Source organism: Haliotis rubra, unplaced genomic scaffold (assembly GCF_003918875.1).
Source record: "Haliotis rubra isolate DU_JTF1 unplaced genomic scaffold, ASM391887v1 Scf955, whole genome shotgun sequence".
Lineage (NCBI taxonomy): Eukaryota > Metazoa > Mollusca > Gastropoda > Lepetellida > Haliotidae > Haliotis > Haliotis rubra.
This window is the reverse complement of record NW_025767696.1, coordinates 231,474-370,541: the sequence shown is the minus strand read 5'-3', so window position 1 is coordinate 370,541 and position 139,068 is coordinate 231,474. Positions and strand designations below refer to the sequence as shown.

The 139,068-nt window shown below is 41.4% G+C and overlaps 4 protein-coding genes, 1 long non-coding RNA gene and 1 pseudogene across 5 annotated transcripts; 4 read left to right on the top strand and 2 right to left on the bottom strand.

Moving 5' to 3' along the window:
* Positions 1 to 1,154: 1,154 nt before the first annotated feature.
* LOC124264995 lies at positions 1,155 to 18,908 on the bottom strand (annotated as a pseudogene).
* Positions 18,909 to 54,259: 35,351 nt separating this feature from the next.
* On the top strand, positions 54,260 to 57,445 carry LOC124265000. Its single transcript, XM_046699778.1, has 5 exons — positions 54,260 to 55,141; positions 55,438 to 55,509; positions 55,698 to 55,790; positions 56,011 to 56,100; positions 56,920 to 57,445. Exons 1-5 carry the CDS (start codon positions 55,007 to 55,009, stop codon positions 57,100 to 57,102), a joined length of 573 nt encoding a protein of 190 aa, XP_046555734.1. The 5' UTR covers positions 54,260 to 55,006; the 3' UTR covers positions 57,103 to 57,445.
* A 19,980-nt stretch (positions 57,446 to 77,425) lies between these two features.
* LOC124264994 lies at positions 77,426 to 79,422 on the top strand. Its single transcript, XR_006895311.1, has 3 exons — positions 77,426 to 77,482; positions 78,645 to 78,768; positions 79,281 to 79,422. It is a non-coding gene; the product is annotated as an uncharacterized LOC124264994 (long non-coding RNA).
* A 1,916-nt stretch (positions 79,423 to 81,338) lies between these two features.
* Positions 81,339 to 93,805, top strand: LOC124264999 (neurotrypsin-like). The gene is made up of 10 exons (XM_046699776.1): positions 81,339 to 81,516; positions 82,618 to 82,768; positions 83,675 to 83,850; positions 85,069 to 85,225; positions 86,451 to 86,629; positions 88,589 to 88,733; positions 89,618 to 89,778; positions 90,309 to 90,481; positions 91,022 to 91,157; positions 93,540 to 93,805. Exons 1-10 carry the CDS (start codon positions 81,339 to 81,341, stop codon positions 93,803 to 93,805), a joined length of 1,722 nt encoding a protein of 573 aa, XP_046555732.1.
* A 10,153-nt stretch (positions 93,806 to 103,958) lies between these two features.
* Positions 103,959 to 124,546, bottom strand: LOC124264991 (ornithine decarboxylase antizyme 1-like). Its single transcript, XM_046699769.1, is given in 5 exon segments — positions 103,959 to 105,117; positions 105,751 to 105,836; positions 107,633 to 107,901; positions 107,903 to 107,957; positions 124,386 to 124,546. Coding segments are annotated over 5 exon segments (639 nt in total). The 5' UTR covers positions 124,484 to 124,546; the 3' UTR covers positions 103,959 to 104,986.
* A 104-nt stretch (positions 124,547 to 124,650) lies between these two features.
* Positions 124,651 to 138,106, top strand: LOC124264992 (dynactin subunit 6-like). The gene is given in 9 exon segments (XM_046699770.1): positions 124,651 to 124,746; positions 128,577 to 128,641; positions 132,033 to 132,138; positions 132,310 to 132,380; positions 134,439 to 134,486; positions 135,294 to 135,355; positions 135,357 to 135,455; positions 136,391 to 136,499; positions 137,361 to 138,106. Coding segments are annotated over 8 exon segments (564 nt in total). The 5' UTR covers positions 124,651 to 124,726; the 3' UTR covers positions 136,484 to 136,499; positions 137,361 to 138,106.
* Positions 138,107 to 139,068: the final 962 nt, after the last annotated feature.

Sequence of the window (139,068 nt, the reverse complement as noted above, 5' to 3'; positions counted from 1 at the left end):
ACATTGCTCATCATGAGGGAGTGCGTGTGTGTGTGTAGCGGGAGTGTAAGGCGGGCGCTTCCATTCAGCACTATTCCGACTATCTGGAGTCTGGACCAGATAATCCAGTGATTTTTGGCATCAATGTCCCAAAACGCCAATACATGAATAAATAACAGTACAGTGAGTATAACCCGTTATACGTAACATTTTATTTCATCTGAAATTGTGTGGATTACACTTTTAGGTCACAGCAAAGACCTTACATATTATTGTGTATACACTGTTCCCACATTTACATCGTGTGCATGTTCCCGTGATACATAGCTGTGTTATAAAAGATTCACCATGTTAACAATTAAAAGTAACATCACATTTGCCTTTGGCACTTCTTTCTTTAAAAACTGAAACGAATGTGGAGTTTAATAACATTTATATATAATCATGCCTTTACAACCAAGCGGAGTGAGTTTAGTTTTATGTCGCTTTTGACAATATTCCAGCAATAGCATGGCGGGGGACACCAGACATTGGCTTCACACATTGTACCCATATGAGGAATTTGAACCCGGGTCTTCGACGTGATGTGGAGCTTGAGTTCCTTTAACCACTAGGCTACCCCTAGTTCGCCCCTGACCATTATAAATTCGTCATATGCTGCATTTTAAGCGGATAAATACGGAAAATATATAAAGCCCCAAATATACTTTTTATAAAAGCACGAATGTCTAATAACGGTGACAGATGGATTTCATTACTGGACATGATTTAAATTTTGTTTTCAATATATACATGAACACACATCTAACTGGAGAACATGTCTTGCGATGATGATGAGATGATGATGATGATGATGATGATGACGATGATGATCACGTGACATAATGGAAGAGTTTTTGATGAGTTTGTTATGGTTTAAGTCTTCAGTCTCGTTCAGATCACAGCCAAACGACGTCACTTGTCACTTGTCACGTTATGGGGACGTGACGTGCACCCCATCAAGCTGTTCAAATCATTCTTCCCACAGCAATAGCTGTACATAACGCTGAAACTCGGCATCTCAGTCAGTTATGGATGACGTCACATCTGCTTATGACGTCACAGAAGAAAGCGCGGTCCCACATTACATATCACAGATTTTGGCGACTTCACGCGAGATTTGCAAAACACATGGTCCTGATTGTCTTTTAGTTGCCTCACGTGTTCCTCTTAATCTAGGCCGATGTGGACAGATCCGTGAGGGGTTAAGAGAATGGCCTTAGGGCGGTTTTCAGTGGAATCTGCAACAGGCAACAAAGATTAAAGGTTAGTTTAACAATACTCAAATGACTATCCCTTAGTATATATCTACCAAGAACAAGACGCTGTAACGAGACCATGGTCATAGGTTTCCTGGTGCATCTAAGGGACGTAACTCGCTTGAAAACCTAATGAACTCTAAATAACCGTGGGGCGTGGGGGTAGCCTAATGGTTAAAGCGTCCGCTCGTCACGCCAAGAACTTGGGTTCGATTCCCCATGGGTACAATGTGTAAAGCCCATTTTATAGAGTCCCCCAACGCTACAATATTGCTAAAAGTGGCGTAAAACTCACTCGAGACAGTCAATGGACTACATTCAGACGTCTAGACGTTAGAAAGCTTTAAATTACATTTGTGACGTCATTCCATTGTTTGCTCTCGCTCCATTACTTTTCGGGAATGGAGCGATGTGTACCAGTTTCAAATTAAAGCCTTCATTTTGTTATTTTGACATATAATTTTGATAACAGAAATTTCCCCAGTTCTTTGAATGTAATTTAAGCAGGGGTAATATCCTCGTAACTCTCCATTCCTTAAAAATAATGTGCCTCGGCTCCATTATTTTTAAGGAATGGAGAGTTACTCGACATTACCCTCTACAACATATCAGTTCGTCTAGACGTGTTGACTGTTCACACAGAGACGTGTTGTCAACGCGGATGAAAAATTGTTCATGTGAAAATACATAGGATAATACAAACCATTTCCAGAGCCTTTTGAACTAGGTTCTGTCTATAGAGATCTAAATCATAAACAGTACAGTACTATGGACTGCGCTTCGAAGCGTAGATATGTTCAACGTTCTATTTAGCAAAGCGCCTGTACTACATGCGATGAGAAGGTCAGAAACGTATGCATCACGCTATTGACCCAAGACTAACATATAGCTCCAGCAGATTAATAGACCCGCAAAACCATTCTACGTCCATGAGAGGCCTCTGGAGAAAGTAGTGTCTATTTCAAAATCCGGCTGCATTGTGAGCATATATGTTTGTGAATCACTATCGAAATAGTGATGATATGGGGAGAATCTCTGCAGCAGTGGGTTAACAAAGGAATGTCAGAACAGCTATAATACGTCACGCATGTACGCACTAGACAACAACGTAGAAATATATGTAGATCAAGGACAATGCGCATGCGCAAAAAACCGTCGCGACTCGAAAGGTCGAAGACGATGACTGACTGACTGAGTTTAGTTTTACGCCACTTTTAGCAATATTCCAGCAATATCACGGCGGGGGACACCAGAAATGGGCTTCACACATTGTACCCATTTGGGGAATCGAACCCGGGTCTTCGGCGTGACGGATGATCCTGGCTCAACATTTCCAACGAAGCTTGTTCTCTCAGGTTGTTCATACGACCTACTTTAAAGCCTTATATGAAGCCTACTTTGCTTACTTGACAGTAACGCCTTTGTCCATGAAACAAACAAATGATATTTTTCTAACCTGCGTGTTTGGAAAGGAGTGCTATAGGTTGATAAAAATTCAGTTTGAATTAAATGTTGTACAATTCACCCGAGACGTAACACAAATAAAGCTGAAGGCAGCTGAAAACTCACTCACTCACTCACTGAACTCGTATCTTGGGCTCTTAATTGCCATTATATCTGTCTGATGTGAGTCAACCGCCGTCCCTTCGTCAGTGGGTGAGTGAGTATAGTTTAACGGCGCTTTTAGCAATATTCCATCAATAGCAAAGCGCGTGACTCAAGAAATGGGCTTCACACGTTGCACCCATTTGGGGATCGAACCCTGGCCTTCGGCGGGACGTGCAATCTCTTTACTTTACCCGACCGCTAATCCAATGTAACCTACATGATCAGCAAGGTTCAACAAAGTAACATAGTAATGCCCCTTTGATTGTGTCAGGATGTTACCAAACCTCTACAATGAAGGGTTTACGGGTTCGGACTAAAGAGGTTTAACTGTATACAGACTCTCCAACTGTCAGTCTTGTCACTAATTAACGGGTCGCTGATTCAACCTGGTCGATATTATTGTATGGCCAATTACTTCATACTAAAACTAGGTTGCCCTACTGGGCGCGACCGTGTAACGTATATTGTATGTGTATGATATATGACAAACACAACTATAGGTTGTCATTTTGTGGGGCATCGGTGACCCAGTCTTTATGGTCTTCGCCATAATTACCTCTCTTTGGCAACACCAGAATGCTATGAATCACCTCTCCTCTACACCGTATACGTGATATGTCCCGATCCATAAAGCGTTCGTAAAGTTACGACCAATCGTAACTCAATACTACATCACAAAGTTACAAATGACGTAGTTACGAACGCCCTGTGAATCGGGGACCTGAACCCTAGACTTTCGAAGCTCTCTTAGCGCTAAGATAGTCGTAAGTTAATGTTAATGTATGAATTTACGACTATCTTAGAGCTAAGAGAGCTTCAAAATCTAGGCCTTGGGATCTATATCTCTCTTCGGACTTCTGTCCTACATAAGCCAGATGGGTCGTGATTTAACTGGTATAATGATACGGGCGTCAAGCCTCACTACTCAGTCTGATTACAACTCAGTCGCGATTAAAACTCATCACTACAACACTATTACTGGTTTGGTTTTAAGCAATATTCCAGAACGTGGCCCCAATCACTACAACACTATCGCTGCACCACCAATTGCATGCAGAGAGAGAACCGGTTGTATAGTTGGTTGGTTGGTTTCTTGTTTAGCGCCGCACTCAGCAATATCCCAGTTATATGGCGGCGGTCTGTAAATAATCGAGTCTGGACCAGACAATCTAGTGATCAACATCATGAGCATCGATCTACGCAATTAAGATGCGATGACATGTGTCAACAAAGTCAGCGAGCCTGACCACCCGAGCCCGTTAGTCGCCTCTTACGACAAGCATGGGTTTGTTGCTGAAGATCAATTATAACCGGATCTTCACGGGTCCCGGGTGTATAGAGAGAGTGTGTGAACTGTTTACAGAGGAAGCAGAACTCACCTGTGTTTTGGAGGATGTTGTGAGGGGCGTAGTGACGAAGTATCTGGACAAGAGCAACCTTTATCAGAACGAGGCCAAACTTGAAGCCTACGCACATGCGCGGACCGTGCCCGTAAGGGGAGATAACTGTAATGAGGTCGCTTTTCCTTGTTCTCTTTGCTGAATCTCTCTGGGAGGAATCTCTCCGGCTCCGGGAAGAGCGTCTCGTCAGTGTACATGCCAACTGCCATAACTCTAACCTTCATCCCTTTCCGGAAAGGAATTCCATCGACTTCACAATCTTCAGTGCAAGTGCGTGCTACGCTGTAAACAGAAAACCATATTGTAAACATTTTTTTGTGTAGATGTGGTGAAATATGCACCGCGTTGAAGAGAATGCAATATTGCTGATACTGTGTAAATCTCGAATTACTCATTCATTCAAGGTGAGGTGAGGTGAAATGGGGTTTAACGTCGCACTTAAGAATATTCGCTCATATGACGATGTGCATGCAATGTGTATGTGTGGCTGCTTGTACTAGCCCAGACTTAAGCTGGTTTAATAGAGCTACTGACTGACTGACTGAGTATGGTTTTACGCAGCTTTTAGCAATTTTCCAGCAACATCACGGCGGGGGGCACCAGAAATGGGCTTCACACATTGTACCTATGTGGGGATTCGAACCCGGGTCTTCGGCGTGACGAGCCAACGCTTTAACCACTAGGCTACCCCACCGCCCCTTTAATAGAGCTAGCTCACTGAGATACCATGCCGCAGTTAAGCATGAATACCCCCACTCAGACACATAATACTGACTCCGAGCCGACCAGTCCTTGTTGTACCCATTAATGCCGAGCGCCAGGCAGGGACCAACAAGTACCATAGTTTAACGTCTTTTGGTATGACGCGGCCGGGATCGAACCCGCGACCTTCCGCTCTCAGGGCTGATGCTCTAACCACTACACCACGGAAGCGGTCCTTCATTCAAGAGTATAGCGTTGGTTTTATAGTATCTCACCCTGAGATACCAAACCGCAGTTTCACGCCAATAAACAGACCGTTAGTCGGTGTTTTAACCCTTTCATACCGGGCGCCATGGAAAGCAACAACAAGTACCGTCTTTTATTGTCCTTTGGCATGATACGGCAGATGCTCTGTCCGCTTGCCCTCGGAGAAGACGTATTTATAGTCAACTGCCATTTCACCAGAATATATTACAGCGACATACCATGTCATATTACACCTGGGGTTAACGCTGCTTCTGAGTGAGTGAGTGAGTTTAGTTTTACGCCGCACTCGGCAATATTCTAGCTATATGGCGGCGGTCTGTAAATAATCGAGTCTGGACAAGACAATCCAGTGATCAACAGCATGAGCATCGATCTGCGCAATTGGGAACCGATGACATGTGTCAACCAAGTCAGCGAGCCTGACCCCTCCAGCCTGGTACCCATGTGGGGAATCGATCCAAGGACATGGGTGTAATCAGCGAATGTTCCACACCAGGACCAAGACTGATGAATTTGTCTTCAGTAACCCATGCTCGTCGTAAGAGGCGACTAACGGGATCGGGTAGTCAGGGTCGCTGACGGGGTTGACACATGTCATCGGTTCCCAAGTGTGTAGAGCGATGCTGATGCTGTTTATCACTGGATTGTCTGGTCACATAGCTGGAATATTGCTGAGGGCAAACAAAACCATTTGAACAAAAACATCTCCCGTAAACATGTGTGCGTGTGCGTATGCGTATGCAAGTAACATATTCAGTGTACCTACCCAGGTATCACAGGGAATACCCGACTTGTTTCTTCTATAACCATATCGAGATATTCCATCTGAGAAAGTGCGTCGTAGTCCAGCGGCTGAAATCAACAATGGATAAAGACACCATCCTCGGAAATCAGGGGTAAGTTATGCCGTGGCTCTTAATCACATACAGGTGAACCATATTCACTTGATCTACTGAGAATCGATGACACCGTTACTGTCGTGAAATAGATTTTGATAGCTGAAGTTAAAACAGTCGTATACACATTCTGAAAACCAAGAAGTTACCATACCTCATTTTGTGAAACTTTATTTATTTCATCTGTCAACTTTTCCTGCGCTTCTGGGTTGGTAGCCAAAGGTGAAGCGCAAACGACAGAACTGAACTTGTAGGGCCAAGACCTCCACCAACCATGGTAGCTGCCTGACTTAATACTTCGTCGTCCGACAGATGGCGCTTAACGTCGTTGTTGTCTTCGTCAGTGGAAACTGAGTAACCTTCCATGAGACGACGTAGGAGATGTTTTGACTGATTCTCTGGGCACAGCGCCATCTGTCAACAGATGTCACATTGCGTCATGAACTAGCTCATCTGCCTTTACTTCTACCAAAAACAATTACAACATCTGGCATTCATTATTCCTTATTTTTCTTGATTTATGAATCTATCGATCTTAAAAACTAATGTTAAAAAGGACAATCAAAATGATAGGGAAATTTCACGGGCAACGTTGGTGATTTGTTTCACGTGGTGTGTGGTCCTGTGCGCAGAGCTCAGGTCACATATCAGTTGAAGTTAAGCAACGTCAAGCACGGAGCGTTCTTGGATGGGTGACCGTGTTTGGCAGCTTGACCCCTGAGAGTTTCTAGGACTTCAGTCCTGTCCCACAACAAAGCACATGTGATACATGTGGTCTAACCTTAGGCAATTGAGTTTGTTCAAAATTGCCTCTGTTCACCCAGCAGAAAAATGGGTACCCGGTGGGATACGTCATGTGAATATAACCTTCTAGCGCCGAACAGGCAGCTTGGGTTATCCGGGTAAATATGTGCTGTGCCTTGATTGTTAGCGCTATGAGCATACCTAGTGTGGAGCTTGGCAGGTTGGACATTATTATAAACTTATCGAAGGGATTTGTACAGAACAAAATCGGAATTTGTTCCAAAGATTAATCAGTGAGTGAATGAGGTTTTACGCCGCTTTTAGTAATAGTCCAGCAATATCAAGGAGTGGGACAAAACAAATGGGTTTCACACATTATACCCATGTGGGGAATAGAACCCGGGTCTTCGGCATAACGAGCAAACACTTTCAAGACTTGGCCACACCACCACCCCAGAAGATAAATTAACATTACAAGTCATGTGACGCTGTCAGAATATTTAGACTTGTATTATTTATGAAGACACAATTTGACAAAAAAGGCCAAAATTGTTATATTAATATTATAAATATTATTTAGTATTTTTAACCTTGACATAATTATGCTTCTTATTTCATTAATTCAAATTCTAACTTGAAAGCTGTTTTCTTTAATGTGCAAATACAAACGTAAAATCAAAAAAAACCTAGACCATAGTGCAAATCATACCTTTTGTTTTTCTTTCTCAATGAGTTTTTTCATATTCTCTAAATGCAGTGCGTGGAGCTGACGATGTTCTGTGTCAAACAACTGCAGAAACCACGTGAGTGACGGAAACAACCCTGTAAGGAGAATGCGCAGTTACATTAGTCAAACGTGACCATAATATATAAATATACGAGTGTTGAGTCACACCGCTATCAACTATACTCCAGATTTAACCAGGCGCTGTGTATGAATTTTGGCCAAGTTGACAGGTCGTTGACAGTATCATCAATACAGGACAGTACGATCCACTTAGAACAAACGGACCCGTGAAGATCCTGGTTAGAATTGATCTTCAGTAACCCATGCTTGTCGTAAGAGGCGACGGGATCGGGTGGCCAGGCTCGCTGACAGGTTGGACACATGTCATCGTACCCCAGTTGCGTAAATCGATGCTCATGCTGTTGATCACTAGATTGTCTGGTCGAGAATCGATTATTTACAGACTGCCGCCATATTGCTGGAATATTGCTGAGTGCGGCGTAAAACAATAAACAAACAAACAACCACAAGGGAGCAGTGGGGTAGCCTAGTAGGCAAAGTGTTCGCTATACACGCCGACGACTTCAGTTCAATTCCCAGCATGAGAATGGCTTTTGGGGTCCTGACCCCCGGAGATGCCCGGAGATACCCGGAGATGTCCGGAGTTGCCCGAGTTGGGTGGCTATGTTGTTACAGCGTTTGCTCGCCAAGCGCATGTCCAGGCTCGATTCCCCTGTGAAGCTCATTTCTGGACCAGACAATCCAGTGATTCATAAACATCGATGTAAACCGCCTGATCCCGTTAGTGGCCTCTTATGACAATCGTGGGTTGCTGAAGACCAATTCTAACCCGGATGTTCACGGGTGCCTCCTTGAAGAACGGGCCCTTTTACAGCCTGTACCAATCAATATATTTCAATCTGGAGTGGGCTCAAAAATACATGTAGTTTGATGCAATAGTTTAGATTTCTACAAACACGTACGTGCAATGCCTGTGAGCTGGTTCTCAGCAGCACCTGATCTGTTGAACACCAACATGTATCTGTAGAGAATTTCCTGATCGTTGTTGAGACTGTCGCAGTCGTAGCCAAATGCTGCATTCGCAAAGGCGTCGAGGGTGTATCGCTCCGCTAGACTGAAACAGAAGGCATGGTATTGGTAACGATGATGTGTCTGGAGAGAAAAGGGGGGAGGGGGGGAGCTTTGACCTTTTTGCAGAATCCCAAATTCCACCTGCTCATGATCCTGGTTATTGATATCTACTCCGGATCTGGAGACGAAATCTAGTCATATATATCCGTGGACTGTGCCTACACAAACATTAGTTTATGGTGTTCGAGTGCGTCTGTTTAATCTACGTCCAGTAGACGGAGTACCCAAGCCAAAAACAGGTTCCAAAGAGTTTGGTCATGTCTCTGTACTCGTTTCTTTTAACGGTGGGGTAGCCTAGTGGTTAAAGTGTTCGCTCGAGCGACGCCGAACACCCGGGTTCGATTCCTTTAAACGGTGGGGTAGCCATGGTGAAGCCCATTTCTGGCGTTCCCCGCCGTGATATTGCTGGAATATTGCTAAAAGCGGAGTAAAACCATACTGACTCATTCACTTTTAAATAAACTAACAAAGAGTGATTGAGAGACTGAATGGGTTTCACATGTAAGGAATCGACCCAGGTGTCACAGACGAATGGTTTACCTTCAGGCTAGCTAAACGTCCAGCACGGTTATGTAGATGACAAAGCAAGAACATACAATCAGAACGAAATGGGATTCGAACCACAATTTTGACCTCCCGGAACTCAGTGAGTGGAATTGTCGGAGGGTGGTTGCAGTAATTGAGGTGACTGTGTACTCACTGAGCGATGTCCACACTTTCCACGCCATCTTCGAATGAAGTCTCAATTCGTTGAAGTAGCTTTCTCGATGTTCGAGTTACGCCAGAGACGATCTGTATTTAAATAACGCAAACATTACACACCAAATACAGCCAACTACGGTTTAAACGAGCTCAAAAGAATCACTAATTTCAGTCTCCATAACAGAGCTCGATTTAGTGCTTTGTTACTTGCACTGGTGCAACCCGATATTACAAAGTGCAACCTAGTTATTAGTCTAACTTGCACCAGGCGCAAGTCAATATTTGAGTGGGTAAACTTCTGAATAAAGCATCTAAATAATTCAATAGAATATTTCTGATATTACATATTGTTATAAAAACAGTGCAACTGGAATTTGACTGGTGCAACTAGGTTTTTATCTTAGGTTGCACCTGGTGCAAGTAGGTTAACATCTCTTAAATCGAGCCATGTACATAACCGTAGTTCGTTATACACATTTCAACTACAGTACACGGCAAATGATCGGGACCAAATAGCAGCTCGTTATATAATCCAGTTCGTTATATAATCCAGTTCGTTATAAACGTGTTCGTTCTAAACGCAGTCTGCTGATGATTTAGGTTGGTTGTTTGGTTGTTTGTTGTTTGTTGTTTTACGCCGCACTCAGCAATATTCCAGCTATATGGCGGCGGTCTGTAAATAATCGAGTCTGAACCAGACAATCCAGTGAGCAACAGCATGAGCATCGATCTGCGCAATTGGGAACCAATGACATGTGTCAACCAAGTCAGCGAGCCTGACCACCCGATCCCGTTAGTCGCCTCTTACGACAAGCATTGGTTACTGAAGACCAATTCTAACCAGAATCTTATCTGGGCTGATGATTTTGGACATTTCGCCGTCACAGCTGCAGATCTTTGCCTGAGGCATGGGTGGCCTTGTCATCTGAGGCAATTCGGTTCGCTGTGTAGAGTTGCGTCCCTTAGGCATGTCAGAGTTACGTCCCTTGGGTCGTGAAAAACTCGGGAATTCGAAATCCACATTTTTGCTGCTATGTTCCTAGGTTTGTTTGCCCCGAATTTGTAAATCAAATGTTGTATACCGACGGGTCTCCCGAAACAATCCACGTCGTGGTTTCACTCAAATATTGTTCAAACCCGCGTTAAACCAAACGGCCCCGCTAACACCTATTCAAAATGGCGCGGCAATGACGACCTTGACCCTGCGATAATCTGCTCACCTCTTTCAGACACTTGGAATGGAACGCCTTAGCAACCACCATTCTCTGTCGTTTCCAAAGTTCGCCGTTAGCGTTCTGAATGCCTAGCTCATCCAGCGGGTTGAGGAACGGGGTGCACGCCTGTAGAGAATATAAAATCTTTTAGAAATTAAAGTTTTAAGTGCACGACTTTACTTCATTATTCTTAAATATATCAAGCAAAACTGCCTTAATTTCGGTACCGATATTGAAATACTTATGCTTGAAGCTGACTTATTTGTAATTGGACGATGATGTATGACAGTTTTTGCGCTTAAATGTTTCAGTGTTAATTTAGTGAATGTCGTTTAGTATTCTGGAGTGGGGTTGTGGATGGGATGTTTGCAGGAGACAGAATATCTGTTCTGTGAATGTCACATGCAAAATATTTTCTCTATAAGTGATTGAGTGAGTGAGTTTAGTTTTACGCCGCACTCGGCAATATTCCAGGCGGTGTGTAAATAATCGAGTCTGGACCACACGATCCAGTGATCAACAACATGAGCATCGATCTACACAACTGGGAACCGATAATATGTGTCAACCAAGTCTGCGAGCCTGCCCACCGATCCTGTTAGTCGCATTTTACGACAAGCATGGGTTACTGAAGATCAATTTCAAACCCGATCTTCACGGGTTTCTTTGTAGGTAAGACACATGCATACAATTTAGGGAAGAAACCCACTTAGGTTTCAAGACATCTAAATTTCAAACAACACATCAGGCTCTAAAGATCTAGGGTTAAAATAATTATGACATGACTTAAGCATAAAAATATTTTTGATACAAATGTATGGCCAGAGGAATCACTGAAATCGTCCGTACCGGCCGATCGCTGAAACAGGCGAACCTCTTGACCAGGATTTGCTGGGTCAGCCGTGGGTCAGAGATGACCACACTTGGATGGAGGCCCTCGTAGAAGCTGTGGGAGAAACAACGTTGACAACATTACATTCGCGGCTGCAACACCCTCGTCAACACGCGCAGAGGAGCGATCGATTGTGAATGAGTGAGTGAGTATAGTTTTACACCGCTTTTAGCAATTTTCCAGCAATATCAAGGCGGGGAACACCAGAAATGGGCTTCACACGTTGTACCCAAGTGGGGAATCGAACCCGGGTCTTTGGCGTGACGGGCAAACGCTTTAACCACTAGGCTACACCACCGCCCACGATTGTGAGTGACTGCATATTGTTTTAAGCCGCATCCTCGAATAACCATGGGAGGAATTGTTTGATTTTTAGAAATATTTACAAAATGTTCCCATCAGCCCTTCAAATAGTCGAACCTGGACTACCAAAACCAGTGATTGATAGAATGAAGAACGACCAAGGCCGCTAGGGGATGGCGACCATCAGCAAAGCCATCATCAGCAAAGCCAACAAGCCCAACAGTCAGATGTTTTAAAGCAAACCTAAAGACATACCTTTTCTCTATGTTTTACAAGTGACTCCTAAATTCTATCTTGTCTGCGTTCTGAGCATGCTGTCGGTGTGGATTTTAGCGCCATATAAATGGACTAATTTAACATTGGATATTTGTGTTCCAAGATGTCTCACGGGACAAATAAGATAAAGCAATATATTTGCATGATCTGCTAACGCTGGTCAAACATTAATGCTTCTTGAATAAAGAAAATAGTACGGTACGTGTTGAAACAAAATATAACTCACCCAAAAACCTTTCCATATCTTTTGCTCCAGTCTTTAAACACGTCAAGAGCAAACTGAAATACAAAGATGGACGTTGAACTCAAGTAAATGTGTACTGTAGTTTTAAACTGATGATGGGTATGGGGAGGGGACAGAGGTACTGGCGCGGTAGCCTAGTGGTCACCACGAAGAAAGCCTGGGTCCGAGTATATATTTGAAACAAAGTTTAAACTTTGAAAAAAACCTAAGACTGTAGACTGTTAAGTTAAAACATAACTTAAAATTGAATAAAAAAATACACCCAGCTTCCTCCGACGTTAATGTTTGGCTGACAATGTGTCTTGTGAGTAGATCAAGTTATATTTAGCCAACGAAACTCGGTGACACGGAAACAGTCTGTGTCCTATATTTGCATTAAACTTAACATCGCAAGCTTTGTGATCTGAGTTAAATACTCCAGTCTGCACAGACAACTTTATCCAGCAGAGCGAGGCCCCGGAACAGGCAGACCTGCGTGTAATACTGGGGTACTGGGAGCCGTGCCAGAGGGGAAACGTTGACTGGGTGGGGGAGGAGGGTGCGCGGAAATATGAAATACGTCTTACATATTACGTGTACGGAACAGGGTCCCGATCGACAAAGCGTTCGTAACGTTACGACCTGTCGTAACTCTATAGTTTATCACAGGCTTACGAATGTCGTAGCGCTACGAACGTTTTATGGAATGGGGGCCAAGATCTACAACCGCAATCCCATTTGATCGTTTCACGTCCGACCACATCCCACCCATCTCACCCTACCTCACCATACCCCACCTCTCACCACAGCTTCCTCGGACTGAAGTCGTCGGCGTGGATAGCGAACACTCTCACTACTAGGCTACCCCTTGTGGTTGTTTGTTTGTTTATTGTTTAACACCACACTCAGCGATATTCCAGCTACATGGCGGTAGTCTGTAAATAATCGAGTCTGGACCAGACAATCCAGTGATCAACACCATGAGCATCGATCTACGTAATTTGGATACGATGACATGTGTCCACCCAGTCAGCGAGCCTGACCACCCGATCCCGTTAGTCGCCTCTTACCAGACAATCCAGTGATCGACAGCATGAGCATTGATCTTCGCAGTGGGGATTCTAACCCGGATTTTCACGTGTCCAGCAGTGTAACAAGTTTCTTTACTTTTATAACGAAGCATAGATATGTCCTTGCTTGTACCAGCCCCTGAAACGTGTTTGACTCGTGAACGACACCTACAGCATCAATGGCCCAGTTAAGTTCGTGACCCGGTAACGCTGTTCACTCAGAGTGTTCGATGTGCTTACCTTGGATTTAAACTCAGCCACGTTGCCGAAGAGAAGGATCGGCTTTGGTCCCGGGATCCCGAGTTTTTCAAAGACAGAATGACACTGCTTCAAGTACCTGAAAATAAACGAATCTCTGATATATTGTCACAACTTTAAAGTGAGTGAGTTTAGTTTTACGCCGCTTTTAGAAATATACCCGCAATAACGCCGCGTAGGACACCAGAATGGCCTTCACACAGTGTACCCATGTGGGGAATCGAACCCGGGTCTTTGGCGTGACGAGCGAACGCTTTCACCACTTGGTTACCCCACCGCCCCTATAATTTGCAGCGAGACGTATGCTTAGATTTTACGCTACATGAATACGTTCTGATAGTAATTTACGACAATGCAAAATAAGTAAACCGAATATATTTACATGGCGGTAGCCTGTAAATAATCGAGTCTGGGCCAGACAATCCAGTGTCCACCCGATCCCGTTAGTCGCCTCTTACGACGAGCATGGGTTATTGAAGATCAGTTCTAACCCGGATCTTCACATGTCCGGAGAGACAGAGATAGGAAAGCAGAGAGAAGGAGGGTGAGAGGGGATGGAGGAGAGAGAGAGAGGGAGGTAGCGGTAGAGAGAGAAGCAGCAAGACAGAGAGAAGGAGGGAGGGAGGTAGGGATAGAGTGAAAAGGGGAGGGAGAGAGAGAGCGGAGGATGGGGAGACAGAGGGGGAGCGGTAGAGAGAAGTAGCGGTAGAGAGAGGGAGAGGTAGCAGTAGAGAGAGATAGCAAGACAGAGAGAAGGAGAGAGAGGGAGGGAGAGGTAGGGGTAGTGGTAGAGGGGAACGGTAAAGAGAGGGGTAGCGGTAGATAGGGGGGTGAGGTAGCGGTAAAGGAGAGACAGCAAGGCAGAGAGGAGGGAGGTATACGGAGTAATACGGGGAGGGAGAAAGAGTGGAGGAGGGGAGGGAGGAGAAGAAAAAGGGGGATAGGAAAAGGATCTGCGGGGGGAATTTCGATGTCGATTAAATGCCACATGGCAACAAATACGTACTTTATTGTCTTTGAACCTAGAAAACTGCATGTAACGGAAGACATCCGTAGCTCACCGATTCTAAACATACACATTTTCTGCTTTTAAATTCTCGTCAAAAGAACCCCGAACGACGGTCACATAACACCCTGACGTTTCCACGTCTCGTTAAAGCCGATGTATTATTTCTATTTTACATCTAAGATGGGATTTAATTATTATCGATACAAGAAAACAACAAAGGTCCTATTTTTGGCATTATACCCTCGCACTCCATGTACGCTTCTGAAGAAAACATACAAGGGAAAAAGTTCAAACGACTCTTTGAAAACAGTAAAAGCAGTAGAGCTCTGCCCCCGCAATTCCAATCTGCGTGCAGGAGATAGACATGTGTCTGCAAACGATAAGTGAGTGAGTATAGTTTTACACCGCACTCAGCAGTATTCCAGCTATATGGCGGCGGTTTGTAAATAATCCAGTCTGGACCAGACAATTCAGTGAGCAACAGCATGAGCATCGATCTACGCAATTGGGATATGATGACACGTACCGTACAAGTCAGTGAGCGTGACCACCCGATCCCGTTAGTCGCCTCTTACGACAAGCATAGTCGCCTTTTATGACAAGCATGGGTTCCTGAAGATCAATTCTAACCCGGATCTTCACGGGTATGTAAAACGTTAAACATAGCAGTTGCGTAATTATATTTAATTACAGTTGTTAATGTCAGCGTATAGTGCAGTGATTATGACTTTACACCGCTGTTAGCCAAAAATCAGTTTACCCATGTAGGGAGCGAACCCTACCTTCGCCGGATGAGCTAATAATTAAACCACCCGGCCACCCAGCCCCTCGGGTTTAAGCATGTGTTTAAATATCACACTACTTGTTTCCTCCTTTCATATCTGTTTGTATATTTGGTTGGTTGGTTGGTTGGTTGAAAGCAGCACTAAGCAAGATTATAAGCCATGTGTGGGCGTTCGGTATATATTGTGTCCGATGCAAACAATCCAGTGATTGACATCAAGAGCAGCAAGCTATGCAGTTGGGATATGATGAGACGCATCAAGCATTTGCCTTTGCTAAAAATGAACGTGAATGGTGTCCAGTGGTGTCGTGATCAGTTTGTCTCGAGGTCTAGTGCTCTAGTGATCTAGTAGTTTAGGGATCTAGTGGCCTAGTGATCTAATTATCTGTTGTTCTAGTCGTCTTGTGATCTATTTTTTAATGATCTAATTATCTGTTGTTCTAACTGGGGAGCTGGGTAGCCTAGTGGTTAAAGCAACCGCTCGTCGCGCCGAAGACCCGGGTTCGATTCCCAACATGGGTACAATGTGTGAAGCCCATTTCTTGTGTCCCCCGTGGTGATAATGTGGGAATATTGCTAAAACCCAAAAGCGGCGTAAAACCAAACCCACTCAGCACTGATCTAATTGTTGTATTGATCTAGTGGTCTACGTTCTTGGTGTCTGGTAGTACACTGACTTACAGGCTATCGATCTTGTGGACGAGGGACCTACTGCCAATACAGCCTATTGATCTCCGGGTCTAGAGATCATATCACCCCAGTCAAAACACACTCACCGCTGGATTCGATGCCGAGGTTGTGAGTGCGGAGGGCGACCTACATGGACTGAGACTGAGGGTTAAATGGGGAGGGTTTAGAGACAGTCGTAAGCCTCCGTCAGGTTGACATAGCTCCGTAAGTCAAACATCGCGCACTTCCCCTCGAATGTCGGTCACTGGGGCGAAACAAAAAATAGGTCTGGTTTGTTTTACCAGATGACCTTGGGCGTGGAGGCCCTATTATTATTGTTACTATCATTATTCGAGCAGCAGTAGTAGTGTGATAGAGTAAACCATTTCAATAAGTTTCTGTAAAACTTCATATATTCAAACAACATCCAACGAACGCTCTTGGACAGTAGTATAGTAGCGGTTGTAGCAGTAGTAGTAGTAGTAGCAGTAGCAGTAGTAGTAGTAGCAGCAGTAGTAGTAGTAGTTGCAGTAGTAGTAACAGTAGTAGCAGTAGAAGTAGCAGCAGTAGCAGTAGCAGTAGTAGTAGCAGCAGTAGTAGTAGTAGTTGCAGTAGTAGTAGTAGTAGTAGTAGTAGCAGTAGCAGTAGCAGTAGTAGTGGCAGTAGTAGTAGCAGTAGTAGTAGCAGCAGCAGAAGTAGTAGTAGTAGTAGTAGTAGTAGTAGTTGTAGTACACAGTTTAATTTGTACGTGTACACAGTCCAATAGACTACACTTTGACTATACCCTGTTGGAAAAATGTAACTTTTTTCACAAAACGAAAAATTTCAGGAATCTGTAGTCAGCTTTGGATAATATCAAAGTGGGCGAGGTGGGTGATACTGGCTAAATCGTTAATTGTCCTAGTTATCCAAAGCTTGGTTTCAACCTGTAATAAGTATATCAATTAAAGAAATATGCGTGGGCACCTTGCATTGGACACAGTATCTCTTTACAGCATTTATACCACAGGAATACTTTTAATGGACACAGTATCTCTTTACAGCATTTATACCACAGGAATACCACAGGAATACTTTTAATGGACACAGTATCTCTTTACAGCATTTATACCACAGGAATACATTATAGTGTGGGTTGGTCATTAACCATGTCACGTATAACTGACTGACTGACTGAGTTTGGTTTTACGCCGCTTTTAGCAATATTCCAGCAACATCACGGCGGGGAACACCAGAAATGGGCTTCACACATTGTACCCTTCGAGATGTGACGTATAAACTGCGGGGAAAAGACAGTATACAGTTTCATACACCAAAGCTCGATGGTCGCTACGAAGATTTAAAAGGAAATCGTAAATTCAAGGTGATGTATTTTAAATGGGTACCATTGATATGTTTTGAAATTAAATTTGAATTACCCTTTTTTCATTTGGTTGGTTGGTTGTTTAAAAGCAGCACTCAAGATTATAAGTCATGTGACGGCGTCCTGTATATATTCTGTCGGAACTAATTCCAGCCTTGGAATTTTTTCATAACCTTTGTAAGTGATTTGGTTACATCCAATATTAAAGTGCATTCTTTCATTTGCCCTAAATGTAGAATACCGCGACCACATATAAGTCCGATTAACCACGCTTGATCAAGTAGCCGTTATTCATTAAACTCATTTTTAAAATACAGTAAATTATGCTTATTGCAAATACGCTTATGACGAACTAGCGGATGTAACGAACAGTGTTGTTGGTCAAGGCCTCCAGCCAATTTATTCAAAATTACAAGCAATGAAAATTAAAACCGACTGATTAAAATACATAGTTAATAGATTTTTTACATATTGCAGAGCTAGAACGGTCATGGATTTTTACAGAGTGCATGTTATTTAATACACAAATTTCCATAATGCTGAATTAGATTTATGCAAGTTACATGTGACAAACTTGTTCTGGAATACAGTCACTAAAAATACAAGAGCACAATATTTGTGAGATGCATGTGAATTGTTGTAATGTTCTACGGCATCAATAAAAGGATCAACACAAGCATACGTTTGTTATGTAATATGCACATTTGACAGGGGTGAAAGTCGTAATTTGTCTGCAAGTGACATTTAAATTCATATAATCTGTGCAAAATGTAACAGAACGTTTTTTACATTTTTAAATGATATCGCAATTTTTACTGAAACTTTCAGCAGTTTATTATCTCAGAAACAGTTCCAATGACAATATGAAAAGTACATTTACCTGGATGTTACTAATTTCATAATTGGTCAAATTATTTCAAGTCAACCAGAGAGATATATTTCATGAATATAAATTGTCCAGATTTTGAACCACACACATACATATTTCTTAGACATTTACCCAGAATTTCCATATACAGTACTACATAATTTGTACCAATGCTGTGGTCAATCGCAATGTATATTCTTAACAACACAACAAAATATCAACTTATGTAAGAAAACTTTGAAAAGACGACAAATACAAGAGAATGAAAACAGCTTTAACTCACCGATAGAGAACTAGCAGCAGGCAGCCAAGTAGAACGATGGTTATCATAGTGTGGTTTAAGTTGTAGATTTCAGGGCCGGGCGATATCGTGTCGATTGCACTGTCAGTCAGTCGGCTGTCATTCGATGTGCCGCATGTGCCACTTCCTACTGGATTTATACGACAGCTCTGCTGGGGGTCCTCGTCGTAGACTGGCTATAGTCAGTTTCAGTAAAGCGCCCGCGACCTCCGTTGTTTGACAAGCGATATCGTTTATATTGTATTGGTGGGCATAGAGTATGTAGTGGTAGGTAAGAGTACATTTGAGGGCGGGGAATCGACTTTTGATTGGCGTGGCGCTAAATGAAATAGATAACAATTCCCAAAGTACATTTCCTTTGTCGGACTCGTCACTCATGAAAGGGGGTGGGGGTGGGGTTTGGGGGTGCGTTATTTAGAAGAATAAAAGACGAAAGAGGGGGTACGGTTTTGTGCCATTTTGTTTCAAATAAACAAATTTTAATTCGAACGTTTTTAACCACTTGTTATTACTTACAGAGTGAAATTTCGTCATACAAAATGACCGAGGAAAAGTGAAATTTCACAGTCCTGAAAAGAACAGCTGCGTGTAGAATATTTGCAACGTTGAAAATCTATAAAGGATTAAAGTACAATGTGTCAGTTCGAAGCTCGCACCAGTTTGATATCTTCTACCTTAATTGATGGAACATTTTAAGAAACCAGCTAAAGATCGTAATAATTTATAATCTGTAGGTTATCAAATATTTGATGATTAAAAAAAACGGTAAAAATTCAAACCGCAATTTCCTTGACTGAATAATACTGGTAAAAATGTGAAAAGTAATTAAATCGGTCATAATTTAAGAAATTAGTAATAACTTATGAATAAAATTAGCCCGTGAATCACACACAGATATCTCCTCGGATTGCTACCGGAACTCACTTCCTCTGTGACTACAATAAACAACGTGACAGTCACGGCACGTGGGATGTGTACACATGATTGTGGGGGATTGATTGCAGTGAGATATCGATCTCAGTCTTCGTTAAGTTGAAGAGCTATATGAAATGCATGCTGATGTGATTGGTGGAACATAGGTATATATAGTATATAAATCGAATTTAATAATATAAGAATACATAACAGATCGGGGATATTCAGTCCAGCTATTAACTACGTAATGATATAATTCGGGAATATTCTGACAAGGGAATGTTACTTCATTAACTGACCGGGGGGCAGGGAGAGAGAGAGAGACAGTGAGAGGGGGAGAGTGAGAGAGAAAGAGAGTGACAGAGGGAGAGAGAAAGAGAGACAGAGAGAGAAAGAGAGCGTGAGAGAAAGGGAGAGAGAGTGAGAGAAAGAGTGAGTGTGTGTATGAGAGAGAGCGTGAGAGAAAGGGAGAGAGAGTGAGAGAAAGAGTGAGTGTGTGTAGAGAGAGAGAGAGAGAGAGAGAGAGAGAGAGAGAGAGAGAGAATGGATATTAGACTATATATTAGAAACAACCCCACGCGGCTATATTTCCATGAATGATCCAATATTAATAGAAAGTTTTAAGAGAGAGGGGACGACAGACGAAAGGAGATACACGCACACAGAGACGCCGAGGGAGATAGACAGGCAGACAGAAGGAGAGAAATATAAAAAGAGATAGAGACCGACTGCGGTAGCGAGGAAGGGGTGAGAGGGAATGGGAGAGAGAACTATGGATAGGTTCACAGAGAGACAGAGATACATAAATATATGGATGTAGAGACAAAGACAGGGAACACACACAGGGAGACCCAGAGAGTTCAGAGAGACGCACAGGGATATGTATAGGAGAAACCACGACTACGAGGGTTTACTAGAGATTGTGAACCCGGAGAGGAGGGATGTTCCCGACTCTCAGGGTTCACAATCTCTAGTAAACCCGAGTAGAGGTTTCTCCGACTTATCAACCGTTTTTGCGTAAAATATCTTTTAAAATAATATATACGATCGACATCAATACGCCCCCAGCAGAACAACATTGATGGGACAGCCCGCAAATGATGGAACAGCCGGTGTCAATTGGGATGCGACTGGCCGCCAACACCTTGCCTTGCACGCGCAATGCACGTGCTACACGTGTCCTACACGTGCGCTGCCCGCACAACCCGTTTCATACTGACAAACAATTTCTCTTTTTTAACAGCAATCCTTCATAGCTTAGTGGATAAAACCGCCAAGTTAGAGAGCGAAGGGTTGCAGGTTCGAAACCAGTTATCGCCACTATATATTGGAAGTTATCAATAATGTGATATTTTACGATCAGTGATAGCAAGACAAAGTTGTATCAATCATGAATAATGTCCTAGGTTTAGAAACGATCAGTGCAGAGGTCTGGGAACCCACTTTACAATTCACATCCCAGGGATTTACAATACACATCTCTGATTATATAGTCTAACCATATGATACGATTTCGAAAAGACTGTCTGAGATGACCCGTTATACGTGAGGTAGGTTGATATATAGGGCTGTACAGGGAGACACACAGGGATATATAGGGCTGCACAAAGAGGTACATGGAGACACACAGGGATATATAGGGCTGCACAAAGAGGTACATGGAGACACACAGGGATATATAGGGCTGTACAGGGAGACACACAAGGATATATAGGGCTGTACAAAGAGGTACATGGAGACACACAGGGATATTTAGGGCTGCACAGAGAGGTAGAGGGAGACACACAGGGATATATAGGGCTGCACAGAGAGGTACCGAGGGAAACATAGAGGGGTATTTAGAAGTATATATCTGAGTAAGAAACATGTCTTTAGTGAGTGAGTGAGTATGGTTTTACGCCGCATTTAGCAATATTCCAGCAATATTACGGCTGGGGACACAAGAAATGGGCTTCACACATTGTACCCATGTGAGGAATCGAACCCGGGTCCTCGGCGTAACCACTAGGCTACCCCACCGCCCCCGTGCTTAATGAAGACAGAAAGATTTCACTGAAATGCTGCCTCAATAAAGTTCTTTCAGGAGGGGCGGTTGTTATAGCGTTAGCTCGTCGCGCCGAAGACCCGGGTTAGAATCCCCACATGGGACTATATACAGAGAGACAACTAAACATAGAAAGTCCAATAATAGGCATGACGAAAAAATGTTTCTTTATGAGACGATTTAAATGTGTCCAAAGATTCAGCATTCTTGATGTGAGTGGGCAGGTTGTTCCAGAAACTAGCGGCTGCGTGTTGGAATTATCTTTTCCCATAGAATGAGAGTCGAACTTTAGGAACGACAAGTAGCTTGTGATTCTGGGATCGTAATGGTCGGGTTGGGATGTACTGACACAGAAGACTGGAGAGGTATTCAGGTGTTTGTCCATGTAGAGCTTTGAAAGTGATATATAGAATTTTGAAGTCAATCCGGAATTTGACAGGCAACCAGTGTAGATACATCAGTGAAGGTGTGATATGATCTTTCTTGGACTTGAGGCAGACAATGCGAGCTGCTGAGATCTGTAGTTTTGGAGTTTCTGAAGATGAGTTGAACTGATGCCACAGTGCAGACTGTTACAATAGTCGAATCGAGAAAGTATGAGGGATCAAACCAAAGAATGAGCACAATCTGTTGTGATGAGGTTTCTAATGGAGCTGATGGTTCGCAGATAATAGTGACAGTTCTTATAAAGATGGGTGACTTGCGATTCCAAAGACAAACTAGCATCAAGAGAAACACCATGATCCTGAGGGACCGTTCATAATTTATGGCTGGGGTTGGGGGGTGATGATGATTTTAAGGGGGGTCACCCATTTTGTTCTGGGGAACTAGGGGAGCAGCAATTTTGTACACACGTACAATTAAGGGGGGTCAGCAATTTTGTACACACGTACTAGTGGGGTCAGCACTTTTGTACATAAAAATATGTTTAAATTATGCTTAGAAATTATGGGAAGGGGAGGGGGGTCATTGATTTTGTACATGACAAGCAGGGGGGTCACTTATTTTGTACATAAATTATAGGGGGTGTCATTCACATTGTACATGCTTCTCCATGAAAATCATCATCAACACACACACACACACACACACACACACACACACACACACACACACACACACACACACACACACACACACACACACACACACACACACACACACACACACACACACACACACACACACCATAGCCATAAATTATGAACGGTCCCTTAGGGACAGGTGGAGGTTGAGTGTGAGATGTGGAAATCTTCACATTGCACATGCATTAACATGTTAGGGGCATGATTACGTTGTCAATAGTCGTGGATTAACTAGGCTCGCTGGAACAGTAGGCGACCTAACTGCCCCATGTCTGTAGTGATAACTCCTACCTTTGTAACACTGTATAGTGTAATACTGAACGAGAATCATGTACTGTATGATTGTGTATATTTGGTAACGGAGAGAAAGCGTTTCATCCCAAACTGCAGTAGTGGTAATCATAACAATGTTTCAAACCTGTGTCATTCAAATGATAATTACTTTCTGTTAAATCTTGCTAAATTTCTTAAACATGTATGTGAATGTATACAACAAAAGAAAGTAACTCTGTACAATTTTATGTTATATCTTTTTACTGTGGGCCACATGGCCTTTCTTCAAACAAACATCTTGAACCTTGAACATAGGGTGAGTGAATGAGTTAAGTTTTAAGCCGCTTTTAGCAATATTCCAGCAATATCACGACGGGGGCACTAGAAATGGGCTCAGACATTGTACCCATGTGGGGAATCGAACACGGGTCTTTGGCGTGACGGACGAACGCTTAGTAAGTGAGTGTATGGTTTTACGCTGCTTTTAGTAATATTCCATCAATATCACGGCGGGGACACCAGAAATGGGCTTCACACATTGTACCCATGTGGGGAATCGATCCCTTGTCCTTGCCGAGGATTGATGAGCGAACACTTTTACCACTGGGCTACCCCACCGCCCCGAAATGACACGAAGTACGTATCCAGTATAGCTTGGAGAACGCAGTACTAGTAGATAAAGTGTACTTCATAACATAGAGATCTATAATGCGGTATATTAGTCGCAATATGAATGCCCCGTCAGGTGAGAATTGTTGAATTTCATTGCATCTACAAATTGCCAAATTGTAGCTTGTGGAAATGTGTATATAATCATGCCAATAATGGTTGTCACCCCCTCCCCACCCCAACCCCCACACACTCACCCCACACCCCTCCCCAATTAAAAAAATTGAAGGTGGTGACAACCATTATTGGTATGAGTATATTATGCAATGTTTTCACGATCTCTTGTAATACTAGATTTGAATTCGTGTATTTAATCATAAAATCAATCTGTACTATTCAGCAAACATGGTTCATGGTTCTCAGACAGTAAAAGTACACCTGACCTAGTTGGTTGGTGTCGACTGGGTTTGTGCGACACACATATATGCCTGATTGACACAGCTAATGCTGTGTACACAATGCAAATAACTCCGTCGTAGAAGATCAGGGTGAATGATCTGGACCGCACTTTAAAATGTATGTCTCTTGGTCGAAGGCGAACATTGTCTCGTTCCGTGCATTCTGGTCGAATAGAGTGAGTGAGTGAGTGAGTTGAGTGAGTGAGTGAGTGATGTTTCAAGCCCCTTTTACAAATATTTCCGCAATATCACAGGGGACACGAGAAGCTGGCTTCACTCTTATTACTCGTGCAGTCAGTCGAACCCTAGCTGGAATACATATCGTATCCGAAAAATCACCCTTCCCTAAGATCTCTGAGAGTGTTCTGCTGTGTACGGATGACCCCTTGGAGTGAGTGAGTGAGTTGAGTTTGACGCCGCTTTTAGCAATATTCCAGCAACATCAGGGTGGGGGACACCAGAAATGGGTTTCACACATTGTCTCCATGTGGGGAATCGAACCCGGGTCTAAACGTACACAAACACATCAAAATTACTTACCACACTCACTTACCCACCAACTAAACGTACACACACACACACACACACACACACACACACAACACCACACACACACACCACACCACACAAAACACACACCGCACCACACAAAACACCACACCACACAAAACACACAACACCACACAAAACACACAACACCACACACACACCGCACCACACCACACAAAAACACACACGCTACACAAAAACACACAGACAACACCACAACACACCACAGCCCCCCCCCCCCACACACACACACACAAAACACACACACCGCGCAACACAAAAACTCACACGCCACAAACACACAAAACACACCACAAAACACACACACACCACACATACAAAACACACCACACCACACAAAACACATACCACACCACACACACACCACACCACACAAAACAAACATACCCCACAAAAACACACACGCCACACACACCACGCCACACAAAACACACACCACACACACAAAACACACACGCCACACACACACTGCGCCACACACGCCACAAACAAACAAAACACACCACACCACACACACAAAAAACACGCCACACACATACACACCACGCAACACAAAAACACACACCCCAAACCACACAGACACACCACACACACAAAACAAACACCACACCACACAAAAGACACCACACTACACATACACCACACACACACACACACACACACACACACACAAAACACACCACATCACACACACATACCACACAAAAACAAACACACCACTCCACACAAAAACACACGCCACACACACAAAAAAAACACTCCACACACACCACGCCACACAAAAACACACCACACCATACACACACCACACAGACCACACCACACCACACATACACCATACACACACCACACCACACAAAGCACACATCAAACCACACACACACCACACCACATCACACAAAACACATTCATGTTCAACCTGATTTAACTCGTCAATAGTGATGTTAAATACCAATATTCCCCTGGAAGATGTCAACACTGTACACTAATATACACTTTAAAACCTTCCACAAATGTTGACCCGGTAACATATTTTATCACATAAAATGCAAAATACATATGTCCCCCCTAATAATGTCAGGTCATTTGTATATGCACTGAGTCCCCCAGTTTAAGTCTCATCCCATCATGCAACAGATGTGTACATAATTTGTGTACAGGATTTGCCAATATTGCAATATAGCCAATTTTCGCCAGTAGAGCTATAACGCTGTAATCAATCTGAGTATAAATGAATCTCAGTTGAGTACTTGAAATGATATTTTTCACAGAATCACAACCTACCAGGTACATCTGTTCGAATGATCGATAGTCATCAATATCTACCGCATCAGTTGATCGTCATAGGTAACCATGACTTCTTCCTAATAAATAGATATTTGTTAGACACCTACTGTTGGAGCGAGCCTAGTTAATCCACGACTACTGACTATAGATTCTCATGCCCATAACATGTTAGACTACTTGTCCTATCTGGTCGGTGGGGTAGCCTAGTGGTTTAGTGTCCGCTTGTCACGCCAAAGACCCGCGTTCGATTCCCCCACATAGGTACAATATGTGAAGCCCATTTCTGGTGTCTCCCGCCGTGATATTGCTGGAATATTGCTAAAAGCGATAAACTAAACTAAACTCACTCACTCACCTTTCCTATCTTTCGCTATCCATCTATTCTTTGAGTGAGTGAGTGAGTGAGTGAGTGGGTGGGTTGAACAGTATCCCGGCTATACTGCGGTATGATAATCCGGAGCAGTAACATTGCTGGAATTTACTAAAAGCGGCGTAAAACTAAACTCACTCGCTCACAAACGTCGTGTATGTCAAGTAAAGCTTAGGTAGAATTGTTTCCCAACTTTCATTCATACATCCACACTGGAACAAGAAATATTTTATTTGGTATAAAGGAAAATGTAATAACTAATAGGGCTTTTGACTTGATTTTAAATCTTTCAAAATTTTGGTTGTTTTTTTATAGATGCAAATTAATAAAGGTGAGCATATCCCTCAAGAATTTCCAATATGAATTAAAAATTAGATAATACAATAGAAAAACAAATCTTTACTTATAAATATGAACAAAATAAGTTTTATTAACAGTGGATGTCCTACCACTCTTTGTTTCAAGACTCCAGTTCACTGATGTCAGATTACTGAATCTTCTATTCTTTTCAATGCAAAAGTCCAGCCATGTCCATCTTTTATAATTTTATTATAATGGTTGTTTACTCCTTTGTCTCTGGAGGAGTAACCGCCTCCGTGGTGTAGTGGTTAGAGCGTCCGCCCGGAGAGCGGAAGGTCGCGGGATCGATCCCCGACCGCGTCATACCAAAAGACGTAAAAATATGGTACTTGTTGGTCCCTGCCTGGCGCTCGGCATCAATAGGTACAACAAGGACTGGTCGGCTCGGAGTCAGTATAATGTGTCTGAGTGGGGTATTCACGTTTAACTGCGGCATGGTATCTCAGTGGGTTAGCAAGTAGTAAACCAGCTTAAGTCTGGGCTAGTACAAACAGCCGCACATACACATGCATGCACGTCGTCATATGAGCGAAATATTCTCAAGCACGACGTTAAATCCCCTCTCACTTCACCTCACCTCAAATAATAGGGATAAGCAGACCTCAACTTAGGTTCGAACCCAGGGTGAAGGTGTATGTGTGTTTTCTGTGAGTTATACCTTTAGGGGCGGCGGTGGAGTAGCCTAGTCTTTAAACACCTGCATCACATCACTGCAATATTCCAGCTATGTGGCGGCTGCAGGACGTGTTTATTCACACCAGCAGCTTATTATCACTATTCGTTTTTTTGGGTATACGTGTGTGTGTTACAGTTGTGTCTTACTTAAAGAATCTGAATCCTTCATTGCGTTGGGTTTTTTCTCCAAGAGGGCAAGGAATTGTCTGGCTGCTAATCCCCACCTGTAACAGGGATTCGGCAATAAAACATTAATAACAAAAAAGAAAAACGAAAAAGTGATTAACACATTGTCTCGATGTCAGTAACTATGACTATGTTTTCGATGGCACAATAACGGTGGATTGCAGCTATTAGAAGTCGGTATGGGTTCGAATCCCGTTAAATCTGCGACGTATTGTTCCGTCATCAAAGTCAACGATGCAAAACTTCCTTCAACACAGAATGTAAGTTAAACCACTAAAGTACATCCGAATTTGACAACACACCTTGACCTTTCTTCCTTGTCACCTTTGACCTCAACATAAGCAAAATCAACTTGGTGTTATTTACACACTCGAGATAACGATCGACACGACCAGCTACATCAGTCAATCGGCCGAAAAGGGTATCTGAGCTTAAGGTACATGAGGTATTTGCGCTTAAAGTACATGAGGTATTTAAATGGCATATAGAATTCCCTACTGATAAAGGGCTAAGAAAACAATCCGCAACTCACGTCCTTTATAACTGACTAGCTGACGTTCATTCTACCTGATGAAAGATTAATAGTATACCCTGAAGCCTATGTCGACATCCGTATATCGTCTCCTTTAAAGTACATGCTTGTAAAATCAAATGCAAAAACTTTGCCCGGCTTTCAGTCTGAGCCTTTGTTATCACATGAATGACATATTTTAAAGATGTTTCATCATTGAGCTACTGCCTTGGGTGTTTGTATAACGGGGGAACGAACAGGGAAGTGAATTCCTCTGAATGGTGTGTGTTTATATAAGCCACCCGCTGTACAGCGTAAACAATCCTTCAAGCTGTGAGTGAGTGAATGAGTTTCGTTTTACGCCGCACTCTGCAATATTCCACCTATATGGCGGCGGTCTGTAAATAATCGAGTCTGGACCAGACAATCCAGTGATCATCAGCATGAGCATCGATCTGCGCAATTGGGAACCGATGACATGTGTCAACCAAGTCAGCGAGCCTGACCACCCGATCCCGTTAGTCGCCTATTACGACAAGCATGGGTTACTGAAGGTTACTATTCTAACCCGGACCTTCACGGGTACTTCATGCTGTCGACAATCACGCGGCAGTTATGAGAGTGAGTGATTGAGTGATATGGTTTTAAGCCGCTTTTAGCAATATTCCAGCAATATCACGGCGGGGGACACCCGAAATGGACTTCACACATTGTACCCATGTGAGGATTCGAACCCGGGTTTTCGGAGTGACGAGCGGACGCTTGACCACCAAGCTACCCCACCGCCCCCACAACTATGAGAGCATATTTTGGATCTTACATGTCAACCGGGTGGTGAAGTAGCCTAGTGGTTAAAGCTTTCGCTCGTCAAGCCGAAGACCCGGGTTCGAATCCCCACATGGGTACAATGTGTGAAGCTCATTTCTCATGTCCCACGCCGTGATATTTGCTGGAATATTGCTAAATGCGGCATAAAACTAAACTCATTCACACTTTGATGACAATAGAATGATAGTACTTTTCTAACCCGGATCTTCACGGGTCGGTAACAAAGTAAGTGTGAACTACCCTGCGTTATTTTACCCTTTTATCTATCCATGTATTCCTGTTTTTAAGAGGCGACTTACGGAATCGAGGTATAAAGTATGTCCATTCGATAATATAATAACCCTCCAAGTGATCTCCAGGTAAAAACGTTAAGTAGAGAAGATTAATATTGTTTGTATGTTTGTGTACCCGACAGTAGTCAAGTGGAAAGTTGGTGACCGGGTTAAAGGTGAACAGTATGGCTAAGAGTACACTGGTCAACACCACAAGCGGTCGGAGCCCTGCGACAGTCGTAAGTATGTGAGTGAGTGAGTTTAGTTTTACGCCGCACTCAGCAATATTCAACATGGACAAGATGAAGACAGAAAATATATATTAAACAGTGTTGAAACATGTTCTGTAATTCTATACAGCCTAACGCTTTAAACGTGTATTTATAGGTTTTGTTAAATACGAACTACCCGGACTGTACTTAAAGTACATATGTCAACGTTCATCCGTCAGACCTCGGCCGACCCGATTGATCACAGGGACATTAACATTAGACGCTAAAAGTGCACCTGACCTTTCACCGTGACAGATACCGACTCTGGTCTGGGCCTGTGACAAAAATTAATGTGTTTGGGGTACCGTAAAGTACAGGGTCAGCCATAGTTCATTGTCAACATGGCCCTGGGTCACGGGTAGATATTTGGGTACAGGTGATGGATCAGGGGGTGGAGGGGTAGATATTTGGGTACAGGTGATAGAGGTAGATATTTAGCACAGGTGATGAGTAGACACAGGGTAGATATTAGGGTACAGGTGGGTCCAGGGGTGGTGGAGATATTTAGGTACACATAGGTAAGGTACAGGTAGATGGGTACAGGTGAGGGGTGGAGATAGATAGCCCAGCTGATTTCTTTGGCTTCACAAACAGGTTCACTGCAGCACAACAACTGGTGCTGCACAATATCATCTGGACATATAAAGACAGAGTCCAGCACACAGCATCCCAAGCTTTACTCAGGGCGTACACAGGCCTCTCGTACAGGTCAAACAAACAGGCACATGTTCCACTGAAGTTCATGGAAGGGTGGTAGACCCACAGGTAAGTTATAAGAGTGTTAGAAATGTGACATGGTGTCCAAATGAGAACTAACACCTCATTACAGTGCATCCCCAGGGATGAACCAGAATTCGATTTTCTCCCCAAATTTCTTCTTCCCAAATATTCCCCTGACATTTCGGGATGTTTTTATTCCGCCCATACTTTTAGACAGTATGGAATCCCACACAGGCCAGTTGATATTAGAGTGTGGGTGGGGACTGGTTATGTCAAGTGTATTCCCTTGTTCTGACGTACAAGGTGGACAATCGCACCCACAGAAACAAACCGTGAATGAGATCAGTTCAACATTTCCATAAAAGCAATAGATTGGATGGAACGGTCCGCGTATCTCTTCAATGCACCCTGTTGAATCTGGACACGACCGTATCATGATATCGCAATATACACAGTAAAGGATCAGCACCACCAGTAGCAGCAGCAGCAGTAGTGAGTAGAGTGGCAGCTGAGCAGCAGATTGACCAAAAGGACCACGTGGAACCAGTCAGTTTCAAGAACTCATGTGGATGAAGACCTAGTAGTATAGTAGAACTGATCTCTGCCATGAAAGGAAGAGCCTCCTGATGTTGGCAATCACCGGGCTAGTAAGCCGTAGGACCACATGCGGACTGAAACCCCAGTGTTTAGGATAATGGTATCAACCCTCCGACGAAGTAACGCACAGTAGTGGGGTGGTGGTGGACCGATAGTAGTGCTGGTAAGGGGAAGTCAGCAGATCACAGCCAAGCAGTAGTAGCTGGTGGATGGAGGAAGAAAATGTAGAACTGCTTGTCGGGCGGCGTACAGTCGTCGCCGCAGTAGCAGTAGCAGTAGTAGTAAGCAGTAGTAGTGACGTAGCGGCAGCAGTAGTGGTGGTATCGTCACCGCTCGCCAGTAGAAGTAGTAATCGGTGTGGTCGTCGTCGTCATCGTCGCTCGTAGAGCAGGTGCAAGAATACCGCTCACCAGAAGTAGAAGTGTTGTTGTTGGTATCAGTCAGTCGTCGCCGTAGTACGTAGTAGTAGTAGTAGCAGCGCAGTAGTGAGAGTAGTAGTTTGCAGAGTAGCAGTAGTGGTGGTGGTCGTCATCAGCAGTAGTAGTAGTGGACCGCCCGCCAGAGTAGCAGTAATGGCGGCGGTGGTGGTCGTCATCGTCGCCGTAGTGCAGTAGTAGTAGTAGTAGTAGCCGTACGTTGTAGTAGTAGTAGCAGCACACAGTGGCAGGTAGTAGCAGTAGTAGTAAAAAAAGTAGTAGGTGGTGGTGGTGGTCAGTCGTCGTCGTAGTAGCAGTAGCAGTAGCAGTAGCAAGTAGCAGTGGTAGTGTAGTAGTAGTAGTGTGCTTGGCAGTGGTAGTAATAGTAGTAATGGTGGTGAAGTGGCAGTGGTCGTCGTCGTCGCAGTAGTAGCAAGCAGTAGTAATGGTGGTAGCAGGTAGTCGTCGTCATAGCAGTCGTAGTAGCAGTAGCAGTAATGGTGGTGGTGGTGGTCAGTCAGTAGCCGCAGTCGTAGTAGTAGCATTGTACGTGGGTCCCGTCGTCGTCGCTGTAGTAGTAGTAGCAATGGTGGTGGTGGTCAGTCGTCAAGTAGTAGTAGTAATGGTGGTGGTGGTCGTCGTCATCGTCGTAGTAGTAGTAGCAATGGTAGTGTGGTCGTCGTCGTCGTAGTAGTAGTAGTAGTCCGTAGTAGTAATGGTGGTGGTGGTGGCCGTCGTCGTCGTAGTAGTAGTAGTAGCTGTGTTGGTCGTCAGTCGTCGCTGTCATCATCGTCATTGTCGTAGTAGTAGTAGCCGTAGTAGTAGTAGAGGTCAAGTCGCCAGAAGCTGGCGGTGGTGGCGTATCGCACGTGAGTCGTAGACAGTAGTCAAGTAGTAGCACCGTCGTCGTAAGTAGGGGTAGCAGTAGTAGTAGTGAAGTAGTAATAGTAGTAGCAGCAGTAGTAGCTAGCCGTAGTAGTACTGTGTAGAAGTGGTGTGGTCGCTCACGGTGCATCAGTCGATGTAGTAGTAGTATGGTGTAGTGGTGGTGGTGGTGGTTGTCGTCATCGCAGAAGCAGTAAAGTTGTTGTTGGTATCGTCGTCGTCGCCGTAGTAGTAGTAGTGGTAAGCCAGGTAGCGTAGTCATCGAAGTAGTAGTAGCAGGTGGTAGTAGTAGTAGCAGTAGCAGCATAGCAGTAGCGGTAAGTAGCAGTTGTAGTGGTGGTCGTCAGTCGCTGTAGTAAGTAGTGGTAATGGTGGTGTGGTGGTCGTCGTCATCGTCGTAGTAGTAATGGTGGTGGTGGTGGTCGTCGTCGTCGTAGTAGTAGTAGTAGTAGTAATGGTGGTTGTGGTGGTCGTCATCGTCGTAGTAATAATAGTAATGGTGGTGGTGGTGGTCGTCGTCGTCGTAGTAGTAGTAGTAATGGTGGTGTTGTCGTCGTCGTCATCGTCGTAGTAGTAGTAGTAATGTGGTGGTGGTGGTGGTCGTCGTCGTCGTAGTAGTAGTGGTAATGGTGGTGGTGGTGGTCGTCATCGTCGTCGTAGTAGTAGTAATGGGGGTCGTCGTCGTCGTTGTAGTAGTAGTAATGGTTGGTGGTGGTCGTCGTCATCGTCGTAGTAGTAGTAGTAATGGTGGTGGTGGTCGTCGTCATCGTCGTAGTAGTAGTAGTAATGGTGGTGGTCGTCGTCGTCGTAGTAGTAGTAGTAGTCGTAGTAGTAGTAATGGTGGTGGTGGTGGTCGTCGTCGTCGTAGTAGTAGTAGTAGCTGTGTTGGTCGTCGTCGTCGTTGTCATCATCGTCATTGTCGTAGTAGTAGTAGCTGTAGTAGTAGTAGAGGTCGTCGTTGTGGTGGTGGCGGTCGTAGTAGTCGTAGTAGTAGTCGTAGTAGTAGTAGTAGTAGTCGTCGTAGTAGTAGTAGTAGTAGTAGTAGTAGTAGTAGTAGTAGTAGTAGTAGTAGTAGTAGTAGTGGTGTAGTAGTAGTAGTAGTAGTTGTCACTGACCTGTGGCAGAAGTACCCAGTGGGCCGCATGGAATTCTGGGTAGTGGTCGGTTACGCTGTCTTTCTATTTCTGTCGTGTTTCCAGTGCAATGTGCATACTTCAAACATAAGAGCTACTGCAAATCTGGCTAGCTATTCTCGCCAATAATATACACATCAATAATTCTCACTGAGATTGGACTAACCTATAACCCTCAACACTCCAAGGTTTATGCCATCAATTATAAAGACGGAGTCGATTAGTCACACCGTGTAATTACAAGACCGTGAGTAGAAAAATCTTGTGTCACACCTAGGGTCTTATCAGGCGTCCCGTTCAACCCCTGGTACCAGGTTTTGAGCAGACATTGTAGGCGCTCGTCACGCAGGAGGCCCGGGTTTAAATGGGTTAAGTCCATTTCTGGTGTCCCCCGCCATATTGCGGGAATATTGCTAAAAGCGGCGCAAACTAAACTCACTCACTCACCCAAACAACACTGTATGATATTATAGATCGAGGTCAATACCTTAGTACATACGTTTGTAAATTCAATATATATATACATGTATATATATTAATACATGAAAAAGTAGTAAGTTAGAACTTGGTGCGGTAGTTGACAAATGCGTCGAGAAATGTCTTATATGCCTTTGCAGGAGATGGTGAATCTGTTTCGCCTACAGCTGCAGCGTCACACATGCATTTATCATCGTTTTGTCATTATTCTATTTTGTAGAGGCGCAGATTATACAATGTACACTGACCCGTTTTTTTCAGTTTGAACATCTGTTTCATTTATCAAAATACTTGAAATACTCATGATTTTTAAATCAGAAAAACGTTCATTGTTTGTGTTTTTTAACGCCGCAATTTCCCAGCTGTGTGGCGACGGTCTGTAAATAATCGAGTCTGGATCACATAATCCACTGATTGACAGCGTGAGCATCGATCTACACAAATGCGATACGATGACATATGTCAACCAAGTCAGTGAACCTGACAACCCGATCCCGTTAGTCGCCTCTTGCGACAAGCATGGGTTGCTGAAGACAGTTTATATGGGTTGGTGAAGACAGTTTATATGGGTTACTGAAGACAGTTTATATGGGTTACTGAAGACAGTTTATATGGGTTGGTGAAGATCAGTTCTAACCCGGATCTTCACGAGTCGCAGGATTAATGAAGTTATGTAACCTCTGAATGGATTCAACCACACACATACACGCACACACACACACACGCATACATACGCATATATTACTATCTGATACTATCTTTAAACTACCAAGGCCAAATAAACAAAATGTTGTGGTTCCGATTACACCTCTTTAAAATTTAGGGTAGGTAGGAAGGACCTTTTTTTCACATATTTTTTATTAGGAGTATAGTTCAAACTAAAAACACATATATCAATGTGTAATTGTTCATTCGATCAAGCTTGCGGTCATCATGTCGACTTTCTCTATCACAATGACCGATATCTGCCGGTGCTGGGAAAAAACAATTATATCTGAAAGCTTATTTTATTCAGTCAGCTTAAAAAAATAGTGCCTGCACCAGAATTCAAGGGTCGGTCGGATAATCGGAAATACAACAACAAAATTTAGGACCAAGTAGCGCCTTGTGGATAAAACGGCCTTCACAGCCGTTCTTACCAAGTGCAAGTGGACGAAATCCTCATTATTCATTTCTGAATACAACAATGTTACAAAGTCAGGAGACAGGTTGAAAGATGGAACTAAAAAGCGCCTTGAGGATAAAACGGCGTTGACATTACGTTCCGTCCAAGTGCAAGTGAACGAAATCCCCATTTTTTATTTCTGAATACTGTAATGTTACAAAGTCATGTGACAGGTTGAACGATGAAGCTTATAAGCACACTGGACATGACCATCATGTGTCACAGTCATAAACCATCTGTGTAATACGTGAAATGTTTTTCAAATAAGTGTGAGCATAACAGGCCATTATACACATCAGATGTCATATTTCTAAAATGCATCGCTAAAAGATCACAGGCGCCGACAGTAGTTTATCTCTATTCCTTAAATAACAGTTGGTTTTTAAATCTAATTTTACCAAGAAGCCTCATGCATAAATTCCCCTCTTGAAGTTCCGGGTTATAAATTGTCTTCAGCAACCCATGCTTGTCGTAACAGACGACTAACGGGGTCGGGTGATCAGGCTCGTTGACTTGGTTGACACATATCATCGGTTCCCAGTCGCGTAGATCGATGCTCATGGTGTTGATCACTGGATTGTCTGGTCCAGACTCGATTATTTACAGACTGCCGCCACATAGCTGGAATATTGCTGAGTGCGGCGTACTACTAAACTCAATCACTCACGCACTCATTAACTGAGAGGTGAGATGACGACGACACAGTTTGATTAGGCCGAGGAGTCGCGTTCATTGAGCGGGCAAGAAACACCGCCCGCCTTGATAAACTTTCTTGGGATGTCACAATTTACAATTTCAATATAATCACAACGTATAATCAATGTATATTGATATATAAACATTCTCTCAAATAACCTGAAACAAACAAACAAATATACTCATGCCAATAATGGTTGTCACCCCCTTACGGGAGAGGGGGGTGGGGTGCGGGTGTTGGGTGGGGTCGGGGTGTGGTGGGTGACAACCATTATTGGCATGAGTATAGAATGCAAAGGAATTTTCTTTCTTTTTTCAAATGCACAAGACGGAGACTGTTTCAGGTGTTATTTCATGTTCACGACAAACATCACTTAGGATAGCACGTAACGGCCGTTTGTTTTCTCTTTTGATGACGCATTATTCATTCTTTCACTTTCGCAATATGTTAGCGATGCTCTGATTGGTGGAATGTAAGCCAATTCTGACCTGACACGTCATGGGATGTACTCAGATCCTTGTTCAGAGATAGTTGGGAGGAGAGTTTTGTTCACAGGGGCTTGTATTGCTGAAAATAATATGTGGCTGGCTATCAGTGAACGACTGTTGGACTCGGGACGTATTATTCAGCAATACAAGCCTCTGTGGTTTTAATGAGACTATGTTATATCCGGTCTGTCAGTACCATATCCGCGACTGGGACGTGCTGTGACTTATTTCGGGGTTTTCCCGTAAAAGGCTGACACGCCATGACGAAACTAAATGATGTTCGCTGCCGCGTTATAACCACCATCCCTCACTATAGCGCTATTTAGGGCACCATGGGAATGCTGTTTTGAACAGGGCGGTGGGGTAGCCTAGTGGTTAAAGCATTCGCTCGTCACGCCGAAGACCCGGGTTCGATTCCCCACATGGGCACAATGTGTGAAGCCCATTTCTGGTGTCCCCCGCCGTGATATTGCTGGAATATTGCTAAAAGCGGTGGAAAACTAAACTCACTTACTCACCGTTTTGAACAGAATTTCAGTCGGATCACAGTGTTGGGTATCTGAAGAACACGCAAAGCGATGCAATTCTATGACGTTTAGCAGTTCGCTGCGGTTTGTGACGACTAGTGAGCCTTACACGACTAGTGGGTTTGTGACGACTAGTGGGTTTGTGACGACTAGTGGGCCTTACACGACTAGTGGGTTTGTGACGACTAGTGGGCCTTACACGACTAGTGGGTTTGTGACGACTAGTGGGTTTGTGACGACTAGTGGGCCTTACACGACTAGTTGGTTTGTGACGACTAGTGGGTTTGTGACGACTAGTGGGCCTTACACGACTAGTGGGTTTGTGACGACTAGTGGGTTTGTGACGACTAGTGGGTTTGTGACGACTAGTGGGTTTGTGACGACTAGTGGGCCTTACACGACTAGTGGGTTTGTGACGACTAGTGGGCCTTACACGACTAGTGGGTTTGTGACGACTAGTGGGTTTGTGACGACTAGTGGACATGTGACGACTAGTGAGCCTTACACGACTAGTTGGTTTGTGCCGACTAGTGGATTTGTGACGACTAGTGGGCCTGTGACGACTAGTGAACCTGTGACGACTAGTAAGCCTGTGACGACTAGTGGGTTTGTGACGACTAGTGGGTTTGTGACGACTAGTGAGCCTTACACGACAAGTGGGTTTGTGACGACTAGTGGGTTTGTGACGACTAGTGAGCCTTACACGACAAGTGGGTTTGTGACGACTAGTGGGTTTGTGATGACTAGTGGGTTTGTGACGACTAGTGGGTTTGTGACGACTAGTGAGCCTTACACGACAAGTGGGTTTGTGACGACTAGTGGGTTTGTGATGACTAGTGGGTTTGTGACGACTAGTGGGTTTGTGATGACTAGTGGGTTTGTGACGACTAGTGGGCTTGTGACGACTAGTGAGCCCGTGATGACTAGTGAGCCTGTGACGACCAGTGGGTTTGTGACGACTAGTGAGCCTTACACGACAAGTGGGTTTGTGACGACTAGTGGGTTTGTGATGACTAGTGGGTTTGTGACGACTAGTGGGTTTGTGATGACTAGTGGGTTTGTGATGACTAGTGGGCTTGTGATGACTAGTGAGCCCGTGACGACTAGTGAGCCTGTGACGACTAGTGGGTTTGTGATGACTAGTGGGTTTGTGATGACTAGTGGGCTTGTGATGACTAGTGAGCCCGTGACGACTAGTGAGCCTGTGACGACTAGTGGGTTTGTGACGACTAGTGGGCTTGTGATGACTAGTGGGTTTCTGACGACTAGTGGGTTTGTGACGACTAGTGGGTTTGTGACGACTAGTGGGTTTGTGACGACTAGTGAGCCTACACGACTAGTGGGTTTGTGACGACTAGTGGGTTTGTGACGACTAGTGGGTTTGTGACGACTAGTGGGTTTGTGACGACTAGTGAGCCTTACACGACAAGTGGGTTTGTGACGACTAGTGGGATTGTGACGACTAGTGAGCCTTACACGACTAGTGGGTTTGTGACGACTAGTGAGCCTGTGACTACTAGTGGGCCTGTAACGACTAGTGAGCCTTACCCGACTAGTGGGTTTGTGACGACTAGTGAGCCTTACATGACTAGTGGGCCTGTGACGATTAGTGAGCCTTACACGACTAGTTGACCTGTGACGACTAGTGGGTTTGTGAAGACTAGTGGGCATGTGACGACTAGTGAGCCTTACACGACTAGTTGGTTTGTGCCGACTAGTGGATTTGTGCCGACTAGTGGGCCTGTGACGACTAGTGAGCCTGTGACGACTAGTGAGCCTGTGACGACTAGTGGGTTTGTGACGACTAGTGGGTTTGTGACGACTAGTGGGTTTGTGACGACTAGTGAGCCTTACACGACAAGTGTGTTCGTGACGACTAGTGGGTTTGAGACGACTAGTGAGCCTTACACGACTAGTGGGTTGTGCCGACCAGTGGGTTTGTGACGACTAGTGGGTTTGTGACGACTAGTGGGTTTGTGACGACTAGTGAGCCTTACACGACAAGTGGGTTTGTGACGACTAGTGGGTTTGTGACGACTAGTGAGCCTCACACGACAAGTGGGTTTGTGACGACAAGTGGGTTTGTGACGACTAGTGAGCCTTACACGACTAGTGGGTTGTGCCGACTAGTGGGTTTGTGACGACTAGTGGGTTTGTGACGACTAGTGAGCCTTACACGACTAGTGGGTTGTGACGACCAGTGGGTTTGTGACGACTAGTGGGCCTGTGACGACTAGTGAGCCTGTGACTACTAGTGGGCCTGTGAAGACTAGTGAGCCTTACACGACTAGTGGGTTTGTGACGACTAGTGAGCCTGTGACTACTAGTGGGCCTGTAACGACTAGTGAGCCTTACACGACTAGTTGGCCTGTGACGACTAGTGGGTTTGTGATGACTAGTGGGCATGTGACGACTAGTGAGCCTTACATGACTAGTTGCTTTGTGCCGACTAGTGGGTTTTTGACAACTCGTGGGCCTTACACGACTAGTGGGTTTGTGCCGACTAGTGGATTTGTGACGACTAGTGGGCTTGTGACGACTAGTGAGCCTGTGACGACTAGTGGGTTTGTGATGACTAGTGGGTTTGTGACGACTAGTGGGTTTGTGACGACTAGTGGGTTTGTGACGACTAGTGGGTTTGTGATGACTAGTGGGTTTGTGACGACTAGTGGGTTTGTGATGACTAGTGAGCGTGTGACGACTAGTGGGCTTGTGATGACTAGTGGGTTTGTGACGACTAGTGGGCTTGTGACGACTAGTGAGCCTGTGACGACTAGTGGGCTTGTGATGACTAGTGGGTTTGTGATGACTAGTGGGTTTGTGACGACTAGTGAGCCTGTGACGACTAGTGGGCTTGTGATGACTAGTGGGTTTGTGATGACTAGTGGGTTTGTGATGACTAGTGAGCCTGTAACGACTAGTGGGTTTGTGATGACTAGTGGGTTTGTGACGACTAGTGAGCCTGTGACGACTAGTGAGCCCGTGACGACTAGTGGGTTTGTGATGACTAGTGAGCCTGTGACGACTAGTGGGTTTGTGACGACTAGTGGGTTTGTGACGACTAGTGGGTTTGTGATGACTTGTGGGTTTGTGATGACTAGTGAGCCTGTGACGACTAGTGGGCTTGTGATGACTAGTGAGCCCGTGACGACTAGTGGGCTTGTGACGACTAGTGGGTTTGTGACGACTAGTGGGTGTGTGATGACTAGTGGGTTTGTGACGACTAGTGGGTTTGTGATGACTAGTGGGTTTGTGATGACTAGTGGGTTTGTGACGACTAGTGGGCTTGTGACGACTAGTGAGCCCGTGACGACTAGTGGGTTTGTGACGACTAGTGGGCTTGTGATGACTAGTGGGTTTGTGACGACTAGTGGGTTTGTGACGACTAGTGGGTTTGTGATGACTAGTGGGTTTGTGACGACTAGTGAGCCCGTGACGACTAGTGGGTTTGTGACGACTAGTGGGTTTGTGACGACTAGTTGGTTTGTGATGACTAGTGGGTTTGTGACGACTAGTGAGCCCGTGACGACTAGTGGGCTTGTGACGACTAGTGGGTTTGTGACGACTAGTGGGTTTGTGACGACTAGTGGGTTTGTGACGACTAGTGAGCCCGTGACGACTAGTGGGCTTGTGACGACTAGTGGGTTTGTGACGACTAGTGGGTTTGTGACGACTAGTGGGTTTGTGACGACTAGTGGGTTTGTGACGACTAGTGAGCCTTACACGACAAGTGTGTTCGTGACGACTAGTGGGTTTGAGACGACTAGTGAGCCTTACGACTAGTGGAGTTGTGCCGACCAGTGGGTTTGTGACGACTAGTGGGTTTGTGACGACTAGTGGGTTTGTGACGACTAGTGAGCCTTACAACACACAAGTGGGTTTGTGACGACTAGTGGGTTTTGTGATTTAACTAGTGAGCCTCACACGACAAGTGGGTTTGTGACGACAAGTGGGTTTGTGACGACTAGTGAGCCTTACACGACTAGTGGGTTGTGCCGACTAGTGGGTTTGTGACGACTAGTGGGTTTGTGACGACTAGTGAGCCTTACACGACTAGTGGGTTGTGACGACCAGTGGGTTTGTGACGACTAGTGGGCCTGTGACGACTAGTGAGCCTGTGACTACTAGTGGGCCTGTGAAGACTAGTGAGCCTTACACGACTAGTGGGTTTGTGACGACTAGTGAGCCTGTGACTACTAGTGGGCCTGTAACGACTAGTGAGCCTTACACGACTAGTTGGCCTGTGACGACTAGTGGGTTTGTGATGACTAGTGGGCATGTGACGACTAGTGAGCCTTACATGACTAGTTGCTTTGTGCCGACTAGTGGGTTTTTGACAACTCGTGGGCCTTACACGACTAGTGGGTTTGTGCCGACTAGTGGATTTGTGACGACTAGTGGGCCTGTGACGACTAGTGAGCCTGTGACGACTAGTGGGTTTGTGATGACTAGTGGGTTTGTGACGACTAGTGGGTTTGTGACGACTAGTGGGTTTGTGACGACTAGTGGGTTTGTGATGACTAGTGGGTTTGTGACGACTAGTGGGTTTGTGATGACTAGTGAGCGTGTGACGACTAGTGGGCTTGTGATGACTAGTGGGTTTGTGACGACTAGTGGGCCTGTGACGACTAGTGGGCTTGTGACGACTAGTGGGTTTGTGATGACTAGTGGGTTTGTGACGACTAGTGAGCCTGTGACGACTAGTGGGCTTGTGATGACTAGTGGGTTTGTGATGACTAGTGGGTTTGTGATGACTAGTGAGCCTGTAACGACTAGTGGGTTTGTGACGACTAGTGGGTTTGTGACGACTAGTGAGCCTGACACGACTAGTGGGTTGTGACGACTAGTGGGTTTGTGATGACTAGTGAGCCTGAGACGACTAGTGGGTTTGTGACGACTAGTGGGTTTGTGATGACTAGTGGGTTTGTGACGACTAGTGGGTTTGTGACGACTTGTGGGTTTGTGATGACTAGTGAGCCTGTGACGACTAGTGGGCTTGTGATGACTAGTGAGCCCGTGACGACTAGTGGGCTTGTGACGACTAGTGGGTTTGTGACGACTAGTGGGTTTGTGATGACTAGTGGGTTTGTGACGACTAGTGGGTTTGTGACGACTAGTGGGTTTGTGACGACTAGTGGGTTTGTGACGACTAGTGGGCTTGTGACGACTAGTGAGCCCGTGACGACCTAGTGAGCCTGACGACTAGTGGGTTTTGCACGACCTGTGGGCCTTGCATGACTAGTGGGTTTGTGACGACTAGTGGGTTTGTGACGACTAGTGGGTTTGTGACGACTAGTGGGTTTGTGACGACTAGTGGGCCCGTGACGACTAGTGGGCCTGTGACGACTAGTGGGTTTGTGACGACTAGCTGGTTTGTGATGACTAGTGGGTTTGTGACGACTAGTGGGCCCGCGACGACTAATTGGGCTTTGTGACGACTAGTGGGCCTGTGACGACTAGTGGGCTTGTGACGACTGTGGGTTTGTGACGACTAGTGAGCCCGTGACGACTGTGGGCTTGTGACGACTAGTGGGTTTGGTGATGACTAGTGGGTTTGTGACGACTAGTGAGCCCGTGACGACTAGTGGGACCAGTGACTACTAGTGGACTAGTGGGTTTGTGACGACTAGTGGGTTTGTGACGACTAGTGGGTTAGTGACGACTAGTGGGTTTGTGACGACTAGTGGGTTTGTGACGACTAGTGAGCCTGTGACGACTAGTGGGTTTGTGACGACTAGTGAGCCTGTGACGACTAGTGGGTTTGTGACGACTAGTGGGTTTGTGATGACTAGTGGGTTTGTGACGACTAGTTAGCCTGTGACTATTAGTGGGCCTGTAACGACTAGTGAGCCTTACACGACTAGTGGGTTTGTGTCTACTAGTTAGCCTGTGACTACTAGTGGGCCTTACACGACTAGTGAGCCTTACACGACTAGTGGGTTTGTGACGACTAGTGAGCCTTAGACGACTAGTGGGCCCTACACGACTAGTGAGCCTTACATGACTAGTGGATTTGTGACGACTAGTGAACCTTACACAACTACAGTCCGTTTGAGTCAGAAACGGACCAATGAATTGCAAACTTTATCATTGTACAAAATTTCCACATAAATATAAATAGTACACATATTTATCATTTACTAATACCCAACAGCTTTCTTATATTTGAAAATTTTCCTGACTCCACCAAAAAAGTTCTTTAAGAAACTATCATTAAAATTTTGACACAGTTCACTATTTGTTACGAGGGAGGAGTGCAGAGAAAGGGACAGCCAGGTGTTAGAGAAGCACGTGCACAAGTGCCCACAAAGTTATTGATTCATTAGCCTGTGCTGTGCCGTCTCCATCCTTTCTCGCACACCTGGCTGTCCCTTTCTCTGCACTCCTCCCTCGTAATAAATAGTGAACTGTGTCAAAATTTTAATGTTAGTTTCTTAAAGAACTTTTTTGGTGGAGTCCGGAAAATTTTCAAATATAAGAAAGTTGTTGGGTATTAGTAAATGATAAACATGTGTACTATTTATATTTATGTGGCAATTTTGTACAATGATAAAATTTGCTATTCATCGGTCCGTTTCTGACTCAAACGGACTGTAGTGGGTTTGTGACGACTAGTGAGCCTTACACGACTTGTGAGCCTTACTGCTAGTGGGCCTAAGACTACTAGTGGGTCTAAGACGACAAGTGGGCCTGAGTACATCAATACTTACTGCCCTGGGAATAGACAACCGGTAAAGCTAAAACGCACATGCACTGATAGAGGTTACTGTCAAGTGTATACCACATCGCAGTAATCTCTTTCACAGACCCAAGACGTGGTTATCGGGTTATCACGCCATAAATATAGATCTATGCACCAAAATAGCCACACATCTATAAATACCCACAATTCTTTAGGATAGGACAAAGTGATGTCTCATTGTCTCGGAAGATATCACTGTTGTCTGTTATCACACAGAGAGTGAATGTTGATGAACGCCGCATTCAGCAATATTCAAACTAAACTGACGTACAAAAGAAAGTATACACCTGATGTTAGGGGATTAATTGAGGATTCTTTTACGTTTTCATCATCATCATCATCATAACACATTTGTAATTGTTCAGAGCGGACTTAGACCTTAGTATACCATAGACTTTAGACAGTCATTGCGGGGGTAACTATAGATAGATAGATATCCTCTATCTATCTATCTATCTATCTATCTATCTATCTATAGTTACCCCCGCAATGACTGTCTAAAGTCTATCCTCACAGAAGGTAAGATCCGGGAGAAAATATAATAATAATAATATAATAATTGATTTATAGAGCGCCTATTTCCAAAAGATATTGCTCAATGGCGCTATGAAGAGAAAAGATTGTAGACAATGTCTATGGAAACGAGAGTTTGAACAGATGAGTTTTGAGGGCAGTTTTGAAAGCATCAGCAGATTCTATTTCTTTTAGGGTGAGTGGTAGAATGTTCCAGAGATAGGGGGCTGCAGCAGAGAACGCTCTTGATCCCATGGCTGTTTTGACGTGAGGCTGTGTAAGCAGTAGGGAGTTTGATGAGCGAAGCAATCGGCTTGGAACATGGAGATGAATGAGGCTTTTAAGATATTGAGAAAACATGTTTTCATAGATGCAGCTGTGTGTAAGAAGAAGAAGTTTGTATTGAATTCTGCTGGATACAGGAAGCCAGTGAAGAGTTTGGAGGATAGGTGTCACAGTTTGGTAGCGTGGTGCACGGGCAACAACACGGGCGGCTGAATTCTGAATCCGTTGGAGTTGTGAAAGGAGCTGTTGAGGAATGTTGTAATAGAGGGAGTTGCAGTAATCAAGTTTAGAGAGAACAAGGCTGGTCGTTAGAAGCTGGGCGGTGTTGAAGTCTAAGAGGGTTCGGATCTTGCTAATATTAAAGATATGGTAGAAACATCCTTTGCTGAGTGATTTGATTTGATTTTCTAATGACATTGTTGATTGAAAGATGACACCAAGATTTTTTGCAGAGTCGGACTGCGTGATAACATCTTGACCAATTTCAAGAGATAAACTGTCAGGCACTTTGGAAAGTTGATGCCTGGATCCGATGGTTAAGATGCTTTGGTAAATCATGCTTTTATTTATGAAATGTTCACCCGGAGCCTTCCGTCTCTCTCTAGGAAAGGACTATACATGATGTTAATACTAGATCACTATATTAAAGTACTCGGCGCTATTCTCGTCCTGTCCGTACATATATAGATCACGATAAGCCCGATAACCCTAATTATTACAATGGCAGTCACTTAACAGAACTTCATTGATACGAGCGTCTTCGCGATGTGTAAAGTCCGTGCTTCACGCGCCGCAAGACAACGTGATCTTGGCCTTGAATTATCGCCAGACCACGAGCTCTTGATAACGGTAAACGATTACACTTCACGTTACGAGCGTTGCCTCTACCTGTTCCCTGGCGGAGATGTGACGAATAACAAATTATCAGTTATTACCAGCACTGTGAACAATTTGATCCTTGCATAATAATTACGACAATGACAATGTCGGTCAATTTAGGGGAGTGAGTGAGTGAGTTTAGTTTTGCGCCGCACTCAGCAATATTCCAGCTATATGGCGGCGGTCTGTAAACAATCGAGTCTGGACCAGACAATCCAACAGTATGAGCATCCATCAACGCAATAGGGATACTGAAATCTGAAATCTATTCAACCAGAAAATGGTGCGATTTTATGGTGTGTAAGAAACAGATTTTGCTCGTTGTAAGAAAAGTGGTATCTGAGAGACACGAGTTTAGTAATCTCTCTATATATATCACCTGTTTCTGTATGTCGTCGTCTGTGACGTCATTAAACAGTTGAACGTGACGTCAATGAAGAGGGCAGTCACACTTGCTTACCGTGTTTTACTGCACAAATGTACATGAATAAAATGGGTAATAAAGAAATTATTACACTCGAGCAAGTGTCATACGACTTATACGAAACTCGTGCAAAATTATGTGTGGCCTCGCTCTCGCTTTCGCAATACAAAATGTCACACTCGTTTCGTTTAAGTCGTATGGCACATTTGCTCGAGTAATGATCTCTATATCTCACACAAGCGATACCTACCATGGGTGTCTTTGGAATGATAAATGTACTCTACTGTCAGTGCCTTTTGAAAGCATATTGAATAGCTTTGTGTAAATCTATACTACCCATCAAAAGTTTAGACTCACTTAAAACACTCACTATATGTTATGTATGTATATATATATATAGTTATATCGAAGATGAATTTCTCCACTAATTTTGGGGAACCAACAGCAAACCTTAAGCAGATGAATTGCACAAGGATCATGCATCAAATTGCTGAAAAGCATGACTGTGTAAATATCGTACATGTGAACATCTCCGTTTTGGTTTAAAGTTTTGTAAAAATTCACCAATTTTCAATGAGTTTCATCATTTATTGAACTCATGACAAAATTTAATGTTTTACGCCACTTTTAGCAATATCCCAGAGATATCACGGCGGGGTCACCAGAAATGGGCTTCACACATTCTACCCATGTGGGGACTTGAACCCGGGTCTTCGGCGTGACGAGCGACCGCTATAACCACTAGACTACCCCACCGCCTCTCCGTGAAAGAACTTTACTGAGGCAGCATTTCAGTGAAATCTTTCTGTCTTCATTAAACACGGGGGCGGTGGGGTAGCCTAGTGATTAAAGCATTCGCTCGTTACTCCGAGGACCCGGGTTCGATTCCCCACATGGGTACAATGTGTGAAGCCCATTTCTGGTCTCCCCCGCCGTGATATTGCTGGAATATTGCTAAAAGCGGCGTAAAACCAAACTCACTCACTCACTCACTTATTAAGCACGACAAAGCTTAGCCTGTGAGCAGAAATAGGCGATCAGCTTCCACCTTCAGCCAACTATACATTCTTTTATCATCCAACAGTGTGGCTAGTTAAACAAAGAAACCTTAACGGTGAGTTTACCGTTACCTTTGCCATCGCTACGGCTTATTACTAAGTACTTACCGCCTTCGTTTCTGGTATCACCCGCCGTGATATTGTTGGAATATTGCTGGAATAGAGCTAAAAGCGGCGTCAAACTAAACTCACTCACTCCAGTTTTTTTGTGAACGTTAACAGACTGACTCCGAGCCGACCAGTCCTTGTTGTACCCAATAATGCCGAGCGCCAGGCAGGGACCAACAAGTACCATATTTTCACGTCTTTTGGTATGACGCGGCCGGGGATCGAACCCACGACCTTCCGCTCTCCGGGTGGACGCTCTAACCAGTTAAAACATGAACTCAATGAAGCTGCAAGTCTGCACTCAAATATCTTGTAGTTTGCACTGCGCATGTGTCAACGGAAGTCAATTGCTACACTATCGATAGTCACACATACTATCGATGCCACGATGCATACGATCATTCCTACCAACGATTAATTGCTATCGGAGACTCAACAATTGCAATGCATCGATGGTTCCGATCATCTGTCGGATTGGCTGCCCGTAATCTTTTCCCGTTAGATCAAAAATATTTTAAATATAAAAATTGTCTTTATGACAAATACATCAGTTTCATAGTTACCGGTATGTGTGATATGCGGGTCCACAGAGATATCTGTCTGTAAGAGAATAATATATGTTCCTCTATGCAGAGCTATGGTATATGACAGTGTATGCTTATGTGTGACTTGTATAGTTCTTAATACTTGCAACAGTGAGCGAGTGAGTTTAGTTTTACGCCACAAACAGCAATATTCCAGCTATATGGTGGCGGTCTGTATATAATCGAGTCTGGACCAGACAATCCAGTGATCAACAGCATGAGCATCATCTCCGCAACTGGGATACGATGACATGTGTCAACCAAGTCAGCTTGCCTGACCACCCGATCCCTAGTCACCTCTTACGACAAGCATGGGCTACTGAAGATCAATTCTAACCCAGATCTTCACGGGTACTTGCAACAGTAGGCAAAGTTATTTAAATATATCATATATGTCAACTCGTTAAATGCCCATGTAGGTACAGTTGTTCAAATAAGCTTTGTTTTTTCCCAACCCCATCCTTTTTAGCAAATGTTTTTTTGCATAAATCAATTATGGTGATATTACACAGCTGAATACAATCAACTCGTAATTAGCCCTCGTTAAAATACATCTGAGACTTATGACTCTCGTACATGAAGTTTGTTTGGATACAAAACACATATTTATTAAACGTAAATAGTTCTCCAGGGCAATGACGTCATAAGACTTCCGGGGAGCTAATCACATACACGTGACAAGATGCGACCATGGTTCTCAGATTCCTCACTGACCAAATGTGTCGGAGGGGTATAGCGGGGACAGATGCAATGACGTCACTGCGTTCATTCGCCCCTACAGTGAAATAACTTCAAAGGCTCTCCCCGTATGAAGGGCCGGATGTTTACAATATGTACGACGTCATCAAGCATAGGTTGACGTAGCTACACGTTGTTTAATGTATTACACACGCCGATGTCGCAAAATGATTATTGTGAACCAGGCAGCATAAAATCTCTGTGTCATCGTTTCTTTCCTTCTTCTATGTTTCGTTCTATTGTGTTCTTACATGTTCTTAAAGTAATTAAGTGACAGGAAAACTTGATATTGTTTGTCGATCATCTTGTTAATCGTAACATGAGTGAGTGAGTTTAGTTTTACGCCGCACTCACAAATATTCCACCTATATGCCGGCGGTCTGTAAATAATCGAGTCTGGACTAGACAATTCGGTGATCAACAGCATGAGCATCGATCTGCGCAATTGGGAACCGATGACATGTGTCAACCATCACTTTGTGAGGTTTCAATCCTATCATCACTTTGTAAGGCTTCAACCCTATCATCACTTTGTCACACTTCAACCCTATCATCACTTTGTGAGGCTTCAACCCTATCATCACTTTGTCACACTTCAACCCTATCATCACTTTGTGAGGCTTCAACTCTATCATCACTTTGTGAGGTTTCAATCCTATCATCACTTTGTGAGGCTTCAACCCTATCATCACTTTGTCAGACGTCAACCATATCATCACTTTGTCAGACTTCAACCCTATCATCACATTGTGAGGTTTCAATCCTATCATCACTTTGTGAGGCTTCAACTCTATCATCACTTTGTCAGACGTCAACCCTATCATCACTTTGTGAGGTTTCAATCCTATCATCACTTTGTAAGGCTTCAACCCTATCATCACTTTGTCACACTTCAACCCTATCATCACTTTGTGAGGCTTCAACCCTATCATCACTTTGTCACACTTCAACCCTATCATCACTTTGTGAGGCTTCAACTTTATCATCTCTTTGTGAGGTTTCAACCCTATCATCACTTTGTCACACTTCAACCCTATCATCACTTTGTCAGACGTCAACCATATCATCACTTTGTAAGGCTTCAACCCTATCATCACTTTGTCACACTTCAACCCTATCATCACTTTGTGAGGCTTCAACCCTATCATCACTTTGTCAGACGTCAACCCTACCATTTTCTGTTATCGTTGTCATGTTATAATTCTTACGCAACTGACATAACCATGGCTTACCTAACTGTTGATGACTTGACTGACAACCATTATAGCATTTGCACAGAAATACCGCACTGAAAGAACACAGAAACTGAAATCGTAAGCCTGTCGTAGATGATAAATTGCCCACAATGGTTTGAAGTTGATACCACCGTTCTGCTTTTAGCAGAGTTGTATTTTGGTAAATATTTTAATCAACATTAGCTTTCGTAAGACTTCCAAGAACTGACATTTAAAGCCTCGCTGCTATGTTGTTCTGGGCAAGGTTTCATATTAAATAAATTGACAAATAGGAGCAGTCCACGATATCATATGTTTCCTTTAAAAAGGCTAATAAATAATAATTGTGCGTGTGACGGAGAAATACCGTTGTTCGAGTGAGTGAGTGAGTGAGTTGAGTTTTACGCCGCATTCTGCAATATTCCACCTATATCGCGGCGGTCTGTAAATAATCGGATCTGGACCAAACAATCCAGTGAACAATAGCATGAGTATCGATCTGCGCCATTGGGAACCGATGACATATGTCAACCAAGTCAGCGAGCCTGACCACCCGATCCCGTTAGTCGCCTCTTACGACAAGCATGGGTTGCTGAAGACCAATTCTACCCCGGATCTTCACGGGCCCCGTTTTTCGATCCCATGGCGTTAAAATGTTGCTTGTTGTTTCCCTGCCTTGCTCTCACCATGAAATGGTTGGCTGGTTGTTGTTTTACGCCGCACTCAGCAGTATTCCAGTAATATGGCGGCGGTCTGTAAATAATTGAATCTGGACCAAACAATCCAGTGATCAACAGCACGAACATCAATCTACGCGATTGACGTGAGTGAGTGAGTTTAGTTTTACGCCGTACTCAGCAATATCCTAGCTATATGGCGGCGGTCTTTAAATAATCGAGTCTGGACCAAACAATCCAGTGACCAACAGCATGAACATCAATCTACGCGATTGGGATACGATGACATGTGTCAACCAAGTCAGCGAGCCCGACCACCCGATCCAGTTAGTCGCCTCTTACTACAAGCTTGGGTTACTGAAGACCAAGTCTAATCCAACATTAAATGAATAAAATATGACTGACTGACTGACTGAGTTTGGTTTTACGCCGCTTTTAGCAATATTCCAGCAACATCACGGCGGGGAAACCAGAAATGGGCTTCACACATTGTACCCATGTGGGGATTCGAACCCGGGTCTTCGGCGTGACGAGCCAACGCTTTAACCACTAGGCTACCCCACCGCCCGAATAAAATATGAACTGAGTTTGTTTCGGTGTCAATTTGATGTGTCGGGAACAAACAGCATAAGTGTAAACAGTTAGCGAGAAACGGATTAATTTGTTTCTCTTGAACTGTATAGAAAAGAACCAACATTTTCCTTAATTTGTTTAAGGGGCCGGGGGGTAGCCTAGTGGTTAATTGGTTAAGAACAACAATATCCCTAAGGCACTAGAGTATTGGCAGTGTATTAAATAAGCCAAAAATCCAGCCAGACATTAGGGCTGGTAACTTCAAAGTGTTACCAGCCCAAAATGGATTTAACCAGACCAAATATGGTGACTTTACTCGATGTATGGAACATCTAAAAAAATTACCAGACCATCGGGCTGGCTAGCTGTAAATTTAGACCGTCCGTCAGAAATCTAGACCGTCTCAGGCGGTCGGACGGGCCTTATTTCATACACTGGTATTGGAATACAGTCTTTCAGCAGGATATAATTTGGAGTGATGTATTCAGATATTACAGGAAATGTACAAATGACTGTAATCTGTTAGATTTTTAGTACAGAAGCGTCTAAAAGCGGCGTAAAACTAAACTCACTCACTCATTTAATTGTCTAAGGTGAGAGAGTGAGTGAGTGAGTCTATATGATGAAGCAAATAAATACGCCTTGTTAAGTGCGTGTGCACTAGGCAGTTCTTTGTCAGGGTAATTATTTACACATTGCGCAACAATTGATGATATAACATCTTTGAGCAGTTTTCCCACTGCACCTGTGATTGTCCTCATTCCCTAGAAGTGATTGAGTGAGGTTTTACGCCGCTTTTAGCAATATTCCAGTAATATCACGACGAGGGGACACCAGAAATGGGTCTCACTCGTTGTACCTATGTGGGGAATCGAACCCGGGTCATCTTCGTGACGAGCAAACGCTTTAACCACTAAGCTACCCCGCCCCGCCCCTCGTCGCTTATAAAAGCAGCGTCATCAGATTGTCCCTTTGAGCCAAAGAACGTCAATTGAGATGCATAGTTACATCGTTGATTGAGTACAGTTTTTATCGAAATAGAATTGAGACATCATACACTGGTTAATCAAATGAGTAGCGAATTTCATCAAGATAATTTGAGTATCTATTTCAAGCCATCTATCCAATTCATATTTGTTCAGTGGTCAATTACAACTTCATCCGAATCAGGTCTGTAATAGCTCGACCATTGACCATTCTCAGTCCAGACGGAAAGAAATCTAATGAAAGCAAAGGATCTGATCTCAACGAGGATGAATCTCGTGCATTTTGTATAGCTAAGCTTCTTCTTTAGTTCTTTTTTCTTCATTTTGAAGCATAAATTTTGTTTAATGTAAATTTCAATCGGAATGGGTATTTTTAGTCGAAGGTACACCTGCAGAATACCGGATACCTACCAACCATTCTTTAGTGCTACCTGCACTTTCTTTTTAGGGAAGCACGAGCTGTAATATTCGAGTGAATGAGTGAGTGAGCTTAGTTTAACGCCGCACTCGGCTATTTTGCAGCTGTATGGCGGTGGTCTGTAAGTAATCGAGTCTCGACAAGACAATCCAGTGATCAACATCATGAGCGTCGATCTACGCAATTGGGAACCGATGACATGTGTCAACCAAGTCAGCAAGCCTGACCACCCGATCCCGTTAGTCGCCTTTTACCACAAGCATGGGTTACTGAAGATGAATATTTCAACCCAGACCTTCACGGGTCGAAAATGAAAGGTAAGTTATTACAAATAAAACATATATACGTCTTTGAAAAAACGGAGCTACGGAATTCTGGGAGTTGGAGTGAATGTGCGTGCTAACCCTAACTAGCCCTAGCCCTAGCCCTAGCCCTAGCCCTAGCCCTAGCCCTAGCCCTAGCCCTAGCCCTAGCCTTAACCCTAACCCTAACCCTAGCCCTAGCCCTAAACAAAACTTTATCCCTGACCATATTCGTTAAACTAACTCGAGTCGAGTTGCGCACATAGTTTTCGCAGTTCTTAAGTTTTTAAAGATCGCGGAAGGTATCCGGTATTCGGCAGCCTTTCCAAGATAAAATAAAACTGCGGCGTAAAACTAAACCCACTCATTTATGTCGTAACTCTGCTAGTAGACCAAGTTTACTTGCTACTGAGGTACTTTGAGGATTGAAAAAAGACAAACGAGAATATTCGTCGAGCTGACGGACAATTAGTCCTGAAGCAAATATATCCAAGAAACGTAAGTCTTGAAAATGTGGCAAGTCCAGATTTCCACAGCGAAGAAAGTCTCAGGGCTCCTTTTCATTATATTTATTTATTTATTTTACTATGATACTTTCTTTTCTGTAAAATATGTTCATTTCAGATACTAGTTGACCTCTTCCATTGAAAAAAATACATGTCCAACAGAACACCAGCATTAAAACCCAAATGTCGAGAAAAAAGAACAGTGTCCACTAGGAAATCAACCTCAGAAAAAAGGGATTATAATCGCCTCAAAAAAAGAGAATCGAGAGAAAAATTACCACTCAAAAAAAGAACTGGATGAAAAAGAAAGGAGGTACATGCCAAGTTCCTTAAAGAAATCAGTAGCAATGTACGTTTCAGTACATTTGCTGCATTGAGGCCCAGGAATGTCCGTCTACTTTCCAAGACGCATAGAGAGTATTGCATGCGCAGTTATTGTAGGAACATCCGGAACAAGCTGCTCTGTTTAGAGTCCAAACTGGTAAATGAAACCAATCTGTTGTACATTCCTCTGTGTCCAAAAGCCACCAGTGAGCGCTTCTTTGCACCGGCATGCCTAAAGGGGAGTTGTCCTTCCTGTTCCAACTACAGGGCAACTTTGCAGAAAAGGTATGAAAGCATCTCACCTGAAAAACAGCTGTCATAGAATAGATGGGAGAAGATTGACGGCAAAGTTGTATTAATCACCAAGGTTGGCAACAAGGCAAAGTTGCTGAAAGAGTTTGTGGACGAAGACATCCAGAAGCCAAGCCAGGGTACCACGTTCCTGCAGCACTTACACACAGCCCAATGGCAAGAGGACCAATTCTCTCTTATTAAAACACATCTGCCTGATAACTGGTGTCTCCAAGTCATGGACTTATAAATTGAATTACATGGAGGAATTTGCTATCAGGAGGAAGTGAAGAATGCCTTTTTCACCAACACTCAGATAACGATACATCCCATTGTGAGTTATTATAAGAAGGAAGGCCAATCTGAACTGGTGAGGGAATCATCCATCATTATTTCAGAAGATCTGGTTCATGACTTTCATGCAGTCAAACATTATAAGTCTATAGTGGATGAACACCTGGAAAGGCAATCAGGTTCGATGCCTGAGAAGTTTGTAGTTTTCTCAGATGGATGTGGTGCCCAATACAAGTCAGAGGGACCTTTTTCTGACTTGTCTATGCAAGAAATACCTACATCAAAAAATTACTTTGGATCAGAACATGGCAAAAATGAATGTGATGGAGAGACTGGGATATTAAACAGGGCTGTAGATAGGGCTATCATTGGCAAGAAGGCTGTAGTTACCAGTCCCTTAGATTTGCATCCATACTGCAAAGAAAACTTGGAACTAGATGGAAGGCTGTCCAAAAGAAAATATTTCTTTGTCAAGCATGGTGAGATCTCAAGAGAAAGACCAGAATCAAATGTTAAACCTATCAAGAAGACAAGACAGATCCATAATATAGAGAACACAGGCACCAATTATTCCATCAAGTCAAGAAATCTGTCATGTTTTTGTCAGTCATGTTTGGATGGTCACACAGATGCTTGCCTTAACTTGAAGTATGTGGAGGAATTCAAAAGTCATACACTGTCTTTGATTCCAGAATGGTTGTCAAAAGAAGATATGAAAATGGAGACTGAAGTATTTGGAAAAAATGAAACAGAAAAGAATAAAGGAAGAGATAACTTGAGGCCAAATATAAGCTGTAAATCAGGTGAAAATGTTAGAAGAGATGTCCCCAGTCAAACTTTTCATCAAGAATCAAATGAGATCACGACAGATTTTCAGACAAAAAAACATGTCTAATAGTGGCAAGAATAAGAGTAAAACACAGAAAGCTGAAACTAAAACATGGAAATCACTGACAATGGATGGGAATCTGTACCAAAAGATATTGGCAAGCAAAAGTTTTGAAGAGCTTGAAGTACTGGCTGAAGAACATCATGTTCTCCCAATTGCAGAACCACCAGAAGTTACGGTCTTCACACACAAACGAACTGTAAACAGGGTTTCCATGTCATTGGTTCCTAATGATGATGACAGTCTGCTTGATATGTTTCCAACTCTCATATATGGAGATGGAAACTGTTTGCCTAGGTGCGGAAGTTTGTTTGCCTATGGCTCTGAAGATAAACATATAGAACTTCGCATGAGAATAGTTCTTGACCTGGTACATAATAAGAATGACTATTTACAGACGCCATCAGCTAAGAAGTTTGCAATGTTTTCGGATTTATACATGGGTGAAAAGTTAACACCAGATGCGATAGAACAACTATTAGAGCAGGAAGTACTTGCTATCAGTGAGATTGGAAGTTTCATGGGGGCATGGCAAATGGCTGCTTTATCAAATGTACTTTCCTGACCGGTGTGTTCTGTGTACTCAGTATATGGGGGTCAAACTGTTAGGAACGACCTAGACCGACTACTCTTCTTGCCTTTGGAGAACCATTCTCAACTGACACCTGTTCACATAATGTGGACTAACATCCATGGCAGTAACATTCCACAAAATCAATGGCGACCAATTCACTTTGTAACCATGATGCCTTTCGCGCCAAGAACAGAATCTGCAGTTGTCGAAGAAGACAGTACATCTGTACTTGGCGATACAAGAAACCTGGTATGAAATTACATAAATTTATTTTGCTTTCAGTATTCCCAGTATAGATTGACAATGACTTAATCAAAAAGTGATATAATAATATGAAAAATATAGTTTTCATTTGTAATGTAAACACCTAAAATCTCAACGCTTTGTTTTCTATTTCGACTTTCCATAACAACTTGCTAAACTTAATGTTACAACAATTATTGATGTTCTTTTACCCATTGAGTGGTGATATGTTCAAGTGACCTACTAACTGTATTTGGTAGAATTTTACCTTTACCTTTTAGGAATGTGACACAGTGGCGTTTGATGATTCCGCTGATGCGCTGAAAGGGGATCTCGATATATCATCTCTTCTTTCCAATTTGGTAAGTTGTTTTATTTGGACTTAAGTTAATGAGAATCTATAATTATAGGTACCAATATAAAAATAATTCGGGAAATTATCCTTTTATAGCTCAAAATAAATTTTTAAAACTATCAGTATATATCTGTACACTGATTTCTTGAACTACAGATAATTTAATCTTGATGGAAATGAAATGTATATTTTCAGGAATGTGACACCATGGCATTTGAAGATTCTGCATTTGAGGATTCCGCTGATACGCTGAAAGATCTCAACATAACATCTCTTCTTTCCAATTTGGTTCGTAAGTTTTATCATCAGAATGAATATGTAGAAATATTGGTATACTGATTTCATACATCATAAATCAAAATCCCAACAGGCTTTGGTAAGATCATCTTACTGAAATATTGTGATACAGTTATTTGTTCAATTTTGCTTTATTTCAAATGTATTGAATAATCAAATGCTAAATATTAATGAATCATCCAATGCTAAATATTATATTTAATATTTGCAGGATTGTGACACCATGGAGGTGGGTGATTCCTCAATTTCAGATAACCGCATTCACAAACCAAAAGCAAACAGCAAGTTCCAAAATCCAGAGGTATGTGTTTGACTTTTATTTCTTTTTGAAAAAAAATACCCTCTCTTAGCAATATCTAATAATAACTTTAGACATGAAGATTTCTAGTTTTACTGTGTAGATCACAATTTATGTGAAGGCACTCGTAAGTAAAAGGTTATTGTTAAGTTGAACAGCTGTTATTTCATTGTATGTTGTTTTACATATATTTCAAATTTTTATACTATGAATATTTTCTAATGGTCTCAGTCGTGAACATTGTACATAAGATTAACTTAGTCAATAAAAAACACATGTGCCTTTAACAACTTGAAAAAAATTCCTTGAACGTTATGTGTATAATGATTTCATTATGATTTTATTAATATTTGTAAACAAGCATTTCAATTTTTTCTGAAACAAAAACAAACAAAAATACATTTACGCAGTAATGTCAAATAGTGATTAATGTGTCCTTCAACTGTTAACTGATAGGAAGTATTATACTTGGATCGTTTTTTAGTTGTTTGCTTATGTTTTCATTTATGCTAAGTTTATATTATTAATTTGAAATTTGATACACAAATGAATGACTTATGTCTAATTAATACATGAAATCAAAACACAATTGGAACTTGAAAGTCACTTATACCGTGAATCAAGATAATCTGAAATAAGTTGACACAAGTTATGCTTTCACCTTGATAATTGCTTTTCGGCCCTATCAAAATATTGTAAAGCTTTAGCCTAATTTATGAATAAACCATGACAGAGACAAGACAGTAATAATTTTGTTTAATTCCAATGGGATGGCTGTGTCATGATACTAATATCTGAATTGTTATATCATTTTTGTCTCAGGTTGTGGAAAACCCAGATCAGCAAGAATGCAGTTCCCTTGGTGCATGGGTTCAGTTTTATGAAGAGAAGAGGTTATGGAGTCTAAAGGAAAAGAAGCTTTTTGTTTGTTATGAAGATATTGTTGGACTCATATCCCAGCCTAAATTGTTCATGTTAGGCTCACGTGTATACTATGATTTTTAACAAGCTCTCTGTGCTGAACATAGGCTTCCTTAAACACTGATCATTGTGAACCCTGAGCTGATCAGATGTATTGTTGCAATTACACCTCAGCTACATTGTACTGAAGTGAAATCTGTCCATTCCTTGTCAGGAAGACCATTCTCAGTGAATTGTTTAGTAGACTATTTTAAAATGTTTCTCTCCACTTTTTCAATTGGCAAAGGGATAGAAGCACTGATTGTTCCAAAATATATTTGGTAAACATATTATTGTTACCATTCTTTTGAAAATTGAAAATGTACCTATATATTATAAGTTGTATGCTTCTCTCGAGGGTAATACGGTCAGATGTACGCCTCTTTGTAGCAGTGTTACCCGATCCGGTAGATGAGGCCGTATTACACAAGGGAGAGGTTTACAGCGTATTTATCTTACCGCCATGTTAAATGTACAAAATATCATAAGCCCGTTACTACCGATTGCATGACAAAATGGCGTCGACCTCACGAATGGATTTTTAAAATCATTGAAATATTCCGAAAAGCTACAACTGCTATAAAATGGTTAATTATGATTATGTTGAGTGTGCAAACGATTCAGTGTATATAATAGTTTAAATAAAGCGGTGAAAGTTTGTACAATTAATGTGTACATACTACATTGTGAACTCAAAAATAGCTAAGTGATTGGTTTTCGAACACTGTCACTGCATCTTGTTATGACATCATGCAATTGTTAGTGATACAGCTTCTCCGCAGAGAGTTTCAGGGTTACCGTGGCAGCGGGTAATATTTTTCCCAGTTGTCACCCTCCTTGAAGGGGGGACATGGAACCTTGTTTAAGTGTCATTGACCAATGAGGCTTAAGTATTTTACATGAAGGTAAGATAAAATGATTTGTAAATAATCGAATTGCATATCTGGCTATTTGGATTAAATATCTGTAACTGTTATTTGGTTGTGAATAACCATATTGTTGTGATATATATCTCCAGTGTTCTTCTTTTCTTGTGTTGTTCTCTGTTGTATGGCTGTTACAAAATTAAATAGGTGAAACTAAATTCATCATATATATATATATATATATATATATATATATATATAACTCACACCCAAAAGAAACGCAAGTCTAGTATAAAGTATATATGTTCTTATTTTTTAACAGTATAGAATACAAATACCAACATCGTCAGATATACATAAATTTGAGCAAGAACAGTTCCTTGGCAACAAAAACAGATGACGTCATTACATTTTGTGACAGGATACCCATCCAGGATACCCATCAGCAGATGTTTTAATACTTTTAAAAGTTTTAATTCACATTTTTGACACAAAATCTATATATTCTGCATGATGTAAGTTCTCGCGTGGCTTTAAATTCCCGTTCAGGCTGGTTGTTCTCGTGCACCCTGTAATTCCTCGCATGTCCTGTAAGTTCTGGATGCTATCATACACCCTGTATATGTTCTCGTGCACCCTGTATATGTCCTCGTGCACCCTGTATATGTTCTCGTTCAACCTGTATATGTTCTCGTTCAATCTGTATATGTTCTCGTGCACCCTGTATGTTCTCGTGCACCCTGCATATGTTCTCGTGCACCTGTATATGTTCTCGTTCACTCTGTATATGTCCCCCGTGCACCCTGTATATGTTCTCGTGCACCCTGTAAATGTTCTCGTGCATCCTGTATATGTTCTCGTGCACCCTGTATATGTTCTCGTTCTCGTGCACCCTGTATATGTTCTCGTGCATCCTGTATATGTTCACGAGCACCCTGTATATGTTCTCGTGCACCCTGTATATCTTCTCGTGCACCCTGTATATGTTCTCGTGCACCCTGTATATGTTCTCGCTCTCGTGCACCCTGTATATGTTCTCGGGCATCTTGTATATGTTCTTGTGTGTCCTGGATGTTCTCGTATAGCTTATGGATTATTTTTAGTCTCGTGGACTCTCATGCACCCTCTGTATTTGTGATTCCGATGTGGGAGGCCCAGTCGTCTCGGACGCCGCAGCGAGCTATGCTCAGTCGCGTCCCTTGTGTGTGACATGATCAGCTGATCGGTTTCTATATTCACTCTTATCATGATCGTTGTGTTGTAAGCACCATGCTGTTGTCGTCGTCAGCGTCGGTATCGCCGAAGTTGTAAACGCCTGTGACGGTTCGTTCGTTCGTTCGTTCGTATGTTCGTGCGTTCATTCATTCATTTCGTAACCCTGCCAGAAAGCCAATATTAATCAGCATATGTTTACTTGTCACTGACATACTTTGAAGACTGGAACACGTAGGGGTGGGTATTGCAGAGATTTTCATATTGCAATATTGCGATGCGAAAGCATATATCGCGATATGTATTGCAATATATTGCAAGAAGTTTTTTAACAAAAAACTACTTATCATCGAGTTAATTTAGCATCAACACAGTGGTTCAATCCAAAATGCTGCCATACTGAAGCCTTTGCCCCAGTATTTCACAATAAATTGTTCGTTGTTGGGGAGGTGCCATTTTGCAACAACCGCATGACTTCCCGTGTGAAAAACGGAAATATCCGAAGATTTCCGAATGTTACGAAGTTTTCCGAATGCATGCCAAAATACCGGTTTTCGATCAGCATAGCGCAATACGTATCGTGTTCATGTCTGAACCGGTAAAACCGGTAAACCGGTTATATTCCGCAGCCCTAGTAATAAGACAAACGAGAACAGGTATATCGTAGGCACTTTGACGTGATGTGGGTTTTATCAGTGAATATAGACATGTTTTGTTTATATTTTCTTTGAGTTAAGTTAAAGTTGTGTTATCTAAATCTAAATCACAGTGCTGTCAATATAAATCGAATAAGAGCAGCTTATTATCATGACCTTCAGCACAGCCATGTACCGGTCAGCTGCGTGTAAATAACCTTAATTAACCTTAGAGTAAGACCGGTCGGGCACGGAAGTTTAACATTGTGAATGGGGTGCTGGACACTGCAGGCTGACCATACATGTATTGTAGTACGATACAGATCAGCCTGACAGTCAGTAGTACACATTGCATTCTTGTTGTATGAGGGACTTGACCCTCGGACAGCGGCCAGGCAGGTGAGCTGACGATCGCCTCTGTGATGCTGTGACTCCTTACTCTGTTACAGGCTTTCGATTTTGTATCGTCGAATCTGTAGCAGAATTAAGCAAGAATTGTTTACGATGAAAGAAACTGGAAGGAAACGTTATTAAGGCAACATGTAGCAGTAGGAGTCTCGTGGATAAAGCCTACGCTTTAACCACAAGGCTACCCCACCGCCCCTCGTAACACCGAACTCCTGGGGCCCGTTTTACGTAGCGATCGTAGCGCTACGACTGTCGTAAGTCTATGTTAAAGCATGGGAGTTACATATCACCTTAGCGCTACGATAGCTTTGTGAAACAGGACATTGGTTCGATACATGATGTGGTTACAATGCCTGAAGCTGAGATAGTGTGACATAAAAGCTCGCTCATTATAATCGAAATACTGCCGTTCTACGTGAAATATTATCACAATATTTTATTACTATATTTGCGCACAAATAACACTTTCATAGCGATCTGCAAAGTCTCCGCCCACCCACGCGTCCACGTTTAACCGCTCCTGGGGTAAAGTCAACACTTATCATACAGTGATACAATTCTATGTTCAACATGCTGAATCATGCTATGATTCAGTGCAACAGTACTACAATGCCCGATACCGTGCTGTTTAAGTACTCATAACATTCATAGGGCAACAGCTTGACCTTCATGTAGATTTTGAAGTACGTACTTTGGTGTACATTTCAGGTTGAAGTTATTATTCAGCTCTCGACTTCTAAACGTGAATTATATTTGACAGTTTTGGATCAAATCAACAACACGAGATTACGACTGCGTTAAGGACTTTGAGCCTCATAGGACGATAAGGGGCGGTGGGGTAGCCTAGTGGTTAAAGCGTTCGCTCGTCACGCCTAAGACCCGGGTTCGATTCTCTACATGGATACAGTGTGAGAAGCCCATTTCTGGTGTCCCCCGTCGTGATATTGCTGGAATAGTGCTAAAAGCGGCGTAAAACTAAACTCACTCACTCACCCATAGGATGATAAATATCCGACTTCGTAAACCCTTAACTGTTTTTAACTGTCAAGGTAATCTTTTTTCATTTTCTATAGGAATTTGGCTGGGTTGTACTGTTTGAGAAATTCACAGTGAACAGAAGCTTGTCGGTGTGATCGGGTGGTCAGTGTTTTTGGCTGATTACATGTCATCGTGCCCCTATGGCAGTGTGCGAAATAGTTTCCAAATTTTGCTTGCCAGTCGGACTTGCTTTGCCTGATAGTTACTAGTCCACAAAATAATTCACTAGCCCGAATGTAGAAACTAAGCAAAACATTGCAAAAATAGATGAGAATAAGATATTGTCGGCATGACACGGATTTCATCATTAAGTTGCTAATATCATGAACATATAATCAGGCCATAATTCTGCATGATTTAAAAGTGTATTATAACTTAACAAGTTCGAGAGAGTGATATATTTACAAAATTAACCCATGAAAATTCACAAGCCAGTCGGACCAGTGATTCTGGAAATTTACTCGCCCGACTGGAGTTTTACTAGCCACGGGCTAGCGGGCCAGTGGCTATTTCGCACACTGTCCTATGGCGGGAAAAGTCTCTCATGCTATCAACCATTGCCCGATTTACAAAGACTAAGCTGATCTTAGATTAATAATTATCAAGGCGATACGATTTCTTACCCCATCGCATTATCCGTTCTAAGGGTTGCGCTGAAACAGGATAAATGAGTTGAGTTTATGTGACGTAGTGGAATATTACTCCATTATCGTACACAGTATATTTATAAAATACGGTTATTACGAACTGAAAGTTGTGTTCGTTATAACCGTACTAAACCGACTAAAACATACAGCAAGTGATCACAGCAAAACGAATAGCTAGTTATATTCGACATTTGGTGTTGTTCGTCCTGAAAGTAGTTTAAAGTACTATTGGAGAAAATGATATCAGAATGTTTAATCTTCTAAAATGAAGTTGAACATTCATGCAATAATGCTTAACTACCCGAAGAGGATCGGACTGACAACTGGAATTAAACGACACAAATAGTCATTTAAAGCACAGACCTAACACGAATCGTACATCATTGAAAGGTCAAAATTTAACGATTAAATATTCGTTAAAAGGTTATATGCAAATTCTGAAAAGAGGACCTAGGTCGTTTATACCCATGCTTGTCTTAAGAGGATCGGGTGGTTAGGCTCGCTGCCTTGGTCGACACATCGTATCCCAAATGCTTAGATCGATGCTCGTGGTGTTGATCACTGGATTGTTAACAGACCGCCGCCATATAGCTGGAATACTGCTGAGTTCGGCGTTGATTAATTAAACAACAAACAAACAAAACGTTATGTTGACATCACAATGGTCTTTCAAAGGGAGGCGAGATGGAACCAATCTCAACAACGGAATTGGCTTTATCAAATACACGTGTACTGAGAGTCAGACAATCTGACAAAAGTGCGCACTGTATGTCCTACATATGTCCACAAGCATCCGCCAATAAAACCAGACCGCTTCTATTTCAATCTGTGTGTTTAGAAACACACAAGGACATTTATGACAAACGTGTGAATGTATATCAGAGGTCTCCGTGGAACACGTGGAAGGCACTGGAAGCGAGCCGCCAGCTTCCAGCCACTTGGACAGTCTCGCATTGACGTCATCGCTTTACTTTTATTACTCCACACGGCGCTTTTACATATGTCGCTGTAAGGAGAAGTGGTTGTATATTGTATCTTTTGTTGACGGTGGCTGACGTGAAGAGGTTTTCCGCTGACGTATCTTATCCATATAAATCTTGCTGACAGTTTAATCTTTTTTTTTGATTAAAGAAATGTTTTTGGTGTTCTCAGCGATTAAGGTCTGCAATTTCCGATGGTCAAAAATAATTGCAATATGATTGTGATTCGTGTTTGATTCATAGGGAATTGAAGTTGAGAAGTTGGAGATTTTTATTATGATTTGTTCTCGTCCTAATATTTCACAATCATCATCGTCTAGTATCAAGCGGGGGTGGGGTAGCCTAGTGGTTAAAGCGTTCGCTCGTCACGCCGAAAGCCTGTGTTCGATTCCCCACAAGTCAGCGAGCCTGACCACCCGATCCGATCAGTCGCCTCTTACGACAAGCATGGGTTACTGAAGATCTGTTCCGTTCCTCAAAGCGAACGTAGCTACAATTAGTTGTAAGCCCAACGATCAATTTTACAATTATCGTAAATAACAATTTATTGTCGTTCCTCAAAGCTATTGTAAGGGAATTGTAAGCATCGCGATTGTAATTCTTTCGATCGTAAATTACAATCGTGAACTTCTGCACGAAAGTTAAGAATAATGCGTTTACATTACTTCCGGTTGGTAAGAGTTGCTTCCCCTTTCAAGCAGACGAAAACTAATCCACTGATATCAAGATATCGCAAAGTAATTAAAACCTTGCTCTCTACGGATAGAGTATGTAAACGCTGAGCGTCCAAGGATAACCTAGGTTCTAGCATGTTTTTAGCGTCATTATAAACATCAAGAACACGACAACGGTCTCGAAATATCATCTCAGGGCCAAATTTCTGTCTCCTATGTAATGAATTACAACAAACACCGCCATCTTGTTCATACATAATAATCGATCGTAAGTAAGTTACAGACGGTCATAAGCAACTCACGGAAGTGATTGTAACTTACAGCTATTGTAACTTACAATTGTTTTGAGGAACAGTGGAGTGATTGTAAGTTAAAGTTACAATTGGATTGTAGTGATTTACAACTATTGTAGTGTTACAATCGCTTTGAGGAACGGGGCCCAGTATTCTAACCCGGATCTTCTCGGGTATGGAAAGTAGTAGTTGTAGTAGATGCATTAGTCGCAGCAGTAGAAGTAGTAGTAGTAGTAGTAGTAGCAGAAGCAGCGGTAGTAGTAGTAGTAGAAGAAGAAGAAGTAGTAAAACTTATAAAACTACTCACAAAAAGAAACAGTTTTAATATCATCAATTGTGATTATTATTATTTTATTATTTTATCATCATAAATAACACAAAACTTCATAGCACGCGATATCCCAGGGGCGTAGGAACATGGGGGGGCTGGGGGCCCCCCACTTTTTTCAAGATGAAACCATATCTACCTTACCCGCTCTGAAAACCGTTCCTATGCCCCTGTATCCTAAACACCTTTATCCACACGGTCAGCAGATCAGCTCCCTGAGGAGTATATACCCACTGGGATATCAATTGTAGCCATGGACCCGTAATTGAATATCCGGACAAGAATTGATCTTCAGCAACCCATGTTTGTCGTAAGAGGCGACTAATGGGATCTTGTAGTCAGGCTCGCTGAAGCTCATGATGTTGATCACTGGGATGTCTGGTCCAGAGTCGATTATTTACAGACCGCCGCCATATAACTGGAATATTGCGTTACATGATAAACAAACTTAGTACATCACACGTATTAGTTAAAACCTCTGTATACCTTCAAGACACAACGTCAAGCTCACAAAAAGGAAGTTACGTTTTAAAAATTCTTCAGCTGCAGCCTGTCTATTATCCCATGTGACAAAAAGCATAAGGAAATAGGTTACACAAAAGTGCAAACATAGCATTATGTACATTATCTAAAGTGCAAATTTTCACAAAGTCAAGGTTTAAAAAAAAATCTCTTGTCAAAGGTTGTCTGAAATATAAGCTAACGAAGCTGCTATTCCATGCCCGAATCGCGAAACAGATGCGAAAGGGCATATGTGTAGGGACTATGACGTCATTGCGCTGAATAGTTCCTGGGAAATATAAACATATATCACCTTCCTGCAGGCTGTACTTGTTATTTAGCATCGTTATAGATATGGTTAAAGGAATTGGTTTCTATTAATAACTCCGAATTGCCAACATATGGTCTAAGCCGGGCTTGATGTACCATGACAGGCTTGTCCGAAGGACACAGAGAGAAAATAACCTTTTTAGATGTTCGTCACTCTAAAAGTACAGATTCCAATGTTTACTTATAAGTTTATGTACTTTAAACGTTGTTGAAAATTGTGAAATAGACTTTACAGGATTAATTATCCCAGACCTTGACGTCATTCCACGGTCACGTGACAAGTTACATGGCTTGGTACATCTCATGGCGGTGGTAATGTTGTTTAATGCTGCACTCAGCAACATTCCAGATGTATAGCTGTGGTTTGTTAGTAATCGAGTTTGAACCAGACATTCCAGTGATCGATATCATGAGCGTCGATCTACGGATGACATGCATCAACAAGAGCAGCGAGGGCAACCGATCCCGTTGACTCCTTGCCACTATTTCTTAGAATGTTCTTTACACAATCAACATAGAAAGATCATGCTTAAAGCTATTCAAGATGTATGTGGTAGTGATTCTGTGATTACATTATCTGTTATTTTAAACGGCATTGCAGATCTGACAAATCATAAAAATGAAATTATATTCAAAAATGTACATCAATATATATGCAAATCTAAACGATTCCAGTAGTCTTCTCTCTATACACCTTTTGTATTATAGCATTTCCCCCTGTTATCTTTCAGTCTTTCTCTGTCTCTGTTTCTAATAAATGCTTGTGATGTAATTAGTTATTTTAAATATCTTCGGAGAGGGGTTTAATAAGTTGAAAGAACTTGTCCCCGATCCTTTTCACATTGTGAATAAAATAGGTTTAAACTAAAAAACAAAGTGGAGTCTGCGATTGAGTTTGGTTTTACGCCACTTTCAGCAATATTCCAGCAACATCACGGCAGGGGACACCAGGAATGGGCTTCACACATTGTACCCATGTGGGGAATCGAACTCGGGTCTTCGGCGTAACGAGCGAACGCTTAAAGCAATAGGCGACCCCTCCGCCCCACAATACATGCTAAATGATGATGGTGTTCTCACAAACAGAGCCCGGGCTACCTGGGGGACCACAGGATGCAGAGATGCCAACCCCAAAATGGTGCAGTTAGGAATCTGAGCTCCCTAAGATATTTAAAAAAATAGGAATTTTCGCAACCCGGGTCTTCGGCGCGACGAGCAAACGCTTTAACCACTAGGCTACCCCACGGCCCACACAAGGTAGAATAGAATAGAATAATACTTTATTCCCTTTTCAGGAATTTGTGTTACATCAACAGAGCTACTGACACATCGGAGAGATACAAATACGTAACATATAAGTATATTTACATAAATTTGTTAATAAGTATAAATAGCAACATTAACGATAATCTATTTTATCACACATAATCCTTTAATGACATAAACATCATGAACTAAATATTAAATGAAAAACATATTTCTTGCTTTCCGGATTACTATTCAGTCGTAAAATTGATTTAATCATTCAGAGATAGTTGGTGGAGGCAATTACGCATTACAAAATATATACTTTTATAGTTATTTGGTTCATTAACGTGCTTTTTAGGGGTGGTGGGGTAGCCTAGTGGTTAAAGCATCCGCTCGTCACGGCGAAGACCTGGGTTCGATTCCCCACATGGGTACAATGTGTGAAGCCCATTTCTGGTGTCCCCCGCCGTGATATTGCTGGAATATTGCAAAAAGCGGCGTAATACCGCTAGAGTCACTCACTCTATCACCGTGCTTTTACGTGCAACACTTTTTCTTTTATAACTGACAGCAGTTTTCAGCTGGGGATTGGAGGCGGGTGAAAAATTCGTTAAGTCAGCTCTTTTACAGAACCAGCATCTGTTTAATAATAAATGTTCGTTACGTTTTTGTCCATCTTTTTCAACCTAAACATCATTCACTCCAAGAAAACCTACAGATTTCAAAATAGGAAAGTAACTATCAAAACCATTAAAACAATAGTTATGATCTTTATGCTTCTTGTATTTTTAATAAACGTGGTAAACAAGAAAAAAACATAGATGACGAAAGCATCTAACTATGAATAGAACGGAATTGTTTTACTGGCAGTGGATGTCACCACTTATTTAAAAAAATTTTTAGTTCAGTTATACGCCGCACACAGCAATATTACAGCTATATGGCGGCGGTCTGTAAATAATCGACTCTGGACCAGACAATCCAATGATCAACAGCATGAGCATCGATCTACGCAATTGGGATACGATGACATGTGTCAAACAAGTCAGCGAGTCTGACCACCCGATCCCGTTAGTCGCCTCTTACGACAAGCATGGGTTACTGAAGATCAATTCTAACCCGGATCTTCACGGGTCGACAACTTATTTAAAAGGAACTCAGCGAAAGAAAATAACCTGCCCTGATTACATTGAGTAGACGTTGCTTCGTCGTCATGGAAACAAACACGTCCATTGTGTACGGGACTTGTCAAGTAATACGACCACCTCGATTCTCAGCATCAACTGAACCGGACTCCTCCCCCCGTACCTTCATGTATATACTGTAGCCCTGACAACGGGGAATGTAATAAACTGACAGGCAAAAGAACATATCCCTCTCTATAGATTTCATCATTTGTTTGAAAACATTAAACGTACCTCCCGATTATTCAGTACTCAATATTTATACATGATTTTATTTCCTTTACTTATAATTTTATTTACAACATTTTTAATGGTAAAATTTCGGCATCTTAGACATGTTATCTTAAAAATTTTAAAAATTGCTTTTTCGGCACAAATTTACATTTCAAGCTTTGTATGGTCGCGTGGCTGCAAATTCGTTTCTTATCCCTATTTCCATCAAAGCATTTCTTCCGTAAAATTACGGTAGTTTATTTTTACAAAATGTTTGAAGGATAGACAGATTGAAAGTAAATAATAAATTTCAGCTACTGAAAAAATATAAACTCGAAATTTGTTGTTTTTTTATCCGGTCAGGTCGTTGTCCCACCACGCAGTCTAATTCTGTATAGACCTTCATAAACAACAGACTGGCGCCCGTAAGCAAATAACCGTATAGAATGTTCGGCACCACCCACTCACCCAACCTCCACCCCCAACCCTCCTCTCCCAACTCTCGCCGTGTATTGAACGCTGTTTTTGCGCTTTGTCTACCCACGCTGTCTATTTCAGTAACGATTTCAAATTGCCCCCAAATTATTTACATAATAATAATTGCGGTATTACCGCGACATTTTTAGAAACGATTTCGACCCAGGAAACAAGCCACTTTATATTACGTACAGTTAGGTCAGGCGCAATTTAAATCAACCGAAATTTATTTTTGTCCTACAATCATTTGCTTGCTATGCAGCTTTTAGGACGAAGTAGGTTATCATGTCATCGGAAGAATGGCTGGAATATATAAAGTTATCATGCATTCTATTAATATCTGTTATCATGTATAAGAATAAGACGATAATGGATTCCGAAGTTCAACAAGTCTATTTGTGAACGAGCCTGTCTTGGGTAGAGATAAAACAATTCTTATATACTGCTGATGATTTGACTTTAATTTTTCGATTATTATAATTTTAGAGGCAGACTTGAATTTTCTTCAAATGTACATGCTGTGCCACATATTTTGTCCTTGAAACCAGGTTCCGAAATCTTTTGGCGTAAACCAGAATTTGAAACTATGTAATGTTTGACAATTTTATATGTATTTTGTTTTGGGTATTTAATATTTTTTCTCGAGCCCCTGTTATTCATTCTGTACAAACCCATGATTTATTTTTAATTTAGTGACATCAAATGTAAGTAAACAAGAATTATTATCCAATTAAATCAAGATCACGGAGACCGTGAAATTGACATGTCTACATTAGTTTAAGTACAGCATCCATTTGGTATAGAACCTAGTTTGTTGGCCTTTGCTTTAAGAAACCAGTGAAGATCAGGATTAGAATTGATCTTCAGTAACCCATGTTTGTCGTAAGAGGCGACTAACGAGATCGGGTGGTCAGGCTCGCTGACTTGGTTGACATATGTCATCGGTGCCCAATTGCGTAGATCGATGTTCACCGATGTTCATACTATTGATCACTGGATTGTCTGGCCCAGACTCGATTATTTACAGACCGCCGCCATATAGCTGGAATATTGCTGTGTGCGGGGTAAAACTAAACTCACTCACTCACTTTAAGAAACATTTCTTTCGCTGATATACATTGTTGTGTGGATACATTTTTAAAGTGTAAAAATTGTAGGGTTATTTTCAAAAAAAATTAAAATAATTCCTTTAGCAAAAAGCTACAGTCGGTCATGCAAAGACGCCATCAGTACACATGTAACGACCAGCTAAAGAAAATGTTAGTCTTTCATCTACTTTTATAGGCAGGCAGAAATCCAGAAATAAAGGACACAACTCGAATTATGGGAAAGATTACAGTTAAATTTTTAAAGTCTACATTATGGTCTGTGGACATTTATCATAAAGTAGGCTTAACGGTGATTGCCAGAAGCCTTGAACTTGTTTACACCACCAGTCTGATCGTGTAACTGTTTCAACTTCACATTGACAAAAAGAGCATTAATTGCTAACAACGGGTCGAATATCTTTAAAGAGTTTATATCATCCGAATTGACATCTAAAATATTCTTAATTGATCATAAAACATTTTTTTTTCAATTTTAAGTCAGCAAAAAACCACATATACCTCCCTCTTATTATCCTACGCAACGCGTTTTGCGGGGGCATTAAAATGGACACTTCTGTCCTTATACATGTTTCCGAAGCATATAGTCCGTTTGGCTCAAAAGCGGACCGATGAATTGCAATCTAACTCAAAAACTAATAAACATAAAATACTCAATGAAACACTGATCATAATCAAAACCTCAGACCAACTCTGTGAGGTTTTTGCAGAATTTATGTCCTATAAATAAAAAAGTTGTTTAACAAACTATCATTAAAATATCGACACAATTCACTATAAGTTACGAGGGACGAGTGCAGAGAAAGGGACAGCCAGATGTGCGAGAAAGGATGGAGACGGCACAGCTCAGGTTAATGAATCAATAACGTTGTCGGCACTTGTGCACGTGCTTCTCTAACACCTGGCTGTCCCTTTCTCTGCACTCCTCCCTCGTAACAAATAGTGAACTGTGTCAAAATTTTAATGATAGTTTGTTAAACAACTTGTTTAATATTAGAACATAAATTCTGCAAGCAAATCACAGAGTTGGTCTGATTTTTTTATTATGATCAGTGTTTCATTGAGTATTATATGTTTAGTAGTTTTCGAGTTAGAATGCAATTCATCGGTCCGCTTTTGAGCCAAACGGACTATAGCTGTAAAACCGTACAATACTGTCTTGCTTGACAAGGCATACGAATGTAATAAATGTAATCAAACATTTGTCACCCATTAAGAATCCTGTCAGTTTTATTACAAGTGATATGTGTATGAACGGTCAAGTCTATAACATAAGATAATATCGATAAAACAGTATTATATTGAATACACAATTAACGAAGATTTGAAAAAATATTCAGAAATAATGGGGTTTGCGAAAAACAATGTTTTCTAAAATGTACATCATTGTTTTAGGTTATGTAAGAAAATTATTCCACAAATACCATTACATTTGACAAGCAATCTATAGAAGTAGTAAGTTGACGTTTCAAAACACGTATTTACTTTTATCTACTCCAAGATATCGGTGACGTTTCCTCTTGTGTTTAAACTTAAAGTGAATTTCACAACTATTCAAGATGAAAAATAACACTTTGCTCCTTTTTTTAACTGGTTGCCATTTCATGACAACAGGATTATCATGTAGCTGGGAGAGATGTGGGTTTACTCATTTTCAATTTATCCTGGTATTTCTGCACAGCTTTGATAAACCCTTGATAATGAAGGAAGATGACATCTGGAATTGTTCAAATGATAGGTATTTTCTTCAGAATTTATAAAATTTCGTACTTCGGATGACAGTTTAGAATAAAAGATTATCCCTTTAAAAATTGTGATGACTGTGTTGTAAACGATCATCAAATAATCTAGGCTGTATTGAAGTTATCAAAGGGAAATTACAGTATACAAACATAATTGGATTTTTTAACGTTTTAGCCGGAGAAGCATCACCAAATACGGACAGATTTTGACAGGGAAGAAAACGTTGACAGAAACACATTTTACATTAAAATTCATTTGTGATGTTCAACAGTTTTCTCACCTAAGATTGTTTCTAAAATAGGGTGGGGTAATATATTTAACTCTTCCGCCACTCTTCGTTCAGTGTCCTCCCATAAGAACTACAGCTTAAAACAACACATGTTATGGTCCAGTGCATAGATTAACTACTTGCTGTCACCTGCGTCTACTTAATGGACTTGCCCAACAGAAAACAAATAAAACATATATAACATTTTAGCTGCGTCAGTTCATGTTGGTTTTGATAGTACAAAATGTAATTTGCAGTCTTCCGTTATGATTGAACAAGTTCCACATCGAGGTGTTTGGCATTTATTTACACTGACCGATAAACCGATAAAATTGGAAGATTCAGAGGTTACGCAATAGCATCAGCTAAGTTGATGGGTGTGTATATTACGTAGCTGTCAATCTTTTGCCAGTGTCAATTTCAGTACACTTACCCTGACTATTTCCTTGTCTGTTGAGGAGCGACTTCCAAATGAACCACAAAGACTCGTCCGCACGGATTCCGCAAGGAAATCAGTAAATAAACACACACAAGATCAATGCACAATCAATGCAATATATTGAAACAGATTGTCAAGTGTGGCCACAAGCCACGACACTGTCACAAGTCCGAGAGGAACTCCGTGTTTACAACGATGTATCCTATCCGCCCCGTGCAAGTAGATACGGCGCGAGTTAGGTACACAAGATTTTATTTTCGCCAGTTTCCGAATGAGGACTGAATAAATTTTCAAAGTTATCATTAAATTTTTAGTTGTTAATTTCGGCAACAACACTTTATAAAAAAATAAAGTACAATCCATATATGTTAGTGATAAAAATATCTTGATATTGTTTAGATGTTATGTTAGCCAAATTGTGTATTGGAAAATACTGACGACTTATGTTTATTTAAATGGCCGACACAAATGCGTTATACATAATCAATAATTACAGAAGCACGGAGATTACCATGTTATACATTTACAGGGCATTTTCTACACAATTTGATATTATTATTTTTTATCAGAAGGGCTTGTTTATACTACGTGACAGTGTCATTCATTTTTATATAATGTTGTATTTCTGGTGTATTGGTTCTATTCAGATTCAGTGTCGTTTATTTCTAAACAATGTTGTATTCCTGTTGTATTGCTTCTATTCAAATTCAGTGTAGATTGTTTCTAAACAATGTTGTATTTCTGTTGAATTGCTTCTATTCATATTCAGTGTCGTTTATTCCTAAACAATGTTGTATTACTGTTGCATTGCTTCTATTCATATTCAGTGTCGTTTATTCCTAAACAATGTTGTATTACTGTTGCATTGCTTCTATTCATATTCAGTGTCGTGTATTCCTAAATAATGTTGTATTTCTGTTGTATTGCTTCAATCTTATTCAGAGTAGTTTATTTTTTAACAATGTTGTATTCCTGTTGTATTGCTTCTATTCATATTCAGTGTAGATTGTTTCTAAACAATGTTGTATTTCTGGTGTATTGCTTCTATTCAGATTCAGTGTCGTTTATATCTAAACAATGTTGCATTTCTTTTGTACTGCTTCTATTCAGATTCAGTGTCGTTTATATCTAACCAATGTTGTATTTCTGTTGCATTTTTTCTATTCAGATTCAGTGTCGTTTATTTCTAAACAATGTTGTATTTCTGTTGCATTTTTTCTATTCAGATTCAGTGTCGTTTATTTCTAAACAATGTTGTATTTCTGGTGTATTGCTTCTATTCAGATTCAGTGTCGTTTATTTCTAAACAATGTTGTATTTCTGTTGTATTGCTTCAATCTTATTCAGAGTAGTTTATTTTTTAACAATGTTGTATTCCTGTTGTATTGCTTCTATTCACATTCAGTGTAGATTGTTTCTAAACAATGTTGTATTGCTTCTATTCACACTCAGTGTAGATTGTTTCTAAAAAATGTTGTATTTCTGTTGCATTGCTTCAATCTTATTCAGAGTAGTTTATTTTTTAACAATGTTGTATTCCTGTTGTATTGCATCTATTCACATTCAGTGTAGATTGTTTCTAAACAATGTTGTATTGCTTCTATTCACATTCAGTGTAGATTGTTTCTAAACAATGTTGTATTTCTGTTGTATTGCTTCAATTCACATTCAGTGTAGCATATTTCTGAACAACGTCGTATTTCAGTTGTATTCATTCTATTAGGATTCAGTGTAATTTATTCCTAAACAATGTTGTATTTCTGTTGCATTTCTTCTATTCAGATTCAGTGCCGTTTATTTCTAAACAGTGTTGTACTTCTGTTGTATTGGTTCTATTCAGATTCAGTGTCGTTTATTCCTAAACAGTATTGTATTTCTATTGTATTGCTTCTATTCATATTCAGTGTAGATTGTTTCTAAACAATGTTGTATTTCTGTTGCATTGCTTCTGTTCAGATTCAGTGTCGTTTATATCTAACCAATGTTGTATTTCTGTTGCACTTTTCCTATTCAGATTCAGTGTCGTTTATTTCTAAACAATGTTGTATTTCTGTTGTATTGCTTCAATCGTATTCAGAGTAGTTTATTTTTTAACAATGTTGTATTCCTGTTGTATTGCTTCTATTCATATTCAGTGTAGATTGTTTCTAAACAGTGTTGTATTTCTGTTGTATTGCCTCTATTCTTATTCAGAGTAGTTTATTTTTTAACAATGTTGTAATTCTGTTGTATTGCTTCAATTCACATTCAGTGTAACATATTTCTGAACAACGTCGTATTTTAGTTGTATTCATTCTATTAGGATTCAGTGTAATTTATTCCTAAACAATGTTGTATTTCTGTTGCATTTCTTCTATTCAGATTCAGTGTCGTTTATTTCTTAACAGTGTTGTATTTCTGTTGTATTGGTTCTATTCAGATTCAGTAGAAGGTCTTACCTGTACATTTTAATAATAATCAGATGTCAGGAATACATTACTGTGTTTTTAAGCAATAGTGAGGAAATGACTATATTTAGATGTTTTGGAGTCAAGTGTAATCTGGAATCTTCAACAGAATAATTCAGTTTTGCAGGAAGGTATTTAGACTATATATTGCGGGACAATCTCACATTACCTGAAGCTAGTGGAGATCATAATGTCACCCTGGATACATGGATAGACCTATTTGTGACTGTTTTGTTGCTGAGTGAGTGAGTATGGTTTTACGCCGCATTTAGCAATATTCCAGCAACATCACGGGAGACACCAGAAATGGGCTTCACAAATTGTACCCATGTGGGGAATCGAACCCTGGTCTTCGGCATGCATGGTGAATGAACGCTTTACCACCAGGCTACCCCACCGCCCCCGTTTTAACGAATGAATTTATGGTTCCTTTGAGTTCGTTATAACCGTAATTTACTATAATTGTCTCGATTGGGAAGTTCGCCTTCAAGGTTTCGAGTGAGACGGTACAAAAACTTGTGATATGATTTTGACAGCTTGATTCACGATATAAATGTAATTCATTGGATTATGACGTGTATGTTAAGCATCGGTCATTTGATTTTCTGGGACTGTTTTCCCGGGGGTGGTTTTATAGAAACCAATTGTCTCAGAAAATATGCTTCAGAGTGACACTGATACAAAAAGGTACAGATAAAATGTATGTATTCTCAGTGGCGAAACCATTGGGTTTTTTTTTGTCATTTTTTGCACTATATATGTACACTTCAAATTGTATTGATGACGCAATAAATTTTGTATGTGGAATATGAAAAATAGATTATTCTGTCCTATTATCATCATTTTCTTCAACATCAGCGCAGTTTTGTACACATATCTTGAAGTAAGAAGTTTGTGCTCTCTCCATCAGTGGGGCTGCAGCTGTCTCTCGTGAGTGAGTTTAAGTTTTTACGCCTTTAGCAAAACTCCAGCAATATCACGGCGGGGGACACCAGAAACGAGATTCACGCATTGTACCCATGTTAGGAATCGAACCCGGGTCTTCGGCGTGACTCTCTCTCACACACACACACACACAATTATGAACGGTCCCTTAATGTTATCATCAAATACAAAGTTTAGTCGAACTGGTTAATGATGCACAAGTGAGTGAGCTGGGAACGATGCAATATCACATCAGAGAAATCCATTTCCAATGATATGATGCTGAAAAACCAAGGACCTTTAGCACGAATCTGGATTCGAACCACGATCGTTGGAGTCTGCCGCGACTGAGAGACGCAACTTTGAACAGTGAATTGCGTCGTTTAAGATTACCTGTACATCGACATATGTACTGAAATGGGGGGAAAATGGATTGTTTAAATAAGCGGCAACCGTTCTGATCCCGATTAAGCTCATAACATAAAGATTTCTCTGACGCTTCAAGCTTACCTAAACTCCGTTCTAAGGCTTCAGAGAGCATAAAGCACACGTAAAAGACCCACGCTGTGAAAACACGACTTGATCACGTGGTCAGCTCATTGCGTGCATCTCGTGCAACACGTGATATTGTGTTTATAACATGTGATGGAGATAATCAGCTCCCTCTTTCATGCTGTTAAAACGATATCGTATTTTTCTCTTAAAATAGTCTGTATTTTTATTATAATTTGAAAGTAAATAGCATAGTAAAAAGCTATCTGTCACATTAACCTGTTGGACGAAGTTGGTCTGATGGCTGTCGAATGAGAGCTTCTATTCCGGTCTATGGGGGTGGAAGGACCAAGCGGGAAGTGGGTCGGCAGGTAAGGCCTCGGTGTCCTGACTCAACCTCACCTACTTCGGTCCCACGAAAGGACGTATACTTCAAAATTACATACAACTGTAATAAGAGGTGATTAATACGTGAATGTGTCACACCAGCTCCTCTCCACCCCTATCAATAATGGACTGGTCCTATTCTCTCAACGACTATTGAAAGCATGCGAGGAATGGAGAAATGCAGATTCACATGCTGCACGCAGTCGATATATGTAATACTTCGTGACAGGCTGTCTGCAACAGATTTCCTTGAGAAATGATTCCATTGGGTATCGAAATGAATTGTTTTGACAGCTTGATGACGGCGTGCTTGGAGACACTGGTATTTGGTTAAGGTTTAACTCGGATAGTGTGGGTTCGAATCCAGACTGGGTTTTGGTATGGTATGGTTTGGTTGTTGTTTAACACCACACTCAGCAATATTCCAGCTATATGGTGGCGGTCTGTAAATAATCGAGTCTGGACAAGGCAATCCAGTGATCAACAGCATGAGCATCGATCTCGATATGTGTCAACCAAGTCAATGAGCCTGGTCACCAGATCCCGTTAGTCGCCTCCTACGACAAGCATGGGTTGCTGAAGACCAATTTTAACCTGTATCTAATGGGTTCTAGATTGGGTCTCACTCCAATAAGTACCAGCATTCGCACTACTGAGGCAGTATAGCATATGTTACATTAATGAAAAACATACTTTATCTATTCTCAAGCTCCATGTCTTTCAAAAAGACCATGTTTGGAAATCTTTCTATAAAAAAAACAAATTTCCAACACGTTTGGCACACTATTGTATTATGTTGATTTCGGAACGATAAGATAAGTTGATATAAAAACGACTTTAAACACACGTGTTCGCGAAGTGCTTATCGGTAAAACTAGGCAATGGTTAGATTAAAAAGTCAAAAATTACTTCACATATCCCCACTTGTACTCTTTTATGTTTCAGCTGTTTCAGCTGTCCGTGGTGTGGTGGTTAGAGCGTCCGCCCGAAGAGCGGAAGGTCGCGGGTTCGATCCCCAACCGCGTCATACCAAAAGTCGTTAAAATATGGTACTTGTTGGTCCCTGCCTGGCGCTCGGCATTAATGGGTACAACAAGGACTGGTCGGCGCGGAGTCGGTATAATGTGTCTGAGTGGGGTATTCATGCTTCACTGCGGCATGGTATCTCAGTGGGCAAGCACTATAAAACCAGTTTAAGTCTGGGCTAGTACAAGCAGCCACACATACACATACACACGCATGCACGTCGTCATACGACGTTAAACCCCATACCACCTCACCTTCAGCTGTTGATTATAAGGTGGGTTAGTGACCCACAATGTGTTATTCGTGGTGGCAGCAGAAAGCTTGTGTAATAAAAACAATCCTTCCGGACCAGATTACTAAAGGCCAGGTCAAGACACAACTGTCGTCATTCTTTATCGGTGTAAGAATTATTTAAATAAAACATTACATTAACCTTATGGAAACACATCTAGCCCTTAATCTGTGTATTCAAAGTTTGAAGCGCTGTGGTTCTAATCGCGGACATAAGCGAGTATCTGCGAGAATTAGCGTGATCTACCGTACAATGGCAGTGTTAATGGTGAGTTTCAGTCGAGTGGATGAATTGGATTCAGTGTAGATTTAATATAGGCTCACTGTTGTGTCACAACCAGTCCGATTAGTTCCTCGTTGAAGGAGCAGGCGTATGAAATTGTGGAACACGAAGTGAGGCCCATATTATTTGTCAAGGTACTGACACCATCTGAACAAACTTTATCAAAGCGATCTGCTGTAAGTCTATGTTAAAGAGTGGGAGCTACGATTACGTTAGCGCTACGACTACCGTAAGTCAAACTGCCGTAAGTTAAATATGTTTATGTAGGTCGTAAGCCTTTTGGGAGTCACGGTCCCCTTTGCTCTACGACTGTCGTAAGTCTATGTTAAAGTATGGGAGTTACGGTCACCTTTGCTCTACGGCTGTCGTAAGTCTATGTTAAAGTATTGGAGTTTCGGTCACCTTTGCTCTACGGCTGTCGTAAGTCTATGTTAAAGTATGGGAGTTTCGGTCACCTTTGCTCTAGGGCTGTCGTAAGTCTATGTTAAAGTATGGGAGTTACGGTCACCTTTGCTCTAGGGCTGTCGTCAGTCTATGTTAAAGTATGGGAGTTACGGTCACCTTTGCTCTACGGCTGTCGTAAGTCTATGTTAAAGTATGGGAGTTACGGTCACCTTTGCTCTACGGCTGTCGTCAGTGCATGTTAAAGTATGGGAGTTACGGTCACCTTTGCTCTACGGCTGTCGTAAGTCTATGTTAAAGGTATGGGAGTTTCGGTCACCTTTGCTCTACGACTGTCGTGAGTCTATGTTAAAGTATGGGAGTTACGCTCACCTTTGCTCTACGGCTGTCGTAAGTCTATGTTAAAGTATTGGAGTTTCGGTTACACCTTTGCTCTACGACTGTCGTGAGTCTATGTTAAGGTATGGGAGTTTCGGTCACCTTTGCTCTACGGCTGTCGTAAGTCTATGTTAAAGTATTGGAGTTACGCTCACCTTTGCTCTACGGCTGTCGTAAGTCTATGCTAAAGTATGGGAGTTACGGCCACCTTAGCGGTACGACCTCGTTGTGGAACAGGGCCGATATTAGTCACGGTGAGTTCTGTTCCGTATTTTTGAGGAATGTCATCATAAACATATTATTGAATGTAACAGTGATATAATTCTAGAAAGTGTGATCTATTTGAGAGTTGTGGTATCTGTTACAGTTACTTGTTTTTGTACTACACGTTCATCACGTGGTCAGCAACGTCAAGAGTAACGCCATTAACAACACCCACAACGTAAGCAGCGACATCATCGACATGAAAGTTCGAATTCGAAGAGCATCGAGTGAGTTTGTGTTTTTTCCATCTGCTGTGTGTGAGTGAGCCATGCGTGAGTTAAAAAATTTGTTCCTTTGTTTTTTTGCTTAACGTTGCACTCAGCAGAATTCCAACTAAACTCACCGGCGAAAGAACCGTCACCAAAATGATTTTTTTATCTTTTATCGTACACTAAGTGATTATTCATATCTGTAGTTCACACTTTCATCATTCAGAATGTTGTAAAACCATTAATTTTCCAAATATGATTGTTAAATTTCCAAAATCTGAGTTTGCTGTTTTGTGACTTGTTAAAAAAGCGAGGTGACTTTTCTTCGCCCGTGAGTGTATATGACGGTGGTCTGTAAGTAATCGAAACTGGACCAGACAATCGGGTGAATGACAGCATGAACATCCATCTACGTAAGCAATAGAAGGAACAACTTTTATGTAACAGCGAACGGGCAAAATATTAGAGACAAAAATATGATAATACATGTTTTTTTATTCAGGAAATGTTATTCTTTATTTATTCTTTAGCAACAATGAAGCTGGTCGGGGGTCAGTGGCCTTGGGAGGGACGGCTCGTTATAACGGGAACCGATGGGAATCACGGGTCTATGTGTGCAGAGATGATGACAAAGAATGACAGAAACGTCATCTGTAAACACTTGTTCTACCAGAGATTGTGAGTATAGCAACACAGTACGTCATCTGTAAACACTTGTTCTACCAGAGATTGTGAGTATAGCAACACAGTACGTCATCTATAAACACTTGTTCTACCAGCGATTGTGAGTATAGCAACACAGTACGTCATCTGTAAACACTTGTTCTATCAGAGATTGTGAGTATGTACACAGTACGTCATACGTCATCTGTAAACACTTGTCCTACCAGAGATTGTGAGTATAGCAACACAGTACGTCATACGTGATCTGTAGACACTTGTTCTACCAGAGATTGTGAGTATATACAAAGTATGTCATCTGTAAACATTTGTTCTACCAGAGATTGTGAGTATATACACAGTACGTCATCTATAGACACTTGTCCGACCAGAGATTGTGAGTATAGCAACACAGTACGTCATCTGTAAACACTTGTTCTACCAGAGATTGTGAGTATATAGCAACACAGTACGTCATCTGTAAACACTTTTCCTACCAGAGATTGTGAGTATAGCTACACAGTACGTCATACGTCATCTGTAAACACTTGTCCTATCAGAGATTGTGAGTATATACACAGTACGTCATCTATAGACACTTGTCCTACCAGAGATTGTGAGTATAGCAACACAGTACGTCATCTGTAAACACTTGGTCTACCAGAGATTGTGAGTATAGCAACACAGTACGTCATCTGTAGACACTTTTCCTACCAGAGATTGTGAGTATAGCTACACAGTACGTCACACGTCATCTGTAAACACTTGTCCTACCAGAGATTGTGAGTATATACACAGTACGTCATCTGTAGACACTTGTCCTATCAGAGATTGTGAGTATAGCAACACAGTACGTCATCTGTAAACACTTGTTCTACCAGAGATTGTGAGTATAGCAGCACAGTACGTCATCTGTAGACACTTTTCCTACCAGAGATTGTGGGTATAGCTACACAGTACGTCATACGTCATCTGTAAACACTTGTCCTACCAGAGATTGTGAGTATATACACAGTACGTCATCTGTAGACACTTGTCCTATCAGAGATTGTGAGTATAGCTACACAGTACGTCACACGTCATCTGTAAACACTTGTCCTACCAGAGATTGTGAGTATAGCAGCACAGTACGTCATCTGTAGACACTTTTCCTACCAGAGATTGTGAGTATAGCTACACAGTACGTCATACGTCATCTGTAAACACTTGTCCTACCAGAGATTGTGAGTATAGCACACAGTACGTCATCTGTAGACACTTGTCCTACCAGAGATTGTGAGTATAGCTACACAGTACGTCACACGTCATCTGTAAACACTTGTCCTACCAGAGATTGTGTGTACAACTACAAAGTACATCTTTTTATATATCTAGTTTTGGTATGTTTAATGAGTGAACCTGAAAACACATTGTGTCACGTATGAGTGAGTGAGTTGGTTTAACGCAACTGTAGTACTCTCCCAGTTGTATCACGGCATGTCACCTGATGGGGCAGGTCTCTGACGGTCAGGGTGGTCTGGTAGCCTAGTGGTTATAGCGTTCGCTGGTCACGCCGAAGACCCGGGTTCGATTCCTCACATGGGTACAATGTGTGAAGCCCATTTCCGGTGTCCCCCGCCGTGATATTGCTGGAATATTGCTAAATGTGGTGTAAAACTAAACTCACTCACTCACCCTGGCGGTCAAGGTGCTGACGTACCTTCAATCAAAGGTTTCTGACGGGTCCAAGGGGCGTTACTCTGCGAATTACGGCGCGTTAGACCATTGGTTACCCATGCCTCACGTCACAATAAAACAATCCACATTTATAACCTAAGGCGTGTATGGCATGAAATTATAACACAAATATGCGTCACAAATTAGCCGTAAATGGTGCATGCGTAAATTACGTATTCCATATTAAACGTATGTGTCTTTACTTCAGTAATATGTTTGGTTACGCTGCCAACACGTCGATGTTTGGCGGTGACGTCGACCCCAGAGTCCTCAACGTGGCGCCAAAGTGCACGGGTGATGAAAGTGACGTGACTGACTGTCCAGGGTTCGCGTCCATCTGGTCAGACAGATCTGTGTGCAGCAAGGGACAGGCTGCCATCATCTGCATCTGTAAGTTTATATCTATCGCCATGTTGCGTTTCTCAGTTTCCTCGTTTCTCAGTGTCTTCTGAAAACCGGGAAGATCCGGGTTAGAACTGGTCTTCAGCAACCCATGCTTGTCGTAAGAGGCGACTAAAGGGTGGTCAGGCTCGCTGACTTGTTTGACATATGTCATCGTATCCCAATTGCGTAGATCGATGCTCATGCTGTTTATCACTGGATTGTCTGGTCCAGACTGGATTATTCACAGACCGTCGACATATAGCTGGAATATTGCCGAGTGCGGCGTAAAACAATAAACAAGCAAACGAACAGTTTCTTCTGACTGAATTTTATTTCATTCAATCAAATGAAAGTATTACTAATTGTGTTTTGTCCTATTGTCATTAGCATGCAGGCCATTATAAACACGTTATAATATTCCCTGATACTCTAAATCTGATCTCAGCGAGATCAGCGAGCCTGACCACTGGCGTCTGTCGTTGATCTTCACTGACGTCTGACGTTGATCTTCACTGGCGTCTGGCTTTTATCTTCACGTGTGTCTGTTGTTGATCTGCACGTGTGTCTGTTGTTGATCTTCACGTGTGTCTGTTGTTGATCTTCACGCGTGTCTGTTGTTGATCTGCACGTGTATCTGTGTTGATCTTCACGTGTGTCTGTTGTTCATCTTCGCGTGTGTCTGTTGTTGATCTGCACGTGTGTCTGTTGTTGATCTTCACGTGTGTCTGTTGTTCAGCTGCACGTGTATCTGTGTTGATCTTCACGTGTGTCTGTTGTTGATCTTCACGGGTGTCTGTTGTTCATCTGCACGTGTATCTGTGTTGATCTTCACGTGTGTCTGTTGTTCATCTTCGCGTGTGTCTGTTGTTGATCTGCACGTGTGTCTGTTGTTGATCTTCACGTGTGTCTGTTGTTCATCTGCACGTGTGTCTGTTGTTGATCTTCACGTGTGTCTGTTGTTCATCTGCACGTGTATCTGTGTTGATCTTCACGTGTGTCTGTTGTTGATCTTCACGTGTGTCTGTTGTTGATCTTCACGGGTGTCTGTTGTTCATCTGCACGTGTGTCTGTTGTTGATCGTCACGGGTGTTTGTTGTTGATCTTCAGCTGATTTAGGCATCATCTTCACGCAACCCCGACATCGTCCGGTGACGGCAGGACGACCGGAGGTGTATTACTACGGGTCTTGGGGGACTATATGTAACAAGGGAATCACACAGAGGGAGATCACTATGTTGTGTACCTTCAACCAGTACTGGTGAGTGGCTGGGATCTCTACTGATGTTACAAGGTGTCAACGGCCGATTATTCATGTCTCTGACGACATTTTTGTCTATCTAGACTATATTCGGTAAATAAGTCCAGCAATTCTGTGAGAATTTTATTTCATTCTATTTTATATTATGTTATGTTATGTAATGTTTTCAACGTTGTCAGGCCACCCACACCCAGTTGAACTCGTCAGCACTCGCAGGAATCCATATTGGAAATAATTCGTGCACATTATCAACACAATAAAGGGTTAACAATTATGTTCTTGCGATGTTTCAGTATTTGGCACTGTCAAATCAATTTCTAAACATATGTTGACCATCAATTATGCGCATTGTATGCTTGTTTCAGTTGTAATCACGTCAGTCTCTTGTGATTGTGTGTATAGGGCCCGTAAGTAGGTCACGGCACTTCGCGAGACCTTAGTACTTCCGGTGACAAACAATGTTTGATACCTTTCCGAATGTTCGCATCGTTTGCCAGTCGACAGTATTGAATCGATATTCCTTGCAGGAATAACACATTTCCGATCTAACCATCCCCAAATTAGCCAACTATTACGACTGTCAACAGCTGTGACAGCCAAGTATGGGTGTACACTTGGTCCGGTCTAGTAAAGTCATAATTGGCGGTCGCGCAATTTGGAACCAGAACTGGTTCTTGAACATACGCTGGTCACCGGAAACCTGGTACCGGAAGTAAGCTGGGCCCCGTCTCGCATATCGTATGTTTGCGCGGGCAAAGGGAGCCGGGAACCAGCTTAATACCGGAAGTAGCACCTCGCAAGACTATGTTCTGTGCGTCTGTGTACGCTCATGTGTCAATCATTAAAACCAATTCTTTGATAACATCTAATCATTTCATGCTGATAAAACATATTTCTGTGCGCAAGGACATCGTTTGGTAAAATGGTTTCCGCAAGCCAGTTCGGGAACAGCAACCATCCAACCAAAATACAGAACCTCCAGTGTGTCGGCAACGAGCCGTCCATTGACTACTGCACGTGGGAGAATAGCACGTGCAGCCATAACCTGGATGTCGGGATCTCGTGTGAAAAGAGGCACATTGGTACACTACTGCTCATAAATAACTTCCTTTTGTTCACGATAATTGCGATATGATAACAACGGTTTCTGAGGGAGGTTCTGATGAAGAAGGTAGAAAGCAGAGTGTGTATGATATTTTGTCCAATGTAACAGATGAATGGAACTCCAATTCCAAATACATTTATACATGGTGTGTTCAAGTGAACATATTGGGGAAGACGTCCACGGTGAATATAGGGTAAGTGTTATCCAAGTGAAAGGCGTAAAAAGGGGAATACAGGCTAAATGGTATCTGTATGGAGGTGAGGTGAGGTGAAATTGGTTTTAACGTCGTGCTTGAGAATATTTCGCTCATATGACGACGTGCATGCGTGTGTATGTGTATGTGTGGCTGCTTGTACTAGCCCAGACTTAAGCTGGTTTTATAGTGCTTGCCCACTGAGATACCATGCCGCATTGAAGCATGAATACCCCACTCAGACACATTATACTGACTCCGAGCCAACCAGTCCTTGTTGTACCCATTAATGCCGAGCGCCAGGCAGGGACCAACAAGTACCATATTTTAACGTCTTTTGGTATGACGCGGTCGGGGATCGAACCCGCGACCTTCCGCTTTCCGGGCGGACGCTCTAACCACTACACCACGGAGGCGGTCGTATCTGTATGGAAGGCGTCCACGGTGAATATAGGGATAAGTGTTATCAAATGGAAGGCATAAAAAGGGGAACGTAGGCTAAATGTTATTTGTATGGAAGGCGTCCACGGTGAATATAAGGTAAGTGTTATCTGTATGGAAGGCGTCTAAGGGGAATATAGGGTTAATGTTATCCAAATGAAAGGCGTCCACAAAGACTAAAGGGCAAGTGTCCAACGGGATTCGAAACCGCGTCCTCCGTGTGAAGAGCGAAATGTTCAAATGTTCACCTCTGTCCGACCGCAGTGAGATTAACACATATGTGTATTAAAGTTCAAAGGGGGAAGATGAAATATAGCATATGCTGATAAACTATATGTGTATAAGGCAATGAGAGTGCAAGGGACATATTTAAGATTATGTATAAGATAATGTGCGAAACACAAGGGGAAGATACAGAAAACGCTAACCACGGGACGATGGGGAAAGATACGAGATGAGTATTTCTAGGATAATATAGGGAAGATGTGCAGGGTATGATATCATGGATGTTATCAGTAAAGGGTAATAAGGTCAACAGTTTGACATACCGGTGTGTTTCAGACGGTCATGACATCACCCTGACGGGGGGACCTCAGCCCTGGAAGGGCCGATTCGAGGTGCATCTGTCCAACAGAAACATCACAGCATCTGTCTGTAGTGGAGATATGTGGTTCTCCCCAACAGACGCTGTCCTCGTTTGTCGGAGTATGGGATTCAGGTAGATGGACCTTGTTTGTTTGTTTGTTTATTGTTTAACGCAGCAATATTACGCCGGTCTGTAAATAATCGAGTCTGGTCCAGACAATCCAGTGATTAACATCATGACAATTGATTGCGCAAATGGGATGCGATGACATGTCTTCAAATGTCAGCGAGTCTGACCGATCTTACGACAAGCATGGGTTGAAGAAGATCAACTCCGACCAATATCTTCACGATTCGTTCGACAGTTGATGGTTGCTCAAGAAACAGTTTACTTACATTTTCCAATCCATCCTTACTGTAAAGTTTGCACACATGCAAATAACTTTGGGAATCGCTTAATACGGCTGGCCGCCGTGCCCAATTGGAAAGATCTATTCAGGATATTTTACCTTAGATCTTGTTTTGCTATTTAGTTTATTGTTTAATGCACCAGGGCGGAAGACCCGGTTCGATTCCCCACATGGGTAAAACGTGTGAAGCACATTCCTGGTGTCCCCGCCGTGATATTGCTGGAATATTGCTAAAAGCGACGTAAAGCCAAACTCACTCACTCGTTGATGAAAACACGGCAATACAAATGCTGCAAGACGACATCATGAACATATTTGAGATACGATGACACCCAACCGACGAATACACAGATCCTGACCATCCGATCCACTTGGTCGCCTCACTCGGCTAGCTTAGGTTACTGAGGATCAGTTCAGTTGAGTCACGTGGGAGACCTAATGTCTGAATAAAATAATGTTCAGCATTGCTTCTGAAATAGACACGGTCGGTGCGGTAGCCTAGTGGTTGAAGCGTCCGCTGGTCACGCCGAAGTCCCGAGTTCGATTCCCCACATGGGTACAAAATGTGTGAAGCCCATTTTTTGGTGTCCCCCGCCGTGATCTTGCGGGAATATTGTTTAAAACTCACTCAATCCGGTAAAGACCTTCCGTCTGGTTCGAGAAAGGGACATGTCGGCCACGGTGTCACGTGTTTTTATTATGGTCACCCTAACTCCAAATTGAAGAAAATATACTGAAACTACGCATCTACTCGTTCATAAACGTGTAATCCGATTAACGAGTAATTCATATATTCACCTCTCTGAATCTGGATTTTGATATCGTTAATAAATTACCATTTCGCCTCTAACTCTCCCATACTCAGAATTTTATTAAGCGCCGCGAGCAATCACTTGGTGTGCGCTATAGAAGATGACTTATTAATTTTTATTATTATATATACCGCAGCAAAGGGGGGAAATCCCTCCCACCAATGCCGGTGTCGCCTACAGCACCCAACATCATGCAACAGCTATACTGTGTTGGGTTCGAGTCTAACATCGGAGAGTGCAACGGCAGGTGGATCCGGGACAGCAACGATTGCCCCACCTTTCCACCACTAGTGGGGGCTGTGGACTGCACCCCGGGTAGGTCTGAAAAGGGGTGGGTGGGGCTGCTAGTCCAGCAAAACGTTGGCCTGTGCTAACGCCGTTGCTTCTGGATAGTGGGAATACAAGCGGTGGGGTAGCCTAGTGGTTAAAGCGTTCGCTCGTCACGATGACGATCCGCAAGAATGAATAGGTCAAGATTTTACGTCACATCTGCAATATTTCAGCCTTACAAACAAGTACTAAATACATGATAAATGCAGACTTGAATAATAAAAACCTGTCAATTTAGTACAGTATAAAACACAAGAAGATCACAGATATGAATATAAAACTAGTTTGTAAATCTAAAACTTTCTTACTATTAATACAATAAGACATACAAACAGGCAATAGATCGCCAGCATCTGAAGGTAGATCACCATACTAGGGACCATGGGGACTTACAGTGCTTTTGCTTCCTGCATGGACCCTTGCTGGATTTACATCATCCCTTCAGTCGTTGGCGATCGTCAAGGATAAATCTTGTAAACATGAGCTAGAGCTGTTATATAAACAAACGCAAGTGTGTGTATATGAATCTCTCACCGTTCAGGGTTCTATCCTTATTAACAACTTCAAATTAATCAACACAATTCTGTTAGACATGTTCTTTGTAATGTCAAACTGACTATGCATAATTTTCACGATACTAACTATCACATAATTTCAAGTACTCGGATTATTTCATCAAATCACTTCAGTCCTGTAAGTTGGCCGCATTTGTGCACATTCATCGGCTGTTATCATATCATAGTCACTTCAGGAAATTAGTTCCAATTTGGATTCGTAACAGTTCTAGCTGAGGTCCAAACATTGGACTGAGTTACCCGCGTACCTGTGCTATACTGAATGTCCAGTAGATCTGTGTTGACAAGACTCCCAAAACGATCTTAGTTCTAAGGCGATCCACAAACATTCAAAGTAAGTTTAAACCTACCACATTTTTAATAGTAGTATGTTGTTATTTGAAGTAATGGTTAAATCTCGGTACAATTGCCAATTGAGGGGAGATATATATCCAGCTAGGATCCATGCACGAAGCAAAGTATTGTAAGTCCCATGGTCCCTGGTGTGGCGATCTCCAGCCCGGTTTTATCTTGTATTGTTCTAAATAGAGTTCTAATTTTAAAGTTAAGCTTGCTAGTTTTAATTCTATCTGGGATACTCTAGTTGTTTTACTATCCTTTGGTGACGGAATTTATAATGAAACATTATTTCTTATCACTGTCTAACTTGTTTTAGTGACGATTTGGCTGAAATACTGATGTGACTAGATATCTCAACTCGCTCACTCTTAGACGAGCATACGATTAGACGATCAAAAAGAATGTAGCCTCGCCAAGAAAATGATGCAAATGCAGTTATTTTCATGTGTTATTGTTCTACATATTATCTGTTAACCTCCAGCAAATGGGTTTTGCTATGTTCCAGTCTCACGATCCCCATTTTGCATGACCTTTTATCTTGGTACCCTAAAAAAACGCAATATCTGCAATAAATGCATCACACGTTAGGAAACAAAATATGCAAGAAATATGTGTGTTTGAGATAGATAGAATTCCGCTAGAATCAAACTTAGACATTAAAGGGCATAAAAATACAAACTGAACCTTCCACCGCTTGTACTGATGTGTTGTGACGACTAATATCTCGTTAACCACATTACCCACGTATGCGAAATTTTGGGTAGGGCTTTGCTAATGATTCTTTAAAATAAAATGTAAGCTTTTCAAACATTGGACATCGAAAATATAGTTAGACTACGTACGTTTTGAACGACTACCACACTTTAACACAGACATGCGCAGTGGCCGCGCTACGGTCACTCAGTGGAACGGTTCCTCCTCAAATTCTCTATCGCAATACTCATTAGATAAAAGCGGAACCATGCAATTCAAGAACACCAGAAACATTATTTGTTACAAAACCTTAATGCATTCTGCTTCTCTTTAACAGATGGTTTGGAGGTAAAAGTCACAGCCGGAAAGTTGCCCTTTGAAGGAACAGTCGAAATTCTGTCAAACGGACACTGGTCAACGGTGGACAGTACGTCTGTGAACGAGAACGAGGCTAAGGCAATTTGTTCTACTATGGGCTTTCAGTGAGTGGTGATTTAGTTACAGCCACATTTACACCTAATCTGAATATCCACCACATCCTATATCATTTAAATTATCAATCCGATGGAGAGAATTTCTTATACTATTATCATGCACACTATGTGTGTGGGTCAAGGTCACTTCCGGAAAGTTTCCATTTGAAAGAGCAGTTCAAATTCTCTCTCTCACACACATAGGTCAAGGTCACTTCCGGAAAGTTTCCATTTGAAAGAACGGTTCAAATTCTCTCATACATTGGTCAAGGTCGATTCCGGAAATTTGTCACTCAAATTCTTTCTTTACTTGAGATACAGCCAGACAAAGTCGTTTTGAAGCTTTCCTTCCGCAAACAGGAAATGACGTATTTTCTGGAACATCCACGTCAAATTATACAAGATGAATTTAAAAGAAAGAAATCTTTCCAAACCATCACAACTTAGAAACAATAGCTCACAACCCGAACGAATACATATTTCTTTCATTATTGAACGTGACGTATATCATGCCTTTATGTCACAACTAATTTTCTTACCAATCACAGGTTTCACGTGCAATACATGTAAATCATGCACATGTTTGTTGATGGGTTTGTTGATTGTTTAACGCTGCACTCAGCAATTGTCAATTTAGCGCTCTGTAAATAATCGAGTCTGGACCAGATAATTTAGTGATCAACAACATGACCAACGATCTACGCAATAGGATACGATGACATGTGTGAACCAAGTAAGCGAGCCTGACCACCCGATCCTGTTAGTCCCCTCTTACGACAAGCATGGGTTGCTGAAGACCAATTCTAACCGGGATCTTCACGGGTACCATGCACATATGCAGCATTGGATTCCATATTACGAACAAACAATGAGTTTCGGGTGATTTCGCACAGGGACACAACTCCACGAATATTTCCGGCGGATCACTTCCGTTTTCCGGGGCATCTTCCGATTGTATCCCTACACTGCCCGAGCTACGCTATCCACATAGGCCAATGTGACATCAAAGGTGCCGCAAATCCCAACGCAAAGCATGCTGGGATACATTGCTTTGGTGAGTTGGACACATGAAGTGTTGATATATGCCATCAAATAAATTATCCATCTCACAAATAATTATATGAGACAACTAACAGATGATCTTGGAGCTGGTGGCTGAGTTGATGTTGAGAATTCGGATTCATTCTACACTTTCATTCATTCTCATGTCTTGAAAATTAAATTAGGGACCGTTAATAATTTATGGCTAGGGAGTGATGGTGATTTTTATGGAGAAAGCATGTACAATGTGAGTGACCCCCTTAAAATTTATGTACAAAGTTAGTGAACCCCCTGCATGTCATGCACAAAATCAAAACCCTCCCCTTCCAATTTTTTCTTAGCTTAATTTTTAAATATTTTAATGTTCCAAACTGCTGCTCCCCAGTGCATGTGTACAAAATTGATGACCCCCCTATCTCCCAAAACAAAATCCTTCAAGTCGCCATCACCCACAATGCAATCTCACAGCTACGTCCATCAGGAACCAAACTTAAAACCGTTTGTTAACCATGCTCTTCAAGAACTGCACCTGTGATTCTGTAGACTGTGGTCTCCAGTACTACGGCCACGACACCGGCGTCATCACGTCAGACAACTACCCCGCGGCGGTGACCGGCGACGTGGATTGTCTGTACCACATCAGAACTACGGGTCAGCAGCAGAAATACAGGTTTTATTTCACTGACCTGCACCTCGGGAACCATGGCCATGTGACGGTGAGTAGTGAGTGAGTGAGTATGGTTTTACGCCGCTGATAACAATATTCCAGCAATATCATGGGGACACCAGAAATGGGCTTCAAATATTGCGCCAATGTGAGAAATCGAACCCGGGTCGTCGGCGTGTCGAGCGAACACTTTAACCACCAGGCTACCCCATGATAAGTAATCAAGTCAACAGCTGTGTTAAACATCATGGGTGTGCAATGTATTTCAAACAAAGGTCCGGGTTAGAATTGATCTTCAGCAAACCATGCTTGTCGTAAGAGGCGACTAACGGGATCGGGTGGTCAGGCTCGCTGACTTGATTGAAAGATCATCGTATCCCAATCATCGATGTCCATGCTGTTCATCACCGGATTGTCTGGTCCAGACTCGATTATTTACAGACGGCACCGTATAGCTGGAATATTGCAAAATAACTCAAACAAAAACTTATATTAGTGATTGTTTTGTTGTGGTTGTAAGAGAAAATCCAGTTGAAAATAATTTTCCAGTTCCATAAATCATTCAATATACCTGTAATGCCTGTCAAAGATCCGCGTGGATCCAATGGACCCTCCACTGTCGTCCATCTCGGGCAACCAAGGACCCTCTGACGTCATCTTCACCAAGGATCTCTACATCAGATTCAAGGCCTTGAAAGGCGCCAAGTTCCAGTTCAAATGGGAAAGTATGTATACAAATCACAGACAAAAGATCAGATGCTAGCCTTATGGTTGGTGCGTTCGCTCGACACATGAAAACCTGGGTTCGATCTGACCGAGTACCGTACAGATGTACACATTAGTAGCTAGGTTCTAGTACATCAGTTGTTAATAACATGTGGAACGATGAGTCAATATCTCATATACAACTTATATGAACCATGAAGATCCGGGTTAGAACTGATCTTCAGTAACCCATGCTTGTCGTAGGAGGCGACTAACGGGATCGGGTGGTCAGGCTCGCTGACTAGGTTGACACATGTCATCGCATCCCAACTGCGTAGATCGATGCTCATGCTGTTGATCACTAGATTGTCTGGTCCAGACTCTATTATTTACTGGCCGCCGCCATATAGGTGCTATATTTGCTGAATGCGGCGTAAAACTAAACTCACTCACTTATATCTTATGTATAGTGTGTCATCGGACGATAACCGCGTGGGTCAGTGCTCTTGCTACCAACCACTGTTTCGTCTGATCAAGCATGGGTTAATGGTATAGGGGTATTAAAATATACAGTTAAAATTGTAATTTGAAAGGCGTGTTATTTTCTTTGTTTATCGCTGGTGGTGGTGTTGTTGTTTAAATATGTTTGTAGTAGTAGTAATAGTAGTAGTAGAAGCAGCAGCAATAGTGGTAGTATCAGTAGGCGTGGTGGTGGTGGAATTGGGTTTAACGTCGTGCTTGAGAATATTTCGCTCATATGACGACGTGCATGCGTGTGTATGTGTATGTGCGGCTGCTTGTACTAGCCCAGACTTAAGCTGGTTTTATAGTGCTAGCCCACTGAGATACCATACAGCAGCGAAGCATGAATACCCCACTCAGACACATTATACTGACTCCGAGCCGACCAGTCCTTGTTGTACCCAACATGCCGAGCGCCAGGCATGGACCAACAAGTACCATATTTTAACGTCTTTTGGTATGACGCGGTCGGGGATCGAACCCGCGACCTTCCGCTCTCCGGGCGGACGCTCTAACCACTACACCACGGAGGCGGTTGCAACAGTGGTAGTAGTAGTAGCAGCAGAAGTAGCAATAGCAGAAGTGAGTGAGTGAGTTTAGTTTTACGCCGCACTCAGCAATATGCCAGCTATATGGCGGCTGTCCGTATATAATCAAGTCTGGACAAGACAATCCAGTGATCAACAGCATGAGCATCGATCAGCGCAATTAGGAACCGATCCCGTTAGTCGCCTCTTACGACAAGCATGGGAAAGTGAAGGCACATTCTAACCCGCACCTTCACGGGTTAGTAGTAGCAGTAGTAGCAGTAGCAACAGTGGTAGTAGTAGTAGCAGTAGCAACAGTGGTAGTACTAGTAGTAGTAGCAGTAGCAACAGTGGTAGTAGTAGTAGTAGCAGTAGCAACAGTGGTAGCAGTAGTAGTATTAGCAGTAGCAACAGTGGTAGTAGTAGTAGTAGTAGCAGTAGCAACAGTGGTAGTAGTAGCAGTAGTAGTAGCAACAGTGGTAGTAGTAGCAGTAGTAGCAGTGGTAGTATTAGTTGTAGTAGTAGCAGTAGCAACAGTGGTAGTAGTAGTAGTAGCAGTAGCAACAGTGGTAGTAGTAGCAGTAGCAACAGTGGTAGCAGTAGTAGCAGTAGTAGCAACAGTGGTAGTAGTAGTAGCAGTAGCAACAGTGGTAGTAGTAGTAGCAGCAGTAGTAGCAGTAGCAACAGTGGTAGTAGTAGTAGTAGTAGTAGTAGCAGCAGTAGCAACATGGGTAGTAGTTGTAGTAGCAGTAGCAACAGTGGTAGCAGTGGTAGTAGTAGTAGCAGTAGTAGTAGCAGTAGCAACAGTGGCAGGAGTAGTAGTAGCAGTAGTAGTAGTAGTAGCAGCAGTAGCAACAGTGGCAGGAGCAGTAGTAGTAGCAGTAGTAGCAGCAGTAGCAACAGTGGTAGCAGGAGTAGCAACAGTGGTAGTAGTAGTAGCAGTAGCAACAGTGGTAGTAGTAGTAGTAGCAACAGTGGCAGTAGTAGTAGCAGTAGCAACAGTGGCAGTAGTAGTAGTAGCAGTAGTAGTAGCAGCAACAGTGGAAGTGGTAGCAGTAGTAGTAGCAGTAGCAACAGTGGTAGTAGTAGTAGTAGTAGCAGGAGTAGCAACAGTGGTAGTAGTAGTAGCAGTAGCAACAGTGGTAGTAGTAGTAGTAGCAACAGTGGCAGTAGTAGTAGCAGTAGCAGCAGTGGCAGTAGTAGCAGTAGTAGTAGTAGTAGTAGCAGCAGTAGTAGTAGCAGCAACAGTAGTTGTAATAGTAGTAGTAGTATTGATTATACTAGTAGTTTAGTAATATTTATATTTATCATTGTTGATGTTGCTGATATTGATGTTGTTCATGTTGTTATTAGCCTATACGGGTGGCCGTAAGGAACTAGAACAAACAGTCTCCGTACAGTGCACCCCGGATGCCATCACAGCTTCTGTGGACCTTCCAAAACTCAAGGCAGCGTTTGTCAATACCGACCCCTCACACCTGTATCTCGGTGACGTCACGTGTACAGGTGTAACCCATGGCAACATGTGGTCAGCTACAGCAAATCACGGCTCCTGCAAAACGCAAAGACAGGCCAGTATTCAGCTGGATAACCACAGCCACACAAGAACAGCTTTTTGAGCAATGATTAGTTGCTAATTGATAACGTTGACAATATTTATGTCGTTGTAAATATGGCGCTACATACGGGTTAACAATGTTCTCCATAGCAATGAACATCCGGGTGAACTGGTCTGCAGCAACCCATGTTTGTGGCACTTAAAGGTGCGTTCTCACGGTGCGACTTGTATTAACAACTTGTAGCATACGACATGTCGTAAGATCGTGTGTACATTTTAAGTCGCATACAACTCGTATCTCACGAGATTCTCGTACTCGTATCTCGCAACATGGATTCGTCGAGTGAAGAAAAGACTCTAGCGTTAATGTCAGTCTACATATCGCAGTCACTGAAAAAGATCACATCTGTTCCGCGACCATAGTCCGTTAAGAATAGGTGGCAAGCTGCACATTACATATACATTCCTGTGGCAAGTAAAAACCTATTAAGATTTAACTAAGTCACTGGTGTAGCTTCTTTAGACTATATATATTCTTCTTCTCATAAAGTTTGTAGATCGCCCGTCTAAGTACTCCCTTGTCAAAGTTGTCAAGGATGGTTTTACGTCCCGGTTTTGCTCTTGAGACGGTCCCTGTCTTATCTGATTTGTTTACAATATTGTAAACTTGTTGGTAAGACATACCAACAGCTCTACAAGTTCTGTAATAAACCCTTTCTAAACTAATGAAAGGTTTACCTCTGTCTTTTTCACGCACAAAAAACTTATAAACCTATGCAACAATCGACTGCAAATAGTTGGCCATAGTGGACGCTGTGATAAAGATGTGCACGCATGACGGGAAACTTATTTATCAAGACTTAACATTTATATTAATATTTCTTCAATAAAGAAACGATAATAAATTAAAGTAACAGAAACATTCAACATTTATTTGTTTAAGAAAAACGTTAATTCATATTTTTTCACCACCTGTATTATTAGCATTAATGTAAAGACTATTTCAGATTTCTGTTGTTGAACTCTGAAAAAATCGTGAGTTGTTGTTTTGGTACCAAATTCTCTCCTGTAAACTGCCCTTTAAATGCATGGGGATGTTAAATCGATTGAAATAATAATTAGGTACACTATAGGCGAGTTGATATATTGACAACATAGTACATTTATCACCTTTATAAAGATATTAAGGCTGAAAAGCATTTTTCTAGCATTTCCGACAGTACTTTAGACTATTTTTTCTCTCTGCGCTTTTGCTCAGACAGTCAAGTTCAGTAAAATGTCTACGAGAGGGGTACGAGTCTTCTTTCAGGTTACGGAAAGGGACGAGTAGTTACGAATGTCAAAGATGGACACGGATCTAAGCGATTTGATTGAACGAGAGCTTGCGACTTGTAGTAGGAGTTAGGTCAAATCCTATGTCTTACAACTCGGCTGCGACTTGTAGGCAATTTCAAACCATTACGATTTGGGTATTCTGACAGTTATGCTACACTTGTTTTTACAAGTCGCACCATGAGAACGCACCTTTAAATGCAACTAAAGGGTGGTCCAGTTTAAGTAAACTTAGGCTCAGTATTATTCGTTACAATGCTATACTGAGTCTAAAATCCTTGTGGAAGGTCGCGTCAGGTAACCTTTTGGACTGACCAATCAGAACACAGCTTACCAAATCGCGAAAGCCGACATTCACACATACCTTTTGATCTTTTACCTCGAAAAAGTTTTGTACCCGAACGATTCCAAATGCTATTTTCCGCACAATCGCTTCCGAGTGATGCACATGGAGCACGCGACAACAGTGAGTAAACAGTCGCTGAAAATGGCGTTTTGTCAGTATTCAAGGATGTCAGCTTGCGGAAATATGAGCTAATGATAACCATGTCAACAGAAACCCAAAAGCGTATATTCTGCAGGTCATATATCTGTGTTTTATGCGGGTTTTCACTTGTTGTGAGATCAGTGTTGGCCACCGGGGAAAAGAAAATCCATTTTGTAAGTCCCGCCGAACCCTAAATAGTAGTCGCTGGCTGATTGGTTAAATCCGTTCGTTCGTCTCGCGTTTGATTGGGACGGTCATAGGTCGCAGAAGGTTACCTGACGCGACCTTCCACAAGGTTTTGTTAGACTCAGAATAGCAGTGTAACGATTAATACTGAGCCTAGTTTACTTAGACTGAGGGTGGCCGGACACACATACTGGGATGATGCTTGTCATCGTTGGTCTCATGCGTATATCGATGTTCATGATGTCATGATGTCATTGCTTGATTGATGCTTTACGCCGCATTCAGCTATGTGTATAAAAATAGTCCATCATGAGCATCGATCAACTCAGCTGCGATAAGATGACATGTGTCAGCCAAGTCAGGGAGTCTGTGCACCCTATCCCGTTAGTCGCCTCTTACGACAAGCTTGGAGTACTGAAGATCACTTCTAACCCGGATCTTCCAGCTTCAGGTGTAGGGATCGAGCCCACCTGTGACCGGGTGTAAAAAACCTTGGAGTCAACTTTGTGTGCAGACTCTTTCAGTGTTGTCACACCCCCTAGTGTACAGTACAAAACCCTGTGCACTTAAAAGAACCTACGAATCCGTTGGTATATGACCAGGTGGTGGCCACATGAATACGTGCAAACACCTAGTTGCGGGTACAGCAACGTGCAGTAAACTTGGACAAAGTACTGTGACCCAGCTGTGAATGGGTACCTCATAAGGATGGGAAAGACACACTAACTCGGTGTGCCTATAGTGGCTGCAGGAGTTGTATGATCCCCAGGGAGTTGAGATTGATAATACGACGTGCCGTTGAGATTGACATCCAGTGATCAAGGAAAAAACAAAGCGCCTTTGAGCAGCTGAGCTGGATATCGGCGCTATACAAATGTTAGCATGTATGTATTTTGCCGTATGATACGACTATATTGTACGAGCGCTTCCAGCAGTGTTTATTTAGCACCTCCTTACAGAGGGTGTATGAGTTTTGAGAGACTCAGGATTACGCCTCCATGAACGACATCATCTGTTACTAGGTAGATGGCGACTTCATCGTCTACAAGACATCCGTCGTGTACAGCCTCCCCGGCACAAACCCCGGCGCCTACATCACAGAGTGGAGCGTAGCCGTCGACTGTGCATTCAAGCGAAATACCACGGTCAAGTCTTAGATTTGTAAATTATTTTGAAGAGCTGGTACATGATTTGTTTAGATTGTACTGCTTGACGATTTGGCGAAAATGGGAGTGAAAGTGAATTATTGCACTTTTATATAAAAGTGTGTGCGCACGTGCGTGCGTCCGCCATTGGGTGCATGCTCGTTCTATTTTGGAATAATGCTGAGTGTTACATGCTAGGCCTTCCCGTGAAGATCAGGGTTAAAATTGATCTTCAGTAATCCAAGCTTGTCGTAAGAGGCGACTAGGGATCGGGTGGTCAGGCTCGCTGACTTGGTTGACAAATGTTGGGAATCGAACCCGGGCTTTAAACTTACTTTGAATGTTTGTGGATCTCCTTAGAACTAATATTGCTTTGTGGGTCTTGGCAACACAGATTTACAGAACATTCAGTATTGCACAGGTAAGCCTTTACTTTCGCGGGTAACTCAGTCCAGTGTTCAGACCTCAGCCAGAACTGTTAAGAAGCCATATTGGAACTAATTTCCTGAAGTGACTATCATATGATAATACCCGATGAATATGCGAAAATACGACAAACTAATGACTGAAGTGTTTTGATAAAATATTCCATAGTACTTAAAGCGGTTATTCGGGATCGGGTGGTCAGGCTCGCCGACTTGGTTGATACATGTCATCGGTTCCCAATAGCGCAGATCGATGTTCATGCTGTTGATGACTGGATCGTGTGATCGAGACTCGATTACCTACAGATCGGCACCATATAGCTGGAATATTGCTGAGTGCGGCGTTAAACAACAATCAATCAATGAACGTGGGAGCCCGCTAAAAATTGAGAACAAACTGACACCAGTTCATATTGAGGTTTCATGAAATCTTGACTACAATCTGGTTTTAATGAGACTAAACAAAACAAACTGGACTGTTTGTAGATAGCTGTACACTTCAGTATTGAAACCTTAAACCAGTACATATAATTTAAACTCTTTGTCTATTTCAAGGCTCAAACAAACAACTCCATCATTAACGAGAGTAACAACGTTGGTGTGAACACCACGTCCCACTACTCCGCCGTCGTGAGGATCTTCAGCGACCGAGGCCTTCACAACGAGGTCAAAGGTCAGCCAATCAGAGTCAAACTTGGGAGTGATTTGTACGCGGAAGTGGAATTTAGCGCCAACTTCCGGGCCAGCTTGAAACTCCAGGGCTGTTCTCTTAAGGATAACCCAACAAACCCGACTGGATATGACCTGATTCAAAACGGGTAGGTAAACCACGATATAATGTAATTACAATATATGTGATATGCATTTCTAATTTTGTTTATCGTTTAATGTCACACTCGGCAACATTCACACTATATGGCGGCGATCTGTGTATATACTCCTAGGCCAAATGTAGAGATAACATCATATCAGGTAATATGATACACCAGGCCTTATCACCCATACTGCATATCCGGATCATATTGATCACCAGTGCTTGTCACCGTCCATTAAACCATGCGGTTAATACTCACGCAGTTGGTCTATGAACATGTGGACACTGTTTCAACAGCGGGGTAATCCTTGTTTGTTTTCAGCAACCTGATACATTCTGTGCCTAGTTCCACATTGGCAAGAATCTCTGGAGGGTGGGAGTTGTCATACTAATTACTGGATAACGCTTTTACTGCTGCTGAGAGATCCTAAAAGATAGGGACTTTTCTAACATTTGGCCTAGGACTATATATGTGGACAAGGCAGGCCAGTGATTAAAATCATGAGCATCGTCATACGATATTGGGAACCGATGACGTATCAACCAAATCGGCGAGTCTGACCTCCTGACGCCGTTAGTCGCCTCTTACAGCAAGCATTGGTTACTGAAGACCATTTCTCAACCGGATATCCACGGGTGCATTCTAATTTCGTTCTCTACTGATTAGAAATATATAGTAGTAGCAAAACACAGGGGCCTGTTGTGAACACAAGTTTGCTCAGTCGTTTAGGATAATGGGATTAGGTATTTGCTGTGGAGAGGTACGTCTCTCAGGCGTGTCAGAATCTAGGTCGTGGGTTTGAATCCCAGTTTGACCTGTTAATAATTTTAGGTTTGTCGGCAACATACGTCTCACATCTGCATCACTAATAGGGCCCGTAAGTAGGTCACGACACTTCGCGAGATCTTGCGTTGTTTAGTACTTCCGGTGACAAAAAATGGTCTCAGGGTTGTCAGTTGACAGTAAGGAACCGATACTCCTTGCAGAAATAAAAAAAAAAAATTATCCTACTGTCCCCAGATTAGCCAACTGTTACGACTGTCAACAGCTGTGACGGCAAAGCCTTGTACCGGAAGCTTGGTTGACATTGTTTGTACACTTGGTGCGGTGCGCCAGTAAAGTCATATTTGGCGGTCGCGTATGTTCAAGAGCCAGTTCTGGTTCCAAATTTATACAAACATATATATTCATTACATTATTATTTTAAAACAGAAAATGTCATAGCACCAAGTTCAAAAGCAAGAGGTTTTCAAGAAGGTCAATATCACTGTAGACCATTGGTTTGGACAATCATCTTGAATCACATAGTTGTTAGCGTTTGTTTCTAGCCGGAAATGGGGCGGTTTTTAAAGCGTTGGCTCGTCACGCCGAAGACCCGGGTTCGAATTGGGCAAATGTGAAATTTCTGGTGTCCCCGCCGTGATGTTGCGTACACGCATCAGTCTTGTTGACATGTACGAAAATCGTACACCAATCATCTTTCAAGAGCGATTACTGTGCCATAAGGAAGTACAAGTGATGATGCACTCTCAAAACATTCATTATTATCACCCGATATATCTCCCAAATTTTTCAGTCGTAAATTAGAAATGAAGTTCCCTACTTTTTTATTAGTATAGTACTGTTCACACTGAGGTTGACTCAAATCCACATACTCACTCATGTCCAAGCCATAAACACAGATATGGAGAAGGTGATTTTCTCCAGGAGATATTTGACTGTAATTACAAAATATTGACTTTCAGTTGCCCTGTTGACAGCGACACCAGCGTCGTTGCCGAGACATCTTCTGCCACGGTGTTCCACTTCAAGGCCACGGAGTTTGTAGCAGGGGTCACTTCCGTTTACCTGACCTGTGACGTCACATACTGTTTACCTGATGACAATAGTCAGGCCTGTAATCATCAGTGCAGCACGACCCCACATGGACGTAGACAGGAGGCCGATTATTCCCGAAATTCTGTCAGAATTGCACAGAAATTTGATATGTTTCTGTAAAATTGCTTCCCTAAGCACAAAACCTATAGTCTTCATCGTAATAGTCTCTCCTAAACGTGTCAAATCACAAAAAAATCTGTACTCCCGAAGTTCTGTCAGAATTTCAAAGAAATGTTATGTTTCTATTAATCTGTTTCGCCATAACACCAAAGAAACCTAGTTTTCATCATAATAGCCTCTACTAATCTTCTGTATAACGTCCCAGTCAGCAAGTGTTTTTGTCTGTTGTTGCTGCACGCGGCAATATTCAAGTTGTATCAGCCAGTCTAAGTAAACTTATGCTCAGTATTATTCGTTACACTGCTATAATGAGTCTAACAAAACCTAGTAGATGGTCGCGTCAGCTAACCTTTGAGTGACCTATGACCCTCCAATCAAACGCGAGACGGCCGAACGGATTTAACCAATCAGACAACGACTACTTGTTAGGGTTCGGCGGGACTTACAAAACAGTTTTTGGATTTTCTCTTCCCAGGTCGCTGACACTGATCTATCAATAATGAAAATCCGCATAAAACACAGATATTTGACCTGCAGTATATATGCTTATGGGTTTCTAATGTCATGGTTACTATTTGCTTACATTTTCGCAAGATTACATCCTTGAATAGTGGCAAAAACGCTATTTTCAGCGACTGTTTACTCATTGCGTGTATCACTCGGAAGCGATCGTGCGGGAAATAGCATTCGGAATCGTTCGAGGTTTTGAGGTAAAGGTTCAAACGGTATGTGCAAATGTTAACTTTCGCGATTTGGTAAGCTGTGTTCGGATTGGTCAGTCCAAAAGGCTAGCTGACGCGACCTTCTACTAGGTTATGTTAGACTCAGTATAGCAGTGTAACGAATAATACTGAGCCTAAGTTTACTCAGACTGTTGTATCAGCGGTCTGCAAATAGTCTAGTCTGGACCAGACAAGTCATCATCTCAGCAACTGGGGTTTGATAGCATGCATCAAACATGTCTGCGAGACTGTCCAAACCCCGTTCTCTCTTCGTTGTAAAAAATATATGTTTACAGTATCGTAGCTTCAAATAAAAAGATAAGAATGTTTTTGTTTGAATTTTTTATCCACCGTCGATGTTCAGGATGCAAATGGTGTTTAACACATTTTAATGCCGCTTCTTTCGACAAAGACATTTAACGTCTCATAATAACATAGGACCTATCCCCATTGACCTCTTTACGAGGGGGACACAATAAAAAAAAAAACCCCGGTATAATTGGTATTTCATGTTTTTAAAGGTTTCTTGATATCAAAGAGATAGAAACAATTAGCGCCATCGAACGAGGCTTACTGATGACCAGCCACTGTGTGTCTAACGTTCTGAGGTCTTGTGAGTGTTTTTTACACCGCTTTAAACAATCTTCCAGCATCTTCACGGTGGTGGACACCACGAACAGACTGCACACTTTGTACCCATGTTGGGAATCCAACCCGTGTCCATGGCGTGATTGACGTGACTTAGGTGGCATGTCATGGTATCCCAAATGCCGAGATCGATGCTCATGATGTCAGTCACTGGACAATCTGGTCCAGACTAAAATTTACAGTGAGTGAGTGAGTGAGTTTAGGTTTACGCCGCTCGAACCCCCCACCCCTTCTGATCCGCCACTGCTGAAGAAAGAGGCTATATTTACGCTAGTGAGTCTAAACTTTTGATGGGAAGTATATTTGTTTTTATAGCTGCTTAAGGCAACACAAGCACATGTAATAGCTGTTGAGGGCTTAATTAGTGTTGAAGAAGATATAACGTTACTTTAGAAGTTGATGGGAAAATATTTGGCTGTGTGACACCAAAAGACCGACGTCTCTTCTGGCCGTCCAGCAACACTCGGCCGGCAGGTATCCGGATGTCCGCAACCCTTTACAACTCAGTGATTCCAGCAACTCATGTTGTGCTTATTGTTTAACGTGACACTCAGTAGTACTCGAGAAATATGATGGAGGTCTGTAAATAATATGGTAAAGCATCTGCTCCTCATGGCGAAGACCTGGGTTCGATTCCCACATGGGTACAATGAGTGAAGCCCATTTCTGGTGTCACCCCGCCGTGATATTGCTGGAATATTGTTAAGAGCGGCGTAAACCTAAACTCACTCACTCACTGTAAATTTTAGTCTGGACCAGATTGTCCAGTGCTTGACATCACTGACACCATCATTTGATGCATGATCCTCGTGCAATTCATCTGCATAACGTTTTGAACTTTTACCTCGAAAATGTTTTGTACCCGAACGATAACCTTGCGGGTTTTCACTTGTGAGATCAGTGTTGGCGACCGTGGAAAATTCATCTGCATAACGTTTGCAGTTGGTTCCCCAAAGTTAGAGGAGGAATCAATCTTTGATGTAACCTCATGTATATATACATAACATATAGGGGTGTTGTATGTGGGTCTAAACTTTTGACCGGAAGTATATAAAGTGATAAGCTCAACCATTTCCTTTCAGAGTACAGGAATCTCAACAGACCAGCCCTTCAATTGTCGCTGGCTTCCTTCATAAAGCATCACGTTACACAGTACTAAATAACCAACATTCTACCCTGACTTCAGTAAGTTCTGGATTGTGATAGGTTAATAACGTCATTCGGAGGTATATAATCACGTTATATACCGGATTTTCCAACACGGTATGCATTTTTTTAAAATCTTAATAACGCGTTTTTATGTAGAATGGAGATAAACGTACTAGGTTTTAAATCAAATTTAGAGCTATTATAATTTCGATATATACCTCTGATTTTCCAACACAGTATGTTTATCTCCTAAATATGTCAGTTTTAATTACTCACAAAAAGCCTCTCACAAAACCATCGAATTACAGCTGCCAGTTGATTCAATTTGCACTGCCGGCTCTCCAAGTACTTCATACAGCACTGATTCTGATTTGGAAGACACTGGGACATGGTGCAGCCAAACCAAGGATTCGAACCTTTGATAACAGGGTCTCAACCCTTGACAAGTTCCTTTTTAATTTATAATTTTGGAGAGGATATATATATTTTCTGATTTCACTGGTGGTACAAAAACAGTTTTCACCATCAGGGCAAGAGTTGTGTTATGAGAGCGGCTGAGAACACAAGTATATACCTTTGATGTTATAAGATATCGTTTTGTACAGGGGGCAGTGTTTGCAATAATTTGCCAGTTGACCATCAGGGCCTACAGGTCCTAGATGAAATCTACAGGCCCTTTTTCAAAAGTCAAACCAATAAAAACAAAATAGGACAAGCTATTAACAGTTTCACACTGTTTCTACAAAAATCAATTAGCGAAGCCTATGGCACACATCTAGAAGTTTTTATTTGTTAAAGACTGGTGTTGACATTCCTCTGAGCAAAGCGCTGAAACACCAGGAAGTGAAACTGCAAGTTATTCTAACATGATGGATCATGGATGATTCCCGAGCGTTAAAAAGGAAAAAAATCAAGGGAAAGATTCAAGTCGAAAAAAAACCCACAAGGGGCTGCAAATATTTGAAACTGCCGGCCCCATGCAATAACAACTGGTGCTGGGTCTCCAGGCCGGCAGCGGTTATTTCGAACACTGGTGTATGTGTCACATTTCAACTTCAGACAAGTTGCCTCCCCTTTGACAATAGACACTGAGTTGGGTATGAAATATATACACATTGGTCCACTTAACTTGTTTGTTGAGTGAATGACTGACTATGGTTTTACGCCACTTTTAGCAATATTCCAGCAATATCACGGCAGGGCGACACAAGAAATGGGCTTCACACATTATATCCATGTGGGGAATCGAAATGGCTTCAACCACTAAATAACCCACTTGCTTGTTGAAAACAAAACAGAACACAAGATGACATTTTGACAATTTTATTTACTACAGTGAACCACAATAATATTCTACCATTTACCAGATGTTTTAACTAAAATAATGAAATCAACAAATCTCACATGATAAGTAGATGGCAGCTAGTACCCACCTCAAGCATGGATACTGGATGCCGTGTCTGTCAAAATTACACATAATATAGGTTACAATCTTCATTTTTTTTCTTTTTTTGAAATATCTTGCAATTTTTTTTATTATTTTTTCATTGGATTAATATAGCTTTACATGTACATTCGTGGCAGAGAAATTCAGAGGAAACCAACATAACCAAGGTACATTTTCATCAAAGTTGCAGGTTTCGGTTTTCAAATGCATAAAAGGATAAATCATTCTGAACAAATTACACAGGGAATGTTGAATACTTGGGTCCGAAGGCAAGAAAACTGAACAAATGTCTACTTTCTCCTCGTAGTTTATGTACAAAAGTCATAAAAACAAATTCACTCGCACACTATGAATGTAATCTCAATATACAAATAAACCTTCCTTCCTCTCAGTCAAAGATTAAAACTGCATTTATTTCTTGGCCTGGTCTAACAAAAACCGAAACCTGCAACTGTACAGGATAATGATTACACTGTGTGCATGGGGATCGGTACGCAGACAAATGAAGTTTGTAAAGGGTGTAAAAGTAAACAAACGAAAATGGTTTGTTCTGGCGACATTGTGCGATGCCAATAATTGATAAAATGATATGTTCTGTTGAAAGTGGTTAAGATGACAAAAAACACTCCCTAATTTGCACTGCATACAGGAGCATAGGAAGACTCCCTTGTTCGCTGCTCAATCAAGACAAATAACAGAATCTTGTTAGTTTTCTAACCCTTGAATGATCAATAATAAACTTCATGGCAAAATGGAACTTGGTTACGACTGGAAAAAAGAAGCATGGAAAAAGGAATCTAGAAGAACAAGACTACAGTTTGACACATGAACGAAAAGGGAAAAAAATCTAAATTCAGCATTCAATGCTCAAGGCCTGTTCCTCAAATGCTAATCCCCTTCGTCAGAGTCTTCCTCGATGACGTAGACCATGAACATCAGGTCTTCCACTTTAGGGACAAGGGGATCGCCAGGTGGTACCACAGAGAAACCCAGGAAACTGAACACTCGAAGCAAGTTGACTGAAAAATACAATTAATCAGTTGCAGGACTTTTCATTCATCTCCAATGTTCAAAATTATGCATGTAAGACAAGGGGTCATTGTCATAACGGACCCTGACAAACATAATGAGGGGCTCCCTAATTTCAAACACATCCTTAGTAACCGTAAGGAACAAAAACCTGTGACGATCCGGGAAAGAATTGAGAATTGGGTTGTACAACCTTCAGACTAAGGCTTTAGCATTGCAGGGAAGGCTGGGCAGTAGGGGAAATAATGTGGTTCAGGGACTGTGAGTGAGTTAGTGTGGTTTTACGCCACTTTTAGCAATATTCCAGCAATATCACAGTGAGGGACACCAAATATGGGCTTCACACTTTGTACCCATGTGGGGAATAGAGCCCCGGTCTTTGGCATGACAAGCCAAGGCTTTAACCACTAGGCTACCCCACTGCCCCCTTCAGACAAGAGAAATCTCTACATGATCCCTTCTGTGCTTGATGAAACACCATACATATAAAACTATCACTATTAGGATCCATCTTAATCAGAAAAATACAAAAAAAGAAAGAAAAATACCCCAAAAAGAATGTGCCGGCTTATATTTTCAAATATTTGTTTCCTGGTGATCATCATTCCTGTGACAACACTCACCTCTATCTGCGCGGTTCTTCTTGAAGCACAGAATGACATGGCTACACTTCAGTCGATCCTCGGCATACTCCAAAAGAGACACAAGACTGTAACAGAGATAGCAAGTTAGACACAAACCACACACTTGATTTTTTATAATTATAGCATCAGTTTATTCCACCATTTCTGTGACAAATACACATATTTTATCATTCCTTGTTGCCGAGAGAATTGAGTTAGCTCCCTTGAGCAGCAAAACGCAGTTACCTCCCTTACAACATATACTTCTCACTGTCAATGGAGGACTGCTGATATAACATTACAACCACTCCATCTCTTGCAAAACTTAAGCAGAAAACTAACAACCTAATTTCAGACACCACCACTTCTTAAAACATGATACAGTGAAAACCTGATAAGTAAAATTTCAAGTGACTCGCCAAAATTGTTTACTTATCAGGTATTTTAGTTATCCAAACTTTTCAAAACCTGCAAATGACAACCATATGCATGAATATGTATACATCAGAATAACAGACAACATTGGTAAGTAATATGACATGTTTTATTCCATAAAATTTCATTGAGTTAAGCCAGGGAGCTGGAGACTGACACGTGCCCCTCATATCGGATTATGTGGTGATCGCTAATTTAGTTATCCGGTCTCTTTTGTTAAGTAATGTACTTCCAGGGACTGTGAGAAAATGTTTAGTTAAGCGGTATTGTTTACTTATCCGAGTCTAGTTAACCGGACTCTAATAGTGATAATTAATGAAGAAATTTGCCGGGACCAAAGAAAAGTGTTTACTTATCAGGTCTGTTTAGCTAAGCAGTCTTTACTTAGGCGGTTTCCACTGTAGTAGCGAACTGTAGTAGATTTGGCAATATGGTTGAGCAAGACCAGAGTGGGCAAGTTGTGTCAGGATGTCACTAAAGCTAAACGACTGAATTCATCTTGGGGACAGCTGGATGTCACAGTGGTATCTGATGCTGTAATACTTTTATACCTATAACAACCACAACTGATCATGCAGTACTTCTGACAAAAATCATTTCCATTTAAGAGTCAAATGGGAACAACCCATCCATATGGTAACAATAAGGGATCGTTCATAATTTATGTATGGGGGGGTGATGATGATTTTTATGGAGAACCATGTACAATGTGAATGCCCCCCACCCCAAAAATAATAATTTTTTTTTTATAAATTTATGTACACAGTGACCCACAATACTCCTACCCCACCCCTCTGTCATGTCAGTACAAAATAAAAATGCCTTAACATATAAAACTGTCGCAAACAAGTGATTCAGAAGAGTGAGTGAGTGAGGTTTTACGCCACTTTTAGCAATATTCCAACAATATCACGGCGGGGGACACCAGAAATGGGCTTCACACATTGTACCCATGTGGGGAATCGAACACAGGTCTTATGCATGACAAGCCAACACCTTAACCATTAGGCTTCCCCACCACCCCTGATTCAGAAGCATTAATATAATGTCTACGCCTGGGACAATTCACAGATGCACCGATACATCACGATACATTTAATTTTGATACAGCTATCATATCGTCGACTGGTGTATCGATACAAAACGATACACGACTTTCTTTCAAAACAGTATTATCTTAAACATGTTAACGTACTTATTTAGAGAAAAGAATACGCAAGTATTATGGAGTTACTTGTTTGTTTACTACAATAGTGTTATTGTTATACACAAATACCTTGAAATAAATCATTTTAAATCTTAATACTGTGTCATTCTTTCAAAGTGTATGTATCGTGATACATAGCGTAGGTAAAATATCAGGATATGTATCGTATCGTGACTTAGTGTATCGTCCCAGCCCTAATAATGTGTCAGTTAAAGATGGCTGGGTGATGGCTATACTGACCTCTCCTTGGATCCCTCAGGAAGTATGCCGCAAGGTAGCTCTACGTACAACTTGCCGTCCAGCAAAACAGTTTCCCAGGTCACCTCCAAACATTCCACAGGACGAATTTTGAAACACAGGTTGGCTGCAACCTGCGTTTGATGTGCCAAGGAGTTCACGTTGGTAGTGAACAGGCCTTTAGCATTGACAGGGGGCTGTGCTAAAACCCCCACGCCGCTGCCCTCTGCCACGAAGGACATTTTGGATGCATCAACGGCGTGGGGAACATCAGGAGTACCACAGAGGCCCAGGACCCAGCGATATACAATACCGCTGATTCGACATCCTGAAACACAAAACTCTTATTGAGGAGGGTGACAATATGTGGGTTTAAAAGAACATATACTGTGACAATTTGGGGACCAAATGTGACTACTCAGTCCAGTGGAATCCTGCTTGTCTTGACACCTTGCCTACCACACAATATTTACATAAAACGTAAATTATACTTCATAAAATACATCATTTGTCCGGAAATCTAGTTTCCAGATCTGGACAGTACATGTCAAACAGACACTGTGTCTATCTTACAGCACAGTATCCGCGCTTGCCAGCACCTGGCATCCCCCATCAGAGGGACGGTTATCAGGATATCGCAGTGTTAACAGAATCCTAATATTACACATACTGGTTAAACACAGTATTCATTGAATGATAAACAAATTCATTTATTGGAGGAAAATAAGCAAGGCATGTTGACATGTGTAACCTAGAAGTGATATTAAAGTCATATTCAGGAGTGATTGAGTTAAGTTTTACGCTGCACGAAGCAATACTAGTATTCTGATATGAGAGTGGGTTTGAGTGAAAAACGAGGAAAATGAGCCGGGGATCTTGGGGGCCGCAAATTCTGATCTCTGAATATTCCAGCTATAGTGGTCTGTAAATAATCAAGTCTGGACCAAGTCTGGCATAAGCATCAATCTACACAATAGGGATAGAATGACATGTGTCAAACAAGTCAGCGAGCCTGACCACCTGATCCCCGATAGTCGCCTCTTACGACAAGCATGGGTTACTGAAGACCAATTCTAGCACAGATCTTCACGGTTGGAGGAATCAAGAGCATGTGTATGATGGAAACAAACTGAGGAACACAATCAGGACAAATCTCAGATTTAAACCCATCTATGTCCTCTTTTAATCATACTAGACAGCATTTTTTAAAGTGTTCAAAATTAAGTGTTAAAATACAATTCCTTAACATAGTAAAAACTACAATCAATACAGGATCTAAGGTTACATTCAAACAAAAATTAGCTGATCCAGAGAAGTGTACATACACTAAAATCTCCCAAACTTACACATTCAGATAAAACATTCCCGATGACAATGCAGCTTGATTAAACAGCAGAATGATAATTATATCATGTATAGTCTGGATCCTTGAAATGTATTTTGCCTCCTTAGTTGTCCAAAACAATAACCCAATGACTCTGTACAACCTTAATTACAAAGACTCAGAGGCAAGACACCACAAGCTTTTTACCTGTCCTTTAGCATTTCACGTCTTGCCAAGGCCAATGCAAAACACCATGCATGGTGAACACACAATCTCCAGGCCAAAGACCCAAGACATTGTTACTATATAATATTTCCTGATATAACCTGATTGTTCTAATTAGCCCATTACGACAGGAAGAGGTCATGACCTTGCCACATGCACAACAACAAGGACCAGAATTCCTGCCAAGCAGCTACTTGGTGAATTAGGTTTAACCCAGCTTTGTTTACGCATTACGCAAACCACAAATATGGTGACTGATCACCAATAATCCCCTGACATTGGCACACAAGCTAAAAACTTTTCCTTGGTCATTTCTGACCACTGCCAGGACTTATGGAACTATACCCCTTGACCTAAATTCTCTGAAACTCTGCTACCTCTTAAACATCACCTCATTACTCAGTGCTAGGATTCCTACACATCAGAGTCAGTTTTTACTGTACAAATATATGCCGTTATATGATTCCATGGTACTTACTTTTCCGTGGTATTTTCTAATGACATAATTTCTCACGAGCCACTCGCCAAATGGCGCCACCTATCGATTGTTTACGTTCATCAGTTGATCGGCACGGGTCTGAACAAAAAATGTTCAGACTTTCATCAATTTGCGTAGGTACAGTCATCTACTATTAAAAACTAATGCAACTTTATGTCTAGCATGTAATGCATTTTTTGCGCGATCTTTGCAAACATATTCTATAAACTTACTCAGCTTCAAAGTTTTCCAAACATCGCTCGCCTGCTAGCTGATGTCATCAATAAAAACAATCACGTGACCTAAGGGGGGAATGCCAGCTCTATTTTTTAAACTATAGAAGCCCGATAGGGTCATCTCTTAAGTTGTTTTTTTCACTTTTCATTTCATGTATCCCGTATCAACTCTACATATTCTATGAACTGGAAATTTATGCTGAAGAAATGTGACTATTGTGTAAATTCTACAAAATCGTTTACTGTATTACAATTTATCAACTTCGATATTACTGTAAACCTACATTGACACTCCCGGATTGGCTGTTGACAATGTGTGAGATTGCGACATGTGCTGTGCGCCCTTACAGTGTTCACGAATCGTGTTTCAAAGGAACAGGACATTGGGTCCTGTAAGTTTCAGATGTCTGTCTGACCCATTGAAAATTCACAGGACCCATAGAATAAAATTAAACACACATTTCAGATTTAGCATTTTTTTATAATTGGCACTGAAATTATAAACAAACATAAGATTTATAAACAGCAAACAGGTGTCACATGTCCCATATAACAACTTCAGTCAAAGTAAAGTCATTGTGAAATATACAGTCAGACACTGGGGCCGGCGGGTTGTAGACTTCTATTGGACTGTTGGCAAATCTGCCGGATTTGTCAGAGGGTCAGACGCTATTCGTGAACACTGAATGATGTAACATTTAGCGAGAGCTACTTAAGTTGTTAAAACTTAATAATTTTCTTGTGAGTACAATGTTTAAATCATATTTCACAAAATCTGACTTGCATAAAAAAAAGTTCTAAAAAGCATACCATTGGTAATTACATTTATTTTAGATGACAAAAAGATTTACCTTGATGTGCCAAATCTGCAGTGAATGGCAGGAGAAATTGCCAAAAGGGAATTACTTATGTCCCTATTCACGTCAATAGATAAAACTAAATGAAAGTTTCGTCATGTTGACATGAATTTTACATATATTGTGGAAGAGTTTTGAAGGGGTAATTGTTTATTACTGAATTGAATTAATTTGCACAATGTTAAAATGCCTTTGAAAAGTAACTTTCAAAATATGACAAAATATATTTCATCCTTTTTCTAATTAGTCTACCAACACAGCCAAGGGCACCTTGTTTGGAATCCTGAAAAATCCTTGGGAATACCAGTTTGTGACAATTAAGAATAATAGAGTACAGAAAAACATGTTATTACTGCCTTAATGAAATACGGACTGCTATCCAATTCTCACCTGGCCGTTTGCCAGCCACGGAGCTAACTACCTCAATGTCTATCACATGAGTAAATAGTGATAATGTATGCCTATTATCACGTCCCAACAGTCGGAGGACGATTTCTCCAATCAATAATCACAATGTCCACCAACATCACTGCATGTACACAACTCCACACTGGAATGTACTGGCTGACATTGATTTCTGTAGAAGCAAGTACTTGTCGAGCAGGGCTTTTAATCCCAGAAGCCAAAAACGCAAGCTTTATGTGAAGTCAAAATATTCAGTAAGGCCTTGACAAATTAGTCAAGAGTTTTTGTCCCGATTACCAAAATAAACCTTGTTTCAATTCATTTAAAATTGAATAGAAAAACCCACATAATTTCTTGTTGTGTTGTCAGCTGATACTATAAACATAATTTCTTGGAAAACTGAATTACAAAGCCTTTAGGGGTAAATTGTCTTTATCAAAATAACTTATAGCTTTACATATTGTATCAAACATTGTACTAGACAAACGTTTAGTCTCTGAGTTTACATAATTTTTAGAGAGACGTATAATTCCTTTTAAATTGAAAAGGAGTCTGTGAAGGGTGGGTGAGTGAGTGAGTGAGTTTTACACTGCTTTAGCAATATTCTAGCAATATCATGGTGGGGGACCCTAGAAATGGGCTTCACACATTGTGCCCATGTGGGGAATCGAACCAGGGCCTTCAGTATCACGATCGAACGTTTTACAAGATTACAATAACCTTGCCGAATGATGTCCCGTTCACACATGTCAACAAGGAAGTTTGTACTCATACGACATTGTGATTCTAATGTGAAGCACTTTCATAACATTAGTCATTTTAGTCACAACAGCTGTTACATAGTGTTAACAAAGCATATAGTGGAAGCTGCTTGTTAAATCAGTCAAAACACATGTATTTCCTCAAATAAGCACCGGGCACTTATTTTTTCAAAAGACTTCCAGACCCCACGCTTATTAGAGGCCCAGCGCTTTTGCGCTTACTGGGTGTCATTACCATAATTGTTAGTGAGCTGATTTACCGCATGCGCTTATGAGAGGCCCTTGATAGAGGAAATACGGTATTCAGTTTTCCACAAACATCAATAAAAACATAAAAGCCTGATAACAGACAAGGTGCAGTCCTGTTACAAAGCACAAAGCTGACCTGGTTAGATGTCAGTGTACTGTAGAGCATGTGATGTTGCAGCGTTTTGCTTTCATGTTCAAATTGTTACGTTCATGAAGGATATAAAAAAGAATTAGCTTAAACTACATTCCTATCAGTAGAGAGTGTACACAAAGATATATATATTTTAAAGTGTGTCAACAAGAAAAAAATAATAGCTTTCAATCAAGGAAAATACCCTGAGGCTGCCTGAGAACCACTGAGGCTGCATCAGACCACGGAGGTGGTGTGATAACCCCAGAGGAGACATGAGACGGCAGGGGAGGTGTGAGAGTTCCCAAGGAGACATGAGACGGCAGGGGAGATGTGAGAACTCCAGAGGAGACATGAGACGGCAGGGGAGGTGTGAGAACTCCCAAGGAGACATGAGACGGCAGGGGAGATGTGAGAACTCACAAGGAGACATGAGACGGCAGGGGAGATGTTAGAACTCCCAAGGAGACATGAGACGGCAGGGGAGGTGTGAGAACTCCCAAGGAGACATGAGACGAGGTGACAGGGGAGATGGGAGAACTCCCAAGGAGACATGAGGCGGCGGGGAGGTGTGAGAACAGGGAGATGGGAGAACTCCCAAGGAGACATGAGACGGCAGGGGAGGTGTGAGAACTCACAAGGAGACATGAGAGATGGGAGATGAGACTCCCAAGGAGACATGAGACGAGCGGGGAGGTGTGAGAACTCAAGGAGACATGAGACAAGGAGGGGAGATGAACTCCCAGGAGACATGAGACGACAGGGGGAGATGGGAGATCCCAAGGAGAATGAGACCAAGGAGACATGAGACGACAGGGGAGATGGGGAGACTCCCAAGGAGTCATGGGAGGGAGATGGGAGAACTCCCAAGGAGACATGAGACGACAGGGGAGGCGTGAGAACTCCCAAGGAGACATGAAACGACAGGGGAGATGGGAGAACTCCCAAGGAGACATGAGACGACAGGGGAGGCGTGAGAACTCCCAAGGAGACATGAGACTACAGGGGAGATGGGAGAACTCCCAAGGAGACATGAGACGACAGGGGAGGCGTGAGAACTCACAAGGAGACATGAGACGACAGGGGAGGTGTGAGAACTCACAAGGAGACATGAGACGACAGGGGAGGTGTGAGAACTCCCAAGGAGGCATGAGACCACGGGGGAGGTGTGAGAACTCCCAAGGAGGCATGAGACCATGGGGGAGGTGTGTTAACGGATGCCTGAGACCGTTGATTAGTTCAGCCAGCAACTGAGCCTGATATGTATTGCTTCCAATGTATAATCAATAATCAAAACACCCCAGCTCCCAAGGAGACATGAGACGACGGGAGATGGGAGAACTCCCAAGGAGTCATGAGACGACAGGGGAGGCGTGAGAACTCCCAAGGAGACATGAGACGACAGGGGAGATGGGAGAACTCCCAAGGAGACATGAGACGACAGGGGCGGCGTGAGAACTCACAAGGAGACATGAAACGACAGGGGAGATGGGAGAACTCCCAAGGAGACATGAGATGACAGGGAAGGTGTGAGAACTCCCAAGGAGGCATGAGACCACGGGGGAGGTGTGAGAACTCCCAAGGAGTCATGAGACGGCAGGGGAGGTGTGAGAACTCCCAAGGAGTCATGAGACGGCAGGGGAGGTGTGAGAACTCCCAAGGAGGCATGAGACCATGGGGGAGGTGTGTTAACGGATGCCTGAGACCGTTGATTAGTTCAGCCAGCAACTGAGCCTGATATGTATTGCTTCCAATGTATAATCAATAATCAATACACCCCAGAGATTTATGCAGATCTGGCTATGGTAGCAAAAGCTCAAAGCTGAACCAGTAACTGACCCGAGCAGTATGAAAACAAGCTCTGATAATCAAGCACAAAGGGTAATGTCTTCTATTACAATACATTACTATACCCCATAGATACAACTATATTTATTTCCCCACTACACATATAGGGTTTCACCTCGACTCACAAACATGGGGGTACCATAATTATTATTTTTACTGGTCCTTGCAGGCAAAACAAGGGTCCTGTTAAGTAACAGTGTAGATAACTGTACCTTTTGATAATTTGTTTTCAGGCTGGAATGAATCATTGATTGTGTGGACTGATGGATGAATAGATACACGTAACTGTACAGAAAGAATCTACCAAACCCTTTACAAAGACACAGATGTGTTGTGGGTACAATGAATAATAACATGCACCCAATGAAGTTTATTCTCCATATTTGCGCCAACAACTGATTCAACAACTAGTCAGTCAGTGAGTGAGTGTGGTTTTAAGCCGCACTCAGCAATATTCCAGCTATATGGCAGCGGTAAATAATCGAGTCTGGACCAGACAATCCAGTGATCAACAACATGAGTATCGATCTGGGCAATTTGGAACCGATGACATGTATCAACCAAGTCAGCGAGCCTGACCACCCGATCCCGTTAGTCGCCTCTTACGACAAGCATGGGTTTCTGAAGATCATTCGGACCATCACGGGTCCAACAACTAAGAAGGAGGTGGTCATGATCAGCTGGCTTTGCTGGTTTTGGTTTTACTGGAAGCCTCACAGTCTGAGACAGATATTGGGGATCTGCAGTTACCAGCCTTTCTTAACACACCTTGCACACACGCAATTACTGTGACACACGTCGTTTTTCTCAACAGTCTGTTGCAATATGCTTTCAAACTGAATTTCCCAGGATAATACTTTTATTTAAATAAAAATCTCTCCTCAAAACATCTGTGTTTATGAGACACATTTTCAACACCAGAACCCCAGCATGTGGGGAATTATCTTGTGAGCGAGTGAGTTTTACGCCGCACCCAGCAAAATTCCAGCTGTATGGCGACAATCTGGACCAGACAATGCAGTGAACATTGATCTATGCAACTGGGATATGTTGACGTGTCAACACAATCAGCGAGTCTGACCACCCGATCTAGGTAGTCGCCTCTTACGACAAGCATGGGTTACTGAAGACCTATTCTAACCCGGATCATCACGAGTGCAACTATGACTAACAAATTTGATATGAACATACCACAAAATATATTTTATACAATAGAATTTCCAGAATACCTATACATACCTGATCTATGCAGGTGTGCCCCTTAATCAGTGGATGTTGTTGCTATCTGTGATTCAACATGCACAACTGTCACGATGGAATCTTGACCCCACTTTTAAACATCCTATCTTATCAGGGGACACTCACAGGATTGACAGACACATAACATGTGTGTAACATTTTCAAAACACATGACTAGCCATCTCAGATAACCAGTCTGATATCAACACTGATGTAACTTGACAATGCCTGGATGACAGACCCAGGTAAACACGGTCTCTCCCCTGCAAAATACTTTCCTGAAAGCAGGTGGTTTATGCCCATTCTTAGCATGTGGAATTTGAAAACAATAACTGTCAGTGTGACCATAATATCAAAACTTTATTAAAGGAAGGAAATTTCCTTGGATGAAACGAAGCTGTGTATTGTTAATATCATTATGCATTCTAGGAAGCTAACAATGAATGAGTGAGTTTGGTTTTAAGCTGCTTTTAGCAATATTGCACCAAAATCATGGCGGAGGGCACCAGAAATGGGCTTCAGACATTGTATCCATCGAACCTGGGTCTTCGGCAGTGATGAGCGGTCCCTTTAACCATTAGGCTACACTACAACTCGGCTAACAATGAATTAGTTTAAATGGCTCAGATTACATGGTTAAATTTTATCTTTTTTACTACCTGCAACCTGCCGCGAAGTAAATTAATCAGGCTGTGCCATCAAAGTACTGGCTGCGCAGTGTTATCAACAATCCTATTACTGTCGCCCACAGCAGATGATTCCTTATCAGCAGTGTGAGAGGGATATTCACGTAAAACATGACTATCTACAGAAAAGCTCACATCACTCATGTCAGAATAGATTTTTGATAGGTGGTTGCTTTTCAACTGACATTTTCATTAACAAATTTCTTTTCTTTTCTCCTTGGGAAAATCAAATTGTCCACAATTACAAGTGACCAATCACATGACCGCTGCCCTTTCATGAAAATGTCACATGATCATGAACAGAGTCTGATCACGTAACTGACTTCATGAGTATGAAATTGAAAACAGACTTGTTTGTAGACATTTTCGCCTTCAGTAACTGATTCACTTTACAAAAAACACGACCTATTTAATACAGGAAATTCATCGCAATTAAACTACTGCCATTGCACTAGGATTAGCTGATGTTACCAGCACTGGTTGCAACCTGACAATATAATCTACCTACACTGGTGCAGCCTTCACATAGAGAAATCTATCCCTGGCTAGAAAGTATTGTCACAAGCTTTGTTCACCCATAGGAATAACAATGCAAAAAAAAATCATTTAACCTGCTCGTTCATGCACGAGTTAGGAGATCTATTTCATGTGACGTAAAATCGTGACTAATTGCATGTCAAGATGACCTAATTCTGAAGCAGGTTCAACCTTCAACTGTCATTTGTACTCACACACGCGGTTGGTAAATATATCCTGTTACGCAATACAGCTACCCCATATTGCCATGTATAAAGCTACCCCCTATATAAAGCTACCCCTGTATAAGGCAACCAACTGTCAATTGTATGTTCACACTGTTGGTAAACACATCCTGTTACAAATTACAGCTTCCCTATATTGCCGTGTATAAAGCTAACAGACAACAAAGCACATGTGATACATGTGGCCTCAACTTAGGCAAGTGAGTTCGTTCAAAAATTGCCTCTGATCACCCAGCAGAAAATGGGTACCCGGTTGGATAAAGTCATGTGACTTTAACCTTCTAGCTCTTAACAGGCAGCTTGGGTTATCCGGGGTAATAATAATCAGATTCTGATTACAGCGTCCAGTGAGCAGCTAGTCAGATGGATACTAGGCGCTACATAAATGAATTATTTCTATTATTATTAACTATATAGACAGATGCTTATGATCATTGGATCGTCTGGTCCTGGCTCAAATATTAACAGATCACAGTCAGACAGCTGGAATACTGCTGAGTGTGGTGTTAAACAACAAACAAACAAAACACAGCATGAAGACCTAAGACATTAATGAATATGGTAAAACCACCATTGACTTTGTAGGGAAAAACCTAAAACAATTACAGCAAATCTGGGAATTCAAACCTATCTGAAGTAATAAAAATTATTCCCTATTTGAATTTATCAACCCTCTTAATTTTTAACCTGATAAAGTTTACGATAAGAAACCCTTGCTCGTTAACCTTAAATTTGATCAGTGGTCCATTCTAAGATGTTTCCGGGCAACACAGAAGGCAATCATTCATAACTAGCAAAACTTGAACCTTCCTTAAACTTTTCAATATTTGGTGTTTTTTTCATTGGATAAGTCAAAATACAATCTTACATTCAATTTATTTCTCTACATGACAATACGATTCAAATACGATTATATTTTCTGTGACACAGCAAAATCCTTGGTGTAAGATTCCTGAAATAAGAGAAGTTTGCTCATCTTACAATCTAGAAACCATGGCAACAGAGATCAGGTGCTGCTTTCCTGTTAACTGATTTTTACACAATATTGAATTTTCCCATGGAAACAAATGCTTACCACTTAGCAACAACAGGGCGTAAATTTAGCATCCAAATACATACAATAGTTCACTGAAGTTCCTCATACTTTTCAACTTCCACTCTTAGGGAAGGGCAAAAATAGTCAACGACTTAACACAATTATTACAAACCAGAGACAGTCATTAAGAAAGATCTTCCTGCAAATTTTACCATCAAAACCTGGCAGTTAGTGTCATATCACTAATGTTAAAAGTGATAAATTTACAGCGTTCCCAGACAGAAGTACTCTGTTTCTTACTGTTATTTATGACAACTAATTTTTTATTCTAGCACACCATTTTACAGAATCCATTCAGTGTTTGAACAATTCATTAGTTTGTTGGCAAATCAGTTCCCATCTTAATGAAGCCCTAAATTGTGCCGCCATATAGCTGGAATCTTGCTCAAGTGCGGCGTTACACAACAAACAAACCTAGCCATGTGACTATAACATTCTAGCGCCTAACAGACAGCTTGGGTTATCCGGGTTAATACTATTAGGATTCTGATTACAGCGTCCAGTGAGCAACCAGTCAGATGGATACTAGGCTGTATATAAATTAATTATTATTATTAAACCTAAATTTGAGTGAGTGATTTAGACAAAAACTGGTAAACACAGCAGTGGACACCAGAAATGGGCTTCATAGTACTGTACACACTTGGGCAATAGAACCCAGGCTGTCAACATGGCAGACAAATGCTTCAACCACTAAGCTACCCCACTACCCTTGAAAACAGAGAACATCTTAGACATTTGGCAAAAGCCATGAGCATGGGAGATTGTGCAGACATACCTAAATCACAATCCGCAAAAACCCAAATACCAACTTAACAAAACAGTCAAAACCCAAATGAAGTAAAAAAAAAAAAAATTTTCAGATTAGTAACCTCAGTTGAAAATAACATTACAATATGCAGAAAGTAATGTAAAGATGCATGGTAGAGTTTATGGCACAGGGTCCCGCTCCACAAAGCAATCGTAGAGCTAAGGTGATCGTAACTCCCATACCCTAACATAGACTTACGACAGTCATATTGCTAAGGTAATCGTAACTCCCATACCCTAACATAGACTTACGACAGTCGTAGCGCTAAGGTGATCGTAACTCCCATACCCTAACATAGACTTATGACAGTCGAAGCGCTACGATCGCTTTGTGAAACGGGGCACAGGATTATAACAACATAAGTTCTTCACTGGTCACTTGGGCCCATGGGTTGATTTCCCCTCTATGTTTGGGCTCAGGGAACATAAACAAACATTGAGGGTACATCATCCTATGGGTCCCGAGGGACCAGTGAACGACGTATTAATCTTAAAGAACACCCCAATGTTAAGTTTGAACTGTTTGAAGCATGGGTAACGGATCATAATAAGGAGTACCAGAGTTAGGCAATTAGCCAGTACTAGACTTTCAGAATCTAGCAGACAAGAAAAACAAATTTAGAGTTATCTTCCTTCCATTGATTTGCATTTGCAAAACATAGGTTACTTCAGTACATCATATGTGACTCAATTATTCGAGATAAAGAATTACTGACACGGAGTACCAATTGAATTCCCACAGTTAGCCATAATTAGCGGTAACACAGAAAATGTTACTCGCTTGTAAGCATGATACATTGAAAATAATAGAAGAGCTCTCAGCCAATCAGAAAATGACATTTAGAGGGTTTTACATGACGCGGGATTCCTGCGTATTTGACACAACAATTTTGCTAAAGACTCTCAAAATATTATCATACGAGTCAAGCTTGACGCAAGTTTTATGAGTGATACTCAGAATTCAGTTGAGAGGTAAAAAAATTGATTTGATAGTTTTTGTGAAGTCTTCATTAATTTAGATATTTCTTTCAATTCATGTTACTAACTGCATGTTACAGTGAATAAATTACAAGCCTGATTATGTGTTCAGTATACTGGAGTTTGTTATGACAGAACAGTGAAAAACATACTATTTATTAACTGACATATAAATGACAATACAACACAAAACAATAAAATCTTTCCAAAACTGTTGCTTTTTATATACACACATAAGTATTACGCTAAAATTTTCATGACTCCCAAATATTGAAAATGACTCCAAAAAATAAATACTGTGGGTCACCAGGACTCTTTTTTCAAAGTCTGTGTAAAACCCTGCATTTATGTGTGAGGTAAGATAAGTAGCAAACTAGTTTTCTAAAATACAATGTATTAAGTCATAACATGCAAGTGACTTCCACAAAAGTGTTGAGTCATAACAAATCCGTTATTAGAAACTCCATCTAAATATGTGCTACTTGAAGACCAGCTGAGGATAATATGAGTATTTGACCTTAGTCTGCCATACTGACCCTGAAACAAATATATCCAAGAAAGCCTAAACTGTAGAATTTGTGGCAAGTCCAGATAACCACAGTTTCAGGAGAAAGTCTCCAGGCTCCTTTTCCTCATATTTTATGATTTGTATTTAAGAAACATTTTTATAGTAAAATATATTCCTTTCAGAGACTAAACGTAGCCTAGTTTGTCCTGTGAAAATGACCTGTGACAGTGTAATAACCTAAAGAGCAGCCACAGCAAGCCACACTACAATCTGTACATTTCTCAATAAAACTCTGCACATGCATGCATGAGCACATAGGGACAACGCCTATGCTCAAGACAGGAAAGTGTGCGGTCATGTCAGCATATGTAGATAACACAATATGATAATATATTCACAACCTTGAACAAGAAGCCATTTGATTTACAGCATCAAAATGGACACATGAACTGATAGTCTGGCAACATGCCAGCCGTGTCTCTGTTCGTGACTGGTCATGGGTGGAGATTTATTTCAGTATGACCAGTTTTCTTGTATAGCATTGGGCAACAAGTGATAATAACCTGTATATATCTTTTGAGCACTGAGGTCACCATGACCTTGACGTTGTGAAAAAAGTATAACCCTTCCTTGTCAAGAGGCAATATCAACAGAGCACCAATACTGAGGAGGCCAAAAGTATATGCTATATAGAGGCATGTTTTGGGGGTTTTTTTTGTGTGTGTGCGTGCGTGTCCTTAACTTTAACAATCTACATTAGGTCATTTAATCCTTTCACCTACACATTCAAAGACTAAACCCAACTGAAAATAAGTCTGGGCAAGAAGATTCAAACATGTTTTTTTTGCAGATTCAGCTACAGGGGAAGATATACAGTGGAAAAATAATTACTAACTTGAATAGTGATCATGTGAAACACGCACTGTTACTGTATGCATATGCAGGGCTTGATTTAAGAGATGTTAACCTACCTGCATTAGGTGCAACCTAAGATAAAAAACCTAGTTGCACCAGTCAAATTCCAGTTGCACCGTTTTTATTGCGATATGTAATATCAGAAATATGCTATTGAATTATTTAGATGTTTTATTCAGAAGTTTACCATCTCAAAAATTGACTTGCGCCTGGTGCAAGTTAGACTAATAACTAGGTTGCACTTTGTAATATTGGGTTGCACCAGTGCAAGTAAAATCAACTAAATCAAGCCTTGATATGGTTTTAATATATTCTTGAATTATGCAACACAAGCACATGTCAATTACGCCATCAAAAAAACATAGGCCAGTATACACATAAAACAGTATAAGACCAGGGATTTTCAAGACCAGGGCTCTTATTCTCGAAACTTTCGTAGCCCTAAGAATTCTTAACTTTGATCATAGCCAATGTGTTAAGAATGGGCTTAAGAAGTTCGTAGCGTTACGAATGTTTCGAGAATAGCTAGCCAGGTCCAAGTATGCAGCAGACAACCAAATTGGAAATAGTAACATCTCAATACATGCTAATAATAATTTGATAGCGGAGCAATTCAGAGAAAGAAGCTTTAAAGCATTGTGTTTTGGCCTCAACGTGTTGAATGCAGTGATAAAATACTGTTACAATGCCTCTCGATTTAAGGAACATCCACAAAACTGAAGACAAAATTCTGTTTTTTTAAAAAAAAGGGACCTGTTGACTCAACTTGCCTGCCTTTAAGCTTGGAAATCCACAACAGATACCCAAGGACTGTCGTTTACAGACAGCAACATTCATGGCTAACCACGGACCACATTTTTAAAGAACACTGTTTATTCATATCTACCATTGATGTTCGCATACCTATTTTCATCATTAAAAAGAAAACATAAATTACACAGTGAGACAGCTCATGGGACACTTCATAACATACTTCCTTGTTCAAATCAAGCAGAACAGTCTCATATAAGGCTGCCTCTTATAGTATACCAAACACTGGCTGCTTGGGTCTTGGTTTTACCTAGAACCCTTGAGTTTCCCCAACATGGACTAACAGCTAGTCTCAGAAATGAACATATTTTACAGAAAATAGTTTTAAAATTAAAATAAAATGCAATAAAAAGGAGCCCAGAGACTTCAATTTCAACCTGAATGGTAATCTAGACATGCCACACATTCTAGACATGCATGGGCTGCACTGGGTATATTTGTTTCAAGGTCTGTATGACAATACCAAACGCTGAGGAATATACACAAAAACAATGTCTTTAACTGCATATGCTTGAGCAATTACAACAACCATACCTAGCATGCTTACTCTGGTAATCATCACTAAACGGAAGCATCATCTCCCTTTAAATGATCAATGATACATATAGCTTGTTAAATAGGCAGTCGCCAACCTGTCATTGTGTGGACAATACTCCCAAGCCTTAACACTGTACGGTAGAGAAAAGCAAACAACTCCTCGAATAAAAAAACATACGATGCCAGTCCAAACTTCGGCTGCAGTGGTTGCAAAGTCAATGAGAACATTCCATTAGGTACAACATCTGCCAGTAACATAATTGTTAGTTAGAATTCTGTATTGAAACAACACCTGTTAGGAAAGTGAGTAGCATCAATAATTATCAATGAAACCTATTTCAGATATTATCTTGGGCAGATTGCTTGGGAAGCGAAAAATGTGAAAGCAATGATTACTGTAATTCAATATTGAGGTATTATCATAATAACTGCACAGTTTGATCGCTGTTGTGCAATGTAATTTGGTCTACTTAAAATAAACTTCAATCCTCCAACTCAGAGTGCTGTTGTACAAAGCGATATTAGCTCTAAGGCGACCATAACTCCCATACATTAACATAGACCTAAGGTAGTCTTAACGCTAAGGTTGTTTTGTACAACGGCACCCAGATAGCCAGCAAGTCAAATCAACTATACACAGGAGAGAACTTTACAAAACACTTTTTCAAATCTTAATCAGCACTGCACAAAGGATTCAGCACATATTGCCAATATATGACTCAGCGAGGCTAATGAGTTTTGCTCAAATTACTCCATACCCCAGCACTATCCCAAATAATTACTGCTTATTTACAATGTCATCAGTACTCAATTGTTTACCATGGTCAACATGCGTAACAGCAGTAATCTCCACAAAACTAACCCTGACTGAGTAGAGAAGTTTCACAGGGATGGTAAAGTGAAATTTTAAGGGCCAAGGACAGAATTGTAGATAACAAGCCTTCATCCTAACACTACTAGCCCAAGTATCAAAGAATGAGATCTCTGTGTAGCAAAGCAGCCCGAGGGCATTAGCTCTTGCCTTCAATGTTTCACACAACGAAATGCAATGTTTCCCAACCATATTAAAAACATTAATAAAACGACTTAAATCTGGGGTAAGAGTAAATGTTTTCTGTTTGTTAAGATTATTTCAAGGGTTAGGGTTTAGGGGTAGGTTTTGGCTTATTATAGAAACCATAAGCCTAGATTCTTAGGCATGGAATGATAAAAAAAATATTGGGCTTACAGGGGAAAATCTTTCCAAATCCGGTATGATGCAATAGTACCATGAGCCAGGCCATTTCATACCAATGGCATTGTGCACACATCAAACTTGAGTTCGAGAGGGGCACAGAAACACTATATAGTCCATAATACGTGTGACAGTCATCTGTTTCTACCAAAACCTACTTTATAAGACTGCCCATCTAGAATTTTGCTGCTACGCCATCGAAACCCAATTTCCAATCCTCCCTCCATACAAACAATCTTATCAGCTGATCTGTCAGAGATAAGTTTCAGGTCACGATGACAAGTCAACCCATGACTCCAACAAGCCCATGTCAGTACAACTCACTCACAACAAAATCGAACCGTTAGATCATTACTTCTTGACAACGATTCCATTTCTGAAAACCTTGAACATTCTCAGAAATTTGGAACCATGTTGAGTTTCTTTGATTCGAAAGGTAAAATAGAAAACAATATGAACTAAATATCTATGTGATCCTTGATGTGATCAGATTAACCCAAATGTGCACAAAAATAAACAAGAGAATTAAATCGTGACAACACAAAGTGCAAAATTGTGACATGTGTTGCAAATCGGAAACATGGCAGCCATTTTGGTTTCATCAACAAAATGTAAACATTTTCATTACATCGTCATTTACAAACACAAAACACAAAGATCAATACGTACATATTTGTACTTTGTAACGCTGGCATACTGGCTAAAATGTCTCTGCTTTGGGGGCCAAAATTCTCGTCTAAAACGATAGCTTCAGAAGCTCTTAACATATCTCTCCCCTCCTCGCCCTTTGCTTGTTCGTCTTCGTGTGTGCAAGCGCACGGCCTTGATATTTATATCCGCGATGACGTCACAATGAGGAGTGCTAATTCCAAATGGCTAGGATGGGGTCTAATTTCACCACAATTGGAAACATAAATGACCATTAGAGATATCTGATATTATCTAAAGAATTTTAGTATCTGAAATTTGTAATAATATCATAAAAGTCATGTGACCAAAGTTTGGCCAAGATGGCGACGAACAGGGCAAGGTATTTAGATGAGATTTGCAAATTTTTTAGCAAATATTCCTATTTCTTAAAGGTTTTGGTCTTCAGTCCAGTACTTGAACCAATGGAAACATTTATTATGTATCTTCATCTATTTTCATTTCACCGCTGATAAACAATTAGACAGAATGCTGTCGAAAGCTAGAGATATGCTTGACAGCTCTGTTTTAGGACCTTCTGACACAAAAACAGCTCTGGCACATCAGTACATAGGTCGCGTTGTTGTAAAGAATGTGTTTGCCCCCGAAAGCTCCATGTAAAACCGGATATATCTGGAAAAAAATGTTTCGTTTGTATTGAAAAATGCATATTCACTCGTGAGTCGTGTCTCTTCGATCATTGAGTCGAGTTGTTTTAGCCGAACTCTGTTAGTCAGTTCGCAACTTTACCCTTAGATTTTGGTTCCTTGAACAAATATAGTGATGATCATGTACCATGGCAGCTCATATTCGATATAATTAATAAACAAACAAATAACTATGTGTCAGAAAAAGGACTGAGGTTCTTACATTGGAAATGGGCATCAGAGCAGAACAGACTGTGCATTGTGTAGTGCTACTTGATGCAGTCTAGTGAATGTGTCTCCTGCATCACATCTCACAGACTATAATATCAATAATTGTGCATCATTTCAGGCACATCTTATATCACCAACAGACACACAATAACTCATTTGCAACATCTCACTTTGGAGACATATCCAAGTCTTCATCTCAGCAAAGTTAGCTTTAAAATTTCCCATATTGTAATTAAACATTCCATAATTCATGCTTTAAATACCTTGAACTTTGGAAAACAAGAATGTTTTAAGAAAACATGATTTGGGAGAAAAGAATATTTTTTCCAGGTTGCCTATCAAAGCACCAAGTTTGAAAACCAAGATAAATCCCTCATACATGCTAATTAAGCAGCAAGTTTCTGTATCTTATGTTGTTCATTGCTAGACTATTCACTTTGCAACTTTGAATCAAAATCTGACGCAGCATTCAGATTACTCTCCATTTTGACAGGGGCGGTGTGGTACCCTTGTGGTTAAAGCAATCGCTCATTATGCCAAAGACCCGGGTTCCATTCCCCACATGGGTACAATGTGAAGCCCATTTCTGGTGTCCCCTGCCGTGATATTGCTGGAATATTGCTAAAAGCGGCGTAAAACTAAACTCACTCACCAAATGTCATCACAAAGGTCTTTTGGAAATATTCCCAGAATAGGCTGCTGTGCATATTTTACTGCAGAAAGACTATCTTTATCAAAGTGGTATGAAAGGGAGGTAATCTCTTAGTCTTGGTAAAATAACATGGTGTAAAATGTACAACAGGGAATGAACAGTCATGCCAAAATTGTTCATACTTTTTTTGTACATGACTGTGTTGAAGCCAGTCTAAGTAAACTTAGGCTCAGTATTATTCGTTACACTGCTATACTGAGTCTGACAAAACCTAGTAGAGGCTCGCGTCAGCTAACCTTTTGGACTGATCAATCAGAACACAGCTTACCAAATCATGAAAGTTAACATTAACACACACTGTTTAAACCTCTACGTCAAAAACTCGAACGATTCCGAATGCTATTTTCTGCATGATCGCTTCCATGTGATACACGCATGAGTAAACAGTCGCTGAAAATAGCGTTTTTGCCAGTATTCAAGGATGTAATCTTGCGAAAATGTAAGCAAATAGTAACCATGTCATTAGAAACCCATAAGCATGTATACTGCAGGTCAAATATCTGTGTTTTATGCAGATTTTTATTATTGATAGATCACTGTCAGCAACCAGGGAAGAGAAAATCCAAAAAGCGTTTCGTAAGTCCCGCCGAATCCTAACAAGTAGCCATTGTCTGATTGGTTAAATCCGTTCGGCAGTCTCGCGTTTGATTGGACAGTCATAGGTCGCTCAAAGGTTAGCTGATGCGACCTTCTACTAGGTATTGTTAGACTCAGTATAGCAGTGTAACGAGTATACTGAGCCAAAGTTTACTTAGACTGTGTTGAAGCCTATGTTATTGTAAACATAATTTGTATGACCTATTACCTGAGAAGATACAGGTTAGAATTGGTCTTCAGTCATCCATGTTTGTCACAGGAGTCGACTAACGGGATCGGGTGGTCAGGCTCTCTGACTTGGTTGATGCAGGTCATTGTATCCCAACTGAGTAGATCGATGCTCATTATGTCAATGACTGGATTGTCGGCCCAGGTTCAATTATTTACAGTCGTCCGTCCTATAGCTGGGATACTGCTGAATGCAGTGTTAAATAAAAACTCTAATGTACCGCATATTAAGATAGACATGATAATTAGTTTCCCTGTGTTTATTCGTGCTTGGAATTGGTTGAAACCTTACAATTGATAATTGGTTCATTACTGTCGAGCAATCATAAAAAAAACATTTGTTCGTGTCATTTTTCATATTTTCCTATTCATGTTGTTATTGCTGATAAGTATAGCATGGTTCTTTGGTGTGTGTTTTTTGTTCTATTTAGAAACTGCGCACATTGCATTTGCAAATTTCACATACAATGTAAAATGATGCAACTTGCTACTATAAAGTGATGACTAATATATCATGAACATAAACTTCCTTGAGTCTTCAAGAAATATTCCGACTCAGTCATGACTTTTCAGTAAGTGAAGTAGGTTTTCCAAGAATTAATCATGTTTTCAGGCCCTGACAACCTCTAAGATATGTTCTATCTTCAATTATTTCAAGCACTAAAACAGTGGTTCCAAAATTGTTTGTGTTCGATTATGTGATCGATTGCTTGGTGGTATGGTCACTGCGACCAATATTTGATTATTTCAGTTAATCTGAACACCACTAGTGTTTTCGTCTTACACAGAGCTCCATATTTATAAGCATTTTGCAATCTGGGTATTTTACCCATGGTGTCAGTTATGTGTTCTATTGATTTCCAGTGGATACTCAATTTTTTTTAAAATTGGGTATTTACTATGTTAGTAATTTAAAAATGTTAAAAAGATAACTATTGCCAATTGTTTGTACTTCAGACATTAATATGGTTGTATTTTAAAGAGAAACAACAAAAATGTGAAGTTTTAAGTTACTTTATTATTTGAAGAATGATGACAATTTTTATGGATATACAACTTCTTTGATTCTGTGAAGGGTGACGTTTCGACATAAATTCTAATGTCGTCAAGCAAGTGATACATGAGAAACAAATAGAGAGTATATATATACATGACTTGTTATTACAGTAGATTGGGGATGAGTTGTTTGTACAATAAATGAGGTTGATGTACAATGCTTGTATAGGAGATAGAGTAAATCAGCCATTGCCGAAATTGATCGATTTCGAACAGTGACAAATGCCGAAATTTTACTTTGAGGTCATGTTTGAGAAGACGAATGCACACACGATTTCCAAGAGGCCATCTCTGTTGATAAACAATGTATGTGTAGACTTTCTAACAAGACGGGTGATTTCATCGGATGATATTTTCAGAAGAACTAATCAAAATGGGTGTTACAAAAATAACTAGCTGGGATTGCAGGATTGTTTCTTTCTCTTCATAAAGTTTACAGTTACACTCGTAACACTTGACAGCTACTTTCTGTTATGTATTTGTTTTTTACCGGTAAGTCAGGGTACGCAAGTCAACAACTATCAAAGCTTTTCTGTAATTTCCTTTGCATGTTTGGGACGCTGTACATATGTTTCAGTACATATTTTGGAAATTTCAATGCATATTTTACACAGATAGGCAGCTTATCTAGACTTTTCTAGCTTATCACATCATAGTTATTTTTTCTTAGATTTTTGTAAAGCTCATTAAATTATATTCCAGTGTGAAGATAGCCCCGGGTGCTGTGATCTGTGATGAGTGTGAGCTGGTCGGCGACATCACTATTGGTAGGTAGCCATGGTAACAGGTAAAACGGGATCTGTGATGAGTGTGAGCTGGTCGGCGACATCACTATTGGTAGGTAGCCATGGTAACAGGTAAAACGGGTGCTGTTATCTGTGATGAGTGTGAGCTGGTCGGCGACATCACTATAGGTAGGTAGCCATGGTAACAGGTAAAACGGGTGCTGTGATCTGTGATGAGTGTGAGCTGGTCGGCGACATCACTATTGGTAGGTAACCATGGTAACAGGTAAAACGGGTGCTGTGATCTGTGATGAGTGTGAGCTGGTCGGCGACATCACTATTGATAGGTAGCCATGGTAACAGGTAAAACGACAGGTTTGTTTGCCAGGAAATGGGGTAAAGAAACACACTCTACTACTTGTCAACTTGCCTTTCTCACAGTCCCTGAACCACAAAATTTTCCCTTCTGGCAAGCCCTATCTGTAGTGTAAAAGCCTTGAATAAATTTAGTCTATATTTTCCTCAGATTATGAATCACCCATCCCACTTTGGTTCCTTCTTAATTTATAAGTAATTATTCGTTTTTATCAAATTTATTTATTCAAACTCAGCATTTGTTTACTTGCTGACATATTTTGTTGTGAACCTATGCAGTAAGAACAAGATTTGTCTGAAGCACTATACCTTAATAAGAAAGTCTCTTGGCTTCTTCTTATTATATATCATAGAGTTAAAGGCACAATTTCACACATTTATGACAATATTTTGGCCTATATTATATATCTATTGGTAGTGATGTTCCAAAGTTAAAAAATAATAAAAAATCGATCGGAAGAAGGATTAAAAATGATTATCAATTGTAAAAGCATATTTTCAATTAATCAGAATTTTGTTGTTTTTGTATAACACCCTTGAATGAAGTAAACTAACCATCAAACCTGACGAATATTCACAAACAAACATGCGCTCAACAGCGTAAAGCTATGCACATTGTCAAATTTTAACCACTTTTATTGTTTAATTACAATTCCAGTGTCTTTCTTGCATGCGTGCATTTCATTGCATGACAGTATTAGTTATAAAAAAACAACATTAATTAGATAAAAACCCTTAAAATTGGTGATTACATTAAAAATGTATATATTACGATTAAAATCGATAATCATTCACCACAATCCTCCAATAATCCATAGTGGATTTGGTTTCCGATTCCCAACACTATATATTGGAGCATATGCACTCACTTTACCTTCCGACCCAGGTTAGAATTGATCTTCAGTAACCCATGCTTGTCTCTACCTGTGAAGGTCCTGGTTAGAATAGTGATCTTCAGTAACCCATGCTTGTCGTAAGAGGCGACTAACGGATCAGGTGGGCAGACCTGCTGACTGGGTTAACACATGTCATTGCTTCCCAGTTGTGTAAATCAATGTTCATGCTGTTGATCACTGGATTGTCTGATCCAGACTCGTTTATTTACACAACGCCGCCTTATAGCTGGAATGTTGCCGAGTGTGGTGTAAAACTTAACTCACTCATTCATTTTAGCTTCCTGCCCTCCGAAGAGGGTACTTAAGACCACGTCATTCAATGTATACTACCCATCAAAAGTTTAGACTCACTTAAAGCACTCACTATATGTTATGTATATGTATGTGGTTACATCGAAGATGAATTTCTCCACCAACTTGGGGGAACCAACTGAAAACCTTATGCAGATGAATTGCACAAGGATGATGCTTCAAATTGCGAAAGGCATGAGCAAATGTCGTGCATGTGAACAGATGCGTTTTGGTGTAAAGTTTTGTTAAGAATTTGCCAATTTTCACAGATTTTAATCATTTACTGAACTCATGACAATAATCTTTTCAATGTTACGAATATGTTTTACAATACACCAGTTCATAACTAAACAGTACCTTTAAACAGTATGGAATATTTTGCAAAAAGCTAGTTTAGAACAGTGGACAAGTAAGTGGCTACATTTACACTAGTGAATCTAAACTTTTGATGGGTAGTATATGTTGATCATTGTCAGAATTTCAGTCGTGGAATGTTTGTAGTTTTAATGTATGGCTAAATTGCTGAAAATTCGCCAACAGCTGAAGGAATGATGTAAATCCAGCTTGTTTCCATGCAGGTAGCAAAAGTACTGTAAGTCTCCATGGTCCCTAGTATGGTGATCTACCTTCAGTTGCTGGCGATCTATAGCCTGGTTTATATTGTATTGTTTCGAAATCATTAAGCATTTTACTCTTAACTCAAACAAGTTTTAATTAATTTGTGATAACAATATGGCTGGAATATTGCTGATGTGACATAAAATTTTCACTCACTCACTCACTCACTCACTCACTCACTCACTCACTCACTCACTCACTCACTCACTCACTCACTCACTCTCACTCACTCACTCACTCACTCACTCACTCACTCACCCATTCACTCACTCACTCACTTACTTACTTTAGCTTCATCTGGATGCAATAAAAGACGCATTATGCCTTATTCCTTGCCGGACATCAATAATTGAAACTCCGAAGCAAACATTTTCCAAACAGATAACACTTGCCATGTATGGAATGTAAGCACTTGCTCCGTTCATCGAAAACTGTTGTCAGTGTTTGCCGAACTGGTCTCAATCACAAGTTGAGTTACAAGAGCACTCCAAGGGACATAACTCTATGGGGTTCGCTTGAAATAATGTTCGGCCGGTAATGAGAGTGAGAGTAGATTTAATGCAACGTTGCATTAATTCATTCAAACTTTTTAATTCAATATTGTAATCTAAATATGTAATTCTTTTGGGAATAAATTATATGGTAGCTTCCCTGAGGGCTGATAGTTAGTGTCATTGAGAGAATTGCATTATTTATTTTTAGTGAGGTGAGGTGAGGTGAAATGGGGTTTTACGTCATACTTAAGAATATTTCGCTCATATGATGACGTGCATGCGTGTGTATGTGTGGCTGCTTGTACTAGCCCAGACTTTAGCTGGTTTTATAGTGCCAGCCCACTGAGATACCATGCCGCAGTTAAGCATGAATACCCCACTCAGACACATTATACTGACTCCGAGCCGACCAGTCCTTGTTGTACCCATTAATGCTGAGCGCCAGGCAGGGACCAACAAGTACCATATGTTAACGTCTTTTTGGTCGGGGTTCGAACCCCGCGACTTTCCGCTGTCCGGGCAGACGCTCTATCCCACTATACCATAAAGGCAGTCTTATGTTTAGAAAAGTGGGGTGTGAAATAGTGCCTTTAATTTGTCTTTCTGTAAGATATATTCATTTCAGAAACAAGATGTTAGTCTGAGGATCTCTGTGATTCAATACATAACTGTTGTATTCTCCCCAGGGAGTTGAGATTGAAAATATGATGTGCCTGTATAAATATCCTATAATAATAATTAAAATGTTTCACCTTGCAGGAACAAGGACCGTGATCCACCCAAAAGCTCGGATCATTGCGGAGGCTGGACCCATTATCATTGGGGAGTTCAACATTGTCGAGGAGCTGGTTGAGATCATCAACAGGTGAGTGAGTGAGTGAGTGAGTGAATACGGTTTGAATACAGTTTTACGCCTCTGTTAAACCCTTTTTTGTTTGCTCTGCATAGATATTGCAGGAATAATGCTAAAAGCAGCATAAGATCGTATTCAGTGACTGTCCTGTTGTATAGTTTACAAATGTTGATGATGTTGCAGATGTGAAGACAAGGATCAAAACCAACAGGTGATGATCATCGGGAACAATAACGTGTTTGAAGTCAGCGCACGTATCCTTTGTTGCCAATAGTGACCAGCCCCTGCGAGTGTTCCAGGTTAAGGTAGAGGCGGTAAGGTTAGAATCACACAACAAAGCTGAAAGTGACTTCTCTTCCTGAAATAGACCCGTGAAGATCGGGGTTAGAATTGATCTTTAGCAACCCAGGCTTGGGATGACTAACGGCATCGGGTGGTCAGGCTCGCTGACTTGGTTGACACATGTCATCGTATCTCCATTGCATAGAACAATGCTTATGATGTTGATCACTGGATTGTCTGGTCCAGACCGCCGCCATATACTGTAAACATACTTATTTTCGCGTGGTGCAATTTTCTCGGAATTGACAGTTTAGACTACATCGCGCGGTCAATTATTCGCACAATCAGTAATTGCCGGAACTGCCAGCTGTCTCTTTGGCCGCCACTAATAGCAGTGAAAACAAACAGAGTGGCTTAACCTGTCAGGCGGCGTTTATTGCTTACTCACAGAAATCCCTGTCTGTGCGATATACTAGTACACAGTAATCCGTTTACTCACGGAAGAGATGACAAACACATCAGTCTTATGTTCCGAATTCTGACGATCTGACGAATTAACTTCTACTGTATATGAAGCTCTTTGTGATTTCAAACAAGCGGGTTGTTGTGAATGAGATGATTGAGTGTTAAGTGACTATTAAGCTTCATGATGTACTGGTAAATAAAATCTTAATGAATAAATAAAATACTGCTGTATTATTTCTTTCCGAGTCGTTTCATGGTAATCTGTTTTGTATCAAACCATCTGTCATGTGACCAATTTCCATGGCGCCACAACACACATTGCTGTTTTCGCTAATTCGTGATGGGATTTGGCTCATTATTTAATTATGTTTTGGGAAATCCATTACAGCGACAGTTAAGTATGATTCTTTATGCTACTATCAGTCATCATTTTAAGATTTCCGTAGATTTCTGTCTTCAAATTTGATGTGTTATGGTAACAACTCAGGGGCGAGCGTGGCTAGACTGAATGAATGACAGGTTTATTCGCGGTGTATACGTTTTCGCGCTAAAATGTTTTACGCGAAAATAAAACCTGCGCGAAATATAATACATTTACAGTAGCTGGAATATTGCTGAGTGAGGCATTAAACAAGAAACCAACCAAATCAACTAGAAATACTGAAATTATTACATCGGCACTGTAGACAGTTGTGCACTGGGTAGTTGGGTGAGAGTGTCTTTCAGCCAACATGTGACTCTTTGACACATCGGATATGACAAACATCTCCAGTGATGACACAAACCACTCTTGAGATACAATGATGGACAGATACTACCATCTCTCATCATCCTTACTATATAGTTTAAGTCTGAGGAGAACAGTGAGTGAGTTTAGTTTTACGCCGCACCCAGCAATATTCCAGCTGTATGACGGCGGTTTGTAAATAATGAAGTCTGGACCAGACAATCCAGTGATCAACAGCATGAGCATCGATCTGCGCGATTGGGAACCGATGGTGCAACCAAGCCAGCGAGCCTGACCATCCGATCCTGTTAGCCTCTTACGACAAGCATGGGTTACTGAAGGTTCATTCTAACCCGGACCTCCACGGGTAGAGGAGATCAATGAAGCAGACTTGGAGGTTTGTTTTGTTTTGTATAAATTTTGCCAATTTACGTTGAAGATGAAGAAAGAGAGTATAGAAGAGGCAGAGTTATCGTTCTTGTTTGATGTAGTGCTGATGTTTATGAACATGAACCTGAAATCCTTCCAGAGGGGCACAGGTCAGTATTCAGCTTGTACTAGAATAACACGAGATGGTCGCGAATGTCAGGGTTCTACCTGAAGCAAAATATCGAATTTTCCTCTGTCATAGATTGTATCCTGTGAGCTCCGTAACGCCATGAGATAGAATGTCTCCAGAACTTGCAGTTAGAAAAACACTGGTAAATTGTACCACGGTGCATGGAGCATTGTCCAGACTTTGTCCATGATGTGGCTGGAAGATTGCTGGCATCACACAACTCACTCCTCATCTCATAATCTGTTGTATTAATGAATTCTTTTCCTTAACTAACCCAAGATGTTGAATGTATGAAAATAGGAGATCACAACATTGTTGAGTCGAAAGGTAAGTTATTTTCCTCGTATGGAATAAGGACAAGTTTGACCAGTCATAATGAATGCTTCACAGTTCTCTTGGATTTCTATCTGCTTCCTAATTTCTGTTCTGTTGTCATTACTAGTGTTGGGAATCGGAAACCACATGCACTATCGATTATCGGAGGATTGTGGTAAACAATTATCGATTATAATCGAAATATATACATTTTTAATGAAATCACCAATTTGAAGTTTTTCCCCAGGTGTTTTCTAATAAATGTTCTTTATAACTAATACTGTCATGCAATGAAATGCATGCATGCAAGAAAGACACTGGAATTGTAATTAAACAATAAAATGTAGTTGTTGGTGATCTATAACCCATTGTTGTTGTTTTACTGCCCTTCGTTCGGCAGATTTTTATAATTTACATATATTTCATTCCAATATCAAATGTTCGCATGTTTGTTCATGAATAGCCGTCAAATTTAATCGCTAGTTTACTTCATTCAAGTGTGTTTAAACTTCATTCAAGTGTGTTAAACTAAAACAACAAAATTCCAATTAATCGAAAATATGTTTTTGGTGAAATTTTCAATCGATAATCATTTTAATCCCTCTTCTCTTTGGCGCCACTAATAGCAGTGAAAACGATTTTGTCAGATCGTTTATTGCTTCGGAACCCTCACCACTAGTCATTACATGAAATTAATTCTTAATGCATACTTGGAACCTTTTGATGCTAATCATTTTCCATGCTTTTTGTAAAGTTTTGATCAATTTCCATGGCGCTACAACACACATTGCTGTTCCTGATTGGATTGTTATATTGCAGCCAAGGTGGGCCGCCAGCTGGAGCTGACCTCAGGGTGCATTATCGGGGTCTTTGTCAATGAATGACAGTTTATTGACCAGTAACGAAAAGCTGCCGGAGAACCTTTTGACGGTCATCCATGGGTCGAATTGTGAACGTAGGACACAGCGGGAACGGCCACCGGTCAGTGGGCAGTTGGTTGTCAACATGAAATAATGAAACATCAAAACAGCATTGTAGATAAGGATAGGTAGTTAGGATGTGTCCAAAATGTGACTCTTTGATGCACTGGACACCACAGGCCCTCGTGTCTTTGGGAGGATTAAAGATTTTTAAAATATTGTTTTTGAGATGACCCCCGACTCAAAATACTTCATAGTACAATACATCATGACAAGGCCTTTCTAAAAGAAAGCATCAGGTGTACATGTCTCCTTAACAAGGATCAACCAACCAGAGGGCTTGCGTTGACCACACCCCTGTTTTGTCCGAACATGTTGTCATCCATTTGTGTCAAGATCGTTTAGTTGAGAGTCAAAATTGGGTTTCAATCGACTTTTAGAAATAACAATAAAGAATTGGTAGGTGTCATGAGTGGTGATCAATAGGCCAATCATCCATGATCATCCTTCATTAAGTTTAAATCGACTGCATGCGATGGTAGCATAGCGATCGGCAAAGCAGGCGTGCAGGGTGCACTGAAGTGTCAGGCCTTGTCATGATGTCATCATGTACTGTGAAGCATTTCGAGTCCGGGTCATCTCCAAAAAAAATTAGTCCTCGCAAAGACACGAGGGCCTGTGCTGGACAGCACATCATGGAACAAACATCTCCAGTGATGACACAAACCACTCTTGAGATACAATGATGGACAGATACTACCATCTCTCATCATCCTTACTATATAGTTTAAGTCTGAGGAGAACAAACAATACTTAGTACCATGACTGCTGTTTTGTACACTTGCCTTCCGAAGTCATTGAAGTATTGCTCTTTGGACAGACTTTGGGTAATCTATCATCTGTGGACAGAAAGGGTTATTTGTAGTCTGTATCTGCAGCCCTTTAATCAGTTTTTCCAGGCTAAACCAGATGAAATAAAGGCTGGCTATGTTTCAGGCCCAGACACTACAGATTGACTTCCTAGCTAAAATCCTGCCGAACTATCACTACCTGAAAAAACCAGCCAAGATGGGCACACCGCAACGCTGAGGTGAATATGACATAGGTGAGGATGTAACACTTCAGGACACGTGAAGATCCGGGTTAGAATTGATCTTCAGTAACCCATGCTTATCAAACCCCCTGCCCCTCCCTGCCCCGACGGTTGAGTAATCCGTCAGCAGGTGTGATTAAAATCGTGGGTTTATTTCAAACAAAAGTACCCGTGAAGATCCGGGTTAGAATTGATCTTCAGTAACCCATGCTTGTCGTAAGGCGACTAACGGGATCGGGTGGTCAGGCTCGCTGACTTGGTTGACACAAGTTTACACCAATTTTGTAGATCAATGCTCATGCTGTTGATCACTGGATTGTCTGGCCCAGATTTGATTATTTACAGACAGTTGCCATATAACTGGAATATAGCTCAGTGTGGTGTTAAACTATAAACCATCATCTGTAACACTTCAGGGCAGAGTAGGTCTCTAGCATCCCATGCTCGTCCTTCCAGCACCCTGTCTCCCCAGTACCCCATGCTTGTCTCCCTTTGCTTGTCTTGATCGAATTGTTCAAAATGTTTGCAATATATGCTGTAATTCCAGTGTATTTTGGCTTTTACATGATGACAACAAACCGGTCAGATACCCAGATTTTCATTAGGTACTGATGGTATCTTACACATTTAAGTCGGCGGTCGGGTAGCCTAATGGTTAAAGCGTTCACTCGCCACATTTAAAACCCGGGTACAATGTGTGAAACCCATTTCTGGTGTCCCCCGTCATGATATTGCTAGAATGTTGCTAAAAGCGGCGTAAAACCAACACTCACTCACTCACTCACTCTCACTGTGCTTGATATTTTTTCATGTGTATATTATCATGATTATCAATGCAGCAAGCAATTGTATGTATATTCTGTCTTGTTTCAGGTGGCCTGGCGTTATTCCAAGATACGTGACAAGCATCGTGAATCTCAGACACTTGTCAATATCATTATTTATTGCCTATTGTTCATTTCACCTGTATAAAGTGCAATATGTCTGCCATTGTGTCCTGCATCTGTTGCAGGTTAACTATTGAAATTCAAGCTTTAATTCAACAGGAAAACTTGTCATAGTTCTGTTTAAGCATATTATGCAAATGTACTTTCTTTATCTTTGATTTTTATTTGTTTTGATATTAATATTACAGATAGCTTAATATGCATATATTCTTTTAATTTTAGTTGATTTAATTTCAAAATTTCTAATTTCAAGTTCTGCCTCATAGATTGTATGTTACAGAAGTAGTTGTTAAATTTCAGGTTATTGAAGCTACTTTTACTCACTTTTTTATTGTGTCACTAGTGAAAATTGTTTTCTTTGTGCTTGTCAAAAGAAAGGGAAGTAACTCATGGGGGCGGTAAGGTGGAGTCATACTGGACAATTAGTTTCAAATATATTTGGGGCCTGGTACATTAAAGTAAACGAATTAAAAGGTAAAACTCATCAGGTGATCACAAATCATAAAATAGATGCCTCCACACTTGAACACCAAAGGATTTATAGGGTTGGTGCCCCAGCTCTTCGATCAAGGATTTCTCTTTCCAGGTTTATGACTTATTAGTAAGTCAGTGCTAATGGCCAAGGGGTTGGGAATATCTGTTTCATTCAACAATAAAACATATACATCAAAACGCCTTTGTCATGTTTGTAGTCCAGTTATTTTAGAATGACATTAATCGGGACGGTGGGGTAGCCTAGTGGTTAAAGGTACAAGGTTAGATTCCCCACATGGGTACAATGTGTGAAGCCCACTTCTGGTGTCCCTGCCGTGATATTGCTGGAATGTTGCTAAAAGCGGTGTAAATCATCATCATTCACTCACTCACTCACTCACTCAGTCACTCACTCTAAAGTTAATCCCCACATGTTGGGATTCTGGTGTTGAAAATGTGTCTCATAAAACAGATGTTTTGAGGAGCGAGTTTCATTTAGCATATTGCTACAGACTGTTGAGAAAAAAGATATCTGTCACAGTTATTGCATCTGTGCAAAGGTGGTGATGATGATGATGATGACGACAACTTAGCACATGGGCCTGCCAGACCATTTAATGTTTAACACTTGTTATATTTGGGATTACACTTTCTCAGTAAAGAACAGAGTCTAGTACTTTTGTTGGGTTGAGTCCCATCCAGGATTCGAACCCACACCCTCAGAGTCAGGCACCTCATCGCCAGCACACAAAGTCAGCCACCTAACCCGCTCAGCCACCAATAGCTTCTTTACTGAGAAAGTGTAATCCCAAATGTAACATTCTAAATGGCATTGTGTATTCATTTAATGTTTGATCGAAAAAGGTGTGCTTATCACTGAAAGATATGACAATCCGAAGGGGAGCTAGGGTTGCATATTCAATGTGTGTGTGAATTTTAAATTTGAAACAAAGTTTGCCAGAAGTGGTAAGGGGAGTTGAACTACAGGGTGGTTTGGCTGGCATTTGTTGGTTCTTTGTTCGTTTTTTCAGGTGATGTGTTTTGGGTAGTTTGTTATATTGGTACTAGTTGCTTAAGCGGGATTGTGTGCGATCTAGAAGTCTAGTTTTGATTAGACATATAATTTTAAGGCTTTGAAGTTTTGGGTGTTTTTTAGTGGG

Bases quoted from the DNA above. Each gene is read 5' to 3' on its own strand.
- LOC124265000 (XM_046699778.1), top strand. From the start codon at position 55,007: ATGTGGACTAACATCCATGGCAGTAACATTCCACAAAATCAATGGCGA. The intron at 55,142-55,437 runs ACAAGAAACCTG...TAGGAATGTGAC, and splicing joins GTACATCTGTACTTGGCGAT to ACAGTGGCGTTTGATGATTC. The intron at 55,510-55,697 runs GTAAGTTGTTTT...GTATATTTTCAG, and splicing joins CATCTCTTCTTTCCAATTTG to GAATGTGACACCATGGCATT.
- LOC124264999 (XM_046699776.1), top strand. From the start codon at position 81,339: ATGTTTGGTTACGCTGCCAACACGTCGATGTTTGGCGGTGACGTCGAC. The intron at 82,769-83,674 runs GTGAGTGGCTGG...TCTGTGCGCAAG, and splicing joins TGTACCTTCAACCAGTACTG to GACATCGTTTGGTAAAATGG. The intron at 89,779-90,308 runs GTGAGTTGGACA...GTGATTCTGTAG, and splicing joins TGCTGGGATACATTGCTTTG to ACTGTGGTCTCCAGTACTAC.